Source organism: Capricornis sumatraensis, chromosome 9 (assembly GCF_032405125.1).
Source record: "Capricornis sumatraensis isolate serow.1 chromosome 9, serow.2, whole genome shotgun sequence".
NCBI lineage: Eukaryota > Metazoa > Chordata > Mammalia > Artiodactyla > Bovidae > Capricornis > Capricornis sumatraensis.
The window spans coordinates 54364754-54508932 of record NC_091077.1 but is presented as its reverse complement, the minus strand read 5'-3'; positions in this window follow the sequence as shown (position 1 = coordinate 54508932).

Genomic DNA, 144179 nt, shown 5'->3' with positions numbered 1-144179 from the left:
ATATTGTTGCCTGTCTCTGCCCTGCTCACTTATTCAAATTTCCCTGCCGACTTGTCTAATACCAACTGTGACTTCACCTTCTGCACAAACTCTAACCTGATTTGTGTGCTGACTAAGGTACAAATTTTGGGGTTCAGAAGACCTGAGTTCAAATCTTTAGAGTCTCTGCTTACTGTTAGTCACTGAGTAAATTAACTACCCTAATATTTTGACTGATCTGACCTACCTTAGAAGTTGTAAGCATAAAATTAAATCATACATATAGAACACTTACTTCAGGCTCTGGCATGTAGCAAGTGATTATTAAATATTATTGCCCATTTATTGTTTCCACTAAGAGGCCTTTATTCTAGACTATACTCTCAAAGGAAAGGGAAAGAGTCATAATATTTATTTGAGTGAGAGCTGATAACTTGGGGATGCTCTTAGAAGAGAGTCTATAATAACTTGCCTCCAAGAGGGACACCATCAATATTTTTATTTTTTCATATAAAAATAAAAGAATTTTCTATATTCTTCTATTCCATGCCATTCTATGGTCTAAAGGTGAAAATATTCTTCCCTCAACCCTTTGAATTTATTTGATCAGCAAAATGCAACAGAAGTGACATTCTGGAACTAACAAGGTGAGATTCAGTGAATCCTTGCAACTTCTTTGGGGTATCTTGGAACATTTGCTCTTGGAACAGTCTCTCTAGGAGAAGTTGATACAAGGTGATAAATCCATCAGTTCTAAAATTACTGTGTTGTGAGAGGCCTAAGTATCATGGAGAGTTCCAGGACAATCAGAAAGCAAAATGAAACACATGCAGGGAAGCAGAGACACCAAGGAGCATAGCAACTCCACTCATGTGAGTAAAGACCCATCTTGGAAGTGGCTCCTCCACACCTAGCTACACTCAGTGATACTCTGTAAGACCTGAAACCTTGAAATTCCCGGAAGAAAACAAGGAAAAGCCTTCTTGACAATAGATTTGGCAATAATTTTTTTGGATATGACACCAAAAGTACAGACAACAAAAGCAAAAGGAAACAAATGTGACTACATCAAACTAAAAATTTTCTGTGCAGCAAAAGAAAGTCAACAGAATGAAACGGAAACCTATGAAGAAAATAATTGTAGATCATGTATCTGATAAGGGAATTCATACAACTCAATGGCAAAAAGTAACCCAATTTTTAAAATGGCAAAGGATCTGAAAAGATCTTTTTTTTTCCCCCCCAAAGAGGGCATACAACTGGCCAATGGGTATATGGAAAAGTGTTCAATATCATAATCAAGGAAATGCAAATCAAAGCCACAATGAGGTATTACCTCACACTGTTAGGGTGGCTGTCATCAAAAAGACAAGAGATGACAAGTGTTGATGAGGATGTAGAGAGAACAGAACACTTGTAGAATGTTGGCGGGAATATAAATTGGTGCAGTCACTATGGAAAACAATATGAAGGTTCTTTAAAAATATAACTAGTATATGATCCAGCAATACCACTTCTGAGTTATATCCAAAGCAAAAGAAATCAGTGTTTTGAAGAGATATCTGCACTGCCATATTCATTGCAGTATTATTCACAATAGCCAAGATATGGAAACAACTGTGTCTGCCAATGAATAAACAAATTAAAAAAATAGGTGTGTGTATATGTATATATATGTGTGTGTGTGTGTATACATGCATATACATACACTCACAAACTCGTACATACACAGTGGAATCTTATGCAACCATAGAAAAAATGTGCTAATGTGTGTGACAACATGGAACAACTTGCAAGCATAATGCTTCCAAGTGAAATAAGAAAGACAAATACTATATAATATCATTATATGCAGTATTTTAAAAAGTTGAACTTACAGAGTAAATTGGTGGTTGCCAGGGGCTGGAGGAAATGCGGAGATGTTGGTCAAAGAGTACAAAGTTTCAGTTATAATATGAATAAGTCCCATGTATAGTACATTGATTATAGTTAATAATACCATATTGTATGTTTGAAACTTGCTAAGAGAATAAGTTTTAAGTGGTCTCATTACACAAGAAAAATACTAATAATGTGAGATAATGGATGTGTTAGTTAGCTTGACTGTGGTAATCATTTCACAGTGTATACATCTATGAAATTATCATGTTTTACTCTTTAAATATATATAATTTTTTCCAATTATACCTCAATAAAGCTGGGAAAAATTTGAAAACATATTTAGAAAATAAAAAAAAATTTTTTTAACTTTATAAAAGAAGCCTCCCAACAAACTTTCCCCAAATTCCTGAGTCACAAAGGTATTAGCAAAATCAAATGGTTGTTTTAAGCATCTGTATCTGGGGAGTAGTTTATTATGCCATTAAGATGACAGGGGGCTTCCCAGGTGGTGCTAGTGGTAAAGAACCTGTTTACCAATGCAGGAGACGTAAGGAATGTGAGTTTGATCCCTGGGTCAGGAAAATCCCCTGAAGGAAGAAATGGCAACGCACTCTAGTATTCTTGCCTGGGAAATCCCAAGGACTGAGGAGCCTGGCTGGCTACAGTCCATGGGGTCACAATGAAGTGACCTAGCATGCACAGATATGATAGGGACTTCATCGGTGACTCTGTGGTAAAGAATCCCCCTGCCAATGCAGGAGATATAGTTTGATCCCTGGGTCAGAAAGATCCCCTGGAGGAGGAAAGGGCAACCCCTCAAGTATTCTTGCCTGGGAAATCCCATGGACAAAGGAGTCTGGCAGTCTATAGTCCATTGGGTCTCAAAAGAGTCGAACACAACTTAGCCACTAAACAGCAACAATAACAGCAGATGACAGAGCACGGTTTTAGATTCTTGAAGTTAATAAAGTGGAAATGGATAGGGCAGTGTTGCAATGACATCTCCCTTGATGTCTGGTGTTGGAAACAAAACAAGATTAGGTACCCCCTTGAGACTGTCCCTTTTCTCCTGTTCTTAAGAGTGGCCTGGGAGTTATCTCTTTGTTATATAAAGAGATTTCAATATACTGCATGTTAGAATGTAAAATGATTAAGAACAATAGGTCTACATAGGTTTACAATGGTTTATGTAAACATAGGTTTATAATGTGGTTTGCCACTGTGTGAGCTTGGACAAAGTGCCTAAGATTTCAAAGCTCTGTTCCCTCATTTGTAAAGTGGGATAATTCTTACCTCTCAGGGTTTTGTACAACTTTAAGTGAGACAACAGAGGATAAGATGGTTGGATGGCATAACTGGCTCAATGGATATGGGTTTGGGTGGACTCTGGGAATTGGTGATGGACAGGGAGGTCTGGCTTGCTGCAGTTCATGGGGTCGCAGAGAGTCAGACACAACTGAGCGACTGAACTGAATTGAACTGAAGTGAGACAATGAACATAAAGCACTTAGCAGAGATCCAGGCACAGAGTAAATGTTCTATAGTAACCATGACTATTTCATATACATGTACTGTATCACTTTGGTTATTCACCTTCTTTCCATTATTCCATAGCAGAAAATCTTGAACTTCATGCTTTATCTTTAGAAAATCTAACTTATATCACAGCATTCAGGCAATATTTACATATATTGACAATATCTGTTCTCATGGACAATGATTTTTCCAGTGAAAGCAAGGGGAGCCAAGTCATTGGGAAATAATCCAGTTGCTAATATGTTGAAATCAGAGTATTCGCTTTATCGAGGTCAGGCTGTCATTTTCAGGGGAATATTGAGGTAAGAAATTTCTGCTCTTGTTCACACTTCATGCCAGATTTGGACTGCCTTTATTTGCACTCACGTAGTAGATTCCTGTGATTATGACATCATGCTATTAGCCAGTGATGACAAGAGTCGAAGAAGACATGAGGCTGTATGAGAGTTCTTTGACTCTTATTGGCTCCTGGCACCCTGCAAGCACTAGTCTGCAGCACTTTCCAGATGTTTCCTGAATCCCTCAACCACAGCCACAGCCCAAGAGCCCCACAGACCTACTGGCCTCCCAGTTCACTCACATTATAGGGCCATTACAAGTTCATTTTGGCTCACAGGCCCTACAAGGTTAAGGAGAAAGAAGCCTGCTTTTCAAAGACTGGAATGGTTATTTCTTAGCATATGGAGAATATAGGTCCCAGAGCTGATATTTATTCATTCTAGAAACATTTGCTGAGGCTCAGCCAGGCATGATGCTGGGGGCTGAGGATACAACAGTGAACAAACTCAAGTTTGCACAAACAACCACAAATAATTTTTAAGTGAGACAGAACCTTCAAAAAGCCACTCAAATAACCTTTAAATAAGTGCTATGAAAGAGAAGTACAGGGTGCTCACCATTAACCAGGGAATTAAGGGTGCAGTTCCAAAATGCCTCTCTGGGAAAAGAACATCTAAGCAGTGACTTAAAGACTGAGTAGGGATTAGCCAAGAGTGAGGAGTAACAGGCCTGTGAGAAGGCCAATGCAAGTGGAGGATTTGGGTCCAAAGTCTACTCTCTCCATTTCTGCCTCCATCCTTTACTGTAAGGGGATTTAGGCTCCTGTGTGTGAACACCCACCCGAAACAGTCAACAAAGGAAACAGCCACCCAGAGGTATACACTCTGTGACGTGGTGTACCTTAAATGTGGCAAACTCTGAAAAGAGGCTCCTAACAGGCTCTAAAAGTTGGGTCCCCAGAGAGAGGCCTGGAAATGGATATACAACCTGGGCTTCAGGCAAACATCTTCCTGCTCTGTGAACTCCTTATTTCAGTGTGGACATAAAGAACAAAAGGCAAAAGTGGGTTTTTATAAAATGCAGACCTGGCAGGGCTCTCATTGCCAGACCTTTGGACAATACTAGCCCAAGCCCTGGGCAAAAGCTCTTTAGGTGCAGACTCTGTAACTTAGAAGTTGGGACATGTATCAGTGAATTCTCCTGGAAGCTGATTCAAAACTGTCTGAGCCTACACTTATGTGCATGTTCCTCACAGCTTCCTTCAGCCTCATGAAGAAATTCCTAACACTCCAAGTGTTAACAATCACTGGAGTAGTTAGACATTGTCCAGCTGACTTTGAGATCTCTTGCAGCTCAGAGCTTCTGTGATTCTCAGACAACCTCTACTCACCTGAGCTCAGCTGTAGAGAACCTTGGAGAAAGAGATTGGATAAGGAAATATTTGAACATTAATTAACATTCCAACTGTATCTCCTTTATATTCATATATGACTTCTAAGAAAGGCATATATGCCTTCCCAAAGAAAGGCAATGCCAAAAAATGTTCAAACTACCACACAATTGCACTCATCTCACACGCTAGCAAAGTAATGCTCAAAATTCTCCAAGCCAGACTTCAACAGTATGTGAACTGTGAAATTCCAGATGTTCAAGCTGGATTTAGAAAAGGCAGAGGAACCAGAGATCAAATTGCCAACATCCGTTGGATCATCAAAAAAGCAAGAGAGTTCCAGAAAAACATCTATTTCTGCTTTATTGACTATGCTAAAGCCTTTGACTGTGTGGATCACAACAAACTTGTGGAAAATTCTGAAAGAGATGGGAATATCAGACCATCTTACTTGCCTCTTGATAAATTTTTATGCGGTCAGGAAGCAACAGTTAAAACTGGACATGGAACAAAGGACTGGTTCCAAATAGGAAAAGGAATACATCAAGGCTGTATATTGTCACCCTGCTTATTTAACATATATACAGGATACATCATGAAGAATGCTGGATTGGTTGAAACACAAGCTGGAATCAAGATTGCTGGGAGAAACATCAATAACCTCAGATGTGCAGATGACACCAACTTTATGGCAGAAAGTGAATAAGAACTAAAGATCATCTTGATGAAAGTGAAAAGGAGAGTGGAAAAGATGGCTTAAAACTCAACAGTCAGAAAACGAAGATCATGGCATCTGGTCCCATCACTTCACGGGAAATAGATGGGGAACCTGTGGAAATAGTGACAAACTTTATTTTCTTGGGCTCCAAAATCAGTGCAGATGGTGACTGCAGCCATGAAATTAAAAGACACTTGATCCTTGGAAGAAAAGTTATGACCAACCTAGGCAGCATATTCAAAAGCAGAGACATTACTTTGCCAACAAAGGTCCATCTAGTCAAAGCTATGGTTTTTCCATTGGTCATGTATGGATGTGAGAGTTGGACTACAAAGAAAGCTGAGCACCAAAGAATTGATGCTTTTGAAGTGTGGTGTTGGAGAAGACTCTTGAGAGTCCCTTGGACTGCAAGGAGATCCAAACCAGTCCATTCTAAAGGAGATCAGTCCTGGGATTTCTTTGGAAGGAATGATGCTAAAGCTGAAACTCCCATACTTTGGCCACCTCATGCGAAGAGTTGACTCATTGGAAAAGACCCTGATTCTGGGAGGGATTGGGGGCAGGAGGAGAAGGGGATGACAGAGAATGAGATGGTTGGATGGCATCACTGACTTGATGGACATGAGTTTGGGTAAACTCCGGGAGTTGATGATGGATAGGGAGGCCTGGCGTGCTGCGGTTCATGGGGTCGCAAAGAGTCAGACATGACTGAGCGACTGAACTGAACTGAATATTCCATTGTGTGTGTGTGTGTGTGTGTATGTGTATATATATATATATACCACAACTTCTTTATCCATTCATCTGTCACTGGCACCTTGGTTGCTTCCATGTTGTATATGGTGCTACAGTGAACATTAGGGTTCATGTGTCTTTTTCAATTATGGTTTTCTCAGAGTATATCTACTCTTAAGTTAGGTGATATTTGCATCCTTTTTGTCTAGAAGTTTTATATTATAGCTTCCATTTCTACTGTACATTGAGCTTTGGAGACCAATGAAAAATATTTAAAGGGCAAAATGAAAGGAAATATTGAAACTGCCTATTTGAAATAATCAAGGCTTATGGGTGAAACATTTGCTTGTAAGGCATGACATAATATGTGTACTCTTGCATCTATTATACTATTTTTGTAGTAACTTCCTAGAGAGTAGGTATTCAGTTTCACTGATCCCAGATAGAATTTGCTATGTAAGCTGTTGCACATTCATGGGCAATTAATCAGATTCTTACAGTGTCTGCCTATTCTCCAGGAAGAAGGAAAGAACCAAGCATAGTACTAGGCATGGAGTAAACATTCCACAAATAGTCTCAATCTAGTTGCTTAATTGGACTGGAACCTGTTTCCTTTCTTCCTGGAAATGAGAGTACCAGCTAGCACAATGGGCCAGTGAATTACTAAACATTACTAATGCTGAAATTCACTTTATACAAGCTTCCAGGAAGGTACACCTATGTGATAGAGATAAGCTTAGGCAAAGCACAATCTGCCTTAGTCAGAATTAAATTCTAAGTCTCAAGTCCTTCCAGTACAGATTTGGGTGTATTCCTGTTTCTCTGTGTGTGTGTGTGACCATCACAAAGGCCATAATTTTGTTATTTTAGATCAGGACATCCAGAATGATTGTGAGGAGCCAAGAATGAGGAAGGGGAAAGGACCTTAGCTGGTTGAATTTGAGACCATCTGGCTTATTTCCCACACTGTGCCTCTCTATGTATTGCCTATACGTCTTCACTGTCTTGCCCTTTCCTTGCCAATCTTTACACACTGAAATTGCTAAGCTCCATCTGAAAAGCTTTCACCTCAAGAAGATCTAACACCTACTAAGTGCTTCCTATGTACCAGGCTTTACATATTTTATTCTGTTTGATCTTCCAAATAGCCCTCAGTGTGTGTGTACCAGAATTGGTATCACTGATGGGGACATGTGACATAAGAGGTGAAGGTGACAGAGGTGAGTGATAGGGCACTATTTGAACCCAAATAATTCCTAGGCCTGTGCCCCTTGTTGTTGGTTGTAAAGCTATGGAGCATTTCAGAACCTGCCCTGTCCCACATGACCACACCATATACTGCATCCCTTTAGAACTAGTTTTAAACTACAAACCACAGTTCTGCACACATGACTCTGAAAATACTTTCTATTTGTCTTGTGCTAGTAAATGTTGGCTTCCCAAATCAATGTTAAGGTCTTTGAGATCAGGAACTTGGTGTTCTGCCATCCCTGGAAGATAGTTGGTTTGGTGGGCTGTAGAGTCATACAGCCCAAATTCAAACCTAGCTCCACTGCTCACTAGTATTGTGACCTTGGGCCACTTACTTGCTATATTTCCTCATGGCAAAATAAGTATCAAAAACATACCTGTCTTTATAGGTAGGTATTTTACATGGGGATTAAATATAGTAATACATGGGAAACCTATAGAATGGGATACAGTAAATACACACAATGAGTGTTAGCTACTATTTTCCTTTACCTATACAGAAATACAGTGCGGGGCACACAGAAGGTGGTCAATTCTCTGCCAAATAATGGACTTACCATAGAAGTAAATGAGAGATTTTATCACAGGTGTTTTTGGGTCAGCCTTTCACTGCTCATCACATGCTGACGTATCACTCAGTGCCTTGCATATTGTACTCAATAAATAATTGTTAAATCAGTCATTTGATAAATTAACCAACCAACCAGCCAATTGGCTAGTTTTCTTACATATCAACCAATTATAGTGTTCATCAGTTTTCTCTTCCTAAGGTAGCCTTCATCCTGTACAACATGGCTCTTTATGATCTGCTGCTGAACTTATCTTTCAGCATTGTGACTATGCCCTGACTAATGTAAATCTCCTCACACCAAAGCAGATATTATGCATCACCTGTGGCCAGCAGAGAGCTCACCTGCTATGCTACAAATGAAAAGACCAATGCAATTTACTTACCAAACAATAGCCATTTGGAAGTATGGCTCAGTGTGAGGGAGGTTCAATTTATAATTTCTGTGTAAGTACTATTCAGCATTTAAAGTTAGGCTTTTCTCTGGGGTGATGTAAAGGAGATAAATGTCTACAAAACTGGTGGTATTATTCTGTAGATGTTCCTTAAATATTAGCACTGTGTTGCCAAGCTTGCTGTGCTCTCAAAAAACTTCCCAAAACACATAATTTCTTGTCAGAATATCTAAATTATATAAACTGTAACATCCATGATAATGACTAATTTTATTGGGTATCCTGATCCTAAAGATGATGAGACAGGCCAAATGTTTTGATTTGGTTTGATGTAGATCAGTCAGCTTGCTATGTTTTTTGTAAGGTTACAGGATCAGAGGAATATTCCACTGAAAAGATTTATCACTGTGAAAAGAATTATATCTCAGAAGTGGATATTCAAGGGAAAAAAAAAACAGTTTATCTAAGTCTTTGCAGGAAATTGGTTTCAAAACCATAGTTGCCTATGTGTAATGAGTTGGCTTTTCTGGAAAACTGTTTATTTTCAACAGATAACACAGTTTCTTAATTGTTTTGCTGTTAATTAGCTAAGGATGTAGTTTAACTGGGATCAAAGTATTCAAGATGCAAGGCATATTCAAAAGAGGAAAATGTCTAATTAGCTTCCTATAGTACATAACTCCATTGCTTCCAAGCCAGTGGGGACAACAGAAGGCAGAAATCAGATGTGCTCACTTGTTGCCTAATTCAATCAGAAGAAGGGGACTGAAAAGCCTCTTTGGGTTATTAAATGACATTTACAAAAACTGAGGAATGTACATATGCAAGTAAGGATGCAGGTAGAGAAAAGTGTGTTTGATACAGAACGAGAAAGGATTTTTAAATAAGGGGACTTCCTTACATTACTCATCCTCAGATGGTAAGAGAGTCACTGAATATTCTCTTTTTCTTCTCATTTTTGGTTGAGAGTAAAAAACAATGATAATCCTAATCCTTAATTACATTAAGGAAGTAAGATTGGTAGGGATGTGCGTGTGAGAGAGAGAATTACTGAGTCACTTTGCATATTATACTGAAGTTGGGGAGAAAAACAGCAGTGACATACTGGAGCTGAGAAAGCCCTGAAGGTTATTGTTTCTCCTTGGTTCCATTAAGAGGTCTTCCAGAATTAGCTCTTTCTTATTTCCCACATACTTGGAAATCACAAGCTAATTATTACAGCTATGAAAATTAGCACAGATCTACTAAACAACAGCCAATAATTTTGTCAGAATACAGATAGGGTTTCTTTTTAAAAATGGATGAAGATGAGTTTTACTTTTAAAGCAAATGCATAACCCATGTGGAGTAAGGTGTTCACAGTGCATTAGGTTTGGACATGTGGAGTAAATTGATTTGATTGCTTATTCATATAATTTACTCTTGTGGGCATGCTCATGTCCTCTCTGTTCTCTGCTGTGTCTTTAGCTCCTAGCAAAATACAAAGGGTATACATTCTGTCAGATGGATAAGTATTTTATGAATGAATGAATAAAATAATTTGAGGTCAAATAAAATACTCAAATCTGTTTTTTAATGATTAAAAATAGTAGTTAAGGCTACCATTTGCTGAACATGGGCCATATTTTGTGTTCTGCGCTAAGAGCTTTAGTTGTGTCATCTCCTTGGTGGGCATGTTAGGTTCTCAGCTTTATTTAATTTAGAATTCCTTGGGAGTCAGATCATAAGCTCCATAAATGCATCCAACTGATTTTTTAAAATAAATTTTTTCTTTGGAATAATTTTAGATTTATAGAAAAATTTGAAGATACTACAGAATTCCCATATAGCCCTCCTCCAGTTTCTCTTAATGTTAACACCTTACATTTCTCTGGTATATTTTACAAGACTAAGAAATTAGCATTGGTACAATACTATTCACTATGGACTTTGATTTTACTAATTCTTTTCTATTAAGATCCTTTTGCTATCCCAGGATCTAACCCAGGATACAACATTGCAATTGACCAGTTTATTTTTGCCCAAAAGTGCAAAAGCAGTTAAATGGAAAGAGAACAGTCTTTTCAACAAATGGTGCTGGAAAATTTTTCATGTACATTTATAAAAGAATAAACCTTACACTCTTTATGAAATCTTAAAATGAATCATAGCTCCATTTACATAGATTTACATGTAAATTTTAGACCTACAACACTTTCAGGAGAAAACATTTGAGAACATCCTCATGATTTGTGATTAGGCCGAGAGATTTTAGAAATAACACCAAAAAGCAGTATCCATAAGAGAAAACATTTAGAGTTCATCAAAATTAGAAACTTTTATTTGCAAAAGACATTGTCAAGAATATGAAAAGATAAGACACAGACTGGGCAAAAATATTTGCAAATAGTATATTCAGAAAGAACTTTTCCCAGAATCATAAAGAAATTTCAAGATTTGACAGTAAGAAAACAACCTACCCAATTAAAGACAGAACAAAAAGATTTGATCAGACACTTCAGCAAAGAGAATATTGGGATGGACAATAAGCACAAGAAAAGATACTGAACATTATTAGCCATTAGGGAAAATCAAATTACTGCCTCTGTTAATGGAGAAGGCAATGGCAACCCACTCTAGGGTTCTTGCCTGGAGAATCCCATGGATGGCGGAGCCTGGTGGGCTGCCATCTATGGGTTTGCACAGAGTCAGACACGACTGAAGTGACTTAATGCTAATGCTAATAATGCCACTGTTAAATACCACTGAGTACCCATCAGAATGACTAAAGTTGAAAACACTGACAATCCCAAGTATTGAAAAGGATGTGAATAACTGGAACTCTTATACATACTGATGGTAATGTGAAATAGTACGGCCACTCAGAAAAACAGTGTGGCATCCAACCATGGTGTTAAAAAAACCCCTATAATATGACCTAGCATTTCCACTCTGGGATATTTATAACAGAGCATGGATGGCAAATTGTGACCAGCAGGCGAAGTCCAAAACACTGCTTATTTCTGTAAATAAAGTTTTTCTGGAACATAGCCATCCTTATTCCCATCCCTAAGGAATAAGGATGGCTATGTTCCAGAAAAACTTTATTTACAGATTCATGCAAAGATGGGCTTGATAAAGGACAGAAATGGAATGGACCTAACAGAAGCAGAAGATATTAAGAAGAGTTGGCAAGAATACACAGAAGAACTGTACAAAAAAGATCTTCATGACTCAGACAATCATGATGGTTTGATCACTCACCTAGAGCCAGACATCCTGGAATGTGAAGTCAAATGGGCCTTAGAAAGCATCACTACAAACAAAGTTAGTGGAGGTCATGGAATTCCAGTTGAGCTATTTCAAATCCTGGAAGATGATGCTGTGAGCGTGCTGCACTCAATATGCCAGCAAATTTGGAAAACTCAGCAGTGGCCACAGGACTGGAAAAGGTCAGTTTTCATTCCAATCCAAAAGAAAGGCAATGCCAAAGAATGCTCAAACTACTGCACAATTGCACTTATCTCACACGCTAGCAAAGTAATGCTCAAAATTCCCCAAGACAGGCTTCAGCAATACGTGAACCGTGAACTTCCAGATGTTCAAGCTGGTTTTAGAAAAGGCAGAGGAACCAGAGATCAAATTGCCAACATCCGCTGGATCATGGAAAAAAGCAAGAGAATTCCAGAAAAACATCTAGCTTTATTGACTATGCCAAAGCCTTTGACTGTGTGGATCACAATAAACTGTGGAAAATTCTGAAAGAGATGTGAATACCAGACCACCTGACCTGCCTCTTGAGAAACTTATATGCAGCTCAGGGAGCAACAGTTAGAACTGGACATGGAACAACAGACTGGTTCCAAATAGGAAAAGGAGTATGTCAAGGCTGTATATTGTCACCCTGCTTATTTAACTTCTATGCAGAGTACTTCATGAGAAATGCTGGGTTGGAAGAAGCATAAGCTAGAATCCAGACTGCTGGGAGAAATATCAATAACCTCAGACATGCAGATGACAGCAACTTTATGGCAGAAAGTGAAGAGGAACTCAAAAGCCTCTTGATGAAAGTGAAAGAGAAGAGTGAAAAAGTTGGCTTCAAGCCCAACATTCAGAAAACTAAGATCATGGCATCTAGTCCCATCACTTCATGGGAAACAGATGGGGAAACAGTGGAAACAATGTCAGACTTTATTTTTTTGGGCTCCAAAATCACTGCAGATGGTGATTGCAGCCATGAAATAAAAGATGCTTACTCCTTGGAAGGAAAGTTGTGACCAACCTAGATAGCATATTAAAAAGCAGAGACATTACTTTGCCAGCAAAGGTCCGTCTAGTCAAGGCTATGGTTTTTCCAGTGGTCATGTATGCATGCGAGAGTTGGACTTTGAAAAAAGCTGAGTGCCGAAGAATTGATCCTTTTGAACTGTGGTGTTGGAGAAGACTCTTGAGAGTCCCTTGGACTGCAAGGAGGTCCAACCAGTCCATCCTAAAGCAGATCAGTCCTGGGTGTACATTGGAAGGACTGATGCCAAAGGTAAAACTCTAGTACTTTGGCCACCTCATGTGAAGAGTTGACTCATTGGAAAAGACTCTGATGCTGGGAGGGATTGGGGGCAGGAAGAGAAGGGGATGGCAGAGGATGTGTTTGGCTGGATGGCATCACCGACTCAATGGACGTGAGTCTGAGTAGACTCCAGGAGTTGGTGATGGACAGGGAGGCCTGGCGTGCTGCACTCCATGGGTTTGCAGAGTTGGACACAACTGAGTGACTGAACTGAACTGATGGCTGCTTTACACTAATTTCAAAAGAGACCACAAAGCTAAAATATTTACTATCTGACTTTTACAGAAAGAAGTTTACATCCCCTCCTTTAGAGAAATGAAAATATATGTCCACCCCAAAAAGTGTACAAAATGTTTTTTAGCAGCTCTATTTATAATCACCAAAAAGTTGAACCAGCTCAATTGCTCTTCAGCAGATAAATGGCTGAACAAATTGTGTTATGGCCGTATGATAGGAGTATTTGGAAGGAACAGTATTTAACAGAAACAAGCTATTAACATAAGCAGTGACTTAGAGACTGTCAAAAGCATTATGCCGAGTGAAATTAACTAGTTTCAGAAGGCTACTTACTGTCTGATTCACTTATATAACATTTATGAAAGACAAAATTTCTAGTAATGGAGAGCAGCTCTGTGTTCACCATGCATTATGGATGATAGAAGGGTACAATTATAAAGGAAAAACGTGGAAATTTTATGGAGTGGTAGGATTGTTCTACATCTTAATTGTAGTGGAGCCATCATAAATCTATGCATGTGTCAAAATTTATAGACCTGTACCCCCTAAAATGTACATTACACTGTATTTTTTAAAAGTTTTAATCAAAAGTTAAAAATGAAGCTACCTTCCAAGGCCACACAACTAGCCTGAAGTAGACTTTTAACCCAGGACACTCAGAAGGGTTAAGTCTCTTGCTTGGTATCATATTCTGAACATTTTATTGTGACTGTGTTGAAACTTGGATGACACTGTTCCCTTGGGCTTGGGTACCTACCAAGCATTAAACCTGGGGACAGAATCCCTTGCCTTTCTCCACTGCTTTGGGGTTTATGGCTCCCTGAATACATTCCTTTGTGTGGTTTTGGGCAGAGACCTAATTATCCTGACCTCTAGATAGCCAACCAGCTGCCAGGCCATAATCAGCAGCATCATCACTGCACTCATCAGAGCCTACAATTTTCAGTTCTTTATAGTTTCAAATGGCTTTCTTTTTTACTTGAACTTCTCAATAACCAAGTAAAGAACTAGGTGATGCAAGAAAATTATTTATCCATATCTTACAATTAAAAAAAAAAACAAACTACAGTCTTAGCCAGGCTCAATTTCCTGTTACAAGGTAACATGAGATGGCAGAGTGTTTAGATTCTTAAGAAATCTGACCCCCAGCACATGCTGCTTTTCTACTACTTAGCCTTTTATATAGATCATTCTTGACCTTTGCTGAAACTTCTGGATCAGAATGTTGAACTGTGAACTTAAGGCATCCACAAAGATATGGTATGATTTGTAGCTTAGAATGAAACCAAGTTGACACATAGGTGTTTTTTGAGTCTATTAACCCATCTGCCTATCTTCTGAGATCTGCTGAGGCCAGAGTTCATGAGCTTTACCCATCACCAGAAGACATTCTAGAATTTTGTCATCTGAAACTGAATCTCCCCTTAGATCATAGATTCTTCCCTTCAGCAAACATAGAGCACAGCAAATAAACTTTCTGTGACCAGTCATGCTTGAGAAGAAAAGCTGGGTCATCTAGATAAACATCTATGGCCTACTTGATGTATCTTTTGATAAAAAACTTTCTTTCACATTCTCAATTAGACTTACTATGTTAGGTCATGAGATTATTAACCTTGACTTTTCATTGTCTTGAGTCCCTTCCTAAAGGTATCTTTGAAACAGGTTTTCCTAAAGCACTCAAATCTTGAATTAGAAAGCATTTATTTCTCTTTAGGAGTTTGGATTTAGCATATGCATGCATATGTAATTACATATACACTAATATTTATAAAATAGATAACCAACAAGGATCTACCATATAGCACAAGAAACACAGGGAAATATACTCAATATTTTGTAATAACCTATAAGGCAAAAGAACCTGAAAAAATATACATGTATAAATGTATTGATATAAACAAATCTCTGTACTGTACACCTGAAACTAACATGATATTGTAAATCAACTATACTTCTTTTTATTTATTTATTTTTTTAGAGGCTAATTACTTTGCAATATTGTATTGGTTTTGCCATACATTGACATGAATCTGTCACAGGTGTATATGTGTTCCCATCCAGAACCCCCCTCCCACCTCCCTCCCATCCCATCCCTCTGAGTCATCCCAGTGCACCAGCCCTGAGCACCCTGTATCATGCATCAAACCTGGACTGGCGATCCATTTCACATATGATAATATACATGTTTCAATGCCATTCTCCCAAACCATCCCACCCTCACCCTCTCCCACAGAGTCCAAAAGACTGTTCTATGCATCTGTGTCTCTTTTGCTGTCTGGCATACAGGGTTATCATTACCATCTTTCTAAATTCCATATATATGCATTGGGCACCCCACTCCAGTACTCTTGCCTGGAAAATTCCATGGATGGAGGAGCCTGGTAGGCTGCAGTCCATGGGGTCGCGAAGACTCAGACACAACTGAGCGACTTCACTTTCACTTTTCACTTTCATGCATTGGAGAAGGAAATGGCAACCCACTCCAGTGTTCTTGCCTGGAGAATCCCAGGGACAGGGGAATCTGGTAGGCTTCTGTCTATGGGTCACACAGAGTCGGACACAACTGAAGCGACTTAGCAGCAGCAGCAGCAGCAGCATACTGTATTGGTGTGTTTCTTTCTGGCTTACTTCACTCTGTATAATAGGCTCCAGTTTCATCCACCTCATTATAACTGATTCAAATGTATTCTTTTTAATGGCTGAGTAATATTCCTTTGTGTATATGTACCATCACTTTCTTATCCATTCATCTGCTGATGGACATCTAGGTTTCTTCCATTCCTGGCTATTGTAAATAGTGCTGCAATGAACATTGGGGTACATGTGTCTCTTTCAATTCTGGTTTCCTCAGTGTGCATGCCCAGCAGTGGGATTGCTGGGTCATATGGCAGTTCTATTTCCAGTTTTTTAAGGAATCTCCACACTGTTCTCCATAGTGGCTGGGCTAGTTTGCATTCCCACCAACAGTGTAAGAGGGTTCCCTTTTCTCCACACCCTCTCCAGCATTTATTGCTTGTGGACTTTTGGATAGCAGCCATTCTGACTGGCATGAAATGGTACCTCATTGTGGTTTTGATTTGCATTTCTCTGATAATGAGTGATGTTGAGCATCTTTTCATGTGTTTGTTAGCCATCTGTATGTCTTCTTTGGAGAAATGTCTGTTTAGTTCTTTGGCCCATTTTTTGATTGGGTCATTTATTTTTCTGGAATTGAGCTGCAGGAGTTGCTTGTATATTTTGAAATTAATTCTTTGTCAGTTGTTTCATTTTGCTATTATTTTCTCTCATTCCAAAGGCTATCTTTTCACCTTGCTTATAGTCTCCTTTGTTGTGCAAAAGCTTTTAATTTTAATTAAGTCCCATTTATTTATTTTTGCTTTTATTTCCAATATTCTGGGAGGTGGGTCATAGAGGATCCTGCTGTGATTTATGTTGGAGTGTTTTGCCTATGTTTTCCTCTAGGAGTTTTATAGTTTCTAGCCTTATGTTTAGATCTTTGATCCATTTTGATTTATTTTTGTGTATGGTGTTAGAAAGTGTTCTAGTTTCATTTTTTTACAAGTAGTTAACCAGTTTTCCCAGCACTACTTGTTAAAGAGATTGTCTTTTCTCCATTGTATATTCTTCCCTCCTTTGTCAAAGATAAGGTATCCATAGGTGCATGGATTTATCTCTGGGCTTTCTACTTTGTTCCATTGATCTATATTTCTGTCTTTGTGCCAGTACCATACTGTCTTGATGACTGTGGCTTTGTAGTAGAGCCTGAAGTCAGGCAGGTTGATTCCTCCAGTTCCAGTCTTCTTTCTCAAGATTGCTTTGGCTATTCGAGTGATTTTGTATTTCCATATAAATTGTGAAATTATTTGTTCTAGTTCTCTGAAAAATACCATTGGTAGCTTGATAGGGATTGCATTGAATCTATAGATTGCTTTAGGTAGTATATTCATTTTCACTATAATGATTCTTCTGATTCATGAGTCACTTTGGTTTCTTTTACCAGTGTTTTATATATAGGTCTTTTGTTTCTTTAGGTAGATATATTCTCAAGTATTTTATTCTTTTTGTTGCAATGGTGAATGGAATTGTTTCCTTAATTTCTCTTTCTGTTTTCTCATTGTTAGTATATAGGAATGCAAGGGATTTCTGTGTCAACACACAGAATTTTATATCCTGCAACTTTACTATATTCATTGATTAGCTCTAGTAATTTTCTGGTGGAGTCTTTAGGGTTTTCTACATAGAGGATCATGTCATCTGCAAACAGTGAGAGTTTTACTTCTTTTCCAATTTGGATTCCTATTATTTCTTTTTCTGCTCTCATTGCTGTGGCAAAAACTTCCAAAACTATGCTGAATAGTAGTGGTGAGAGTGGGCACCCTTGTCTTGTTCCTGACTTTAGGGGAAATGCTTTCAAATTTTCACCATTGAGGATAATGTTTGCTGTGGGTTTGTCATATATAGCTTTTGTTATGTTGAGGTATGTTCCTACTATTCCTGCTTTCTGGAGGGTTTTTATCATAAATGGATGTTGAATTTTGTCAAAGGCTTTCTCTGCATCTATTGAGATAATCATATGTTTTTTTATTTTTCAATTTGTTAATGTAGTGTATTACATTGATTGATTTGCAGATATTAAAGAATCCTTGCATCCCTGGGATAAAGCCCACTTGGTCATGATGTATGATCTTTTTAATATGTTGTTGGATTCTGTTTGCTGGAATTTTGTTAAGGATGTTTGCATCTATGTTCATCAGTGATATTGGCCTGTAGTTTTCTTTTTTTGTGGCATCTTTGTCAGGTTTTGGTATTAGGGTGATGGTGGCCTCATAGAATGAGTTTGGAAGTTTACCTTCCTCTGCAATTTTCTGGAAGAGTTTGAATAGGATAGGTATTAACTCTTCTTTAAATTTCTGGTAGAATTCAGCTGTGAAGCTGTCTGGTCCTGGGCTTTTGTTTGCTGGAAGATTTCTGATTACAGTTTCAATTTCTGTGCTTGTGATGGATCTGTTAAGATTTTCCATTTCTTCCTGGTTCAGTTTTGGAAAGTATGCCAATAAAATGGACAACTTGGAAGAAATAGACAAATTCTTAGAAAAGTGCAACTTTTCAACTATACTTCAATTTAAAAATAAATTTTAAAGAAAAACATGCATTTCTTATGTATTAAATATACATTTAAATGAAAAGGTAAAAATTATTTTGAGGCAAGAATATTATTTGAAGATTAACCTTTGTAAATTAGATGGAGGCAGAAATGACCAAGATAAATGCTTTTTACTCTAATTAGAAGATAAAACCCAGGACATAAAACTCTAGTGTTACTGGTAGGCTAATAAGGTGCATTAAACAAATCTAGGAGACTGTCATCAGTTCCATTTTTTTCCCTTCTCAACTTACACTCTTTTCATGTTGCATACACCATAGAGAAGGATGTAAAGATACCAGGCAAATGGTGCAGGGAGAGTAAATTGTGGTCGACATTTGAGAAAGCCTCTTCACTCTAAAGAGAGCTGGCACAGCCAAGTGATGTGTGCTTAGTGAGCCAGACTGTAATTCTGTTATCTCACTGCTGTCTGTGAAAGTGCTAAACGTCTGCAGCTTCCCCCCAGGCAGGTGATTCAGCACCTTCTACACAAGGGGCCAGATCTGACTAAAATATCACTCTTGCGTAACCAGATTATTGTTACTGACTCAAAACGAAACATGATGCTGTGTGTACATATCAATATGCTTCTGCATATTTCTTTACTGGAATGTCTATTTTTTCACATGGGCATACTTTCCTATCCAGCCTATTTTCATACTGGTTCATTATTTATGACTCTTATAACTTTAATTTGTATTACTCACCCTTAAGGACCGGTTTCCAGTCAGTTCTGTAGGTGAAACCAGAGAAGGATAGCACACACAAACTGATTTCTGGTATTACTTTTAAAGGCAACTACAGTCTATTTCCCGATTCAGTTATTTTATTTTCTTGGCTATAATACCTGAATGCCTAGTTTCAGAAAGAACTGTCACCAAACAAACATAATATCAAGTTTGTATTAATGTACTGGAATGGCATTTAGTGCTGCAAAATCTTGTTACTGTGACTTGCAGTGAAGAACAAGGAATACAAATCCACTAACTATTGTAAATTACATAGTGGCAGAAATGTGATTTGTGTAAGTAAGTAAAATTTAGTCTGTTCATGTATAAACATACACACAAGGCATGCTATGGGGAAATGAGATCTCTTATACATGCTCATTCACTTAGCCAGCCAACATCAGAGGACAGTCTGATTAATATGGCTCCAAATGGTTGGACAGGGCAGAGGAGCAGCTGCCAGTGATGGAAAGTTAGCCAGTTTCACAAGATCTGAAGTGCTGTTTCTCCTCACAAGAAGCACCTTTTGAGCATCTATTATGTACTAGACATTGAGAATATAGCAGTGGGAAAGCAAGAGCTCTACTCTTCTGGAAGTTATTTCTAATGGAGGATATTCACTAAACAAAGAAAGAAGATAATTACAAATAGTGGTTAGTGCCATGAAGGAAATTAATTGAAAAACATGATCAATAATAATGAAAGTGTAGAGGGGAGAGAGGCTACTTACAATAGAGTGGTTAATGCAGGCTTCCCTAAGAGATGAAGGAAGAGGCAGAATTAGCCATAAGAGAAGGAAGAATATTCCAAGAAGAGAGAACAGTAAATACCAAGGCAAAGACTAGCCTTTTGGGAGGCAAGGAAGAGGGGTCAGATTGGTTGGAATGTGGACAACTGAGAAGAAACAGGTGTGCTGTGAGATTGAAGTCACACAGGGATGTGTAAAGCATGGTAAGCAGTTGTTTTTTTCAAATGCAATGAGAAAGGTTTTAACAGGACTGATCTGTGATCTAACAGCAGCTCATTCCAGTTCCTGAGAGGACAGAGAGTTACAAAAGAGATAGGAGAAAAGGAAAGCGGAGGGAGTCATGAGGAGAACACTGTAGTCATCCAAGCAAAAGAAATAGTGCATGGTGCTACTTGAAGCAGATGAGGTGGAGAATAGTGAGCAGATATATGATATGGGAAGCAAAGGGTCTGCCTATTTATTGGATGTGAAGCTTGAGGGAAAGGGAAGAAATGAAGATGACTCCTGGGTATACAATGACCATTTAGATAAATTTCAGCTAGGACAATGCTGAAGCCTTCCTGTAGGAAATTTTATTTTATGCTGGGCACCTTGACTTTTCCTTACAAAAAGAAAATGTTCTGTCAGGTGGCTGTTATACAGGACTGAAGAAGCCAATGTCATCATTTAGCTGTGTGATCTAAAGCTAGACACTGCCCTTCTCACAGCCTCTGAACCACTTCCATGAGCTCTGAGATCTTACAACTCTTTAAGATACTAAGTTTTTCATTGGTGTAGACTACACATCCTGTTAGTAACCTGAGTAGTGTTGGTGTTAAGAGGAATTGGGGCAAATAGAACAGTTGGTGCAGTGCACAGACCCCCAACATTACCACCCTGTAGTCTTCAGGTAGTCTGCTTATTGGTATTGTTTCTGTAGTTTATCTTTGTACATTTGTGTCAGCACAGCACTGAGAAAGTCCAATGGAGACAGGAGATGGCAAGAGCGAACATTGACATTTTAGGAAGCAGCAAACTAAAATGGACTGGAATGGGTGAATTTAACTCAGATGGCCATTATATCTACTACTGTGGGCAAGAATCCCATAAAAGAAATGGAGTAGCCATCATAGTAAACAAAAGAGTCCAAAATGCAGTACTTGGATGCAATCTCAAAAACAACAATTATCTCTGTTCCTTTCCAAGGCGAACCATTCAGTATCACAGTAATCCAAGTCTATGCCCCAACGAGTAATGCTGAGGAAGCTGAGGTTGAACAGTTCTTTGAAGACCTACAAGACCTTCTAGAACTAACATCCAAAAAAGATGTCCTTTTCATTATAGGGGACTGGAATGCAAAAGTAGGAAGTCAAGAAATACTTGGATTAATGGGTAAATTTGGCCTTGGAGTACAGAATGAAGCAGGGCAAAGGCTAATATAATTCTGCCAAGAGAATACACTGGTCATAGCAAACACCCACTTCAAACAACACAAGGCATCACCAGATGGTCAATACCGAAATCAGATTGATTATATTCTTTTCAGCTGAAGATGGAAAAGGCTCTATACAGTCAGCAAAAACAAGACCAGGTGCTGACTGAGACTCAGATCTTGAACTCCTTATTGCCAAATTCAGACTTAAATGTTTAAAAGTAGGAAAAACCACTAGACCATTCAGGTATGACCTAAATCAAATCCCTTACGATTATACAGTGAAAGTGACAAATAGATTCAAGGGATTAGATCTGATAGACAGAGTGCCTGAAGAACTATGGACGAAGGTTCGTGATATTGTACAGGAGGCAGGGATCAAGACCATCCCCAAGGATAAATGCAAAACGGCCAAATGTTTGTCTGAGGAGGCATTACAAATAGCTGTGAATAGAAGAGAAGCGAAAGGCAAAGGAGAAAAGAAAAGATATACCTATTTGAATGCAGAGTTCCAAAGAATAGCAAGGAGAGAGATAACAAAGCCTTCCTCAGTGATCAATGAAAAGAAATAGAGGGAAAAATAGAATGGGAAAGACTAGAGATCTCTTCAAGAAAATTAGAGATATGAAGGGAACATTTCATGCAAAGATGGGCACAATAAAGGACTGAAATGGTATGGAACTAACAGAAGCAGAAGATATTAAGAAAAGGTGGCAAAAATACACGGAAGAACTATACAAAAAAGACCTTCATGACCCAAATAACCACGATGATGTGATCACTCACCTAGAGCCAGACATCCTGGAATGCGAAGTCAAGTGGGCCTTAGGAAGCATCACTATGAACAAAGCTAGTGGAGGTGATGGTATTCCAGTTGAGCTATTTCAAATCCTAAAAGATGATACTGTGAAAGTGCTGCACTCAATATGCCAGCAAATTTGGAAAACTCAGCAGTGGCCACAGGACTGGAAAAAGTCAGTTTTCATTCCAATCCCAAAGAATGACAATGCCAAAGAATGTTCAAACTACGGCACAATTGCACTCATTTCACACACTAACAAAGTAATGCTCAAAATTCTCCAAGCCAGATTTCCACTGGACGTGAACCATGAACTTCCAAATGTTCAAGCTGGATTTCGAAAAGCCAGAGAAACCAGAGATCAAATTGTTAACATCTGTTGGATCATCAACAAAGCAAGAGAGTTCCAGAAAAACATGTACTTTATTGACTATGCCAAAACCTTTGACTGTGTGGACCATAACAAACTGGAAAATTCTTGAAAAATGGGAATACCAGACCAGCTGACCTGCCTCTTAAGAAATGTGTATGCAGGTCAAGAAGCAACAGTTAGAACTGGACATGGAACAACAGACTGGTTCCAAATAGGAAAAGGAGTATGTCAAGGCTATATATTGTCACCATGTTTATTTAATTTATATGCCGAGTACACACTGAGAAATGCTGGGCTGGATGAATACAGGCTGGAATCAAGATTGCTGGGCGAAATATCAATAACCTCAGATGACACCACCCTTATGGCAAAAAGTGAAGAAGAATTAAAGACCCTCTTGATGAAAGTGAAAGAGGAGAGTGAAAAAGTTGGCTTAAAACTCAACATTCAGAAAACTAAGATCATGGCATCTGGTCCCACCACTTCATGGCAAATAGATGGGAAAACAGTGGAAACAGTGAGAGACTTTATTTGGGGGGGGGGGGGGCGCTCCAAAATCAGTTCAGATGGTGACTGCAGCCTAAAATTAGAAGACACTTGCTCCTTGGAAGAAAAGTTATGAGCAACCTAGACAGCATATTAAAAAGCAGAGACATTACTTTGCCAACAAAGGTTCATTTAGTCAAAGCTGTGGTTTTTCCAGTAGTCATGTATGGATGTGAGAGTTGGACCCTAAAGAAAGCTGAGTGCCAACAAATTGATGGTTTTGAACTTGGCGTTGGAGAAGACTCTTGAGAGTTCCCTGGACTGCAAGGAGATCCAACCAGTCCATCCTAGTTGATCAGTCCTGATTGTTCATTGGAAGGACTGATGTTGAAGCTCAAACTGCAATACTTTGGCCACCTGATGCAAAGAACTGACTCAATTGAAAAGACCCTGATGCTGGGAATGATTGAAGGCAGGAGGAGAAGGGGACGACAGAGGATGAAATGGTTGGATGGCATCACCGACTCAATGAACATATTTGAGTAAACTCCAGGAGTTGGTTATGGACAGGGAGGCCTGGCGAGCTGCAGTCCATGGGGTAGAAAAGAGTCAGATATGACAGAGCGACTGAACTGAACTGAGACTAGACATCCTCATAGCAACGTGAGTAGAGATGGTGTTAAGAGGAACTGAGGCAAATAGAACAGCTGGTACAGTGCACAGCCCCCCAGCCGCCCCCACCCCCACCCCCATTACCGCCCTGTAGTTTTCAGGGAGTCTCCTTATTGGCGCTCTTTCTGTAGTTAATCTTTGTACCTTTCTGTCAGCACAGCACTGAGAAAGTCCGATGCAGACAGGGGGTAGCCCGAAATACCACCACCAGAGGGCAGCATGGAGCTGTGCACACTCGGATCAGCCCCTGAGGTCATGGGCACCACCCCCAGCCTTTGCCAGAGCAGGCAGACCAAACTGGTCCTGGGGAAGAGTGGTGCTGGGCTGGAATCACTTCTGCTAAGGCAACGCAGGAAAGGAAATGTTCCTTTCAACCAATTTACCAAGAGGAGCATGAGTGTATCATTGACGCAAGCAATGACAAACCCTAAATGCATCCGCAACTCCTGCAGTCTAAACAACAGGTAAAAATTAATTTTATCTTTAGCTACCATGCATGGAATGCTATATACTTGGCACCAGTATGACTATATAGTTATCTCATTTAAGCATTACATCAACCCTGGGAGCCATAGCCTGGTTTTTATCCCTGTTTTGTTGACACAGAAACTGAGATGAAGACATAAAGATCACTGGTAGAAGCAGTTTTGTTTAAATACAAAAGTCTGTTTAACTGTAAAACCTCCCCTCAAGGCTGCTATGTATCTGCATACTATTTTCCTATCACTCTCTGAGTGCTCTGAGGATAGAAATGAAGCGCTATATAGAATTTGACTCTTGCCCTCAAGGACTGTGCATTTTCAGAGTAGAAAGAACGATTTAAACAAATAATAATACAAACAATTGTGTATAATCCAGAGTTTGATAACATGGTAAAATTGTGTCTATACAATTCTCAAATATTTTCCACTCATGCCGCACAACTTCTATAAATTTCAAATATAAAAGGATGAATGAGAGAGGGGTACAGTCAGCAACCCTAACCCTTCAATTATTCATTTACCCTCCAGATATTCAATAAGCATCTCTGATTATGCTAGACACTAGATATCACACTTAAACATGCCTGGTCCCTGCCTTTGAGGGGACTATAATCTAGCTGGGGTGGTAAAAAAGAAATAGACAACAGCAAATAAGTCAATAAATAAGTGTGGGATTGCAGTTATATGTACCAAAAATAGGTGAGCTCTTAGCCCTGGTGACAGCTCTCTGTCCAACAACTTCTTGACCTTGGTTCTTTACAACTTTTTTCTCTATTGCAGCCACCTGGAGCAGGACTTCTCTGCTGTGATCTTAACATTTCCTTCTCTGACTGCAGTCTTGTGAACATATGTCTCTCACACTCCCTTGGATCCTAGTCAGCCTGGGCTATGCTCTCAGGCTGTATCCACCTTTCTGACATCTCTTATCCAGAATGGACTCGTGGAAGGTCGGTTTAGCAATTGCCTTGTTCTTGCTCTAAACCCCTCCTGACCTTCCCCAGAATCTTTCTCCACCTGTGCCTATTCGTCTTTTGCTCTCTAGGCAGAACTGGGAGTTCTTGCCCAGTAGATGTAAGTGGTAAGTGTGAATGGTCCTTGAGATGAATTTTGTTGATGTCATTCATTCATTCACACATGCATGCATTCATACCTGCCTGCGTGTCCCACTTTATTCCATAGCTGTGTGTTAGCCACTTGGTATTTTTGCATCATCCCACTTGGCACAGAGACAATGCAGAGCAGTAAGGATCAGGAAGGAGCAGCTGAGGGGGCCTGAGGCATTATGAGAAAGATACGAACTGAGCATGCACACGCAAGGTCAGGTAGCTAGAACTTCTACCCTGCAGGACCTCGAGGTTATGTTAACATTTTGAACTTAGAAACAAAGGAGAAATCCGGGGCAGAAGCGTGACATGACTTGATTTGCAGTTTCAAGAAGACCACACTGATTGCTGTGTGGGGAATGGATTAGAGGGTGCCAGAGTGGGAATGGAAAGTACAGTTAAAAGCTAATACAGTAACCTGGGTGAGAGGTGATGGCTTCCTGTGGATAAAAGCTTTATTAGGTGAACACTAAGTTCCCATCAGCCTCTGCGGCCCCTGGAATGTGTGATTCCTCTCTAGTGCCTTGAGGCTCTGGCCCTGATCTCCCTTCCCTAATTTATCTCATGCAGAGAGCCTTGTCCCCCATCCTGCTCGCTGTGCTCTAGATGAATTGAACTACTCTGGTCCATGAACACTCTGGCACATTTTCCCCTCCAGGCCTTTGCTCAATCTGTTCCCTCAGCCTGAATACCACCCACCCTCCACCCTGGGTCTGTTCCCACCATCTACTCTGGTCTCCGCATAGAGAATGATTATCCTCGTCACAATTTGGATTTATAACTCTGTTGTACCGCTAGTACATTATGTCTTGCATTTCACTTACTTCATTTCCTGCTCTCTCCTCAGTTGTGAATCTGAGAGGATGCATGTTTTATAGTGTTCTTATTCTCCTCTTCAAACCTATGCTGCCTTGCTCAGTGCAACATCTTTATGGGTGTTAAATGTTTGTTGTATCAAATTTAAAAAATCCAATTCCACCCAATCCAACCGAATTCACTTCAATTCAGTTCGGTGCAATCCAATGCTTCTATACTTGATATTTCCTTTATATAGTATAAGCCTCTTAAGCTTAGACATTTGTGTTATGCTCCTTGGTATGTCCTATCTAACTCATACAGTAGGTAATGTTTACTGACTGGTTCACTTAATTTAAAGACACTCTTTGTCTTTAAGTATAGATTGGCCTTGGACCCTTGTTTCTTTCTATCTTATAGATACTATGTAAGCTTCAAAGGTATAATTTAATACAATTAAATGGTCAGGACATTTAATATGGATTCTTAAGGAATTCAAATACAGATCTAATAAGGTAAAATGAGGTTAGGCAACTGTGTACAAAGGTGTAACATATTACATTATTATTGGTAGGCTCATGTTTAAGAGAAAAAAGTCATTACTAAAGTGGGGAAGGGGGTGGGGGTTGTGGTTATGATGATACACATAAGAAATATCATGAAGAACCTGTCCCTAAATATCTACTTTACCAAAGGGAACCCTGCTGTGATGCTGACAGTGGAAGGTGACTTTTATATTATCCTGGTTGCTCAAGGACATCATGTGTAACTCCAGGGACACTATCTAATTCATTGGCATCACCACACTTTACAAGTAGGTCCGGGCTCACTTACCTGAACTTAGCTGAGAACAAGTGACTTATCTTTGAGGCCACCACTGCCCATTACTTATATAATGGAGGTGCCCTTATAAAGGACACCATCTTTTTCTTGTGGTAAAATATGCATAATATAAAATCTACTATTTCAACCATTTTTAAGTATCCATTTCAGTGGCATTCCCAGATTCACACTGTTGTACAACCATCAGTGCCTTTTATCTCCAGAACTCGTTCATCATCCTAAACTGAAATTGTATACCCTATCATATTTGTTTACTAATTATAAAATAATGTCTTCTAGTGGTAGGAAATTCAATAATATCAAAGTATACAGAGTTAAAAGTGTAAGTTCTTTTCCATTCATTATAGACCAAGTTTTTGCTGTTAGCAATTTGTTGTGTATCCTTTGGCTCTTTTGGTATGTAAAAACTGCATACATGAGTCCATAGTAATGTATTCTTTTATAAAAATTAAATCATAAATATATGTGCTGTTTTGATTTTTTCACTTAGCCAAATATTATGGACATTTTCTCATGTCCTTGTGTATGTGTGTACTAAATTCCTTTTGCTGGCCACTTAGTATTCCAGCCTATGGATGTACCATAATTTATCTAACTGTGGCCCCAGTTATGGACACTTCACTTTGTTCTTAAGTTTTCTTCCTTTTAAAAACTGTCACAATAAAAACTCCGATATAATCAAGCAAACATTTTTTAGGAGACATTTCTAAAGGTTTAATTCCTAAAAATAAAGGCTGACATAGTAGAGAGAAAAAGGTGATGTAAACTGACTGTCACATTATTCTACACAACATTTTAACTGCTCTTTTTCCCATTAGTTAGTTGGGAAGAGGGCTCTGTGCTTACCTGATGTTAGTATTATAACTCCAGCTTAGTGTGGTTGTGCTTGAAGTCACTGCCCTCTTTGATAGGGCTCTAGATCGTCTCAGAACAAGGAGTTAATAGAAAGGACCGTAGAGCATGGTGGGTTGATCCTATTTGGAAAAAAAAGAGATACACAGGCTCATACATGGACTTTTCACTCCACTCTACAGAGAAAAGGCAAGGGCATGTTTCCTGTTTCCTTGAATTAACTCCACTTCACAATCAGCTCATCATCCTCATGCATCCACATGAAAATTCTGGGCTTCCAGCTAGACTACACTAACGTCATCATTCATAAGTGGGGGAATACCTGTGCCATGCATGCATTCTAAGTCGCATCTGACTCTGCGAACCTATGGACCATAGCCTGCCAGGCTCCTCTGTCCATGGGCTTCTCCAGGCAAGAGTACTGGAGTGGGTTGCCATGCCCTTCTCCAGGGGATCTTCCCAACCCAGGGACTGAACCCACATCTCTTATGTCTCCTGCATTAGCAGGCATGTTCTTTACCACTAGCGCCACCTGGGAAACCCTCATAATTTTCAATTTAATCAGTTTAGAACTAAACATGCAGAGACTATGGAAAGAATGGGCTGCTTCAGAATTGAGCATGAAACTTCTGAGCAGTATTTTCTGCTTATTATTAGCAAAACTTCAAATCAGAGCTGATGTTATCTGGGGTAAAGGAGACTTGTGTTAAGGGTTATTTTTTGTTTGTTTTTTACTGGTGATAAACTGGGGCCATACTTGAAGCAATGCATGACTCTTGATATTTGCATAGGATAAGCTTACATCCATTAGAAAAGCATGTTGTTCATTTAATTTTCCACTAAAATCAATGGTTTTAATAAGAAAATTATGAAGTCTAAAACTTGAAGAGGCAATTGGTCTCGGCAATAACAGACCATGCCAGAGCCTACCAAAAACATTTTTTTCTATGGCTAGCTCACCTGTAATTCATTCATTAGAAAGGCAGTTATGTCTACAAGCAGAAAACCAGACTGCTGAGCTGGAGAGTTTTAATAACTGGACTCTGGGAATAACTGATGAATAATGTTGAAAAACATTAAGCCAGTATTTTTCCTGATACTGTATATTTCTTGGCAGCTTTCCAAAGCAACTGCATGAAAGGGGCCTTTTATTTTAGAGCCAAGCCTATCTAAAATAAGATGATTCTTTTAAGAACAGTTTTTCCATAAGCCCGGGTTTTAAGAGTAAGAATATCCAATCTCACCCTCTTCATGACTGAGTTAAGGAAAGAGATTTGAGAAAATTTGCTCTGTGACCATGACTCTGGGTATTTAAAAAAATCAACAGGAAGCTTTGAAAATAGATAAAAATCTAAACTGTCAACATACCCACACTGATAGACAAGGTATTACCATTATGGCAATACCTCTCTAAGCTATTTGTTAAGCTGGAAACTTTCAAACATGATGGGGATTCATCTCAGATTATCTACTAGCAAGTTGACAGCATATTGTAGTAGATTTTTAAGTTGTCTCTACCCAATTTGCAAGGACCCCCCTATAACTGTTCATTTAAGCTTGAATGGTGGGTCCCTGGCAGGCAGTTTATATTTTATGATTCTCCTAGCCCTCTCTGCCACCAGCCAGCCAGATTCTCTTTCCCAAAAGTTTAGGATTTAGACTAAAAAATATGGTTGAGTCTGGGCCAGTAAATGGAAGAAATCTGTCATTAATCCTGGAATCCCCACCTTCTATTATCATGTGTATCAAGAAGAAGAAAGAGCCTGACAGAAAAGCTAATGCAGAGAGATAAGCAGAAAAGGGAGATGAAAGAGGGGTCTTTATGGTTTCTGGTTCTGGTGATTTCCTGAAGCCTGGCTGAGTTCTTGACTTTGGGATCTTTATGATAATCTTCTCTATCCTTATAGCAGATACCCCATTTTTACTTACCTTAATCTGAATAGAATTCTATTACTTGCAACAAAAGTTCTAACTAATGCCCATGTTAAGAGTATACATTTAAGGAGAGGTCAGCTTTGGGCTTCCTTGGTAGCTCAGCTGGTAAAGAATGTGCCTGCTTTGCAAGAGACCCCAGTTCAATTCCTGGGTCAGGAAGTTCTCCTGGAGAAGAGATTGGCTACTCATACCCACTCTAGTATTCATGGGATTCCCTGGTGACTCAGACGGTAAAGAATTCTTAACCATTGCAGGTAAGGAAACCTGCAATGTGGGAGACACGGATTCAATCCCTGGGTTGGGAAGATCCCCTGGAGGAAGGTATGGCAACCCACTCCAGTGTTCTTGCCTGGAGTATCCTCATGGACAGAGGAGCCTCGTGGACTACAATCCATGGGGTCACAAAGATTCAGACACAACTGAGAGACTAAGGGCAACACAGCACACAACTAGGTACAGAGGAGAGGGAGGAAAGAGGAAAGAAAACAGTCATTGAGAATTCTTTGTGTCAAGCAATTTGGTAAACACTTTAAAAATTATTATTACCCCTCAAAGTATCTCTAAAAAATGGATGTTATTTTCCCTCACTTTTGCAGGTAAGAGATCTGAATTTCAGACATTCATTCTTGAGTCACATGGCTAGCTGGTAGCAGATCTGGGGATTTTACTCAGATTTTGGTAGCTGGGGTTGGACTTTGGCCTGACTTTGATAAATAACAGTTACCTTGATATTGGTCAATCTTGAGCAAGCCACTTTACCCTATTTGAGCCTTTCTTTCCCTTTCTGAACATGAGCAACTTGGGTAGATATAATATTACCTAAGTTCCCTTCCAAGTCTAATAGCACAGTGTCATTTGATGGACTTATTTGGAACAGTGCTTCTCAATATCATGGTGCATGGGGGGAGTGAGGAGAAGGCAGGGGTGAGTTATATCCAGCCCTCCTTGGGTGTCTTCTTAAATTGTAAGCATCCGTCATCTCCTTTCCCTCCCCAGAAGCTATAGTGAGGGTGAGATAGTTGTAAGTAACAGAGCAGGGATTTGAACTCAGAGATATCTCATCATTTCATCATACCACTGCCCTCTCTTTACTATACTTATTGAAATGTAGAAGAAGCTCATTTTTTTCAACTGAATTTTGTTAATTTTGACTATAAATAACTAATGTGTCCTATTTTGAGTGCTTTCCACATTTTAGAATTAGTTTGCCCATTGCTATTAAAAGTCTCTCTGGTATTTTTATTGGAATTGTACTGAATCTATAGATCATTATAAGGGTATTGCTATCTTAATAATATTCATTCTTCAAATCTATAAACATATTGTACTTCTCAATTTTTTCAAAAATCTTCTTGAATTTCTCTTAGCACTGTTTTTTAGTCTTCAGTGTAAAATTTTTGTATGTCATTTATTAATTTCAATTCAGTCACTCAGTCGCCTCTGACTCTTTGCAATCCCATAGACTGCAGCACAGCAGGCTTCCTTGTCCATTGTCAGTTCCCAGAGCTTGTTCAAACTCATGTCCATTGAGTTGGTGATGCCATCCAAATAACTCATCCTGTGTCATCTCCTTCTCTTCCTGCCTTCAATCTTTCCCAGCATCAGGATCTTTCCTAATGGGTCGGCTGTTTGCATCAGGTGGCAAAAGTATTGGAGCTTCAGCCTCAGTCCTTCCAATGAAAATCCTCTGCCTTTTCTAAATCCAGCTTGTATATCTGGAAGCTCTTGATTCACATACTGTTGAAGCCTGGCTTGGAGAATTTTGAGCATTACGTTGCTAGCGTGTGAGATGAGTACAGTTGTGCAGTAGTTTGAACATTCTTTGGCATTGACTTTCTTTGGAATTGGAATGAAAACTGACCTTTTCCAGTCCTGTGGCCACTGCTGAGTTTTCCAAATTTGCAGGCATATTGAGTGTAGCACTTTCACAGCATCATCTTTTTGGATTTGAAATAGGTCAACTAGAATTCCATCATCTCCACTAGCTTTGTCCGTAGTGATGCTTCCTAAGGCCCACTTGACTTCACATTCCAGGATGTCTGGCTCTAGGTGAGTAATCACACCATCATGGTTATCTGGGTCATGAAGATCTTTTTTGTATAGTTCTTTTGTGTATCCTTGCCACCTCTTCTTAATATCTTCTGCTTCTGTTAGGTCCGTACCATTTCTGTCCTTTATCGTGCCCATCTTTGCATGAAATATTCCCTCAGTATCTCCAATTTTCTTGAAGAGATCTCTGGTCTTTCCCATTCTATTTTTTTCCTCTATTTCTTTGCATTGCTCACTGAGGAAGGCTTTCTTATCTCTCCTTGCTATTCTTTGGAACTCTGCATTCAAATCGGTATGTATTTCCTTTTCTCCTTTGCCTCTAGTATCTCTTCTATTCACAGCTATTTGTAATGCCTCCTCAGACAACCATTTGGTCTTTTTGCCTTTCTTTTTCTTGGGGATGATCTTAATCACCACCTCCCGTACAATATCATGAACCTCCATCGATAGTTCTTCAGGCACTCTGTCTGTTACATCTAATCTCTTGAATCTATTTGTCATTTCCACTGTATAATTGTAAGGGATTTGATTTAGGTCATACCTGCATGGTCTAGTGGTTTTCCCTACTTTCTTCAATTTAAGTCTGAATATGGCAATAAGGAGTTCATGATCTAAGCCACAGTCAGCTCCAGGTCTTATTTTTGCTGACTGCGTAGAGCTTCTCCATCTTCAGCTGCAAAATATAATCACTCTGATTTTGGTATTGATCATCTGGTAATGTCCATGTGTAGAGCTGTCTCCTGTGTTGTTGGCAGAGAGTGTTTGTTATGACCAGTGTGTTCTCTTGGCAAAACTCTGTTATCCTTTTTTTTTTTTTTTTCCTTCTGTTATCCTTTGCCCTGCTTCATTCTGTACTCCAAGGCCTGAGTATTTTATGTTCCTAAGGACTATTGCAAATAATATTATTCTGAGTTCATATTCTCCAATTGTGTGTCACTAATATATAGAGATATGATTGACTTTTATGTATTAAAATTTTTTTCCTTTGACCTTATTATACTAGAATTTTGTTAATTAATGACACAAGAAAATTTGGATATGAAAAAGAATCTCACTTTGGAGTCAAACTGACAAAGTATACTTGGTAGGCAAAATAATGCCTCCTCCCTCAAAGATATCCATATCATAATCCTTAGAACCTATGTGACTATGTTAGGTTACATCTCAGTAGAGAATTGAGGTTGTAGACATGGTTAAGATGGTAAATCCAGTGCTTTTGAGAGGGGGATTATTTTGGACTGTTTGGGTGGACCTAATGTAATCAAGAGTTGCTAAAAGTGAATGACGAGAGCTAGAAGGAAATGTAAGTACAGAAGAAAGAATAGAGAGATGAAATGTTGGCTTTGAAGGTGGAGGATGGGGCTATGAACCAAGAAATGCACAAAACATCTAGATGCAGAAAAAGGCAAGAAAATGGAGTATTCTATAGACCTTCTAGGGAAAAAAAAATATAATCCTGCCAACACTTTGGTTTTGGCCCAGTAAGGCTCCTGTTGAACTTCTAACCTCAAGAAATGTAAGATGATAAATCATGTTGGCTTAAACCATTAAGTTTGTGATAATTTGTTCTGTTAGCCATGGAAAACTAATACAGTGTTGTTCCAAGTCACTCTCTGGTCATGGAACCTGCCCCATGCTGGCATGCTGCAAATAACCAGCTTTGGAATCAGGAGCACTACACGACTGAGCGACTGAACTGAACTGAACTGATGTTGCAAAACTGAAGAGTCTTCAGAAAAGTTTAAAAGCAGATCATAAGCACTGACAAAATGGATGCTAGATAAAGAGAATACTTGGTGGATGCCATGTGGTAATGGCTAACCAGAGGGATTTGTAGGAATAGAGGAAGCACCACTTGAGAGGATGTCTTCTAGTGAGGACAGGCAAGTCAGAGTCTGAAAGACATTGTAAGTTTTATATATATGATCCCATATGTAGCCCTATGTAGGTGAGACCAAATGACTTGGGTTATACTAATAATAATAGTTAAGTAAACTAATATTTGCTAATATTTTAAGTGTTTTTAAGTATAATTTGGAAACATTAAAAGTTGGTCGTATAAGGAGATCATCCTTGAATATTTGTATTCCAATATCTTGAGAAGGGAAATGAGGTAGACTCAGCCCCAAGCCTGTCCTCTCTCTGCTGTGTACATCATGGTGAGCTCCCACCATGGAGGATTCATTGACAAGTATAGTGATTATAGATTATTGTCATGTGTTTAAGTTGTGATTTCAATATGCATCCTGCTATTTCCTTTTTGGCCCATGTCTATATTTTTAGTAAAAAATAAAGAAAGGATAGATGAATAAAATATAGTATATTTTTGTCTTCAGTATATGTCAGTAAGAATGATGCTATGAAGTTTCAATTAACAATAAAACAGGAGCTACAAAGGCCAAATCATAAATAAAGTGAATTTGAAATAACATTACTCATCAGTTCAGTTCAGTTCAGTTGCTCAGTCATATCCAACTCTTTGCGACCCCATGAATCACAGCACGCCAGGCCTCCCTGTCCATCACCATCTCCCAGAGTTCACTCAAACTCACGTCCATCGAGTCGGTGATGCCATCCAGCCATCTCATCCTTGGTCGTCCCCTTTTCCTCCTGCCCGCAATCCCTCCCAGCATCAGAGTCTTTTCCAATGAGTCAACTCTTCGCATGAGGTGGCCAAAGTACTGGAGTTTCAGCTTTAGCATCATTCCTTCCAAAGAAATGCCAGGGCTGATCTCCTTCAGAATGGACTGGTTGGATCTCCTTGCAGTCCAAGGGACTCTCAAGAGTCTTCTCCAACACCACACTTCAAAAGCATCAATTCTTCGGCACTCAGCTTTCTTCACAGTCCAACTCTCACATCCATACATGACCCCTGGAAAAACCATAACCTTGACTAGACAGACCTTTGTTGGCAAAGTAATGTCTCTGCTTTTCAATATACTATCTAGGTTGGTCATAATTTTTCTTCCAAGAAGTAAGCGTCTTTTAATTTCATGGCTGCAGTCACCATCTGCAGTGATTTTGGAGCCCCAGAAAATGAAGTCTGACACTGTTTCCACTGTTTCCCCATTTATTTCCCATTAAGTGATGGGACCAGATGCCATGATCTTCGTTTTCTGAATGTTGAGCTTGAAGCCAACCTTTTCACTCTCCTCTTTCATTTTCATCAAGAGGCTTTTTAGTTTCTCTTCACTTTCTGCCATAAGGGTGGTGTCATCTGCATATCCGAGGTGATTGATATTTCTCCCAGCAATCTTGATTCCAGCTTGTATTTCTTCCAGTCCAGCATTTCTCATGATGTACTCTGCATAGAAGTTAAATAAGCAGGGTGGCAATATACAGCTTTGACATACTCCTTTTCCTATTTGGAACCAGTCTGTTGTTCCATGTCCAGTTCTAACTCTTGCTTCCAGACCCACATATATGTTTCTCAAGAGGCAGCTCAGGTGGTCTGGTATTCCCATCTCTTTCAGAATTTTCCACAGTTTATTGTGATTCATAGTAACAAGTAAAAATGTGTCAGTATCATGTGATATTTGCCTCCAGAATGAGTTTTATCTATTGCTTATTCTTCAGTATTATGGTTGGTCATCTTATTCCTATTGCTTGTGGAACAGAAGTCTGAAATAAAAGCTTAAAAGTTATGTGTGTGTGTGTGTATATATATATATGTATATATATATATATATATATATATATATATATATATATATATATTCACATTTCCTCATGGTTCAGATGGTGAAAGAATCTGCATGCAATGTGGGAGACCAGGTTTCAATCCTTGGGTCAGGAAGATCCCCTGGAGAAGGGAATGGCAACCCACTCCAGTACTCTTGCCTGGGAAATCCTGTGGACAGAGGAGCCTGGCACACTACAATACATGGTGTCACAAAGAGTTGGACCCAACAGAGCTAATAACACTGTACACATAGACACACACACAAACACACACTCATATATACTTGTTTTTTGCTTACAAATGACAATTTGGAAATAACAAATGGTCAGTTTTATAACTCACATCTTTATAACATATTTGTGTTAGTTATTCACCTCAAAAGAAATCCATATGCTATTTAACATTTTACCAATAGAGAATATATGGATGACAATGTCTTCTTTCATATGAGTTTCTGAGTTAAGGAAGCAAAATTGGAAATGGCTGATTTATAATGGCACCAACAAATTCCATTTCCATTTTTTGCTTTCAGTCTACTCAAAATTTATTGACCGTTTCCACTATGCCAGGCACTATGTGAGCAAGGTGCCAAGGATATAGAAATGATTAAAACACAGTTCCTTTCCTCAAGAAGTCCATGCTGTTTTGAAGGAGAGAAACAAGTGCCTCAAACCAAAATGCAAGAGTATGAGGGCACCAAGGAGGGAGTGATTTATTTTACCTGGAGAGAAATGAAACCTTCACAGAAAGGCTGACATTTGAAAAAACCTTAAAGGAAAAGGAAAAGGTTAGTAACTGTACATTTTAAACAATGATACAGCATAAAAACTCCAAAAGAAGGTTCAGTTTGTATCCTGTAAGTTGCCTATGTAACTGGAACTGAATATTCATCCAGGGCAGGGGGTATCTGGGGGGACCAGATGGGAGGTTGGAAGAGTAAAGGTTCATCTGGTCCCATCAGTCGTGTCTTCCCAGGCCAAGGGTCCTCCATCTGTGGAAAGGGAAAAAGCACTGACACCTCTTGCAAAGTCTGTCCAACACTTCATGTTAGATAGCAGGACCTTTCTGCCACTGCCTGGTTGTGAGATGGTGTCATGCAAGTTACTTAAACCTAGTTTCTGTTATCTGCAAACCCAGAGAATTAATACCTGCCTCCAGAGTTTTTGTGAGGATGAAAGAGACAACTGTATATAAAGACTATACATATTGTCTGGCCCAGAGGAATGGTAGTACCATTACAGTGTTGAGTGATGGTAATGGTGAAGAATAAATAGCCTGGTCTCTGGACTGCCTTGGGAAGACTCTGCATGTCCCACGAGGAGGATGAGAGCAGTGTGATCCTGGCGAGCTTGGCTCTGACCCAGGGCAACTTCCTGCCCATCTGTACTTCCTTTGCCATTGTTCCTGTGGCACAGGCGGCTCAGGCAACTGCTCCAGCTGCTGCCACTGGTGCCCTGACACCTGTGGTGAGCCAGGCGATGGTCTATTAAGCCAGACCCCAGCTGGAAACCATCACCCCTAGTAATCCTAGCAACAAGGTCCCCTCCTCCTCCTCACTCCGTTCCCCTGCCTGTCCCTACCCTTTAATTCAGTCATCCCAATCTTTTTGGCACCAGGGACTGGTTTCATGGAAGACAGTTTTTCCACAGACTGGGGTCAGAGAATCGTTCTGGGATGATTCAAGTACATTACATTTATTGTGCACTTTATTTCTGTTATTGTTGCATCTGTTCCACCTCAGATCATCAGGCATTAGATTCTGGAGGCTGGGGACCCCTGCTTTAATTCACCCACTGTCATTTTCTTCTCTCCATCTTGATCACCTTCCATCTTGACCTTTTGCTGCCCCTTCCCCTCTCTTTTCTCCCTCATCATCACTCTCACTTTTCTTGCCCTATCCTTCCCAACATGCTTGCTCCTCCATCCTCCTTCCATGCTAGTTTGGCCAGCATGGTGTGTAGAAGGAGTGCTGGGTTGGGGCCAGGAGGCTCAGAGACTAGTCATGCTTCTGAGATGATGGTGTGATCACTTCACCCTCTTGGGATGTGATTTCCTTATCTGTAGAAAATAAAGGGTTGGACCAGAATGATCTCCAAGTGTTCATTCTACTGTAAACTCCCATTCTGTTACCTTTTGTTATGTTCACCTTTATGCCTGATTTTCCTGTTTCAGCCAACTCATCTCTCCACCTGCCTCTTTCATCCGCATCCCCGCCACTTTGGTCCAAGCCACCATCACCTCCTCCCAAAGTCGACTGAGGTAGCCTCCTGATAGTAGAGTCTCCCTGCTTCTGTTCTTATCCCTGCCCAATACATTACCCAGACAAAAGCCAAAGCAACCTTTAAAAATGTGGATGCATTTTTTCACTCCTCAACTTAAATTCCTCTGAAGTCCTTTACCACCATTGTCTATTTCATTACCCTCTGTATTCTCTTCAGAGCAATTAATACTACTGAAATGATCTTTACTCATCAGTTCTTCCCTGCTGGAATGCAGGCTCCAAAAGAGAGGGAACTTGTCAGTGTGTTCACTCTGTATCCTCATTGCAAGTAGTATTCTTTCTATAAATGCTGAATAAAGAACCTCCTTCTGCCATCAGACCCATCTTCCCTCTTCCTGAGATTATCTTCTAACTATACTTTTTTGGTGTAGAAATATCTCTGCCAGCCAGAAATTCTACCTAACCAGCTCCACATTTTTCATCCCTTAGCGAAAAAACCAAAGGGGGGAGAGGAGGGCAGCAAAAATGCATCATTTAATATGTGCATTTTGTCATAGACACCTCCACATGTGGGACTTAGAAACACAGAACCCAACTATAAGTAGGCTGTAAAAGATTTACATTGCATAGAGGCAAGTATGCTGAGAATCACAATGTTATGGACAATTCACCAATGGGATTGAAAGGAAAAATAGGACTCCATCAACTCTTTTCTAGCAGTCTAGGAAAAGTTCAGTGTTATTCAGGACAAAAGGAGTGGTCACTGCAGACAGAAAGAATGTCCTGGGTTTGAGAGCCTGATGTGGAAAACGGGTGAAAGTAGCACCCAAGCAAATTTGTTTTGTTTTTGTTTACTGTGGCTTTCAGAAACAGAGACTTGCTTGCATTAATAATAATCCTTGGTTTGTGGCATGGCATCATCAGAGATCCATAGGACCAGGCTCCTGCCTTGTTATATTGATTCATTCTCATTCATCTCCATTTTCCACTTCCATACTGCTCTCCCCAGTCAGTGTACTTGAATGCATTTGAAGTGGGTTGTTTCCTTTGGATGCAAAATGAATATAATTATATTTGTGTGTGTGTGCTTTAGATTTATGTAAATGATACTGCATTTAACTCATTCTATTTCTTCTTTCACAATCATTGTGATTTTTGGTCCTCCAAGTCACTGTATCTACATCTAATTCTTTGCCTTTAACAGTCACATGGTCTCATCCATCACATGGTATCTGCCTGCTTTCTCAACTGTGGCTGGCCAGATTACTTCCAGCTTCTTGCCACCACAAATAAAATTATAGTTCACATCCTGCTATGTAGCCCTCTAAGGATCTATATGATAATTTATTGTATATACACTTGGAACAGCATTGTTGGTCATAAAATTATACATAATTAGTTTGACAAAGTAGTGCCAAATTGCATCCTCAAAATGGTTCCCCGGTCAGCAACACCAGAACACCTAAGGATTTCTCAGTTCCACATCCTTGTTGCTGTTCAGTCACTCAGTTATGTCTGACTCTCTGGGACCCTATGGCTTCCCTGTCCTTCACTACCTCCCAGAGCTTGCTCAAATTCATGTTCATTGAGTCGATGATGCCCTCCAACCATCTCATCCTCTGTCACCCCCCTTCTCCCTTTGCCCTCAATTTTTCCCAGGGTCTTTTCCATTTTGTCATCTTTTTGCGTCAGGTGGCCAAAGTATTGGAGCTTCAGCTTCAGTATGGAGAAGGTGATGGCACTCCACTCCAGTAAATCCCATGGATGGAGAAGCCTGTAGGCTGCAGTCCGTGGGGTTGCTGAGTTGGACACGACTGAGCGATTTCACTTTCACTTTTCACTTTCATCCATTGGAGAAGGAAGTGGCAACCCACTCCAGTGTTCTTGCCTGGAGAATCCCAGGGACGGGAGAGCCTGGTGGGCTGCTATCTATGGGGTTGCACAGAGTTGGACATGACTGAAGCGACTTAGCAGCAGCAGCAGCTTCAGAATCTGTCCTTTCAACAAATATTCAGAGTTGATTTCCTTTAGGATTGACTGGTTTGAACTCCTTGCAGCCCAGAGGACTCTCAGGAGTCTTCTCCAGCACCAGAATTCAAAAGCATCAATTCTTTGGGGCTCAGCCTTCTTTATGGCCCAGTTCTCACATCCATACATGACTACTGGATAAACCATAGCTTTGACTGTATGGACCTTTGTCAGACAGTGATATCTCTGCTTTTTAATACACTGTCTAGGTTTGTCATAGGTTTTCTTCCAAGGAGCAAGCATCTTTTAATTTCTTCCTTGCCAGATCCTAATATTGTCCCACTGTCTAATCTTTCCCAGTTAAATGATATATTGTTATTATGTCAGCTTGCACTTACATATTTACAGATGATTTTGAGCACTTCCTGAATGTTTATGAGTCCCTGGTGAACTCTTCTAAAGATTGTCTGTTATATTCACTGTTCACTCTTCTACTGGGTTTCTTTTGCTTTTTGGTGAATAAGAGTTTCTTACATAATGTAAATAAAAATCACTTGTCAGTTTTAGATGTGACCAGTATCTTTCCCAATTTTGTCATCTGCCTATCAACTTTGCCTTTCATTGAACAGAAATTCTTACTTTTGAAGTAATCATAATATTTTTACTTTATTCTTTTAATGTTTTGTTCAATCAATTCTTTTCCCACCCTAGGAAACCAGGATATTCTTCTATATTTTCTTCTGTTACATTTATCATTTTGCCTTTTACATTTAAATACATCTGGAGTCCACATCTAAATATGGTGTTAGAAAGGGGTCCAGCTTTATTTTTCTCCAGAGATAATGAGAGCTTTGGAAAATGTGCCTGAAAGAAGTAGAAAATGCAGGGTAGGAGAGATGGAAGAGAGGAAGGAAATAAGGGACCCATAGAGAAAGGACAGAGAAGCAGAATCCAAAGATTCTTTCTAAGCTGCCCTGGGAGGCATCCCTTTATCTGTTGTGTGTAATGGAATACTGAAAACACCAGCATTAAATGCTCTTGTCATACAAATAAAGCCACTTTTAGGAGGAATTCCCCAGCAACACTGACATTCCAGTACATAGCTTTAAAAATATACCCTCTACACAACAGAAGGACTTTCCCAACTGGGAGGGAGGGTTGGGTGGGTGGGAGGAGAGAAAGCTACAAGAGGGAGAAAAGCCAGTATATTCAGAAGTAGATCTGAAAACTGATCGTGCCGAAGATGGATGTTAGAAGAGTCAAACAATCGTTTATTGCTCTCAGAAATGAAATTCATCTATTTAGGGAAGATAACTGGTTTCTGTCCTGTGTCTTGAATCTCGAACATACTTTCATTTCCATTTTATATACTGTCTGTGGTTAATTCAAGTATCTATCAAACAAAGAAACTGGTTAGTTTGTGGAAAACCATCTAACCAAATTACAGGCAAATGGTTGATATTTTGAGTTGTTAAGAAACTTAATGCATACTTTTAAGTTTTCTTTTAGGTAGGTGAACCCAGGGGTCAGGCTTTTATTCCTCTACAGCTTTACCACTACTGCGACTTTTCAACATAACCTGCTGGAAGGCTGTGAAATTGTTCTAAGACCATAGTTTAAGGAGAAGAAAAACTTTTAAAATGGGAGAAGGAAAACTGGGCAGAAAAAAATGTCCATTTTCAAATCTATAAAAATGGCTCTAAGAGCTGGCATTTTGTTGTCCAGAAAAAAAGAAAAAAAAAAAAAGATTACTCTGTGGGAGGAAAGAGCAGAAAGGAAGTAAAGGTCACAGGGAGCTTTTTAAATTTTTTTTTTCCTTGTTTGTTATTCTTTTTGTTTTTGGCCTGAGTATTTTTTTATTACTCAAGAGAAAATTCAAATCCCTGTCTTTAATATGTCTGCTGGGCTGTCTCTTACCACCTTCCCAAAAGAAAAACTATTTTTATAGAAGGTATCCTCAAGCTTCTTCTCAAAACTCACAATTATCTGAAATATTCCCAACTTTGAAAAACATCAACAAGTCGTAATAAAGGATCATAACTTGTGAATAAAAGCCACACATGTAGACACACGTCTGATCAAATACATTGCTTGTGACCCCAGTATGAAATGCCTTTAGAACTGTGGCATTATATAGTCTGGGTTCAAATCTTATCTCTGATCCTCATAAAATATGAGGCTTCCTATGATTTACCCAGTCTCTCTGAGCCTTGGTTTTTTTCACCCATAAAACTGAGGTAGTAACAGTACTGGTGGTGGTGGTGTAGTTGCTAAATCGTGTCCAACTCTTGTGACCTCCCCCCACCCCCAAACTGTAGCCCACCAGGCTCCTCTGTCCATGGGATTTCCCAGGCAAGAATACTGGAGTGGGTTGCCTTTTCTTTCTCCAGGGCATCTTCCCAAACCTGGGATTGAACTCACGTCTCCTGCATTGCAGGCAGATTCTTTATATTTGAGTCATCAGGGAAGCCCAATAGTACCTACTGTATGCCTATTAAATATCTAAAATTAAAAATACTGACAATGTCAAGGGCTGATGAGGATGTGAAGCAACTAAAACTCTCATATGTGGCTAATGGGTGTGCAAAATGGTGCATACACTCTGGGAAATACTTAAGTTGTGAAATATCCACGTAATAGAATACTACTTAGCAATAAGAAGGGATAAACTATTGATACATGCAACTATTCGGATGAATCTCAAAACATAAGCTTCAATATGAAAACAATAAATGCTAATATTTTATTGTACTATGATCATGTGCAAGGCACACTCATAAGCATTTGACAGGTGTTATCTTTTAAGTCCTCACATTAACTTTGTACAAAAGCTACTATTGCTGCACCCATCCTATAGTGGAGGACTCAGACCCAAAGGTTAAGTAACTTGCCAGTGGTCTGAGAAGTGGTAAAGTGTGATCAAGGGCCCCTAAAAGGAGAGCCTGACAACTAAGTATCTGTTTTCCAAACTCTGTGCTAAGCTATCTCCCTGGGAATGCATGGAAGAGGATCAGGATATCACAGTAATCCAAGTCCATGCCCCGACCAGTAATGCTGAAGAAGATGAAGTTGAATGGTTCTATGAAGACCTACAAGACCTTCTAGAAATAACACCCCAAAAAGATGTCCTTTTCATTATAGGGTATTGGAATGCAAAAGTAGGAAGTCAAGAAATGCCTAGAGTAACAGGCAAATTTGGCCTTGGAGTACAGAATGAAGCAGGGCAAAGGCTAATAGAATTTTGCCAAGAGAATGCAATGGTCATAGCAAACACCCTCTTCCAACAACACAAGACTCTACACATGGACATCACCAGGTGGTCAATACCAAAATCAGATTGATTATATTCTTTGCAGCCAAACATGGAGAAGTTCTATACAGTCAGCAAAAACAAGACCAGGAGCTGACTGTGGCTCAGACCATGAAGTCCTTATTGCCAAATTCAGACTTAAATTGAATAAAGTAGGGAAAACCACTAGACTATTCAGGTATGACCTAAATCAAATCCCTTAAGATTATACAGTGGAAGTGACAAATAGATTCAAGGGATTAGATCTGATAGACAATGCCTGAAGAACTATGGATGGAGGTTCATGATATTGTACAGAAGGCAGGGATCAAGACCATCCCCAAAGAAAAGAAATGCAAAAAGCCCAAATGGTTGTCTGTGTAGGCCTTACAAATAGCTGTGAATATAAGAGAAGTGAAAGGCAAAGGAGAAAAGAAAAGATACACCCATTTGAATGCAGAATTCCAAAGAATAGCAAGGAGAGATAAGAAAGGCTTCCTCAGTGATCAGTGCAAAGAAATAGAGGAAAACAACAGAATGGGAAAGACTAGAGATCTCGTCAAGAAAATTAGAGATACCAATGGAAAATTTCATGCAAAGATGGGCACAATAAAGGACAGAAATGGTATGGACCTAACAGAAGCAGAAGATATTAAGAAGAGGTGGCAAGGATACACAGAACAACTATACAAAAAAGATCTTCACAACACAGATAATCACGATGGTGTGATCACTCATCTAGAGCCAGACATCCTGGAATGCGAAGTCAAGTGGGCCTTAGGAAGCACCACTACAAAGCTAGTAGAGTTGATGGAATTCCAGTTGAGCTATTTCAAATCCTAAAAGATGATGCTGTAAAGGTGCTGCACTCAATATGCCAGCAAAGTTGGAAAACTCTGCAGTGGCCACAGGACTGGAAAAGGTCAGTTTTCATTCCAATCCCAAAGAAAGGCAATGCCAAAGAATGCTCAAACTACCACACAATTGCACTCATCTCACACACTAACAAAGTAATGCTCAAAATTCTCCAAGCCAGGCTTCGATAGGACGTGAACTTCCAGATGTCCAAGCTGGATTTACAAAAGCCAGAGGAACCAGACATCAAGTTGGCAACATCTGCTGGATCATCAAAAAAGCAAGAAAATTCCAGAAAAAAATTTACTTTATTGACTATGCCAAAGCCTTTAACTGTGTGGACCACAACAAACTGTGGAAAATTCTTCAAAAGATGGGAATACCAGACCAACTGATCTGCCTCTTGAGACATCTGTATGCAGGTTTGCAAGCAACAGTTATATCAACATGGAACAATAGACTGGTTCCAAATAGGGAAGAGAATAAGTCAAGGCTGTATATTGTCACCTTGCCTATTTAACTTATATGCCGAGTACATCATGAGAAATTCTGGGCTGGATAAAGCACAAGCTGGAATCAAGATTCCCAGGAGAAATATCAATAACCTCAGATACACAGATGACACCGCCATTATGGCAGAAAGCGAAGAAGAACTAAAGACCCTCTTGATGAAAGTGCAAGAGGAGAATGGAAAAGTTGGTTTAAAACTCAACATTCAGAAAGCTAAGATCATGGCATCTGGTCCCATCACTTCATGGCAAATAGATGGGGAAACAGTGGAAACAGTGACAGACTTGTTTGTTTTGGCCTCCAAAATCACTGCAGATGGTGACTGCAGCCATGAAAATGTCTTTTATTTTCCTTGGAAGAAAAGTTATGACCAACCTAGACAGCATATTAAAAAGCAGAGACATTACTTTGCCAACAAAGATCTGTCTAGTCAAAGCTGTGGTTTTTCCAGTAGTCATGTATGGATGGATGTGAGAGTTGGACTCTAAAGAAAGCTGAGCACCAAAGAATGGATGTTTTTGAACTGTGGTGTTGAAGAAGATTCTTGAAAATGCCTTGGACTGCAAGGAGATCCAACCAGTCCATCCTAAAGGAGATCAGTCCTGGGTGTTCATTGGAAGGACTAATGTTGAGACTGAGACTCCAATACTTTGTCCACCTGATACAAAGAACTGACTCAATTGAAAAGACTCTGATGCTAGGAAAGATTGAAGGCCAGAGTAGAAGGGACAGAGGATGAGATGGTTGGATGGCATCACAGACTCAATGGACATGAATTTGAGTAAACTCTAGGAGTTGGTGATGGACAGGGAAGCCTCGCATGCTGCGGTTCATGAGGTCACATAGAGTCAGACACGCCTGAGTGGCTGAACTGAACTGACTGAAAAGCATAACAATCCAAGACAGGGAACGAGAACCAAGAGAGAAAAAAGGATATGATAGAGGCTTCACAATCATGAGGTAAGGAGAAAGGGGCAAAGTAGCTAACAAACCCTTATTTTGACTCTCTTCACCACTGGAATGTTATCTAGAGTCATGCATCATTTATAACTTTTCATATGAATCCACTCAGCCAGTATCATTGATCCCTGATATTTCCTAAGCTCTGAATGAGCTGGGCATATGAAGCTGAATTTAAAAGTTTCCTGATTTTAAGGGGCTTTTACTCTGTTATGTAATTTATAATTTTCTTTAGAAACACTTCATTGACAATACATTGTAGATAATACACATTCATCCACATCTTAATCAGAAATGCACACTGCAGGATTGTCAGCCAGCATTTAACAATTAGGACCACCTGGAAGTGCTGCTGCAAGAGTTTCAGTTCACTTTAGCTTAGTGACAGTAGCTTTTGCTTGTTAGCATAATGGATGCTAACTTCACAGATGGCTATGTGGTAAAGAACCTGCCTGTCAATGCAGGAGAGGAGGGTTCAATCCCTGGGTTGAGAAGATCCCCTGGAGGAGAAAATGGCAACCCCCTCCAGTATTCTTGCCTGGAAAATCCCATGGACAGAGGAGCCTGGCAGGCTACAGTCCATGGGGTCGCAAAAGAGTCAGACACAACTTAGCGACTGAGTAATAGCAATGATGGATGCTAGAAAGGCATTCGTTTGTGAAATTAAGGTGTTCAAGATGTTGACTGGCTAGGCTATTTCTAGAGAGAGTTTGAGCATCTTCTGACCTCAGTGGTCTTTGCATTTTGATTGAGTGACAGAAATCAGTTTTTAAAATGTATGGCAGTTCTAGATAATGTTACCTCCCACCAGAAAACCAAACCTTTCTTCTGCTGAGTGGGTAGGTTTGGGTGAAGGAAAAACCTTCCCCAGGCCTGTGACTGAGCTGGCTCTCTCTCAGGTCTGCTGTCTTTTCCCAGGATGTGACCTTTCTTTCAAATGAGAGCCTGCCGTGTTAACCAGGACTCCATTCCTGGCAAATCCTCAGTTCTCAGTACTAAAAAAATGTAGAAAGTTCTACTCTGTTTTCAGAGATTTTTGATTCCTAGTCTCCTGCTCCATGAAGCTTTAGAAGAAGCTTTAGAATTCTACACATTTCTTGAGGGGAGACCAGCTGTGTGGTTGAGGCCCCTCAACTTTCCTTCCAGACTGCCATGGAGGCCAACATTTGAGGTTTCTTGTCCCTTGCAGTCGTCCTCTGCTAGACCAAGCTGGGTTCTCAGCTCTGGCCACACCTGGAATTGGCCAGTGCTCCCAGACAGGCCAGCTCACCACTGCCTCCATGGCTTTGTTAACCAGAGTTCCTCCCCTGGCAAGCCATAGGCTCCTCAGAACCATGAACTTCAGGAAAATTCTTCTCTCCTTTTCAGAGATTTTTCAATCTATTTTCTAAGCCTCATGCTGCTCAGCTTCAGAATTCAGCAAATGTCAGTGAATTCCCTGGTAGTCTGGTGGTTAGGACTCGGCACTTTCACTGCCAAGGGCCTGTGTTCAGTCCCTGGTCAGGGAGCTGCTGAGTGGTGTGACCAAAAAAAAATATATATATATATGTATATATATATATATATACATATATAAGAATTAAGCAGATGTCTTGCATTGGACAACAGCTGTGTGTGTGGCCATTCACATCACCAGTTTTGGTCACCTCAGGGCTGCATAACCGCCACAGTCTGCTGTTTTCTCCCTCCCAGCAGGGGCCTTTGCTGGAGCCCAGTTAGGCTGTTTAGCCTCTTGGTCACACCCAGACCTGGCTAAACCTGCAATTTTAGTTTCATCTCATTCTCATTGTTTTTGCAGGTCTCTGATGCCTTGAAACAAGGTTTATTAAAAATAAATTTTATCTAACTTTTTAAGATTTCACTCTGGTGGGAGTGTTAAGTTGTCATAAACCACTCTATTCTGGGTGGAAATCCTTATCTATACCTTTTGAAATGGCAGCCAGGGTCTCTTTAGGTGACTAAATTGGAGGACTCTGTGCAATGCCAGCCAAGCATGAACTGTATCTTACTCAGACATGAACTATATCATCAGTTTACATCCTGTGAGGCTTTAGCGTAAATTATGAAGCTAAAAGGATAGAACAGGGATTCAAGTGATGAATTCAAAACTATTCAGTGCCTGCTTTCTAATACACTCTCTATGTGTGAAAGATTTTAGTTTAAGACTTTTAAAAATTTAAGCCTCACAGCAAGGTTGTAGATGAGAAGATCTTTAACTATAAACTACCCCTGCAGTTTTTTAAGGCTGCTAGTTCTAAAAAGAACCTAATATTGTGAGTGACCAAGTTGATTTGACTCCATTGTTCACATGGCTCATATACAGACTAATTTATATTTTACAACTTATATCACCTCTTGAGGAGTAAACGCTCTAAATCAACAAAGCAGATTTAAAGCATTTAATGCAGAATATAAAGCATTATTTCCCGTTTCTTTTTGTTCTGAAGATAACTTCCTGTCCAGTGAGCAGTTTAATTAACCGGGTGCTAAAGGTCCACACTGACTCCAGAACATGACTCGATGGACACGAGTCTGAACAAGCTCCGGGAAATGGGGTGGGACATGGAGACCTGGCAGGCTGCAGGCCATGGGGTCGCAGAGTCAGACACGGCTGAGCGAGTGAACAACAACAAAGAAGTCCACACATTTGTAAATATATTTGTTTTTCAACTCTGGGCCCCTCAGTTGTTTTGAAAACATCAGTTCTAAGTCTTCTCAGTCTTGTTCTTTCTTTACTGAGTGCTTATTTCTCACCTGTATATTTACCAAAATCCCTAATTCTAGATCATATTAACTGAACTTTTCCAGTGACTTTTCTTCTCTAATTCTGTATTCCTTTATTTATTCATTCAGAGATTTACTAAATATTACTTCATTACACAGCTACAAACTTTGTATAATAGTGAAGCTGAATCTGGCCTCTGGACACCAAATTAAATCTTGGGGACAAAATTTTAGGTGAAGTAGAAAAGAATATCTTTATTGCTTTGCCAGGCAAAGGGGGTCACAGTGGGCTAATGCCCTCAACACTGTGTGTCTCCATCTGGGGATTCCTGTGAGGAGTCTTATAGTCTAGTGGTAGAAGTTGCTGATGAGGATCAGGGTGCCTAGGACTCACATTCCTTCCATCCAGAGATGATCTGGCATCAGGTGATGATAGGCAAACTGTGACCTCTGGAATAAAGAGTGCTTTATTTTTTTTTTAATTTTAAAATCTTTAATTCTTACATGTGTTCCCAAAGATGAACCCCCCTCCCACCTCCCTCCCCATAACATCTCTGTGGGTCATCCCCATGCACCAGCCCCAAGCATGCTGTATCCTGCGTCAGACTAAAGAGTGCTTTAAATCATCCATTGGGTGGAGGTTTTAGTTCTCCAGAGAGCTCAAAGATAATGTTTTGTGTATCTCTTGAAGGGGGAACCAGGACCCTTAGACTGTACTGTTAGGTCCTCTTGTTTCTTGACTGCCCCTCTCTTCCCTCTGCATCCCCTCCTTTCCCTGAATTAGCCACTGTTTGAACCTGTTCTTTGGAACTCAGAGAAGGGGACACAGGAGCTTTGGTGCCCAGGAGCCCCACAGGTTTCTATTTGGTATCAATAGCCACATTGTGGTTTTGTGGCAGAGGAAAACATAGATATTTGATTCCGTGTACCTGAAGATAATTGGTATTTGATTGTACAGTCACCCTCTTCTGTTAAACAGTCTGATACAGTGTATACCTTTGTTCATCATTGTCTCCAGACCTTAGCATATTGTCTCAAACAGAGTACGCATTTAGTAAACATGTTACTTAAATAGATTAGTTGGTGAATAATGCATTAAATTCATCCAGGGAATAAGTAAAAGGGCATGTACAATCTGTAATATGTTCCCCTGAATGGCCAGCACAGTGTCTAAATGTTGCCTTAAAAAAACCTGTGTTACAGAATTAGAGATCTGTTTGGTATTTCAGGACAAAGAAAGCAAGGAGTTATCAGGGGGAAAAAAAAACATTTTATTAAAAAAAATCAGCCTTTGATTTGAAAGAACAGAATAATGAGAATCCAGGGCTCATCAAAACAAGAGGCTTGCAAGCCACTCTTGACAAACAAGTATAGGTGAAGGTTTACATTCAAACCAAGAATGATAAAGAACTGAAAAGGCAAGACTATGGAGGTATTGAAAAGCTCATTTAGAGTAAACAAGATAGGAAGTTGAATTGACTTTCTAGATAGAAACTATAAGAAAAAATCATATTGAGGAGCCCTGAAGCAAAATAGAAGGAAGCTCATTTTGTTGCAGAAAGGAAGATCCCTTCCAGGCCCTGAGAGTAGGGTCTTGTCTAACACTTGGGAATGAGTTGTCCAAGGAGACACACATGCTGACAAAGCAAGAAACTTTACTGGGGAAGGGCACCAGGGTGGAGAGCAGCAGAGTAAGGGAACCCAGGAGAACTGCTCTGCCACGTGGCTCGCAGGCTCTGGTTTTATGGGAACTTGGTTAGTTTCTGGCTTGTCTCTGGTCAGTAATTCTGACTCAGGTTCCTTCCTGGTGGTGCGTGCATCACTCAGCAAAGGTCGATTCTGGTGAGAAAGATTCTGGGAGGTGGGCAAGACGTATGGACTGGCATCTCCTCTCTTCTTTTTGACCTTTCCTGAGTTCTTCTGTTTGATGGTAGTTTGTTAGTTCTGTGTTCTTACCAGAACCTCCTGTTCTAAGATAATTTGTAAAAGTGGCTACTATCTTCCCTGGCCTGGCCAACCACCAGGGTGGGTTATTTCTGTCAGTGTTTCCCCTAAAAATTTTACTAATTTCTTCAGATTCTGGTGCTTCACCTATAGCACACCATCTGTGTATTCTGAGTGTTCTAAACTGTGCTGGAAGGGGTAGTTGAGAAAGAGAGTGTGTGTATGCATGTCGACATTTATGAAGATCTTTTGGAGGCCATCAGTATGCTGAAGAAATTATTTCTTTTGCCTGTGTATTTCTCTCTCACTTTGTTCCTTTTAAATGGGAATAAAAGGAAGAAAGAAATGGTTTCTAGAACTCATTTCTCTTATCAAACCATTTGTTTCTTAACTCATCTTCATTCAACTGCCCTGGGGAGAACTTCTGCCACATTGATATAATAAATGATCAGATATGTTGGGAACACATTTAACATATGGTAGAGTATGAAAGACACCTGATGCAGGAAAAATAGTAACACTGGTGAGTTGAGGATAACTCCAAATTCATTTGTAAATAGATGCAGAGGAGAAAGGCCAATGCCAAACACAAAGCATACATTTCATAAATGTAGTCAAATGAATGGATCAGTCAGTAAAAAAAAAAATATTAAGTGGAATTGTGTGTATGTGGAAACACCAAAAGGGTCCAAGCTCTCTGCTAGATCATCATCAACAGTTTATTGCATCAAGAAACAGAAAAATAAACCTAGACTTGCACTGAATTTCTAAACAATTACTTGCAGATAAATGTGTTTCCAATTCCAAGAAAAGGAGCCAAAACCATTGAGACTTCTGTATATCAGTTCAGTTTAGTCACTCAATCATGTCAGACTCTTTGCAACCCCATGCAGTGCAGCACGCCAGGCTTCCCTGCCCATCACCAACCCCTGGAGACTACTCAAACTCATGTCTATCACGTCGGTAATGCCATCCAACCATCTCATCCTCTGTCGCCCCCTTCTCCTCTCGCCTTCAATCTTTCCCAACATCAGGGTCTTTTCCATTGAGTCAGTTCTTTGCATCAGGTGGCCAAGTATTAGAGTTTCAGCTTCAGCATCAGTCCTTCCAATGAATATTCAGGACTGATTTCCTTTAGAATTGACTAGTTTGGTCTCCTTGCAGTCCAAGGGACTCTCAAGAGTCTCCTCCAATGCTGCAGTTCAAAAGCATCAATTCTTTGGCACTCAGCTTTCTTTATGGTCCAACTTGCACGTCCATACACGACTACTAGAAAAACCATAGCTTTGACTAGAAGGACATTTGTCAGCAAAGTAATGTCTCTGCTTTTTATATTCTGTCTAGGTTGGTCATGGCTTTTCTTCCAAGGAGCAAGTGTCTTTTAATTTCATGGCTGCAGTCACCATCTGCAGTGATTTTGGAGCCCAAGAAAATAAAGTTTATCACTGTTGCCATTGTTTCCCCCTCCTATTTGCCATGAAGTGATGGGACCAGATGCTATAATCTTAGTTTTTTGAATGTTGAGGTTTAAGTCAGCTTTTTCACTCTCCTCTCAATTTCATCAAGAGGCTTTTCAATTCTTATTCACTTTCTGCTGTAACAGTGGTGCCATTAACATATCTGAGGTTATTGATATTTCTCCCAGCAATCTTGATTCCAGCTTGTGCTTCATCCAGCCCTACATTTTGCATGATGTACTCTGCATTTAAGTTAAATAAACAGGGTGACAATAAATAGCATTGATGTGCTCCTTTCCCAATTTGGAACCAGTCCATTGTTCCATGTCTGGTTCTAACTGTTGCTTCTTGACCTGCATACAGATTTCTCAGGAGGCAGGTAAGGTGGTCTGGTATTCCCATCTCTTTAAGAATTTTCCACAGTTTGTTGTGATCCACACAGTCAAAGGCTTTGGCTTAGTCAATAAAGCAGAAGTAGATGTTTTTCTGGAACTCTCTTGCTTTTTCTTTGATCCAAAGATGTTGGTAATTTGATCTCTGGGTCTTCTGCCTTTTCTAAATCCAACTTGAACATCTATAAGTTCTCAGTTCATGTACTGTTGAAGCCTCACTTGGAGAATTTTGAGCATTATTTTGCTAGCGTGTGATATGAGTGCCATTTTGTGGTAGTTTGAACATTCTTTGGCATTGCCTTTCTTTGGGATTGGAATGAAAACTGGCCTTTTCCAGTCCTGTGGCCACTGCTGTGTCTTCCAAATTTGCTGGCGTATTGAGTCCAGCACTTTCATAGCATCATCTTTTAAGATTTGAAATAGCTCAACTGGCATTCCATCACTTCCACTAGCTTTGCTCATAGCGTTACTTCCTAAGGTCCACTTGACTTCGTACTCCAGGATGTATATAGACCTTGAATAAAATACAAAAACACTGTTCCATCCAGTTGGAACATTGTGAGAAATGAATGATGTGTGATCTAAGTTTGGGCTATGGCTTCATCTCTACTAACTCTTTAACTGACTAGGGTGTTATTTCACTCTTTTGAACCTGTTTCTCTATCTGTGGAATGAGATTATTACACTTACTCTTGCTTAAAGGGAACCCTGGCTGTTCTATTTGGGCTTATCATCTTCTAGCCTTATTTTGAGTCTTATAAGTCTTTCTACCCCAAGAAAATAAAGAGGTAATAGACATGACTGTATGGATCCATCAATAACATGGCAATTGCTGTATTTTAAATAGAACATAAAGGCTTCCTTGGTGACTCAGATGGTAAAGAATCCGCCTGCAATGCATGAGATCGAGGTTCAATCCATAGGTCACAAAGATTCCCTGAAGAAGAAATGGCAACCCACTCTAGTATTCTTGCCTGGAGAATTCCATGGACAGAGGAGTTTGGGGGCTATATGTCCATGGGGTCACAAAGAGTCAGACACCACTGAGCAACTAACACTTTCACTTTCACACATGTATGTATAAATATATAAATTTTATAAATATATTTTACAAATATATATATATTTATATATTTATAAATATATATTTTAGTTGAGGTATAGTTGCTTTACAATGTTGTGTTATTTTTCTGCTGTATATCCTCATATATTTTTATTGAAGTTGGTTAATTCTCACTATTCTTTTAAATCACCTCCCTGTTTTAGTCAATATTTAAAGGAAAAGTTTCATATCATTATTTTAATTGTATAAAATTCCTGTAAAAGGAAGTGTTAAAAATTTAACTAGACAATGTCTGACTAAGGTTTTGAGCTTGTGACCTGCTCTTTTTAGTTAAGGATGGAAATTATGAAGTGTAAAAGATGTGTTAAAGATTTAACAACTCCAAATTTAGGCTTTCTACTTGATGAGATCAGTGTTGGAAAAGAATTTAAAAAGGAATCACTTCCTCATTCTATGGGTCAGGGAGATTTAATGCTTTATCTAAGGACTGTCAATAACTAGGAAAAATATGTTACAAGTAGGGTTCTCAGTGCAACCCCATCTCTCTGGTTATAGGGACTGTAAACTCACTGGGGCCTAAGGAAAGTACATGTGTTATAGCCAATATACAGAGTGAGAAGACACACCTTCTTGGTGAATAAACTGACAAATAGTAGATGTTTAATAAATGCTGGTCCCTTGGAAGCCCTCCCACCTTCCCTTGCATCCTTCTGAGTTCTATTTCATGTCTCACCTTAATAAAAGCAGTAACAAGTTCTTCCTGAGAGCTCTGTATATGCCAAGAAGTTCCAGGTTTCATTTCAAAACACATTTATATATTCTTTTAACTTGAGGAAGCTTTTATAATATACATATAAATATATATACTTCTGAGAAGAATGTTATCATTGAGAATCAGAGAGGTAAAACAACTTGTCCTAAATCACCCAGGGCACAAATGTCTTATAGTTTGGGGTTCCATTCTTCCAGATATAATTAGAAATAAGGACATTAGTCAGCTAATTAAGTCAAATAGACAAAACAAACCACAATTAGTCCAGTTATCTGAAATTTTGGCTTGACATTATGAAGTCTGGCTCAGAAATTATACTCTTCTTTTTTCTAGGAACAGTTTTGTTTTGATTTTGGCTTGAGTTAGCTGGCTTATTGCCTTGGTTCTCTCCGCAGTGACTACTATAATATTGTTCACAGAAGCATTTCATAAATGTAGATTGAGGGAAGAAGGGAGAGAAAGGGAAGAGGAGAATATAAGCAAACCCACTTGAAATACACGTCTGAGAGTTAAGGTCCAAGCCAAATGACTACAGATAAGTCTCACCACTTTCCATCACTTTCACCACTTTCCAAAGCTCCTTGAATTTTTTTATCCTCTAGCCCCAAAATGGAGTTCATGGCACTGGCCTCTGGGAATGTGTCCCATTGGTCATTCCCAGATATAGTTATACACATAAACACATTGTTGAACATGGAGTTTTGCTCTTCCTGGAGACCTAAGAGAAACTCTGCCCTCCTGGCCAGCTGCAGCTCTGCAAGATTCTTCAGAACTGTGGTCACACCTGCCATGGCTTTAGGATCCAGGTAAATAAGGAACCTTCAGTCCTCTGTAAATTCCCTGTACCTTGTATCTGCACTTGTAGAAATCCAGCAACACTGTTTCCAGCTTCCATGTTGTATTAATAATATTCTTTCAGCCCCCAAACAATTCAGTCACTCTGAACAGATTTAAGATACCTTTGCTCAGTCAGTCAAATTCACACAGCCTCCATGAAACTAAACAAAACAAGACAGATTTCCAAAAATCAAAAGCAAAATTTGCCTCAAGTATCTAATTTGACAGTTTGGAGGGTATTAATTGGTAGAAGAATGTCTCGATTGTCTGCTTCATCTAGTATATGTGTTAGAGTACCCACACTGTAAGTATAAATCATGGAGATTTTTCTCCTTTATCTGATTTTTTAAAATCCTGTATTTCTGTAATACTTGCAAACAAGAATGTTTGGCCCTTAACACTTTTCCATTTAGTTTAAACATCTCAGGAGTAGCTTAATAAATATTAAGTCTGTGTGGTTTTCATAAGTTTATGGACAAGCGATCACAATAGAACTTTTACTTTCTATTTATGAAAAATCTCTTGAAATTGCCCTTTGAATCACCACTCAAAGTTTATGGGATTGATGACAGTTTGTTTTTAATCTACAAACTGAAGCACTGAACCAAAAAAAGTCATGGGTTTACTGAATTTAGGTTTTCTCAGGTTTGGTTGTCAATGTCAAATCACATCCACCAATTTTCCAAGGACCTTAGTACTGCTGCCTGCTGGTTAATTATATGTGGAACCCCTGAAGGGCTTCCCTAGAGGCTCAGTGGTAAAGAATCCACCTGCCAATGCAGGAGACATTGGTTCGATCCCTGAGTAGGGAAGCTCTCTTCGAGAAGGAAATGCCACCCACTCTAGTATTCTTGCCTGGAGAATCCTATGGATAGAGGAGTCTGGCAGGCTACAGTCTATAGGGTCACAAAAGACTTGGGCATGACTTAGCCACTCAACAAAAACAAGCCCTGAAACCCCTGGAGAATCTGATTATAAGAAATACCATCTCGCAAGCTATCCCCACTAGGAGGACCGAAAACTAAAAGTGAAATTCATAACACTTTGGATCTTAGAGACATAGACTAAAGCAACTTTGAGTGAATATGCATGTAAAGACTATATTTTATCATATGAATCTATTGGAATTTTGTACATATAGCTGGAATTGCATACAGAACTACTCATTTATACTTGAATCCATCCATTTGTCTCCATCTCCAGGGCTCCCACTCTGGTCCAAGCTCTGATCTGGAGGACAGCAGTGGTCTCCCAATGGGTTTCTTACACCACTTTGCCCCCCTGCATTCGACAGTCTACACAGCAGCCAAACTGATCTTTGAACACTCAAATCTAATATGTCACTTTTTTAGCTTAAAAAACAAATATTCTCGAAACTTGTAGAAGTAAGGCCAAAGACCTCAGCATTAGCCTTCACTGCCTCTGGGGTTTCATCACACAGCACTCTTTTCTGCTTTCTGTGCATCAGCCTCCAACTTCTGTGCAACTCTTACTTGTACTCTCTGGAATGTTTCCCCCTCTTCTCTGACACAGAAAGCAGCAGCATAGTGATTAAGGATACTGGTTCTAGGAAATAATAGCTAAGGTTATATTGAGAAGTCAATGAGCTATTATGTGAAAAGTCTTAGAACAAAGCTCGGCACATAGTAAACTCTCGGTAAGTGATAGCTCTTACTTTTTGGTTGTTTACTCATCCCTCAGCTCTCAGCTCACAGATCACTTCCCAAGAGGGGTCTTCTCAATTCCCTCAGACATGCCAGAACCACCCATTATTCACAACTTTCTGCCTTTCTTTATAGCACTCGTCTCAATTTGTAGTTATATGTGTATGTGATTATTTGATTAATTTGTGTCTGTTGTCTCCTGCTAGACTGCAAGCTTGACAAGGGCAGGAACCATGTCTATTTTGTTTATTACCTTTTCCAAATACCTAATTCAGGGCCTAGAGGCTATGGGTGGTCAATATATATTCATCAAGGGATGTTGAAGAAGTTAAAGGGTGCGTGGATGGTTAAATTTATATAGTAAAATATGAAACCAATTAAGATAAAACATCAGAAAGATTATTAGAGATCTAAACACAAGACAGGTCCTATGGAAATAGAGATGAATGTTGGGTGAATTATTTAAAAGAAGGAGAGTTGTCTGAGATTTGTTTGATAAATATTTCATTCCTGCAGAAGATAACACTCAGGCTGAACCTCATAGGGTGCGTAGGGTTGCAAGAAGGGGACAGTTCTAGGGAAGCCTCAGGCGATAACTCTAAAGAACACAGACCTGGGTTGAATTCCAGCCCCACCACTTCCTAGCTGTTGACAGAGAGCTACTTTAAGTCCGTCAATTCCATTTTTGTTCTGTAAAATGCAGTAATAATGTCTTGGATGTTTTGAGGCTTATGTGATTTTTAAATGTTAAATGTTAAATGTTCTGTTTGGTGCCTGTTTGTGGCCCTGCAGAAAATCTGCTTCGGCTCCTGCAAGATTGGACACAGAGTGGTCATATCTTATAGGTACATGTGGCTCCATCTACCTAGTATTTAACTTCCAGTTCCCTGCATTCATCCCCTGATATAAACCCCAGGTCCTTACAGTGTCAGCTGATATTTTCACTGTTGACAAAACTGACTTCCTAATTACTTGTCATTTGAATTACTGTAAGTTGATTTCTTTAAAATACGTATACTTCTATAGATACCACTAATTGTCTCTTTGTAAAACAAAATTCTAAAACAATGTCATTGTTCTCCTCCTAGGCCCTGCCAAAAAGAGTAGGGAACATGTCCTTTTGAAATCACCTCGTGTCTCCTTGATTTCCTCATTCACCAGACAGAATTTAATAATGAACCCAGCACCATTCCCTGGGAGGGGAGAAAATTTCCCATACCAGTCCTCAGGGGAAGATACAGGAGGCTGATTGCTGGGTGAAAATTTAATAGCTGCCTGACGCTCTAAGGAAAAGAGGGGCTGAACCATTTGAGCAGTTGTGAGCTTAGGAAATGGGTGATTGTGTTAGCTCTGCTGAAAAGGGACCTCAAGCCATCTTATTTTCAACATATTTGGGCTGCAAAGACCACACAGATGACAGATGACACAGAAGAGCCTGCTTCTCCATAAAGAAAATAAATAAGATTTTGCTTGGTGATAATATGTGTTGGGTGATAACAGCTGGTGGAAAGAATTAGGTTTAAGCTTGATAGCTGTGGGTAATGAGACTTCCATAATATCGAGAGACCTTAAATTACACTTGAAACTGTCTTAAATCCTATGAGAGTATAGATACTCTCATAGGATTCCATTTCTTCCATAAAATTCAGATGATTTCAGATCCTTACTGATTCTATGCATGAGAGACTAATGTTATCCGTGAAACTATTTTTCTCTGGCTAAGAACAGATAATCCCAATAACTGTGTAGCTTAACTCATTTATGTCAATTAATTTTGCAGTAATCCTTTTACTGATGAGTACCACCTCATTAGGAATTAGTGAAGACATGATTCAAACCCATGTCCTTTGGAGACCTGAACTTTTCCTGCCACAGTATTGTCTTCCCAATGTTCAGGGCATTTCAAAGAGTACAGTGGCCTTTGATATCTGAAAGTTTCTACCATTTTCCACAAGTCCATTTTAAAAATTAAAAGGAAACACCTATGAATGTAATTTATACCTGGTATTTCCACAGTAAATTTTAGTTTAAAGAGTTACTCGTTCATTATACTATTTAATCCTGAGAATAACCTGGGAGGTAAATATTATTTGTCTTATTTTACAGACAGAAAACTGAGGCTGGGCAAAGGGGCCAAAAATCTACCTTGGGTCCCATAACAAGTAAATGGTAATCAATCCCAGATTCAAACCCAGATTCTACATCTCCTCAGCCTTCCATACCGTGGTCTTACCATTAGTTCTCAAACCTCAAAAGAAAGCTTCTTTCTTTTCTTTGCCTTTCCTGGTTTGCTACCAGGCTGTTTCTCTGTTTCCTGATGAAAGATCCAAGTACAAGCAGGCAAATACTTGATGCTGCAAGCCTGAGATTCTGGACAATCTGATGCAATCTTCTTTCTGACTATATCCTAAAGGAATAAATCACAGGAGAGAGAGCTGCTGGGTTTTTTTTGTGTGTGTTTCAAGCAATAATAGATGTTCAGGCTGCTATCAGTGTTTGAGATTTCTAATCAGCCAAAACTGTCTACTCTATAATATATGCTGACCTTCTAGGCTGATAAACCTGCATAATTATTGACTTCAGCAGAAGTTGGTATTGGCATATTATTTTAGTGAGACAACATCAGGAACAGCAAGTATGATAAATCATTACAGGGCAGGCTGGCTGTGAGAATGGTATTTCAATTGTACCAGACAAATGGCAAACAGATGAGTTTATACCAAGGCTAGAAGTAAATTTAGGTCTTCTCCACATACTCAGCCTCCCAATCAAACGAGAATGGCAATTTTTGTTTCCATCAATTAGAGGAACCAGTCTCTAAAGGGTCACAGCTGATTTATTTTCCAGGTCTGTGACAGCATTTGTGCTAACAAAAGCTGATGTACATCACCCATTTAAATGAGTATATAGTTCTGGTTTTATTTGGTGAGACTTGTCATCATCCTACAAACTTAAAAGTCAATCAACTGTTTCTTTTTGTGTATCTTGTTAAACCAGATAGCTCCCCCCATTTTTTAGAATTATTTAACCTATAAATTGACCATTACTTAGCATGGTACTTGATATTGTTTCACTTATTCCAGAATAGTCATTGAGCACATATTATATGGTAGGTACTGTGCTAGCACCGGGGTTACAGGTAAGTATAGTAGAGGGGATGCCCCTGCCCTCGTTGGGCTTACATTCTAGAGAGAAAAAGAGATAAATTAGCAAAACAGAACAAGTCCTCAAATGCACAGGGAAGGCCTCTCTGAAGAGGCAGTATTTGATCCTGCACTGAAGGATGAAGAGAAGCTGGCTATATGATGACCTGGGGAAGACCCTGCCAGGCAGAGAGTAGAGCAAATAGCCCAAAGCAGGAGGCGCTGGCCTGTTTGAGGAGGAGAAAGGAAGCTAAAATGGTTAGTAAGTGTATAAGGATGGCATGCGATAGGGGCGAGAAAGGATGGGAGAGTTGAGTTCAGAAAGGTAGACACCAAACCATGTGGAGCCTTGCATGTTTCAACTCAGTCAGGTATGTGTACCTTTAGCCACTTCCTCTACTTCCCCCAATACTAAGGAGGCATTCCTAGCTCCTTCCTGTTTCCTCGGGTCTTCTCAGAAATAATGGTGTTCTGTCGAGTAAAGCACATGTAGTTCTGGTGTACAAGGACTTTAGAGCATCAGAAGTGAATTCCGCCTTAAATTTTGAAAGAAATTTCAACTCTCATGGGGAAAATTACTCCAGAAGTTTTCTTTTCCTATAAAATCTGACATAGAAAGGACCCTTCTTTTTAAGAAATATAACAGATAAGCATGTAAATAACTCAGTTATAGACACATATTGTTTGGCTAGGTACTACAGTAATGGTAGCCCTTCCAACATGAGAAAAATTTGCAAGTAGGATATATTGGATTTGGCAATATTGAGTTTTATGGAATCTCTATAGTTGCATAAGGGCTGCTTCCCTGGTGGCTCAGACGCTAAAGAATCTGCCTGTAATGCAGGAGACCTGGGTTTGATCCCTGGGTTGGGAAGATCCCCTGGAGAAGGGAATGACTACCCACTCCATTATTCTTGCCTGGAGAATTCCATGGACAGAAGGGCCTGAGGAGCTACAGTCCATGGGATCTCAAAGAGTCAGACATACCTAAGTAACTAACACACACACACACACACACACACACACACAGTTGCATAAAATGGTAAAAATCCAAAAAATCCTGTGGAAGAGGTGAGCATTCACTCTGAGCCCCTGTTGTTATTGTTTGGTCACCAAGTCATGTCCGACCCTTTGTGACCCCATGGGCTGCAGCACGCCCAACTTCCCTGTCCCTCACCATCTCCCAGAGTTTGCCCAAGGTCGTACCCGTTGAATCAGTGATGTCATCCAAACATCTCATCCTCTGTTGCCCTCTTCTCTTTCTGCCCTCAATCTTTCCCAGAATCAGGGTCTTTTCTAGTGAGTTGGCTCTTTGCATCAGGTAGCCAAAGTATTGGAGCTTCAGCTTCAGCATCAGCATCAGTCCTTCCAAAGAGTATTCAGTGTTCATTTCATTTTAGACTGACTGATTTAACTCCTTGCTGTCTAAGGGACTTTCCCGAGTCTTCTCCAGCACCACAGTTAGAAACCATCAATTCTTTGGCTCTCTGCCTTTTTTATTGTCAGGCTCTCACACCCGTAATGGAAAGACAATAGCCTTGACTATATGGACCTTTGTCAGCAAAGTGATGTCTTTGCTTTTTAACACTCTGTCTAGGTTTTTCATAGCTTTCCTACCAAGAAGCAGTTACCTTCTAATTTGATGGCTATAGTCACCATCCTCATGATTTTTGAGCACAAGAAGAGGAAATCTGTCACTGCTTCCACCTTTTCCCCTTCTGTTTGCCATAAAGTGATGGGACTGGATGCCATGATCTTAGTTTTTCAATACTGTGTTTTTAAGTCAGCTTTTTCATTCTCCTCCTTCACCCTCATCAAGAGGCTCTTTAGTTCCTCTTCACTTTCTGCCATTAGAATGGTATAATCCACGTATCAGAGGTTGTTGATATTTCTCCCGGCAATTGTGAATCTGGCTGGTAACTCATCCAGCCCGGCATTTCGCATGATGTGCCCTGCATATAAGTTAAATAAACAGGGTGACTATAAACAGCCTTGTCATACCCCTTTCTCAATCCTGAACCAGTCATTTACTTGTTCCATACAGGGTTCTAACTGTTGCTTCTTGGCTCTCACACACATTTCTCAGGAGACAGGTAAGATGGTCTGATATTCCCATCTCTTTAAGTTTTCCAGTTTTTTATGATCCACAAAGTCAAAGCCTTTAGCGTAGTCAGTGAAACAGAGGGAGATGTTTTTCTGGAATTCCCTTGCTTTCTCCAGTGAATATTGGCAATTTGATCTCTGGTTCCTCTGCCTTTTATAAACCCAGCTTGAACATCTGTAAGTTCTTGGTTCATGTAATGGTGAAGTCTAACTTGGAGGATTTTGAACATAACCTTACTGGCATGGAAGAACTCTTCTCCTAGACAACTCCTATTCATCCTTCAGATCTTAGCTCAGACAGCAGCCATTCCTCAGAGAGTGGAGAAGATGACCATGTTACCAGTGCAAAGATTAGCCATAGATAAAGATAGGCAGAGTAGCAATAACTTGATAGATTTTTATTAACCTTACTGAGACAAAGAGCCACAACAGAGACAGATTAGGCGATGTCTCCAACCTTCCTCCACTTTTTAACCAAAACGTAGAAAGGAAAAACAAAGAAACCTTCTTTCAGCCCAGTAGTATACAGCTCCTCCCAAATTCCACATTCTCTCTTAACACAATACCATAACCTGCCCCACTACATGAGAGGGCAATGAGTTAACATCGTTAAAAAAAAGACAATGTGTATCAGCTGGCCACTGAACATTTTCTCCTTTTATCCTGGAATGCCCCATGAAATCCGGTCATCTTGTGAAATGAGGACATTTATGGTCCTCAGTACCACCCATAATCTCTAATGGATTTGAGTTTGATACACATCTGGGTCAAGATTTCTCAGCCAGGTCGTAATTAAGGCTACAATGCTCAGCATTATTTATCTCTTACAGATATGCTCAGGCATTATTGTCCCAAATTTCCCTCATTTGTTTATCACCATCATATTTCTTGTCATATGTTTTTATCACTTTTGTTATTCACTAAATGTTTTTCTTCTTTTTAATAAATTCCTACAAACTTGCAAGAAAAAAAGAAACTGCCTATTTAGTCCCTAGGGCAGCTATAACATATTACCACAAACTGGAGGTGGGTGGTGGGAGGGCAGTGCTTGAAAGAGAAGTTCATTCTCTCACTCTTTAGAGGCCAGAGGTTTGAAATCAAGGTGCCAACAAGGTTGGCTCCTTCTGGAGGTTCTGAAGGAGACTCTGTTCCATTCCAGTCTCCTATTTCCTGGTGGTTGCCAGCAATCCTTGCTATTCCTTGGGTTAAAGCTTTATCACTCCAATTTCTACCTTCATTATCATGTGGGATTTTCCCCAGGGTGTATCCTCTGTGTCTTTCTAAATATTTTTCTTAAAATTGACTCACTTTTTCATACTATCATCAACTTATTTTAAAAGGAAAATTAACTATAACAAATAAAAAATCATTATCAGTGATCATAAGTACAAGATAACCATAGGAACCTAGACAGCATATTAAAAAGCAGAGACATTACTTTGCTAACAAAAGTCCATCTCATCAAAGCTATGGTTTTTCCAATAGTCATGTATGGATGTGAGAGTTGAACTGTAAAGAAAGCTGAGCACTAAAGAACTGATGCATTTGAACTGTGGCGTTGGAAAAGACTCTTCAGAGTCCTTTGGACAGCAAGGAGATCCAACCAGTACATCCTATAGGAAATCAGTCCTGAATATTCATTGGAAAGACTGATGCTAAAGCTGAAACTCCAATACACTGGCCTCCTGATGTGAAGAACTGACTCATTTGAAAAGACTCTGATGCTGGGAAAGATTGAAAGCACGAGGAGAAGAGGATGACAGAGGATGAGATGTTTGGATGGCATCACCGACTCAATGGACATGAATTTGAGCAAGATCCAGGAGTTGGTGATGAACAGCAAAGCCTGGCACATTGCAGCCCATGGGGTTGTAAAGAGTTGGACACGACTGAGTGACTGAACCATAGGAACAGATAGAATATAACAAAATAATGTCAGTAAACTTTTCACTGGAGATTTCTCTGGTGGTCCAGTGGTTAAGAATCCATCTTGCAAAGCAGGGGATGTGAGTTTGATCCCTGGTCTGGGAACTAAGATCCCACATGCTGCAGGGCACCTAAGCCCACATGCTGCAACTAAGACACAACTAAATTAAATTAAAAAGACATAACCCATTAAAAGAAAACTTTTAGCTATGTACTTCTACTTCTAGACAAAATGGAGCAATAGAGACTGTGTCTGTCCTCCTGTCTCAAACAACCAAAAAGTAGAGAGTGAACATCAGATAACAAAAGACAGTGATCTCTGAGAGAAGGAAGCACATGAAGTGAGTCCTACAATTCTGCCAGCTTACTGTCTATAGTTTCTAAGCAGTGGTACAGGAAGAAGAACCCAGATAAAACCCCTTAAAACACTCATCACAAGACTGGCCTGCACATGTATGAGGACACTACCTGAGGATGGAGAAAGAATCACTCAAAAGGATTAACGCACACAGGGCCAAGTGTAGTACGTGTTCCTATCAGCTGGATTGAAAACTGCCTGATTCATCAGTTATTAGGTAGAACACTAGGAAGATCTTTACTTAGAAATGGTGAATCTCTAGACTGATCTCATGTCATCTAACATATCCTGAAAGCAAAATCCCAAAAGGATCAAATTATTTCCACCTTTGTGATTTAGAAAAATTTTAGCCATATTTCAGTTCAGTTCAGTTCAGTTCAGTTCAGTTCAGTTCAGTTCAGTCACTCAGTCCTGTCCGACTCTTTGTAACCCCATGAACTGCAGCACGCCAGACCTCCCTGTCCATCACCAACTGCCAGAGTCTACCCAAACCCATGTCCATTGAGTCAGTGATGCCATCCAACCATCTCATCCTCATCATCCCCTTCTCCTCCTGCCCTCAATCTTCCCAGCATCAGGGTCTTTTCAAATCAGTCAGGTCTTCACATCAGGTGGCCAAAGTATTGGAGTTTCAGCTTCAGTATCAGTCCTTCCAATGAATATTCAGGACTGATCTCCTTTAGGATGTACTGGTTTAATCTCTGTCCCAAGGACTCTCAAGAGTCTTCTCCAACACCATGGTTTAAAAGCATCAATTCTTCAGGGCTCAGCTTTCTTTAGAGTCCAACTCACATATCTATATGCAATATGGAAAAACCATAGCTTTGACTAGATGGACCTTTGTTAGCAAAGTAATATCTCTGCTTTTTAATATGCTGTATAGGTTGGTCATAACTTTTCTTCCAAGAAGCAAGCATCTTTTAATTTCATGGTTGCAGTTGCCATCTGCAGTGATTTTGGAGCCCCCCCAAAATAAAGTCTATCACTGTTTCCACTGTTTCCCCATCTATTTGCCATGAAGTGATGGGACCAGATGTCATGATCTTAGTTTTCTGAATATTGAGTTTTAAGCCAACTTTTTCACTCTCCTCCTTCTCTTTCCTCAAGAAGCTTTTAGTTCTTCATTTTCTACCATAAGGGTGGCATCATCTGCATATCTGAGATTATTGATATTTCTCTCAGCAATCTTGATTCCAGCTTCTGCTTCATCCAGTCCAGCATTTCTCATGTTGTACTCTGCATATTAATTAAATAATCAGGGAGACAATATACAGCCTTGACGTACTCCTTTCCCAATTTGGAACCAGTCTGTTGTTCCATGTCCAGTTCTAACTGTTGCTTGTTGACCTCCATACACATTTCTCAGGAGGCAGGTAAGGTGGTATGGTATTCCCATGTCTTTAAGAATTTTCCACAGTTTGTTGTGATCCACACAGTCAAAGGCTTTGGTGTAGTCAATAAAGCAGAAGTAGATGGTTTTTTTGAACTCTCTTGCTTTCTCAGTGATCCTTTGGATATTGGCAATTTGATCTCTGGTTCCTCTGCCTTTTCTAAATCCAGCTTGGACATCTGGAAGTTCTCTGTTCACATACTGTTGAAGCCTGGCTTGGAGAATTTTGAGCATTACTTTGCTAGCATGTGAGATGAGTGCAATCGTGCAGTAGTTTGAACATTCTTTGGCATTGCCTTTCTTTGGGATTGGAATGAAAACTGACTTTTTCCAGTCCTGTGGCCACTGCTGAGTTTTCCAAATTTGCTGGCACATCGAGTCCAGCACTTTCACAGCATCATCTTTTAGGATTTGAAATAGCTCAACTGGAATTCCATAACCTCCACTAGTTTTGTTTGTAGTGATGCTTCCTGAGGCCCACTTGACTTTGCATTCCAGGATGTCTGATTTCTGTCCTTTACTGTGCCTGGAATTGATTCCACATAAAAGTGATATTTGTCTTTCTCTGGCTTATTTCACTAGGTTTGATTATCTCTAGGTCCAGCCATGTTGCTGCAAATGGCATTATTTCATTCCTTTTTATAGCAGAGCAATATTCCATAGTATGTGTGTATATATATCTCACATCTTCTCTATCTATTCCTCTGCGGATGGACATTTAGATTTCTTTTATGTTTTGGCTATTGCAAATAATGCTGCCATGAACATGGGGGTGCATGTATCTTTACAAATTAGTTTTCATCTTCTGGATATATGCCCACGAGGGGGATTGCAAGATCATATGGCAGCTCTAGTTTTAGTTTTTTTAAGGAACCTCCATACTCTTCTCCATAGCGGCTGCACCAGTTCATATTCCCAGCAACAAGTTAGGAGGGTTCACTTTTCTCCACTCCCTGTCCAGCATTTATTTTTTACAGACTTTTGATGATGGCCATTCTGACCTAGATCTGATAACTTAAGAGAACTGGAAATCTAATTGTTTCATGTAAAAATCTCTTTATTTTAAAACTAAAGTTTTGAACACTGTTGAGAAGCTAAATAAAATGTTTTTGAGCCAGCTACAGTCCATGGGCCTACCAGTGGGTAAACTCTTGCTTCCCTAGGCCTCTCTGGTAGGTACACTTCAGACCTATCAGTTCTACATGGAAATGGTAAAATTTAGGAATAGGGCCTTGAATTTTTGAGGAAAACAAGCTTCTGCCTGCCTAGTTCTAGACTGTTTTACCAATCTAGGAGTAGTGAGTAGAATCCATCCTTTGACTTAGTCTACCTGGGTTGATCAAGTTTAACATTAGGACTTGAGGCCAAAATCTCAGTATGGTGGAGAGTATTTGTTTTCCACACCAATTTTCTTGTTCTCTATTGGTGAATTTCCACCACAGTCCTCTGGAATAGTGGATCCAGAATCAGTAGTTCAAGATCCCATGCCCTGGCCATTTTTCTTTCCTTTAATTATCTGCAAGTAATCCTGTTAAACTTCCCCAAAGCCTCCTTTGTATGTGTGTGGATGAAGCAAGCAGAAGATGAGATACAACATATCCTGATAATCGCCATGAGTCAAATGAATAATACAGTCCAATTCACTGACTCTGTATAGACACATCAAAAATTTTGTAAGAACCCTCTGTTGCTTACTATTAATATTAAATGTGTAGTAATCTTATTTAACAACAAAAAAAATCTATTTATTTTACACCTCTGGTATTTCAGGGATCAAGCATTCTTGTAAATAATTAGAATCCAATAGGACCAATTGTTCACTATAGAGAGGTAAAAATATTTTATATAGCCTTTGACTCCAAAGACTTCTCATGTAATTAAAGAATGCCGTATTTTGGCATTTGGTCTATCTTACTATCTCAGTACTTGGTTAATAAGCTTTTAATTGAAAATCATCTCAATGAGTGAAACTACAGTACATTAGCTGAACCCACCAAATACTCTGATACCTATCATTAATAGTGGAAGAAGTCACAGACTCCATTGTGTTATTTATTGAGTACATATGTGCAGTTCTATATACTAATATGGGTAAAAGACTAATTTATCCACTTCTTTGGAAAGTACTCAACAAACAGACCATCAAGAAAAATCTTTGAGCAAGATCAGCTACATCAGTGAAGTAAATGCAGTCATTCTTCCCGTTGTCTGGACCTGTTTCCCTTGTAGTGGAAAGAGAGGGTTAGACAGGTTCTTCTCCTAAAAATAACTTTTCTCACTCTGTCAGACAGTCAAGTAGTCTGGACTCTGGACTCCAGTGTCTGGGTTGGAGTCCTAGCTCTACCATTCACTGGCTGAGTGCCACTGGATAAGCTCTTCTTTAGACATCAGTTTTCTTATCTGTTAAATGGAAATGATAATGTGACCAATCCCACTGTGAGTGTAAGAATTAAATAGGATAACATGTGCTTGGAACCGTATTTGTTATGTAATAAGCAACCCAAAAATGTTAACTAATAATATCCCAAAACTAAACACAGGTCCATACTAAGAGGCCACTGGCCCATTAATAAGGAGCCCTATGTTTTCTTCCTAACTCACAGCCAGCTAGCTCTGACCTTGAGTAAGTTGGTGAGGCCCCTGATTCTGCATCTGTAAGTAATGAGTGGGTTGGACTGGTATTGTTGATTCTCAGCAACTACTAACTCATAACTTGCCAGAGGTGAGATTTGAGTGCTTCTGGCAATGCTGAAGAGTGTGAGTGAGCGAGTGAAAGTCACTTAATTGTGTCCAACTCTGCGACCCCATGGACTGTAGCCTACCAGGCTCCTCTGTCCATGGAATTCTCCAGGCAAGAATACTGGAGTGGGTTGCCATGCCCTTCTCCAGGGGATCTTCCCAACCCAGGGATCGAACCCAGGTCTCCTACATTGCAGGCAGATTCTTTACCATCTGAGCCACCAAGGAAGCTGAAGAGTGAATCTCTATTTAAATTAAACAAACTGTACCCCTAGGATGTGGATTAAAATGAGTAGATCCATCACATTGTCTAGGATGGAGAATTTAAAAGTCAAAAATTATGGATAATATAATACCTTTTGTGTTTCAATAGAGGGAAATATTTTGCTAGGTAGGAAAAGTGTGGGAGAAACACTTGGGCCATTCTCTCCCTTTTTCCCTTCTTCCTCCTCCTCCTCTTTCTCCCCACCTTCTTTCCCCTCCTCCCCCTGCCAGCAGTTAAGTTAGTGGGGGCCTGAGGCTCAGCATTTTCTCTATAGGGAGCATGAGCTGAGGGGTCTGCCTGACAAGAGGCTGGCAACTGTCCCCCTCCACTCTCTCATTCAGAGAAAAAAGTGTTAGTGGTTGCAAGTCCATGCTCTGTCCCAGCTCAATTCCATCAGTAAAAACTGGCATTTTAACCTCGGACTATCTCATTTCCAGTGATATATTTCTCAGTGAGTTCCGAACTCCAAGAAGGAAGTGGGCTATTAGTTATGTGGCCCCCAAAGTCCTAATAAATATCTTGGGATCTATTTGAATTACTTAAAAGAAAAATGTTCAAGCTCAATGTGCCTTATTTATACGACGATGCAATTCCCTAGCCAGGCCAGACCACAAGGATCCAAAATTTTCAAGGACCTATAAACAGGCTTTCCTGGTTAAAGGTACAAGCCTTCAGACTTCAGCTGCCTGGCCACTATCTTCTGAGCCAAACCTCCCTGGTTGAGGACTTTTTCCTTGGAATGTAACTGCCTCCACAGTTCCACCCTGCCTCTAAAAGGTTCTCTGTTCCAGCTCCGAAATCCTGAGGAACTATCCATCTTGTTCTTGTTTAAACATTGTAGCCCAGAAATAATTTGCAGAATGAAAGGGAGTCTTATGTCAGCTCTGCTTAGGCAGTAGCACATGGCTACCAGCATACTCTCTGCTCTCTTTTTCATACTTCCTATATAGCACTAATCAGGAAAAAGTTCTCTCCTTGACTGCACATGCTAGAGTTTGTTTGAACATCCCAAAGTATTCCAGCAACTGAAGCAACTGCACATTTTATTGACAGAGTGACTGTATTTTGTATCCTTTCACTCTTTCTGTTTGTCTTTACAAGTGAGTCATAATAGATTTGAAGTTTTCTGATAAGGAATCTATTAAGCTGTACAGATAATAAAAGTAAAACCAGCTTTTTTTCCCTATGAGACAAATTAATGTCTAGCCTTCCATTGCATATACTAGCCATGCCTTATAAACCAGAGGGATGCATTTTACCAGGGATAATGCACTGGGCTGTGAGATTTAGGTTCCGTCTGGCTCAGGAATCTGGGAGCAATGAAGATATATATCTTTGAACCGCAGTTGATGGGCTCTGCCAGGCATCCATTGATTCCACAAATGGTTTCTTTTCTGGATTGTAAAAAGACCCAATAAGCCATTTCCTCTAATTATCACAGCTCTTCAGGCAAAGCTGGGATGGCTCCTGTATTGATCCATTCCACTCTCAGGCCTCACTCCAGCCCTAGGCAAGACAGTTTCCTTTAAAACATTTCAAAACACACCAAATCATTCTGGTGAAATCCAGAGAAGTGCAATTCTTTCCCCTGGATTTTTATTTTTCATAACCCTCAGTTTTTTGCTTTAGCTATGCAAAAGGAGGATTGTTAGATGTGGAAAGTCGGAGAAATAGGTGTCTATCTCCCATGTCATTGAGTTTTAAAACAGGGAGATCACAATCTACTTTGAGAATTATGGACTCCTGAGAACACCAGATAAAGTGGCAGGTGAGACAAATAGGAATAATGTCTGAGTACATAAATATGTCATTTGCGTTGCTTTATATTTAAAGGGTATTCTGACATTTACCCTAAAATATAAAAAATAATAAATTACTGAAGATGGATCCTAATTCTATAATAGTTTCTCCTGCTGAAGCTGGATTGATACTGTCTTTTAAGGTATGTGCTGCTGACCAGAATGTTACCAGAACAGCCATGTGTAGGCTGAACCAAGGTCTAACCAGACAGTTTCCAAGGTACAGAGAGGAGAGGGAAGCCCCAGCCCATCTTCCAGGCGCTCTGGCACCCAAAGCCCCTCAAGGGACTTAGTGACAGAAGGCCAGTGACCTGGAGGGTAAATTCCAGAATGTTTTCAATTTTTTTAAAAATTAACAGTTATAAAGATTAAATACAACAAATACTGACATATCCACCACTCAAAATGAGCAATGTTTTTGCCATAGTTACTTCAAGATCATTATTTTATTTAAGGAAATAAACACACACATGTTACAGAGAAAGTTGACACCTCCTCTGAAGATGCCAAACATATTTACCTTGTTCCAATCTCGGAAGCAACTCTCATCCTAAATATAGAGTCTGTCTAACCCGTGCTTTTCAACTTTTACTTTGCGTATGTCTCTGTATATCCAGAAATGATGTGTACCATTATCATGCTCACCATTTTTTTCTTTTAAATGAATGGCATCGAAATGTAACTTGCTTCTTCTCATTCAGCAGTGTTTTTAAGATCTGTCCATGTTGACATATGAAGATATTCCTCATTTATTTTAGTTGTTGCGCAACATTCCATCTTTATCGATATATCACAATTTATTAATCCCCATCCTCTTACAGATGAACGTTTGAGTCGATTCCAACTTTTTGTTATTAAAAACATTCCTGCAAAGAACATTCTTTGGCGTGTTTCCCTGTTGCACATGTGTAAAAATTTCACTAGGATATCAACCCAGAAGTGGAATGGAGGGTAATAGGCTACAGGCATGTTAACTAAATATCACCAAATCACTCTCCAAAGTATTTATACCAGTTGGCATCCCTACCACTGATTATGAGTTCCCTTTTCCCCCACTAACACTTGTTGTTAGCAAACTTCTTATATTCTGCCAATTTTATGATTATGAAATATCATCTGGTTATTTTCATTCCCTGAATACCAGTAAGTTTGGGCATCTCTTTATATGCCTATTGGCCATTTGGATTTCTTCTGTGAAATTTATGCTTATATCTTTTGCCTATTATTCTCTATGGTTGTTTGTCTTTATCTTAATGATTTATAGGAGTTTCTTAACTAGGTTGCTGACTGATCCTTTTTGCATCCAGAAGCTCTGCCACACTTTGACAGTTAATTCAGAGTTGGAGATTCACATACTCAGCCTTTTGTGGAACATAAAGATTAATGTAAAGAATTTGTGTGATACTTATCATAAGAAGTTTCTTGGTCTGGGCATGAGGTGCTCAGGTGAATCAATAAATGATGAGGCACAGAGTAGAACCTTTGTTGAAAAGGCTTTGGGAGATAATTCTGTTATCATCTGAGGAGTATACAGTTATGACCTAACTAGAAGAGATTTCTCAGAAAATGATCAGAATTTTAATGTTGCCTCTGCAATCATTTCTAATGCTCTGAGAATTGTTCAAGCCTTGTAACCTGCTCTATTTTTGACATTTATGTTGGTAGCTTTTCCTTTAAGGGCACGGAGGCTACCCGTTGACCTGGCACAGTGACCGCTGTACATGGTGTTCTACTGAAATTTGCTGCTGCAGAATGAGAATGCCAGATTTCCCTCAGCAATGTCTTCATTAAAGTTGTTTGATGCAGTATCAGAAGTATCATTTTACAAAAGCTGTATTTTTAGAAATTCTCTACGATCTTTTTTAATTGGTAGGAGAGGGTCTTTCTACTTAAAACTGTAGGAAAACAATTCAACAGCAATTACACTTAACAGATACTTATTAAATAAATGGATAGAACCCACCCATACCCCTGAATAGTGGAGGAAGGTTTTGAAGGTGAAAGTAGAAAGGATAATGGAGAACTTCCATTAGGAGCTGGTCCAACACTATGGACAGAAAGCTTTCCAAGCAGATTTTGGGGGAAGTTAAGGATAATTGCGACTCCACTGAAGGAAAAACCCAGATGACTGGCATCTACTGAATGTGGTAGAGCCCTTTACAGTCACTGAACAGCAGTAAAGAGACCGGAAACAGATACATAAAATATAGGGAGTGATAGTTGGGAAAAGTGGTAAAATAGAAAGATGAATGCTGGCTGCACTTTCTCACCCAAAACAGGGAAGAAATGATTCAAAATAAAGTGGATTCCTTCAGATCTGCCTACAGCCCTAAATCTTACCCCATTCCCAAGGATCTAGGGGAATCACTGAACTACTCATGGAAACTTATACCAGCTGGGCCTCCAACTTAAATATTGCAGAGAATATACTTACATGCAGAGAAGGCACTGGCACCCCACTCCAGTACTCTTGCCTGGAAAATCCCATGGACGGAGGAGCCTGGTAGGCTTCAGTCCATGGGGTCATTAAGAGTTGGACACGACTGAGCGACTTCACTTTCACTTTTGACTTTCATGCATTGGAGAAGGAAATCGCAAACCACTCCACTGTTCTTGCCTGGAGAATCCTAGAGACGGGGGAGCCTAGTGGGCTGCTATCTATGGGGTCGCGCAGAGTCGGACACGACTGAAGCGACTTAGCAGCAGCAGCAGCAGCAGCAGCATACTTACATGGTTTAGATAAATAACTAGGATCCACACAGAACCTACTCACCTGTTTTGGATTTAATACTAGGCCTAAATCAATGTCTTCATGTTCAGGAATGGATAAACAATATAGAATCTATTTTTAAAAAGCATTCTGCAAATTTAATATCAGTAAACACTGAAATCAAGAAATAGAGAAAGAACACCATCTGAAAAAAAAAATACTACATCAAAGCAAAAATAAAGTCTACATAACATCTGCTTTGTATTCCACAATAAAATACAATAAAACATAGTCTCTGAGACAAAGAAGGAAAATTAGATGAAAATCTCAAACTAAGGAAGAAAGGGAACTAGGTAGGTAGTGAAAAAATATGAAGAAACTATAACCATAACTAAAAGTTTTAATTAAATCATAATCAGTAAAGGATAGAATTACTTCTGTAGAAAACTGAATTAGTCATGTAAAAGAAAAGATTGAATCTCTCTCCCAGATTTAAAAGACAAATGAAAAGGGGAGAGAAGTATATGAAAATTGAAATAAAAGACACAATAGAAAACTACTGAAGATCTGAATTTGCAGGTCAAAAGTGTTTGTCTTGTAGCAAGCAAAATTGTTAAAGTGAATTCAGCACTTATATTTGTCCTGGTTAAATAACTGAATTCTAAAAGTAAAGATAATTTTTCCTACAAAGGATCAGAGAAGGTTGAGTTCTACGGAGGAAGAATGATTACTTGTAAAGGAAAAAAAAATCGGTTTGCACCTAGAGGCCTTCTATACAATATTAAAAATGAAATAATAAGAAAAACCAAAATGAAGTAATGTATGTAATAAAGTAAAATAATAAACAAGTCCACAAGCTGCTGAAGAAAAAATTCCTAAGAACCAGAAAACATGAATCAAACCAAAGAGCTTAATAATGAGTAAGTTATGTTAATGAAGATTATTAATGAAAATTAATGCTGTTTCAATACATAACTGTTTATGCGATTATCTTAAACACTATTACAAAATAGCATGAGAATTTAATATTTCTTAAAGAGGAAAAATATAATACTGCTGCTGCTGCTGTTGCTAAGTTGCTTTAGTCGTGTCCGACTCTGTGCGACCCCATAGATGGCAGCCCACCAGACTTCCCCGTCCCTGGGATTTTCCAGGCAGGAGTACTGGAGTGGGTTGCCATTGCCTTCTCCATATATGATACTAGGAAAATAATAATTAATAATAAATTTTGTGTCAAAAGCCCAGAATATAAAAGAATTTAAAGAAGGATGTTGAAGTGGTTAGAGAAATGACTAGATTTCTGAATTTTTTGAAGAAATACAACACAATAAGATTTCATTCATAATATTGATAACCACACTTTAAAAAAATTTTAAAGCATAACATACCATTTGCACATCATGAATGGACCTAGAGACGATCATACCAAGTGAAGTAAGTCAGAGAAAGACAAACACATATGATATCGCTTACACATGGAATCCAAAACATGACATAAATGAACCTGTCTACAAAACAGGAACAGACTCACAGACACAGAGAACAACAAGGGGGAGGGAAAGTGGGGCAGGGATGGATTAGGAGTTCGGGATTAACATATTCATAGTACTATACACAAAATAAATACTTAGTAAGGACCTACTGTATGGCACAGGGAACTGTACTTAATATTTTTTAATAACCTATAAAAGTAAAGAATCTTAATATATATATGTGTGTGTTATATGTGTGTGTATATACATACATAGACACGTAACTGAACCACTCTTCTATAGACCTGAAACTTAACACAACATTGTAAATCAACTATACTTCAATTTAAAAAAAAAAAAGTATAACAACCAGGAAAATTTAAATCAAGATGCATGCCATTCCAGTTATAGAAAGGAAAAATAAGATACATCATACTTCCTCTCTGTGAAGTGAAGTGAAGTCGCTCAGTCGTGTCTGACTCTTTGCGACCCCATGGACAGTAGCCTACCAGGCTCCGCCGTCCATGGGATTTGCCAGGCAAGAATACTGGAGTGGGCTGCCATTTCCTTCTCCAGGGGATCTTCCCAACTCAGGGATCGAACCCAGGTCTCTTACATTGCAGACAGACCCTTTACCCTCTGAGCCACCAAGGAAGCCCAGAGCTTAATGTAGCTGAGTGTTAAGCCACACTTAATAGCAGTAGTTTGGGTTAACAACATTTTCATAAGATTTACAACAAATTAATGTCACGCTAGATACATGCCATAGGAAGTCACTAGCAAGCTATAGTTTGGATTAAGAAAAACCTTATGGTCTTGACAAGTGAACAAGTAAACACACTATAAGTAGTAAACTATTCCTAGTGTTCTTTTCTGAATTGAGATGAATTTAAGGCCTACGAATTTCCTTGGCTTGCACTAATATTTCAATGAGCTGATATTCCGCCTCCTGTTAACTTGTCAAACTCCTGGCTTTGAATTTTATTTACCCAGAATTCTGTATTAATAAAACTACCTCATCAGTTTCATAGGCTTAAATTTCATTTAGGTATTAAGTCATAATAATTGCAGAATGGATAATATGTGAACACTCAGTTTGAATGAATTTTAACATCCTGGATTAATGAAGACTCATATAAGGGGCAAATAATTTCATAAACAGAGAACACATAAAACCCAAAGGCATGAGTAGATGGAAAGTTAATTTTGGTATCACTGCTAAACTTATAATCTATGTTGGCCTTTCCATATAAGATCCTCAAAGATGGAGTCTACAGAGGCGGAGCTAAAGGTGGGAAAGGTCTAAACAGTATATACTTCTTGTACTGGGGACTGTGAGGACCTCAAGTTTCACCTCTTCACCAAAAACCTACATTGTCAGGCCAGTGTAGAGCAACAGTCTCCTTGTGCCACATAACAACACCATCTTTCTTTCCCCATATAGAACACAAAACATTTTTTTTTACATTTAGAGAAATAAGAAACTTACAAGGTAAACTCACATTTTAAAGTCTATTTATTGTTAACTTGTTCCAGGCAAAAAGAAGACATGCTTGATAAATAGTGTACCTGAAAATGGTAATAAATTTATTGATAATTATATAGAAGGAATGGATTTTAATTTTTGAATTAATTTGAATGTAATGTTTTGTTCTTTCAACAATGATCGTATCTTTGATCTAAGACCTCATTGACTGTAATAGTGATTTTAGCCTGCTGAAATATGTCAGGCACTTGTGACCTTTTCTTTCTTACAGTTTACAATTTTCTATATAATTGCTACCATTAGTGAACATTACTCAAGTTAATGACTAACTGTCTTTTACATTAGAACTATAAATCTGCTAATCATTAATATATTGGCTAATCATTATTTCTTGGACATTAACCCAGTTAGTCAAGAATCTTGAGTGTCAAGTTCGGACCATGCTGCTTCTGTTCTTTACGTGGTAATGAATGTGAAGAGGAGGGCGTAATGAATTGAAGTCAGTCCCTGACACATAGTAGAAGATAAATGCTAGTTGACTGTCTGGGATTAGTGTTTACTGAGTACCTACCATATGCCAAGCTGTGCTAAGTACCTTACATCATTGTCACAGTCAATCTTTCCAGGCTTTGTGTGTGCATTCCTACCCCCAGTTTTCTAATAAAGAAGTGAAGTTTTGGAGAAATTAACACGCTTGCCAACATCTTGGCTGCATTGCTAAAGTCTGATTCTGATTTGTTCAACTCTAAATCACAGCTCTTTCTACCACGTTCCTCATACCTAAATATATGTATCACTGAAAATTACAAACTATGTGATATACAGGTATGAAAAAATTCTCACAATCTCAGTTCAGTCATGAGCAATAATGGAATGATCTACAGTTCACTCATTTCTTTAAAGTAAAATTATTTCTAGTGAAAAATAATGCAAGTTTATATTACAGTGGATGCAAGTCTATATTACATCAACAGAATCATAGAAGCTGAGGGTCTGAAGGGACTTAAGTTGTATCAGGTCTAATCATAGTTGGAGATTTATGTCCATTTCTCTGATTAGGATGTTGAACACTTTTAACACATCAAGTTGTAAATTCTCTAAGATTTCTCTTTGCTGAAGAAAGAGAAACCGTGGGTAGAGTAAGTTGCCAGGGAGTCAGAGGCAAGAAAGGAAGACAAATTGAGTGAGAAATGGAGAAGTAAATTTGAGTACTTCAATTTCCATCTCCAGATCTGAAGACCAGTAGTAATAACTATACAGGTGATGCTGCACTAGATGAAATTTGAGGTCCCTTTGGACCGTGAACTTCTGTGTTGATACTGAAGGCTTTTTCAGAATGTTGGTGATGATCTGTTGAAAGACAACATAAAACCTCATGAAGCTGAGAGGGTAGGGGAAGTTACATTTAAAGACTCACATTGATGGTGTATATTCAGCTGGGAGGGCAGTGGATTTGTACCCAGTTGGATTTGGGGGGCCAAGGTAGGCTGAGTAGTGGCCTCCCAAATATTTCTATGCCCTATTCACAGAACCTATGAATTTTACCTTATACAGCAAAAGGAACAATGCATGTTTGAGTAAGTTTAGGATTTTGAGGTAGGGAGTTATCCTGAATTAGCCTGGTGGGTCCAGCGTAAACACAATGTCTGTGTAAGAGGGACACTATAGGAGTTAGTGCCAGAGAAGAGATGATGTGAGGAGGGATGCAAAGATTGAAGTGATATGTTTTGAAGATGGAGGTGGTGGTGGTTTAATCCAACCACCTTGCGACCTAAATTGTGTCCAACTCTTGCGACCCCATGGATTGTAGCTTGCCAGGCTCCTTTATCCATGGGATTCTCCAGGCAAGAATACTGGAGTGGGTTTCCATTTCCTTCTCCAGGGGATCTTCCTGACCCAGGAATTGAACCCAGGTCTCCTGCATTGCAGCCAGATTCCTTACCGACTGAGCTACAAGGGAATACAAATGAAGGAATCTAGGTGGCTGCTAGAAGCTGAAGAAGGCAAGGAAACAGATTCTTTTCTTGAAGCCTCCAGAAGGAGCCAGCCCTGAAACCACTCTGACTTGAGCCCAGAGAAACAGATTTTGAACTTCTAACCTTCAGAACTATAAGAGAACAAAGTGACATTGTTTTTAGACTTTTTTAGAGCGGCAATAGAAATATGATAAGGTGACTCACTAGGCAGGACTGAAATCCCACCTGAGCACTTTTTCTTCAAAAGAACACTTCAAAGAAAAACGATTTTAAAAGACAAGTCATACCATTAACATGAAACACTTGTACCTGCAGGATTCTTATTGTGAGTAAGTCATGGAAATGTTTTTCCTGACACTTTTCAGGAACATGGTTGTCTCCAGCCTGTCTATGGCCTTTTGGTCCACTCATGTGGACCATGGGGCTGCTCTTTACGCTTGACCTCTCCCCTGACATCTCAACTCATATTTGATTACCTGCCCAGCATCCTCCCTTGTATGTCCTTCTATAATCCAGTGTCAACAAACCAATCATATCTCATCATCTTCCTGGGAAAGTTTACAGTTAGTGTCCTAAGATTATTTCTGATTCTATGGAGTTTGCTTATAAAATCCATACCTCTATCCTCTGGTGCTCTTTATTTCCCTTTTGATTAATAGCATACTGTCACTCAGACCCAAAACAGAGTTTCACCTTTGGCAACTCCTTCTGGGTTCCTCTCTCATTTACTTAATTACCAGGAACTGTGGTATCTGTCCCCAGCCTTCTACTCCCACTGTTCTGTTCATGTCAATGTCTCTGCAACCTGACTGCAAAGAGAATGGTTTCCTAATGATTTCAGATTTCAGTCTTCAATGCTTAACTCCATATTCCCAGATAAATATTTCTGAATTCTGCCATTCCAGATAAGTATTTCTAATCTTGTCATTCCACTGTTTTTCTTTGCCCACCATTGCAAGTGAAAAAGCTCTTCAAGGTCTCCTCCCTCTTTTCATTTTGTTTGTCTTCTCTTCTTCTATCCTTACTCTCCATTGTAATGTAGGATACCTGCTGTTCTCCAAAAAATTGTTTCCTTACCTGTGTGTCATACTCTGTTTTTTGCCTAAAAGGTTCTCCTTTCTGGACCCCCATTCCTGCATGCTGAAATATTTCCCATGTAAGATAAGGTTAAAAGGTATGGTAGTTGTAAAATATGCCCACAAATTCTTTAATAGTTCTCTGTACAAGAGTAGGAGTCTAATACCCTTCCTCTTGAATGTGGGTTAAACCAAGTGACTTGCTTCTCATGAATAGAGTATGGTGGAAGTGACACTGTGTGACTTTTTATATGTAATAAAAAGCATTGCAGGCTCTTCTCTCTCTCTCTTACCTTCCCCCCCAACACACACACACTTTCAGTGGGGAAGCTAGCTGCCATGTTGTGAGGACACGCTATGAAGTACTTCTATATAAAGGCCAGGGACTGAGGCTTGCTACCCTCTGAGTAAGCCATCATCCCAGAAATGGATCATCCAGCCCCAGCAGATACCTTGACTGCAAATTTATGAAAGACCCTGAGCCAGAAGCATCCAGCTAAGCCTTAATTCCCATTGTTGTTGTTCAGTCTCTCAGTCATGTCCGACTTTTTGCATCTCCATGAGCTGCAGCACTCCAGACTCCCCTGTCCTACACCATCTCCTGGATCTTACTCAAACTCATGTCCATTAAGTTAGTGACACCATCCAATCATCTTGTCCTCTGTTGTCCCCTTCTGCTCCTGCCTTAAATCTTTCACAGCATCAGGGTCTTTTCTAATGAGTTGGCTCTTCTCATCAGGTGGCCAAAGTATTGGCGCTTTAGCATCAGACCTTCTAATGAATATTTAGGATTTATTTCCTTTATGATTGACTGGTTTGATTTCCTTGCAGTCCAAGGGACTCTCAAGAGTCTTCTCCAACATCACAGCTCAAAAACATCAGTTCTTCAGCGTTCAGCCTTCTTAATGGTCCAACTCTCACATCCATACATGACTACTGGAAAAACCATAGCTTTGACTAGACAGACCTTTATCAGCAAAGTAAAGTTTCTGCTTTTCAATACATTGTCTAGGTTTGTCATAGCTTTTCTTCCAAGAACCAAGCATCTTTTAATTTTGTGGCTGAAGTCACCATCTACAATGGTTTTGGAGTCCAAGAAAATAAAGTTTGTCACTGTTTCCATTGTTTTCCCATCTGTTTGCCATGAAGTGATGGGATTGGATGCCATGGTCTTCATATTTTGAATGTTGAGTTTTGAGCCAGCTTTTTCATTCTTCTCTTTCACCTTCATCAAGAGGCTATTTATTTCCTCTCCACTTTCTGCCATAAGGGTGATGTCATCTGCATATCTGAGGTTATTGATATTTCTGCCAGCAATCTGGTTTCCAGCTTGTGCTTCATTCAGCTTTGCATTTTGCATGATGTACTCTGCATATGAATTAAATAAGCAGGGTGACAATATATAGCTTTGACATACTTCTTTCCCAATTTTGAATCAGTCTGTTGTTCCATTAATTCCTATAGTCCTAACCCATACAAACTGTGAAAGAAAAAGTGTTGTTTAAAGTCACTAAGGTTTAGGATAACTTGTTATGCAGCAAGATAATTAATAAAATAGTCAATCATTCTTTATTTTTATTTCAACAAAAATTTCTTGAATCCCTTCAATGGTTGAATTTGGACCTAGAGACTGGAGATGCAGGGGTAAGCCTATAAATCTGGTCTCTGCTCTTATGCTCATTATACTCTGTCAGGGGAAACACATTAAACAAGTAAGTACCCTAGTATTTGTCTAATTACCATTATGATAAGGTATACAGGTTTGAAGACAACTGGACTATGATACCATTAACAGATCTGATCTAGCAGAATGAAGATGATTTCTAAGCACTAAGGAATTAAGAGTCTGCATTGATAGTCCCTCCTTCATGGATCACAGCCTTATCGTGGGGAAGGGGCTTGCTTAACTCAATGAAACTATGAGCCATGCCATGTAGTGCCACCCAAGACAGACTTGTCATAGCGAAGAATTCTGACAAAACATGGTCCACTGGAAAAGGAAATGGCAACCCACTCCAGTATTTTGCCTGGAGAACCCCATGATCTACATGAAAGGGCAAACTAATATAACACTGGAAGATAAGCCTGCTAGGTCAGAAGGTATCCAGCTAACTGGGAGGAGCAGAGGGCAATTACTAACAACTCTAATAAGAATGAAGCAGCTGGATCAAAACAGGAATGATGCTCAGCTCTGGATGGGTCTGGTGGTGAAAGTAAAGCCCAATGCTGTAAAGAACAGTACTGCCTAGGAACCTGGAATGTTAGGTCCAGATTGGATGTAGTCAAACAGGAGATGGCAAGAGTGAACATCAATATTTTAGGAATCAGTGAACCAAAATGGACTGGAATGGGTGAATTTAATTCAGGTGACCATTATATCTACTATGGGGCAGAATCCCTTAGAAGAAGTAGAGTACCCTCACAGTCAACAAATGAGTCTGAAATGCAGTACTTGGGTGTCACCTTGAAAAAGACAGAATGAACTTGGTTCATTTCCAAGGCAAACCATTCAGCATCACAGTAATCCAAGTCTATGCCCTGACCTCTGAATCCACAGAAGTTGTCCTGTTCTATGAAAACCTACAGTACCTTCTAGAACTAACATCAAAAAAGATGTCCTTTAAATTATAAGAGATTGGAATTCAAAAATAGGAAATAAAGAGATACCCTGAATAACAGGCAAGTGTGGCCTTGAAGTACAAAATGAAGCAAGGCAAAGGTTAACAGAGTTTTGTCAAGAGAACATGCTGATCATAGCAAATACTCTTTTCCAACAACCCAAGAGATGATTCTACACATGGCCATCATCAGATGGTCAACGCTGAAATCGGATTGATTATGTTCTTTGTGGCCAAAGATGGAGAAGCTCTATATAGTCAGTAAAAGCAAGACCTGGAGCTGACTGTGGCTCAGGTTGTGAGCTCATTATTGCAAAAGTCAGGCTTAAATTGAAGAAAGTAGGGAAGACCACTAGGCCATTCAGGTATGAGCTAAATCAAATCATTTATGATTATATACTGGAGGTAACAAATAGATACAAGGGATTAATCTTATAGACAGAGTGCCTAAAGAACTGGATGGAGGTTCATAACATTGTACAGGAGGTGGTGACCAAAATCATCCCAAAGAGAAAAAAATATAAGAAGGCAAAGTGGTTGCCTGAGGAAGCTTATCAAATACCTGAGGAAAGAGAAGTGAAAGGCAAGGGAGAAAGAGAAGTGAAAGGCAAAGGCATACCCAACTGAATGCAGAGTTCCAGAGAATAGCAAGGAGAGATAAGAAGGCCTTCTTAAATAAAAAATGCAAAGAAATAGAAGAAAACAATAGAATGGGAAAGACTAGAGATCTCTTCAAGAAAATTGGAGATATCAAGGGACTATTTCACGCAAGGATGGGTACGATAGAGGACAGAAATGATAAGGACCTAACAGAAGCAGAAGAAATGAAGAAGAGGTGGCAAGAATACACAGAAGAACTATACAAAAAAGGTCTTAATGACCCAGATAACCATGATGATGTGGTCACTCATCTAGAGCGGGACATCTTGGAGTGTGAAGTCAAGTGAGTCTTAAGAAGCATTACTATGAACAAAGCTAGTAGAAGTGATGTAATTCCAGCTGAGCTATTTAGAATCCTAAAAGGTAATGTTTTTAAGTTCTGTACTCAGTGTGTCAGCAAATTTGGAAAGCGCAGCAGTGGCCACAGGACTGGAAAAGGTGAGTTTTCATTCCAATCCCAAAGAAGGGCAATGCCAACGAATGTTCAAACTATGGTACAATTGTGTTCATTTCACATGTTAACAAGGTTATGCTCAAAATCCTTCAAGCTAGGCTTCAGCAGTACATGAACTGAGAACTTCTAGATGTACAAGCTGGATTTAGAAAAGGCAGAGGAACCAAAGATCAAATTGCCAACATTTGTTGGATCATGGAGAAAACAAGAGAGTTCGAGAAAAACATCTGCTTCTGCTTCATTGACTATGCTAAAGCCTTTAACTGTATGGGTCACAACAGACTGTGGGAAAATTCTTAAAGAAATGGGAGTACCAGACTACCTTACCTGCCTCCTGAGAAACCCGTATGTGGGTCAAAAAGCAACAGTTAGAACTGGACATGGAAGAATAGACTGCTTCAAAATTGGGGAAGGAATATGACAAGGCTGAATATTGTCACCCTGTTTAACATACATGCGTGAAGAACTATGGACAGAGGTTCCTAACATTGTATAGGAGGTGGTGATCAAACCATTCCCAAGAAAAAGAAATGCAAAAAGGCAAAATGGTTGTCTGAGGAGGCCTTACAAGTAGCTGAGAAAAGAAGAGAAGTGAAAGGCAAAGAAGGAAAGGAAAGATATACCCATCTGAATCCAGAGTTCCAAATAATAGCAAGAAGAGATAAAAAAGCCTCCCTAAGTCAAAAATATGCAGAGGTTGATCATGGAAAATGACAGGCTGCGTGAAACACAAGCTGGAATCAAGATTGCAGGCAGAAATATCAATAATCTCAGATATGCAGATGATGCTACTCTCATGGCCAAAAGTGAAGAGGAACTGAAGAGCCTCTTGATGAGGGTCAAAGAGGAGAGTGAAAAAAGCTGACTTAAAACTCAACATTCAACAAACTAAAATCACAGCATCTGATCCCATCACTTCATGGCAAATAGAAGGGTAAAAAGTGGAAGCAGTGACAGATTTTCTTTTCTTGGGCTCCAAAATCACTGCTGATAGTGACTGCAGTCATTAAATTAAAAGATGCTTGCCCCTTGGAAGGAAAGCTATGACAAACCTGCTGCTGCTGCCAGCATATTAAAAAGCAAAGACACTGCAAACACACACACACACACACGCACACACAAAACAAAACAGAAACAGCACTTTGCCAACAAAGGGCCATATAATCAAAGCTATGGTTTTTCTAATAGTCATGTGTGGGTGTGAGAGTTGGACCATAAGTCTGAGCACTAAAGAATTGAGGCTTTTGAACTAAGGTGCCAGAGAAGACTCTTGAGAGTCCCTTAGACTGAAAGGAGATCAAACCAGTCAGTCCTATAGGAAATCAACCCTAGATATTCATTGGAAGGACTGATGCTGAAACTGAAGCTCCAGTGCTTTGGCCACCTAATGTGAAAGCTGACTCATTGGAATAGATCCTAGTGCTGGGAAAGATTGAAGGCAAAAGAAGGGGCACCAGAAGATGAGATGATTCGATAATGTCACAAACTCAATGGACATGAATTTGAGAAAACTCCAGAGATAGTGAAGGCCAGAGGAGCCTAGGGTGCCACAGTCCATGGGTTTGCAAAGAGTCCGGACACTACTTAGTGACTGAACAGCAACAACAACAACAAATTGATAGTCCAGAGCTTTGAAGAGGCCTTTGGGCAGCTGTCCCCTGGTGGCTCAGCTGGTAAAGAATCCGCCTGCAATGCAGGAGACCTGGGTTCGATCCCTGGGTTGGGAAGATCCCCTGGAGAAGGGAAAGGCTACCCACTCCAGTATTCTGGCCTGGAGAAGTCCACGTCATGTCAGAGTTGGACACGACTGAGCGACTTTCACTTTCACTTCACTTGGGCAGCAGTAGAATCCAAGGTTAGGACTTGATCTGAATACAGTCTCTGGTTCTTACTAATTACATAACTTTCTTACCTCTCTGACTTTCTTACTTTTCAGTGTCCTCATCTAAAGGAGTCTAGTAATAGTACCCCTCATACTCTTTGAATGGAATAAATGAGCTAAGGCATATGAAGTAGCTATGGTAGTGCCTGGCATATTGTATATGATCAACAGAAATTAGCTACTGAGTTCTATTTTGAGTGTCTCTGTCTGGTCCATTATTTTTTTCTAAATCAGTGGAATCAGCCCATAACTCTTAAGTCTTAGCTTTATCTCTCTATGAAGTAGAATTAAGAATCCTGCTTTATTAACCTTGAGCTCTAAGCAACCACCCTCTCAGGACTTAGATGTAAACTTACAAACCAAATTGACACCTGAGTTTAAGGCTTTTAGAGTGGTAGAAACAGAAGGGGACCTATGAAGTCCTCAGGGAAACCCTGGTGTCACACAGGCTCAGGTTCAAACATACATAATCAAACAACACAAATTATTTACATCTGGACTTTTACTATTTGCTCAATTTTCAGTCTTACACAACTTAAACTTCTAACATGGCAGAATCTTTCCATTAATATCCAACTAAAGTGGAAACAGTGTCAGACTTTATTTTTTTGGGCTCCAAAATCACTGCAGACGGTGACTGTAGCCATGAAATTAAAAGACGCTTACTCCTTGGAAGAAAAGTTATGACCAACCTACACAGCATATTCCAAAGCAGAGACATTACTTTGTCTAAGTAAGGTCCATCTAGTCAAGGCTATGGTTTTTCCTGTGGTCATGTATGGATGTGAGAGTTGGACTGTGAATAAGGGTGAGTGCCAAAGAATTGATGCTTTTGAACTGTGGTGTTGGAGAAGACTCTTGAGAGTCCCTTGGACTGCAAGGAGATCCAACCAGTCCATTCTGAAGGAGATCAGCCCTGGCATTTTTTTGGAAGGAATGATGCTAAAGCTGAAATTCCAGTACTTTGGCCACCTCATGTGAAGAGTTGACTCATTGGAAAAGACTCTGATGCTGGGAGGGATTGGGGGCAGGAGGAGAAGGGGATGACAGAGGATGAGATGGGTGGATGGCATCACTGACTCAATGGACCCGAGTCTGAGTGAACTCCAGGAGTTGGTGATGGACAGGGAGGCCTGGCGTGCTGCAATTCATGGGGTCGCAAAGAGTCGGACACGACTGAGTGACTGAACTGAACTGAAAGGCTCTTTTAACTGTCATCATTACATTTTCCTCTAAGTACTTTTTAAAATGCTTGTCATACAGCCAAATGTAAAAAGGCACAGAAAGATAAGGAATTGGTTGCAAACACTTTGGCTTATACAAACAAAGTAATACTCTACAGGGATATATCTTCAGGTAAGATTAAATCTCAGAACTGCCCAGATTTAAGGTTTGAGTCAGGACCATACACAGACAGTGGTGAACTAACTGTCTGTCTCCTAACATATGATCAAAAAGTGCCTATAAAATATTCTGAACTGATGGCGGCTATATGTGACTGAGGCACAAAAGTGAAACATTCGCACACAGAGCAATAAATGATGGTGAAAATATTGGTCATCATATCCTTGTGCAGATCAAGGGTTTGATTTCAGTTTAGCTTAAACCTCCTTTCCCACATCTTCCCTCATCTCTCAACAATGCCTATGTTACAATTTAGACAAGTATATGGCATTACCAACTCAAAGGACATGAGTCTGAGTAAACTCCAGGAGTTGGTGATGGACAGGGAGGCCTGGCTTGCTGCAGTGTGTGGGGTCACAAAGAGTTGGACATGACTGAACTACTGAACTTAACAGAAAAGTATTAAGTGAAAGAAAATAAAATTCTAGTTAATACTCTGTCCTGCTAATGTGCTGATTTTTTTTTAACTCACTAATATTGTTTGCTGATTTCTCTTCCCATTACTTCTTTTATTGCCAAATTTTGTGTTGAATAGTAAATCCTGCCTAATATGTGATCTGAAATAATTATTCTAGATGAAATAGGGAAACACCAATATTTTTCTGTCAAAACAACTCCCAGATGAACATTCATGACTTATACTGCTACAGCATATACAACAGGCTTTTCTAGGCATTTTTGGCACCACAGAGAGTTGATGATAATGATGCTGAAACTGTTAGATGCACCAAAGTGTTAGCTGAAATGAACCACACCACGAAACTTGGCATGCAAAATGAACATATTTTGTTAGCTTACTCACTTTAAAGAGAGCTGACATTCTCTTTAAGAAATTAGATATTTCCTTTATCAGAAGGAATTAGAGGTTGTGTGAGGCAGAACCTGTGTGAGGCAGAATTAGAGGCTGTCAACTAAAGGAGCCAGTTTCCTGCAATCATACTGCATAGCTTTACGTGCATGGCTACACTCTAAGAAGCAGTGAGAATGGTTCCAGAATTATGGATTCTTGTACAGTCATTAAGTCATGTCCAACTCTTTGTGACCCCATGGACGGCAGCACTTCAGGCTCTTCTATCCTCACAGTCTCTCCCAGTCTGCTCAAATTCATATCCATTGAGTCAGTGACACTATCTAACCATCTCAACCTTATCCAACCTTCTTATCCAACCATCTCATCCTCTGTCATGGCTCAATCTTCTTCTCCTGCCTTCAGTCTTTCCCAGAATCAGGGTCTTTTCCAGTGAATCAGCTCTTTGCATCAGGTGGCCAAATTATTGGAACTTCAGTTTCAGCATCAGTCCTTCCAGTGGATATATTGAGTTGATTTCCTATAGGATTGACTAGTTTGATTGCCTTTCATTCCAAGGGACTCTCAAGAGTCTTCTCCAATACCACAATAAAGCATCAATTCTTTGGCACTCAGCTTTCTTTATGGTCCAACTCTCACATCCATACATGACTATTGGAAAAAAGCATGGATTTAACTATGTGGCCCTTTGTCAGCAAAGTGCTGTCTCTGCTTTTTAATATGCTGTCTAGATTTATCATAGCTTTACTTCTGAGGAGCAAGCAGTTTTTAATTTAATGGCTGCAGTCATTATCAGCAGTGATTTTGGAGCCCAAGAAAAGAAAATCTGTCACTGCTTCCACTTTTTACCCTTCTATTTGCCATGAAGTGATGGGACCAGATGCCATTATGTTGGTTTTCTGAATGTTGAGTATTAAGCCAGCTGTTTTACTCTCCTCTTTGACCCTCATCAAGAGGCTCTTTAGTTCCTCTTCGCTTTCGGCCATTAGAACAGCAGCATCTGCATATCTGAAGTTGTTAATATTTCTTCTAGCAATCTTGATTCCAGCTTGTGATTCCTCTAGCCTGGCATTTTGCATGATGTACTCTGCTTATAAGTTAAATAAACAGAGTGACAATATACAGCTTTGTTGTACTCCTTTCCCAATTGGCTTTACAAATAGCTGAAGAAAGAAGAGAAAGGAAAAGCAATGGAGAAAGGGAAAGAATGCAGAGTTCCAGAGAATAGCAAGAAGAGATAAGAAGGCCTTCTTAAATAAACAATGCAAAGAAATAGAGGAAAACAGTAGAATGTGAAAGACTAGAGAATTATGGATATGTATCAATAAATCCCAGTGAAATGTACAGACAGTATCTAGGGTCATGTCAGAATTCATACAAGCAAAGCTTTTTCTGTAACCTTGTTCCCTGAGCTTAGTGCAACATTTAGTGTAGATTTTTAAGATGCATGGTCATGTGGAGTTTGGTGGTGCGACAAAAAGTACACTATATTCAAACAAAATGTTACTTTTTTCTCTGATTCACTATGTTTTAGTTAAGACTTCTCCACCCCTCAAGTAATACAGATTCTATTAAAGTCTAAAATAAGAATGGAGGATTTATGTTAAAGATATGGATAGGGTTGACTTGAAACTCAGGTCAAGATGCAGCCAGTTCTTGAAAGAACCAGAATGAGGAATCTAGCCAGCATTCTCTTTCCTCCCTCGGAAGTTGTGGTGCCTTCCAGTAGCAGCAGCTGAATCCAACATGCGGCTCTTTGAACTTACGTAGAATCAACTCCCTAGCACTCCATCAGTACATCAACCCCAGGCCCAGCCAGCCAATGCCTCTTCCTCAGAATCTAACAGGAGCCCCATGGGTTTCTCTTCTGAGCTCAGAGAAGACTGAGAGCTGCTGTCTCCTCAGAGATGTGAGTTTCAGCTCTAGGGCCCCACCGTCTAGCTTTTTGGTTTTGCTATTCACATCCTCTTCCTTGTGTTCCTCTAGCCTTGGTAAGATAGATGCTTCCTGCAATGGCCACCTTGAAGTTTATCTTATTGGTTACAGATTAACAATTCTTTGTGCTAAATTATCTTTGTTTAAATAACTGGTGGGATTTTTGTCTCTTCATTGGACCCTGACTCATATAGGTGTCTGTTTTTGAACTACGTGATTTCTGCAGTTCTACGAGCTTTAAAATTTCCTAATACACAAATGCACCTTGGTAAGTCACAAGTGTGACACAAACCTAAGTAGTTGACCATTAATGACAAATGCCAACACACTAAGCACCATGATAAGAGATCTCCTTTGGTTATCTCACTTTGTCCTCATAGTAATCCTATAAGACATATGATGGAGTTATACTGATTTCACAAAGGAGATAACTGAGTTCAGGAAAATTTCATAAACTATGTGTGGCAGAAAGCTTGTAAGAGAGAGCCCAAGATGCGAGTCTAGTTCTTCACTTCGCTTCTTTCACAGAACGAGTGCATGGTGTCAGGCAGATATTCACATTTACGACAGTTCCCCTTGGACTGTAAGTACAGAGTACAGGATTCTCTTTAGCTTTATATGTCTAATGCAGTCACTGTTGTAGAAGATACATGATAAATGACAACTAAAGTTTGAAAGAAAATGATTCAGATCACTTGAAAAGACAGGAAATTTACAAAGAGAAGCTAAGTCTTAGAGTTTATTTGGGGCAGCCAGTTGAAATGGCTTTCATAGCAGATGTGGGACTTGGCATCTAAACAGTATGCCTGTATGCCTAGAACAGGAGAATTCAGTGCAGAATATTCTGTATACAGAATCCAAGTGAGTGCTCAGAAATTGGTGTCACCTCAAGAAGCATAGACCTAAATTCAGGGAGAAAAGTCATTCCTCTGTGGCCATAAAGCTACAAGGGATCTCTGATTTGAACTAAAACATAGAGTATTTAATTGGTATTTAACTAATATTAAATTGAGGATACATAATATGCCTAATTCAAATATAAATTTTGTCCTAAGATGTTCTCATGCTTTAAAACAGTTGGTCCACTTTTACATGGCCATAAAAGGAATCCCAGTGGCTCTGACTTTATGGGGAAATAAACCCTAGTTTCTGGAATATAATAGCAGACAGTTATCTCATCTGTAATGACATTGGCAGAAACCCTTCTATTTAAAAGTACCCAGAGACTTAACCCATTTATGATGCACCATTTCCTCCTGAGAAAAAAATAACAATCTTTCTATAATTTGGAAGTCTTCACTTTTACCACGGTGGTGTGTTGGTATAGTAGTCAGAAATTTAAATATTTCAAATTCAAAACACCAAAATGACCTATAGAATCAATTAATTAGTCTTGCTTTTTGGTAAAAATGTCCTATAATTTTAGGCACACCAAAAATGCTTATTATTGACAAACAGAAAGAAAAGGAACCACTTCAGAAAATTTTAGAGCCTTCCATATCGAAGCACTTGGGAAATTATTTTCCTTTTGCTAATGTACCCATTTGTTTGTTATTAACAAATGCTCAGGCGCTCAGCTGCTCACATATTTTTTGCAGCTGTTTCATAAGAGCTCTTGAGAATATTTCAAAGTTCAACTTAGTGTCAAGCTGTTGGAAGTCTCCAAATCCAATTTCTAGGCATAAGAGGTCACAGTCTCTCAAGCCTGGTGTTGTGGATATTTTGGTGATGTTTGAATGTAAGAAATTCACTTTTTATTTTGTTTCATGCTACAAGTATATTTTCTTATCCATTAAACTGAATCTCTAAGACGGATTGAATGGCTGTGAAAATACGAATTCTTCAATTTGCATTACAATGAAAACTTTCCCCTATGGAAATACAAGATTCAATAGCTTATAGTTTTGACTGCAAGTTAAATAATAGTTTATTCAATAACAAACTTATAAAAATTTAGACTACAGTAAGATATTAATATCCAGATTTGCTCCAAATCCAGGTAAATTAAAACTCTTAATTAGTCTTTCTCAACAATCTGGGCCTTAGTTTACCCATGGATAGAGCACAAAACATGAAATAATAAAGCAAATTACTGTTTTGAAGGCTGTCTCTCCAAATCCCAAGTGGTACAGTAAAGGTCTTCTGAAGACTGAAAATCTTCACATGAGAATTTGTAAACATCTGAGGTCCCACCAGCTGGCATAATTGATTTTAGCCTACATGACACTTTTTTTCTTAATAATTTAAGACTTTAGTTAAATATTGTGATATTATAGTAAAAAATTTCATGTACTTTATCTAATATTTAGAGCCTGCTAGCTATTTAAAAACACTCTGAGTTTCAGTTGGTTCCAAACAACATCTGTGATCCATATTCCTAAAGTACACAAACATTAAATATACACATTATTTGGTTTCATAACTGAATATTTTGATACTGGGCTATATTAATGAGCCCAGTTATGAAAATCATCTTAAATTATTTTCCCAGGGAAGAAAATGCAATGTGTTAGCCAGATCTTCCTTTTTCTGCCAACTGTCTTGAACACTGCTGCTGCTGCTAAGTCGCTTCAGTCGTGTCCGACTCTGTGCTACCCCAGAGACGGCAGCCCTTGGTATACTTTGATTGTAGCATTGAGTTATCTGTAAACTTCCTTAATACAGCTACTTTATAATAGCTGTCAATACACTCATTGACAAAAAGCACACACTCTGAGAGAGTTCTGTTGCCAATTTCAGTTAATTAAAGGTAAAAGCTATGAAATTGCTGAAGGCAAATAAGATACTTTAAAATGCCTTTTCTCTCTTTGTTCTTGCTCATGCAATTAATAACAAGGGGATATTTTAACATATCAAATACTGGGATGACCCAGAGAGATAATATGGGGAGGGTGGTGGGATGGGGGTTCAGGACTGGGAACTCATGTACACCTGTGGTGGATTCATGTCAATGTATGGCAAAACCAATACAGTATAAAAAATTAATAAAAGTTAAAAGAAACAAAAAAAGAAAGGCTTAAAGGATGGGGATGGAGGAAATGGTGAAGGTGATCAAAAGGTGCAAACTTCAAGCTATATGGTAAATAAGCTTAGGAGATGTAATTTACATCATGGTACAGTTAATACTGCATTTTGTAGTTGAAAGTTGCTAAAAGAGTAGATCTTAAAAGTTTTCATTACAAAAAAAATGTGTAACTAAAGTGAATATATGTTTACTAAACTTAAAATTAAAATATTCAATCACTAGAGTCATCCAAATTATTAAAATAACTTTGATGTAAAGTATAATAAGGCACATTAGAATATTATGTGTGAGTATATGTATTTACCAAATAAGAAAACCAGTATTAAGAACTGGGAAAGAATGTTAGGACTCTTCCAATTCTATTATTATATAATTATTCAATATCTTGCTATTATTGACCAAATTTCCAATATGTTCTGAAATTGTCAGCTAGAACCATCACAGGTAAGTAAGGAAATTATTCTCCAACAAGATGCTGGCTTACTAAACCACTTATTATAAAAAAAATTCCCAAATTGCAGTTTCATAATTTGATGATCACTGAGTTTCCCTTTCCCAAAGAAACAATTTGACTCTTCCATTAGATCAAACTGCCACATGAATGTTTCTCTTCTCCACCCCCAAGCACTCACTACACAGATCTACACACACACACACACACACACACACACACACACACACACACACACACACATTGTGAAGACTTCCTCCTCACTAGGAGATAGCCTCTTATTGGGTGATGATAAGACACATTTTAACCTGCTGCTGCTTAACAGAAATGATTTTGGTTTGGTTCTTATTAGTGACTGGCTTAAAATAGAATTATTTTTTGTTGTTGTTGTTCACTTGCTAAGTTGTGTCTAAGTCTTTGAGACCCCTGGAAAAGGAAATGGCAACTCACTCCAGTGCTCTTGCCTGGGAAATCCCATGGACAGAGGATCCTGGCAGGCTACAGTCCATGGGGTCACAAAATAGTCGGACACAATTTAGCTACTAAAACAACAAAATATAATTAATACAGAAAAATATAAAAGAGAGGGCGTTTTCAGAAACAGTGGGAAAAAAAAAGTTAGTGCGCCTAATTCTCTCAGTTAAACACACAGACTTCATTTATGTAGATTATGCTTATTAACCTTTTCTCTGTCTTTAAGTTTAATGTTCACAATAATCCACTCAAAAGTTTAATGTGCACCTGAAATGGTAGAAGAAAGAGAACTTAACATTTACTAGGTACCCACTATGAGCAAGGCATTGAGGATGCTTTCATATACATTTTCAAGTAATAAGCCCTCCAATAGTCCTTTGAGATTGGAATTTTTATAACATCTCCATCTTGCTGATAACCAGACTGACATTCAGAGAAAGTAAATGCCTGCTAGATATTGATCACAGTGGCCTGGATCCAAGTTTTTTTTTTTTTTAAAGAAAAACTAAATAAGATTCCTGGTTCAGTAGTCTGTTGGGAAAATACAAAATGGTACTAAATGGGTAAAGTAGGCAGTGGGCACTTCATAGTAGCTAGTGGTTGATACACAACTGGTAATTATTTGGGTAATTATTTCTTTAATATTTGTTTTTCTGTTTGCTTATAAGTTCTGTGAGAAAGATGTTGTTTGTTTTGTCCATCCAGTGTTTAGCACTTGGTAGATGTTCAGGAAATACTGCTGACTGTCTAATATGCTCTGTCTCTCCTGCTAGTTTTCTCAGAGATATCTTCTAAGGACATTTATACAAGGACAGAATAATCATTGATATGACCACCAATACACTTCTCCATCAGTTTAATCCAACTAACCAATGGTCATTATCCTTTAAAAGCAGACTATACCAGCTTTTAGCTAATTGATTTTGAATCAATTAGAAGGGTTTTCCAAGTAGGATAATAATATATTTAATGATTACTGAGCCTTTACTATATGCCAAGTTCTATAAGTGCTTTCTGTGCATCATCTTACTTAATTCCCACAGTAGATATTTTTATTCTCCCTGTTTTAAAGATACAGAAAATGTGATTTAGAGAGGTTAGGTTACCTTTTCTAGAGGGAAAAATTATGAAAAGTGGGGATGGTAAAAAGCAACAGAAAGGCAAACAGCTGCTCTGGGGATGAATAGCCCAGGAACAAGGAGACTCTCTTCTCTGAGACTCACAATCACAGCATCCTGACCTTCCCCACCTCCTACCACTGCCTCAGGGGGTCCACACTAAGGGAAACCCACTCATGATCCTTCACTCTGGCCTGCTTGCCATTTCAACTTCATTGAGCATGATGCCTCAACTCTTCCTCTCTGAATTGGTTCCTCCTCCCACTTCAGAGGAACATTCTGAAGCACAGAAAGTCATACAACCTTCAAGACACGTCAAGCATGGCCATATTTGCTCTGGTCCCCATTGCTCCATAGGCCTGCACTAGGTCCCACCCAGATGTGAGGATTCAGACCTCTGCTGTATGGCCTTAGAAAAAAGCACCGGGTTTCCTTCCCTTGATCCCTAAACTTGCCAATATCCAAGCACATACACTTAATACTTGTTCTCTCTAGCTTTCTTTCTACCCATGAAACATATGTCTGGAAGGCACATACATTGATACACTGAGACTCCTGGTTAGGTTTCAACATCCAGCTCCATGATCAACAAAGATCAAGATCACTCTTACTTGTGGAATGGAAGCCATTGTGCTTTGTTTATTTATTGCTGCATAATAAATGCCCCCAGATTTAGTGGGCTTACAACAATGAACACCTCAGTGCTCATGATTCTGCAGGCTGGCTTGGCTTTACCATTTTCCTATCATTCTTGTTTTGCTTCTCTTATGCAGCTGTAGTCAGCTGAGAGCTGGGCTAGAGCATCCAGGATGGTGTCACTCACTCCCTTCCTTCTTCCTTTCTCCTTTCATTCCAACTTCCTATGTAACCTCCAAGTCTCAGCAGAGATGCTGCTTTCTTCATGCAGGTATCCTTTACTCTAGGAATAGGTCTCTTCCATTATAGCTGAACTTCTCCTTCACAACCCTCATCACACTTGTACTGTCCTGTTTGCTATCTGTCCCTTCCATAGGTTGTGAGCCTCATAGGGGCAGAATTGTATCCATTTTATTTATCACTGTTTCTTCAATGTCACATATAGTATCTGCCTATAGTAAGTGTCCAGTAAATATTTTACTGAATGACTAAATGAATGACCACTTGGAAGCCATTTTTTAATTTTCAGAAGTTATCATTTCTCCTGGATCCTGAGTATATTCTATTGTTTTCTAGGTTCTATAAATGAAAAAGAAAGATGTACTACCCAAATTATGCCAACAATATAAAGCACTGCATCCTCAATTATTTATAAATTGAAATTTATTTGTGAATATTATAAGATTATCTGAATAATTCCTTCAGTTTCTGTTCATTTGATTATATATAAATAGGAAAACAAAAATTCTTACAAAGTGTTTTTTTTTTAACATTTATTTATCCTTTTGAGTGGACAGAGTTTTAGGGGAGTAAGAAAAGTCATGGTCAAATCTATGTTTTTATAAGCTGGAGGAGACATTTCTCAATTCTTAAAAAATAGGGTTTCCTAGTACATTGGCTTTGGCAATTTCAGGCTGTGCCTCCAGAAATACACAGGAACTGTTTAATTTTATGTTTATTGATATAAATGCTATAATCAACCTTGGGAAAACCAGCTGATAGAGAAACTTGACTTGTAAAACAGTTTTGCTTTGATGATCTCAGCCAATCTATTGATATTTTTTCCAAGAGTTTTATTCAGAAAAAAAACTCAAATATAAAAGATAAAGTCAAATTGACCAAGAGTTACTCAAGACACATTAGAACCCAGGTTTGTCAAGTTTCTTTGCTTGAGCTATTCTGATAAGCAGGCACCATCTTTAATCTTTGTTTATGTCAGTAATAGCTTGTTTTCTGTCCTATTGCCTCTTAAAATTAAACTGTGATTATTACTTGGACATTTTTACTGATTTATTTATTCCAACAGAGATTTTCTTTAAACTCTGCCTAGGAAATACAGTTACTAATGCAGCTACAGTGAACTACAGGCTCAACTTCACAAAAGTAGCCCTTTCTTTTTACCAGTTTCTAATTCATGAAATACGGAACTGAGAACCAGAGATACATAAACGAAGTCCCAAGAATCTCTTTACTACCTGGTCCTGAGAGTTGCCTGTGCTCACCTGCTTTTATATGTATCTTCCAATTTCATTATCTTCACTATTATCCTTTTTTCATTGTTCTTTCTTTCCTTCTCTGTGTTCATTTCCTCCTGTTCCCAGGATGGCTACAACTGTTTCATCTATCCTTTGAGAAGAGGGTAGTCTGTGACTTTAGGTTTGGTTTTGGGTAAAACATATTTTATATTTCTGCTTGGAATATAGGTATTATACGTGGCATCAACTTATTACTGCATATTTGATTTGTACTTACAGGAATGTAGGGGCCTTGTATGTTTCAATCTCTGCTGTATCCCCAGTATGTAAAATAGCCCCTACTATATTATAGGCATTCAGGTATATTTTTGCAAAAAGTGAACACAAGCAAGTGTTCAAATGTGAAAACTGTCTTTTTTAACAACTTTGCAAACATGTTGCCAAACAGTTTTGCTCTCAAGAAAATGAGTGAAACCATTCCATCATCAAGTGTTTGTCATTTGGTAACTGAACAGATTGATTTCACAGGTTCTGTTGGCCCAATGAAGCATGCAGTGTTGAACATTCAGCACCTTATATACACTCTGGGAAGTGTAGACAAAGGCAATGGGAAAAGGATGATTTTTAGTTGAGGATTCACTTTGAAAGGAGGAGTTTTATAGGCCCCTAAAATTGGCCCTTGAGCATTTGTTTCAATTTGTTCCAATCCAGTTTAATTTCTAACACAACTAGCCAAAAACATTAATAAAAGCAGGAAGAGATTTCTGGTTTCCAGAAGTGGATTATTGGGCTGCAGCCAAAGCTATCACCTCCAATGAAAATAAAATGATTTACCACAAGAGAAGAGTTTCTATCTCCTTTCATCCATGGTTAGGAATAGGGGACCATGTGTGACAAGTTTGTTCAGGATGCTAATGACTGCCATCAGATGCTAAGTCACAGAATGCAAAGTGATGGTCCAAGGACCAAATCTGGCCCACATATGTATTTTATTTCATCTGTGCTTTTTTTTTTTTTATTGAATTATCTGCCAATATGGAAAGGCAGGAGAATTCACTTAAAACTCTGGTTTCTTCTTTTTACCCTAGGGAAAAAAATAAAAACAAAAGCTGTAGCAGCTCTGGGCCTACAATCTCAAACATGGGAACATTTAACTGGTGTTGTACAGATTCCCATGACTGCCTGTTTCCCCTCTATTGTCCCAGCCCTGCCTGTTTCCACTCAGACTGAACCAGTTTCAGTTTGCCATTCCCCATCTCCCTGCATTGTTTGCTTTCTTACAGCTTGCCTGTCTCACATGTTTATTTTATCTCATGGGAACCTATACACAACTACTGTTCTAAACTGTCCCACAAATGTTATTGTTAGAGTCCCATCCTCTGGCTGAGAGTGAATGCACAAGTGTTCCAATTTGTGGCCCTACTTTTGTTGTTCCAAATCAACTGACTGATTGTAATCATTTCTCCAAAAACCTCTGTGTACATGGAGAGTTGGGAATGGGATCTGCAAAGAACTAGTCGAGTGAAACAGTCAGTCATTTCTGTGACTGTAGATACAGATAGGGTTTCTTAGCTGAGCACCTCATAGTAAGCCACTAGTATCTATTTAACTTAGGTGGACTCAATATGCCTTTGGCAAAAGAGGAAAATAAGTACAGTTGTCAAGAGAAGAGGAAGACCAATCTGAATATGTACAATGACCATCTTTATTACAGGATACACTGTTTATTTACATATACATATATATGAATATAATCATACACACAAACATTTATACTGTCCCTCAGGACTGTGTAAGGGCTATATAGTATATACATACTCTACTGCTATGTATAACTTAGCTATACAACTTTCCATTGATTTTATTAATTTTTTATTGGCTCGGACTACTATTTTTATAAAAAATAATCTCAAATATATACCTAGACATTATAAACATAAATTAGACATTAATAGGAATTTAAACCCAAAGTATGTTGACAAATTGAACAAAAAAAAACAAGTCAAGTGACTAACACCAATTTAACATGATTGATGTTGCTTTGCTGAAATAAGCACTAACAATATAAAGACACTACATGATACAGGTTCTTTGGATGAAATCATACTGTACAGGCTCATGGTATCTTATCTGAAATCCCTGAGGCAAGAGGTATTATACAATTTTGGAATTTCGTGTGAAGTGGTACACAATGATCAAATGCACAAATATTTTTATTATGTAATATATAATATAGTAAATGGGATGATTAAAACCTATAATTTGATGCTTTTGAACTATGATGTTGGAGAAGACTCTTGAGAGTACCTTGGACTGCAAGGAGATCCAACCAGTCCATCCCAAAGGAGATCAGTCCTGGGTGTTCATTAGAAGGACTGATGTTGAAGCTGAAACTCCAGTACTTTGGCCACCTGATGCCAAGAGCTGAGTCATTTGAAAAGACCCTGATGCTGGGAAAGATTGGGGGCAGGAGGAGAAGGGGATGATAGAGGATGAGATGGTTGGATAGCATCACCAACTCAATAGACATGGGTTTGGGTGAACTCCGGGAGTTTGTGATGGACAGGGAGGCCTGGTGTGCTGCGGTTCATGGGGTTGCAAAGAGTTGGATACAACTGAGTGACTGATCTGAACTGAACTGAACTGAACTGAATGTCAGCACAGGTCAGGTGTTATCACTAAATGAGTTTGTCATGAACTTACTAATAAAATGGTTGGGCCATTTAACAAGTCCTACTACCTTGGGAGAATTATTTAAATGATCTTATTCATGACATAATTTAATTACATCAGACTAACTAAGCCATAACCTACATCCAGAAATGAAACTGGAATATTTATTCATGGCCAGCAAAAGTTGCAGAATAAATACTGTACTTATGATGTGTATTCCTTTATTAATTAGATGCATACCAAACCATTACAGTGAGCCAAACTCTAGGTTAAAACAAGGACCCAGAGTTAAATGAAGCCACCATCTGGACTCACATATCTCCTGTCCAGTAAAAGAGACAGACCTGCAAATGAACACAGGACAATTCAACATGATACAAGTAAAATACCTGCAAGCAGAAAATGTAGACCAATTTTGTAAGCTGGGGGAGATTAGGGAATGCTTTCTTGGTTAGCAATATACGTATCTAAGTGGGTTTTGCAGGATGAGTAGGAATTCATAAGATAGCAGAACTACTGTTAAAACAGCTCTAATCTTTTGGAGATGAATTAATACTGTAGTTGGTGATGGACAGGGAGGCCTGGCGTGCTGCAGTTCATGGAGTCCCAAAGAGTCAGACATGACTGAGCGACTGAACAGAACTGAACTGAATACTGTAGAGGGCACTTGAGGGGAAATCAATTCTCCTTTGATGTTTACCAGCTTAATCATTTATTTTCTCTTCTGAGATAACTGACCAAGCCTGTCTCAGTGCTTTCCTGCACCAGTCATGAAGTCTGAGAATGCATCACTTCGTAGAATCTTTCTTCTCCTATTAGGGAACAACATACGGTTCTCAGATCCTGCTTTGGTCCTGTTTGCATTCTAATATTGAAAATGCTAAATGAACAAGATTCTTATCTATTTATTAAGACATTCACAGTGTTCTCTATGAATGTGGCTTCTCCTCTCTCTTCCCTCCTTCCCCCTCAAACCCTCAACCAGTTCCTGTTGGCAGGAACTTGAAAATTATAAACCTAATTCTTTGAGACTGTTCTAACTCAAACTTTTCATTGATTAGCCTCCCTCCAGAAGGATGAATTAATGGTAGTAATCCTTTGTGGCATGGGAACCATGGCTTATAGCTGGCTAGCACACTGCAGGGCACCCCATATCATGAGCCAGATCCATAATGGCATCCAGACACATAGGCTCCGCAGAATTGTTCACAGCATACACAATAAAGAGTCTCCAAGAGCAAGATGGCAGATGAGTAGATGGGCATGGAGTACATCTCTCTCCACAGATACATCAGGAATACACCTTCAGACACAGAAGTGCATGCAGAAAACCAGCTGAGAGTGGACAGGAGTACCTGACCAGAGGAAAAGAATATATAGACCATGCAAAACTCAGTAGGATGAAGGAACTAGGGGAAAAAACAGGAGTGAGAGTAGGACTGGACGTCCAGTGTGTGGGGGAACCGAAGCAGGGGTCCAATCCCCACATCAGGGCAATTGTCTGAGTCAGAGGAGAAACATTTGAGGCTGAGAGTGAAACACCTGGTCTGTAGCAGGCCTACATGAAATGAGAATCAGACAGTCCTTGCCCCAGCCATACATACCCCAAACAGGGATGCGGGTCCCCTGGAAGGTGCAGCAGCTGGGAGCTGGAGTTTGGGGACTGTGGACTGAACCCAGGGCAAGGACTGCTGTTGACTGTGGAGAGATGGATCGAGAGGAGGTGAGAGAGGAGATTGTGGTGGGAAATGCCTGTGGAGGAAAGCCAGGCAGCCATGGAAGAAAGGCGATACTGCTGAGTCATGCGTAGGCGGTGGAGCCATCACCATAGCCTCTCTCTCCCCACACACCAGCATTGGCAGCTGAACAATAGATAAGCTGGCCCAATAAAGCATGATATACTGAACTACAGAGTAGAACCCCACCCAGGGTGCTCCTTTAAGTGACTGATGTGCTGATCTACAGAGTAGGACCCCAGACAGGGGGCCCCTCTATGTGCCTGAACAGGCAGAGCTATGAAGAAAGACTGGCCAAAGAAGCCTTCTGACCACCAGCTACAAGAGGTTCAAAAACAGGCTCTAAGATGGCCATAACTCCTGTGGCAGAGCCAGTCTGCGTCCCTAACACTCAGTGCTGCCAGAGTCCCTGCAAGAGAAACAGCTGTGCCACCTTCTCTTTATTTAATTTTGTTTTAATTTTTTAAACCTACTATTATTTTTGTAGAAAGAAAAATCCATGCCACATTGAGAGATGCAAAACTCTGATGTACTTATACTGTCATCATTAGAACGCCTCACTATAAGTAAATGATATTGTGTCAATGTTCATTTCTGAATGCAAAAAAGAAAAAAATCCTTTCTGTCACACAAATAACTGCTGAGCTACATATTCATAGTATGACACAAAACACTAGTTCATAACTCCCACAGTTACTTAATTCTTTGAACTAACCCTAAAGAAACAAGGAGAAACTTTAGGAACTACCTGAAATAAGACATGAAATTTCTCGTTTGCTTTTCTTACTGTTCTTTCCCCCTTGCAGTTAATACTTGCTGTGTATAAATCTTCTTTATCTACCTCTATTTAACTTTGCATATCTATTCTTTCTTTCCTTTCCTCTCAATGTTTTGTTAGTTTTATTTTCATTGCTTTATTCCCAATTGGCACCTTGCTTGAATTTTGTTTTTCAATTTGTGCTTTAGTTAGTTTTGTCCTGGTAGGTATAATTTTTGATTTCCTTTGTTGGCTGGGTCAATCTATTGTACTGTATTTTTGTTGGACTGTTTTAATTTTGCTTATGGGTATATATGGGTGTATATGTATATGTGTATATTCAGTCAAACTTTTTATAATTGTTATAAACCTCTGCCTCTATGTTGGGTTTTTGCAATTCTGTGGAGTTTTCCTTTTTTTCCTCTTTTTTATTTCTTCTTCCATTTTTTCTCTTTTCTCCTTTTTATAATTTTTATTTTTTAATACATATTATATTTTTCTACATTTATTCCTTTGTTTCCCTTTCCTATTGTTCTTTTCCCCTTGCAGTTAATCTTTAATGTATATAAATCTTCTTCATCTACCTCTATTTAACTTTCCATATCAATTCTTTCTTTCTTTTCCTTTCAACATATTTGTTACTTTTGTTTTTTCATTGCTTTATTCCCCACTTGGCACCTTGCTTTAGTTTTGTTTTCCAGTTTATGCTTTAGTTAGTGCTTTAGTTAGTTTTGTTCTTAACTGGTAAATATAATTTTCTATTTACTTTTTCACCAGGTCAATCTACTGTACTTTATTTTGGTTGGACTGTTTTCACTTTGCTCATGGGTATATATGTATATGTGTATATTCCATTATTTGAATGATTATTTGTCTGATTTTGTAACTGCCATTTGTCTGGGTTTCATCTTTGGTTTCTCAGTTTTGGATATTTGTTTTAATCTCACTTAATGCCATAACAAATCATTTGTGGAATCTTTGTTCCTGACGAGAGATCAAGCTATGAGCCTTTGGAGTGGGAGCACTGACTCCAAGACCCTAGACTAACAGAGAACTGACCCTAGGGAGTATCAGATAGTGAACTTACACAAAGGATACCACTTAAATACAAGACCCAGCATCACCCAACCATCAGTAGCACCCTGTGCAGGACGCCTCATTTAAACAACAAACAAAACAAAAATACAAACCCAATCATCAGCAGACAGGATTACCATCTCACTCAGCCTTGCCCATCAGAGGAAAAACAAACAAACAAAAAAAAACTCAGCACAAATCTTACCCTATATGAAGCTTACATAAACCACTGGACCAACCTTCAGTTCAGTTCAGTTCAATCGCTCAGTCGTGTCCAACTCTTTGCGACCCCATGAATTGCAGCACGCCAGGCCTCCCTGTCCATCACCAACTACTGGAGTTCACTCAGACTCACGTCCATCGAGTCAGTGATGCCATCCAGCCATCTCCTCTGTTGTCCCCTTCTCCTCCTGCCCCCAATCCCTCCCAGCATCAGAGTCTTTTCCAATGAGTCAGCTCTTCGCATTAGGTGACCAAAGTACTGGAGTTTCAGCTTTAGCATCATTCCTTCCAAAGAATACCCAGGCCTGCTCTCCTTCAGAATGGACTGGTTGGATCTCCTTGCAGTCCAAGGGACTCTCAAGAGTCTTCTCCAACACCACAGTTCAAAAGCATCAATTCCTCAGCACTCAGCTTTCTTCACAGTCCGACTCTCACATCCATACATGTCCACAGGAAAACCATAGCCTTGACTAGATGGACCTTAGTTGGCAAAGTAATGTCTCTGCTTATGAATATACTATCTAGGTTGGTCATAACTTTTCTTCCAAGGAGTAAGTGTCTTTTAATTTCATGGCTGCAATCACCATCTGCAGTGATTTTGGAGCTCAAAAAAATAAAATCTGACACTGTTTCCACTGTTCCCCCATCTATTTCCCATGAAGTGACGGGAACAGATGCCATGATCTTCGTTTTCTGAATGTTGAGCTTTAGGCCAACTTTTTCACTCTCCACTTTCACTTTCATCAAGAGGCTTTTGAGTTCCTCTTCACTTTCTGCCATAAGAGTGGTGTCATCTGCATATCTGAGGTTATTGATATTTCTCCCAGCAATCTTGATTCCAGCTTGTGTTTCTTCGATTCCAGCTTGTGTTTCTTCCAGTCCAGTGTTTCTCATGATGTACTCTGCATAGAAGTTAAATAAGCAGGGTGACAATATACAGCCTTGACGTACTCATTTTCCTATTTGGAACCAGTCTGTTGTTCCATCTCCAGTTCTAACTGTTGCTTCCTGACCTGCATACAGATTTCTCAAGAGGCAGGTCAGGTGGTCTGGTATTCCCATCTCTTTCAGAATTTTCCACAGTTTATTGTGATCCACACAGTCAAAGGCTTTGGCATAGTCAATAAAGCAGAAATAGATGTTTTTCTGGAACTCTCTTGCTTTTTCCATGATCTAGCAGATGTTGGCATTTTGATCTCTTGTTCCTTTCATTTTCTAAAACCAGCTTGAACATCAGGAAGTTCATGGTTCACGTATTGCTGAAGCCTGGCTTGGAGAATTTTGAGCATTACTTTGCTAGCATGTGAGATAAGTGCATTTGTGCGGTAGTTTGAGCATTCTTTGGCATTGCCTTTCTTTGGGATTGGAATGAAAACTGACCTTTTCCAGTCCTGTGGCCACTGCAGAGTTTTCCAAATTTTCTGGCATATTGAGTGCAGCACTTTCACAGCATCTTCTTCCAGGGTTTGAAATAGCTCAACTGGAATTCCATCACCTCCACTAGCTTTGTTCATAGCAATGCTTTCCAAGGTCCACTTGGCTTCACATTCCAGGATGTCTGGCTCTAGATGAGTGATCACTCCATCATGATTATCTGGGTCGTGAAGATCTTTTTTGTACAGTTCTTCCATGTATTCTTGCCACCTCTTCTTAATATCTTCTGCTTCTGTTAGGTCCATACCATTTCTGTCCTTTATCGAGCCCATCTTTGCATGAAATATTCCCTTGGTATCTCGAATTTTCTTGAAGAGATCTCTAGTCTTTCCTATTCTGTTCTTTTCCTCTATTTCTTTGCATTGATCACTGAAGAAGGCTTTCTTATCTCTTCTTGCTATTCTCTGGAACTCTGCATTCTGATGCTTATATCTTTCCTTCTCTCCTTTGCTTTTTGCCTCTCTTCTTTTCACAGCTATTTGTAAGGCCTCCCGAGACAGCCATTTTGCTTTTTTGCATTTCTTTTCCATGGGGATGATCTTGATCCCTGTCTCCTGTACGATGTCACAAACCTCATTCCATAGTTCTTCAGGCACTCTATCTATCAGATATAGGCCCTTAAATCTATTTCTCACTTCCACTGTATAATCATAAGGGATTTGATTTAGGTCATACCTGAATGGTCTAGCGGTAACCTTAGGAGGGCAGAATCCAAAAGGAAGAAAGAATTCAACCTTAAAGCCTGGGAAAAGGAGACCTCAGACACAATAAGTTAAAAAAAAATAATGAAAAGGCATAGAAATACTACTCAAATGGAGGAACAAACTAGAAACACAGAAGTCCACGTAAATGAAGAGGAAATAGGCAAACTACCTGAAAAAGAATTCAGAATAATGATAATAAAGATGATCAAAAACCTTGAAAACAAAATGGAGAAAATGCAAGATTCAATTAACAAAGACCTGGAAGTATTAAGAATAAGCATACAGAGACAAACAACACAATTACTGAAATTAAAAATACTCTGGGAGGAATCAATAGCAGAATATCTGAAGTAGGAGAATGAATCAGTGAACTGGAAGATAAAATGGTGGCAATGAATTCTGAAGATCAGAGTAAAGTAAAAGGAATGAATAGAACTGAGGATAGTCTCAGAGATATCTGTAACAATATCAAATGCACCAACATTCAAATTATAGGGGTCCCAGAAGAAAAAGAGAAAAAGAAAGAGCATGAGAAAAATTTTGAAGAGATTATAAATGAAAATTTCCTCAACATGGAAAAGGAAATAATCAAGTCCAAAAGGCACAAAGAGTTCCATACAGGATAAACCCAAGGAGAAACATGCCAAGACACATACTAATCTAACTAACAAAGACTAAACACAAAGAAAGACTATTAAAAACAGCAAGGGAGAAGCAACAACTAACATACAAGGGAAACCCCATATGCTTAACAGCTGATCTTTCAGCAGAAACTTTGCAAGCCAGAAGGGAATGGAAGGATATATTTAAAGTATTGAAAGGGAAAAGTCTGCAATGAAGATTACAGTACCCGGCCAGGATCTCATGTTGATGTATGGCAGAACCAATACAATACTGTAAAGTAAAAATAAAATGAAAGATAAAAATATGTATATATATATATATATTGATGGAGAAGTCAAAAGCTTTTCAGACAAGCAAAAGTTAAGAGAATTCAGTACCACCAAACCAGCTTTACAAAAAATGTTAAAGTGACTTACATAGTCAAGAAATACAGAAGAAGAAAAAAGATATACAAAATCAACCCCAAACAACTAAGAAAATGGCAATAGGAACATATATATCAATAATTACTTTAAATGCAAATGGATTAAATGCTCCAATCAAGACACAGACTGGCTGAATGGATTCAAAAAAAAGACCTATATATATGCTGTCTACAAGAAACCCACTTCAGACCTAAAGACACATAGACTGAAAGTGAGAGGATGGAAAAATATATTCCATGCAAATGGAAAGCAAAAGAAAGCTGGAGTAGCAATCCTCATGTCAGACAAAATAGACCTTAAAATAAAGATTACAAGAGATAAGGAAGGACACTACATAATGATCAAGGGATCAATCCAAGAGGAAGACATAATAATTGTAAACATCTATGCACCAAACATAGGAGCACCTCAATACCTAAGACAAATACTAACAGATATAAAAGGAGAAATTGACAGGAACACAATATTAGTAGGAGATTTTAACATTCCACTTACACCAATGGACATATCGTCAAAACAGAAAACTAATAAGGAAACACAAGTCTTAAATGATACATTAGAAGAGATGAACCTCATTGATATCATCAGGATATTTCATCCACATGCAGAATACACCTTCCCAAGTGCACACCAAACATTCTCCAGGATAGACCACATCTTGGGCCACAAATCAAACCTCAGTAAATTTGAGAAAATTGAAATTGTATCAAGCATCTTCTCTGACCATAATGCTGTAAGACTAGATACCAATTACAGAAAAAAAAAAAACTGTAAGAAACACAAACATATGGAGATTAAACAACACATTTCTAAGTAACCAACAGGTTACTGAAGAAATCAAAAAGGAAATAAAAAAATTTCTAGAAACAAACGGCAAGAAAACATGACAACTCAAAACCTATGGGATGCAGTGAAAACAGTTCTAAGAGGGAAGTTTATAACAATACAATCCTACCTCAAGAAACAAGAAAAACATCAAAGACAACCTAACTTTGCACCTGAAACAACTGGAAAAAGAAGAAGAACAACAACAACAAAATTAGTGGAAGGAAAGAAATCATAAAGATCTAAGCAGAAATAAATGAAAAAGAAATGAAAGAAATAAGAGTAAAGATTAATAAAACTAAAAGCTGGTTCTTTGAGAAGATAAACAAAATTGACAAGACTTTTACCAGACTCATCAAGAGAAGAAGAGAGAAGAATCAAATCAACAAAATTAGAAATGAAAGAGGAAAGGTTATAGCAGACAATGCAGAAATACAAAGGATTCTGAGACTATTATGAACAACTGTCTGAAATGGTTAACCTGGAAGAAGTGGATAGATCCTTATAAAAGTTCAATCTTCCAAGACTGAACCAGGAAGAAATAGAAATTATGAACAACCTAATTACAAGCACTGAAATTGAAGCTGTGATCAAAATTCTCCCAAAAAAACAAAAGCCCAGGACCAGAGGGCTTCACAGGAGAATTCTATCAAACACTGAGAGAAGAGCTAATGCCTATGCTTCTAAAACTCTTTCAAAAAATTGCAGAGGAAAAAACACTTCCAAACTCATTCTATGAGGCCACCATCACCCTGATACCAAAACCAAAGACAACCAAAAAAAGAAAACTACAGGCCAATATCACTGATGAACATAGATGCAAAAATCCTCAACAAAATTTTAGCAAACAGAATTCAGCAATACATCAAAAAGCTCATACACCACAATCAAGTTGGGTTTATTCCAGAAATGCAAGGATTCTTCAATATACACAAATCAATCAATGTGATATACCCTATATTAACAAATTGAAAGACAAAACCCATATGATGACAATTTGACATGACAAATTTGACAATTCATATCAAAATGCAAAAGACCCTGAATAGCCAAAATAGTCCTGAGAAAGAAGAATGGAGCTGGAGGAATCAACCTTCCTGACTTCAGATTATACAACAAAGCTGTAGTCATTTGCACAAAAGCAGAGATATAGACCAATGGAACAAGATAGAAAGCCCAGAAATAAACCCATGCACTTATGGGTACCTTATTTCTGAGAAAGGAGGCAAGAATATACAATGGGGCAAAGACAGCCTCTTCAATAAATGGTGCTGGGAAAACTGGACAGCTACATGTGAAAGAATGAAATTAGAACACTTCCTAACACCATACACAAAGATAACTCAAAATGGATTGAGACTTAAATGTAAGATCAGAAAGTACAAAACTCTTAGAGGAAAACATAGAACACTGGATGACATAAATCAAAGCAAGATCCTCTATGACCCACCTCCTAGAGTAACAGAAATATAAACAAAAGTAAACAAGTGAGACCTGATTAAACTTCAAAGCTTTTGCACAGCAAAGGAAACTATTAGCAAGGTGAAAAGACAACCCTCAGAATGGGAGAAAATAATAGCAAATGAAACAACTGACAAAGGATTAATTTCCAAAATATACAAGCAGCTCATACAACTCAATATCAGAAAAACAAGCAACCCAATAAAAAGTGGGGAAAAAAACTTGGACATTTCTCCAAAGAAGACATACAGATGGCTAACAAACACATGAAAAGATGCTCAAGACTGCCATTATTAGAGAAATGCAAATCAAAACTACAATGAGATATCAGCTCACACTGGTCAGAATGGCCATCATCAAAAAGTCTACAAACAGTAAATGCTGGAGAGGGTGTGGAGAAAAGGGAGCACTCTTACACTGTTCGTGGGAATGTATAATGATACAGCCACTGTGGAAGACAGTATGCAGATTCCTTAAAAAACTGGGAATAAAACTGCCATATGACCCAGCAATCCCACTCCTAGGCATATACCCTGAGGAAACCAAAATTGAAAAAGACACATGTACCCCATTGTTCATTGCAGCACTATTTACAATAGCTAGAACATGCAGCAACCTAGATGTCCATCAACAGATGAATGGATATAAAGAAGTTGTGGTACATATACACAATGGAATATTACTCAGCCATATAAAGGAACACATCTGAGTCAGTTCTGATGAGTCAGTGGATGAACCCAGAACCTATTATACAGAGTGAAGTGAGTCAGAAAGAGAAAGATAAATATCATATTCTAATGCATATATAAGGAATCTAGAAAAATGGAACTGAAGAATTTATTTACAGGGCAGCAAAGGAGAAGCAGACATAGAGAATAGACTTTTGAACATGGGGAGAGGGGAGAGGAGGGTGAGATGTATAGAAAGAGTAACATGGACACTTATATTCAGTTCAGTTAAGTCACTGTCATGTCCTACTCTTTGCAACCCCATGAATCACAGCATGCCAGGCCTCCCTGTACATCACCAACTCCCAGAGTTCACGCAGACTCACGTCCATCAAGTCAGTGATGCCATCCAGCCATCTCATCCTCTGTCGTCCCCTTCTCCTCCTGCCCCCAATCCCTCCCAGCATCAGAGTCTTTTCCAATGAGTCAACACTTCACATGATGTGGCCAAAGTACTGGAGTTTCAGCTTCAGCATCATTCCTTCCAAAGAAATCCCAGGACTGATCTCCTTCAGAATGGACTGGTTGGATCTCCTTGCAGTCCAAGGGACTCTCAAGAGTCTTCTCCAACACCACAGTTCAAAAGCATCAATTCTTCGGCGCTCAGCTTTCTTCACAGTCCAACTGTCACATCCATACATGACCACTGGAGAAACCATAGCCTTGACTAGACGGACCTTTGTTAGCAAAGTAATGTCTCTGCTTTTCAATACGCTGTTTAGGTTGGTGATAACTTTTCTTCTAAGGAGTAAGCATCTTTTAATTGCATGACTGCAGTCACCATCTGCAGTGATTTTGGAGCCCCCCAAAATAAAGTCTGACACTGTTTCCACTGTTTCCCCATCTATTTCCCATGAAGTGATGGGACCAGATGCCATGATCTTCATTTTCTGAATGTTGAGCTTTAAGCTCACTTTTTCACTCTCCACTTTCACTTTCATCAAGGGGCTTTTGAGTTCCTCTTCACTTTCTGCCATAAGGGTGGTGTCATCTGCATATCTGAGGTTATTGATATTTATCCAGCAATCTTGATTTCACCTTGTGCTTCTTCCAGCCCAGCGTTTCTCATGATGTACTCTGCATAGAAGTTAAATAAGCAGGGTGACAATATACAGCCTCGACATACTCCTTTTCCTATTTGGAACCAGTCTGTTGTTCCATGTCCAGTTCTAATTGTTGCTTCCTGACCTGCATACAGAATTCTCAAGAGGCAGGTCAGGTGGTCTGGTATTCCCATCTCTTTCAGAATTTTCCACAGTTTATTGTGTTCCACACAGTCAAAGGCTTTGGCATAGTCAATAAAGCAGAAATAGATGTTTTTCTGGAACTCTCTTGCTTTTTCTATGATCCAGCGGATGTTGGCAATTTGATCTCTTGTTCCTCTGCCTTTTCTAAAACCAGCTTGAACATCAGGAATTCACGGTTCACGTATTGCTGAAGCCTGGCTTGGAGAATTTTGAGCATTACTTTACTAGTGTGTGAGATGAGTGCAATTGTGCGGTAGTTTGAGCATTCTTTTGCATTGCCTTTCTTTGGAATTGGAATGAAAACTGACCTTTTCCAGTCCTGTGGCCACTGCTAAGTTTTCCAAATTTCCTGGCATATTGAGTCCAGCACTTTCACAGCATCATCTTTCAGGATTCGAAACAGCTCAACTGGAATTCCATGACCTCCACTAGCTTTGTTTGTAGTGATGCTTTCTAAGGCCCACTTGACTTCACATTCCAGGATGTCTGGCTCTAGGTGAGTGATCACACCTTCATGATTAAACTTATATTACCATATGTAAAATAGATAGCCAATGGGAATTTGCTGTATGGCTCAGGAAACTCAAACAGGGACTCTATATCAACCTAGATGGGTGGGATGGGGCAGGAGACAGGAGAGAGTTTCAAAAGGGAGGGGATATATATATACCTATGGCTGATTCATGTTGAGGTTTGACAGAAAATAGCAAAATTCTATATAGAAATTATCTTTCAATAAAAGAAATTAAATTATAAAAAAGAGTCTCCAAATAGTTGTTCCAGGCTTCCCTGGTGGCTAAGATGATAAAGAATCCATCTGCAGTGAAGGAGGTCTAGGTTTGATCCTTTGGTCTGGAAGATCCATAGAGAAGGAAATGGCAACCCACTCCAGTATTCTTGCCTGGGAAGTCCCATGAACTGTGGAGGCTGGCAATCTACATTCCATGGGGTTGCAAGAAGTTGGACAAGTCTAAGAGACTAACACTTTAACTTTTTTTTTTTTTCAAATAGCTCTTCCACATTTTTTCATCAGAGAGGCATGGATACTAGGCAGGGAAAAACAGCTTGGTGGCTGTACTCAACCTCTCCACTAACATTATGAGCTGTTTAACTCTGGCCCCTTCACTTGCCCTCTTCCAGCTGAAAAAGTGAGGTCATGCAGACAAACAGGACCAACTTTTTGGAAGGGTATTTGGTGATTATTTCATGTGACTGCCCATGTCCCTTGAAAGTCCTACCCACTTCTTCAAGGGGCTCATTAGAATATCCATTCGAATATATGCAGTGGACTCATGACTCTCAGTGAAGAATCCAGGAAAGTTTAATTGTCTTCCAATTGTTACACTGCATTGCCATTTAGGTAATCCCATTAGCTGGCATCACACTGACATTCAGTGTGTAAAGATCAACCCTAATCTCTCCTAGAATCCTATGAAGAGGGCTTCAGAATAAGTAAAGAACTCCACATTAACATTTCTGTTCTGAATCAAAGTAGGCTCCTTTCCACTGCCCAGCAAATTCCTTCTGAAAAGGAATTGAGTTGGTGATCTGCTGATTGATTAACCTCTTTTAGGTTGAATACTTTGCTCAGTGCTAGTGACAGAAAGATGAAAACATCAGCATCTTAGACTCATATTCTAGATTTATCACTGTGTTACAGTTTGACTGAATTCTCGATGTTAAAAATGACAGTAGTATAACTGTTTTTTTCCCCAAGATCACTTTAAGAAGTTCAGCAGTGTGATATGTCAAGTGTCAACCCTCCTCATGCAGCATGGTTTAGAGGCTCAAGCATTTATAAAAGGCAAGGGAAGGCTGTTTGGTGATGTTTTCATGTTATAGATCACTGGCGGTCTGGAGAGCTGGTGTGGCATCTGGGGCTTAAAGGGAGTCTGTATTTTAGCGTCTCCGTTAGTAATCTCCTCACTGCTCTCTTTACTGTTTGTGGTATGGCTCCCTTCACCACATTCATACTTGTTTGTGCAAAAGGCTTTCACAAGGCAGAGCGTGGATTAAAATGTGTGCAGACTTCCTAATCTTCTGAGCTTGTCCATTTGTCTTTTATCTCGAAGTCAGTCAAGGAGAAAACCCATGTCTATTTCTAATTCTAGCTGGATATAAACTGTAGGCAGATCTATCATTATAGAACAAGGCTCAAGAAAAGAAGATATATCTTCTTCCAAGGACTTAGTCTCAAACTTTTTCAATTTAAGGATGTTTTAGATCAAGAGTGGTGTAAAGAAAGGCAAACCCAGGGTAAAATAATAAAAAAGCCTGAAGACTTTATTATTTATACCATTTGAGAAAATGCATATAATTTGACTCTTCTATGCCATGCTATTCCACATTTACCCTGAATAATGTTAATGGGGAGGCAGACTTCTTTCTCAGAGCTATGGAATTTCACAGTGTGCCTGATGTGGGAAGGGACGGTGGAAGGAAAATGGAAGGAGATGATATTGGAGATGTAGGTGGCAATGACAGGTAACAGCGAGCTTTGTGAGCTTCAACTTGAAGGAGTTCAGTTTCATTCAGAAGATAGTGGGAAAATATTAAAGGGTTTTCATTAGAAAAGTGATATGTTAAATATACAGCTGTTTTCATATATGCATACAATGATTATCTTTCCTTTCAAGTTTTCAAGTTTACATTTACAAATGTAATTTTCATGTGGTGAAGTGAAGTGAAGTAAAAGTCGCTCAGTTATGTCTGACTCTTTGCAACCCCATGGACTATACAGGCCATGGAATTCTCTAGGCCAGAATACTGGAATGGGTAGCAGGTCCCTTCTCCAGAGGATCTTCGCAACCCAGGGATCGAACCCACGTCTCCCTTATTGCAGGCAGATTCTTCACCAGGAATCCAGATTTACCTTCAGTTCAGTTCAGTCGCTCAGTCGTGTCCGACTCTTTGCGACCCCATGAATCGCAGCACGCCAGGCCTCCCTGTCCATCACCAACTCCCAGAGTTCACTCAGACTCACGTCCATCGAGTCCGTGATGCCATCCATCCATCTCATCCTGTCATCCCCTTCTCCTCCTGCCCCAATCCCTCCCAGCATCAGAGTCCTTTCCAATGAGTCAACTCTTCGCATGAGGTGGACAAAGTACTGGAGCTTCAGCTTCAGCATCATTCCTTCCAAAGAAATCCCAGGGCTGATCTCCTTCAGAATGGACTGGTTGGATCTCCTTGCAGTCCAAGGGACTCTCAAGAGTCTTCTCCAACACCACACTTCAAAAGCATCAATTCCTAGGCACTCAGCTTTCTTCACTGTCCAACTGTCACATCCATACATGACCACTGGAAAAACCATAGCCTTGACTAGATGGACCTTTGTTGGCAAAGTAATGTCTCTGCTTTTCAATATGCTGTCTAGGTTGGTCATAACTTTTCTTCCAAGGAGTAAGCGTCTTTTAATTTCATGGCTGCAGTCACCATCTGCAGTGAATTTGGAGCCCAAAAAAATAAAGTCTGACACTGTTTCCACTGTTTCCTTATCTATGTGCCATAAAGTGATGGACCAGATGCCATGATCTTCATTTTCTGAATGTTTAGCTTGAAGCCAACTTTTTCACTCTCCTCTTTCACTTTCATCAAGAGGCTTTTTAGCTCCTCTTCACTTTCTGCCATAAGGGTGGTGTCATCTGCATATCTGAGGTTATTGAGATTTATCCAGCAATCTTGATTCCAGCTTGTGTTTCTTCCAGTCCAGCGTTTCTCATGATGTACTGCATATAAGTTAAATAAGCAGGGTGATAATATACAGCCTTGACATACTCATTTTCCTATTTGGAACCAGTCTGTTGTTCCATGTCCAGTTCTAACTGTTGCTTCCTGACCTGCATATAAGTTTCTCAAGAGGCAGGTCAGGTGGTCTGGTATTCCCATCTCTTTCAGAATTTTCCACAGTTTATTGTGATCCGTACAGTCAAAGGCTTTGGCATAGTCAATAAAGCAGAAATAGATGTTTTTCTGGAACTCTCTTGCTTTTTCCATGATCCAGCGGATGTTGGCAATTTGATCTCTTGTTCCTTTGCCTTTTCTAAAACCAGCTTGAACATCAGGGAGCTCACGGTTCACGTATTGCTGAAGCCTGGCTTGGAGAATTTTGAGCATTACTTTACTAGCATGTGGGATGAGTGCAATTGTGCGGTAGTTTGAGCATTCTTTTGCATTGCCTTTCTTTGGAATTGGAATGAAAACTGACCTTTTCCAGTCCTGTGGCCACTGCTGAGTTTTCCAAATTAAGGAAAATCCAAGAATACTGGAATGGGTCGCCTATCCCTTCTCCAGTGGATTTTCCTGACCCAGGAATTGAACCAGGTTCTCCCACATTGCAGGCAGATTCTTTACCAACTGACTATCATGCTAGTCCACTAAGAAAACTTTCCTTCACTGGTCAACTGCTAGAAATTCATATTACATCATGTTTTTTATGTTGCTTGTTTGTTTGTTTTTTGCAACACTGAGTCTTAGTTGTAGCATGTGGGATCTAGTTCCCTGACTAGGGATTGAACCCAAGCTCCCTGCATTGGGAGCGCAGAGTCTTAACCATTGCACCACCAGGGAGGTCCCTTATCATGTATTTTTAATTATCCATATACCTCTCTGAATATCCCTCCAGACTATGGAGTCAAGGACTGAATCTTCTTTCCACTTAACTCTTGTCACCTGGTATAGAGCTTGATGTAAACAGAAACTAAACCAGGAATCTTCCCACCAATATCTTCCAAAGGTTTTGAGGATTCTCTTTCGTATTTCAACCTTAAAAGGCAGAATTTCCTCTTTATTTCTCTAAAGTAATGAGCTGCTGTGATATCCTCAGCCCTATATATATTCAAGCAACTGTTAACCAGTTCAAATCAGCTCCAGGAATGGTTCTGACTTCCAATCAGAAGGTATGCATTGGTCCAAGTACTCAATACACAGAAATGAAAAGTTAGTCTCTTCTGCTCACACAGCACACAAACTGAGTGCAGATATAGATCTTATATATGTGTTGAAATTACAGGCTCACCATCTGGTCACTCAATTCAGTTTTACCTGTCTGAATATATCAATCCAGCTTCACAAGGGAAAGACCTGACTTTCATTTTCCTCTGCCACCTGGGGCTGATGTAGGGAGTGTAATTGTGTGAGGTTGAGATTAGGCTCTGTCCTCCTAAAAAACAGGAAGTTGCCCTGGCTGCTCTAGCCTCACCTTCCTTTTCCTCTGTTTAATTCACATCCCTTCCTCAATCTAGGCCATCCCCAATATGTCACGGGGTAACCCTGTCTGTAAGGATCAACCCTAATCTCTCCCAGAATCCTACCAGGAGGCTTTCCAAAGAAATAATGAACACCACATTTCTGTTTCTTTTCTTAATTTTTTTTATTGATGGATAGTTGATTTACAATGTTGTGTTAATTTCTTTTGTACAGCAAAGTGATTACATACATTCTTTTTTTAATATCATTTTCCATTATAGTTTATCACAGGATAATGAATATGGTTCCCTGTGCTATATGATAGGACCTTGTTGTTTATTCATTCTCTATATAATAGTTTGTATCTGCTAACCCCAACCTCCTACTCCATCCTTCCTCCAACCCTGCTCTTGGCAACCATAAGTCTAGAGAACAACACTTCTTAAATGTACCTAAATTATATGCAAATAACTTCAAAAATATTAATAAAATCTGTAGTACTTGTCTGTATTAGCTATTATATATTAACTATCAAATATTGATTATTGCTGAATTGAAGTAGACTCACTCACAGGTACATTCATTCTGAAAAGAGAAAAGCTACACCAGGAGTATTACAATTTGCAGGAATTGAGGGGATAACTATTCAAATAAATAAATAAAACCTGTTGGAAGGATAAATGATGCCCATAAGTTAACTTTACCTTGGCCAAGGAAAGGTGAAGTTAACAGAGGGAAGAAAATCTCAGAAAGGGAAATTAAAGTCAACATGCTTCTGGCTTCTTGAAGATGCCCCCTGAGTCGACTAATTACCTGCAGGGAGATTAGGAAGTGATTGTGAACTTCTCTTGCTTTGTGGGGGTAAAATGGAAGAACCACCTTGTTACTCTATTGGGAGGTTTAGAAATTGGCTTAGGAAAAAAATTGCCGAGGTATTGGGAATGAAAAACAGAGGGCAAAAACCTCCTGAGCAGTAATAAGCAGGGGGACAACTACCTTAGATCATAGCTTCTCAGCTCGCTAAAAAAATCATGATCTGAATCCAGAACAAGTCTGGGGATTTCTTTCCTCTTCCACTTTTTCCTTTCTTCCTCCCTACCTCCCCTTGTTCTTCCTTCTCTTACCCCTTTGGTCATCCAATGGGTAAACATCTGTTATGTGATGGTTACTTCCCAGGCACTGGAAACATAGAATAAGACATCCCAGTAACAAATGACATTAACTCATACAGAGTAAGAGGGACAAAACTTTTTCACCAAATTTCTCTTAGGAAAAAATTGTGCTACATTGTAAAAGCCATTCTTAATAAATGAATGGTATAGAAAGTGATAACCTGGCAGGTCTCCATATGACTGAGGACTACATATGAATGAAGCAAAGGGAAAGTGAAAGTGGAGAGTGAAAAAGTTGGCTTAAAGCTCAACATTCAGAAAATGAAGATCATGGCATCTGGTCCATCACTTCATGGCAAATAGATGGGGAAACAGTGGAAACAGTGTCAGACTTTATTTTTTTTGGCTCCAAAATCACTGCAGATGGTGACTGCAGCCATGAAATTAAAAGATGTTTACTCCTTGGAAGAAAAGTTATGACCAACCTAGACAGCATATTGAAGAGCAGAGATATTACTTTGCCAAAAAGTTCTGTCTAGTCAAGGCTATGGTTTTTCCAGTGGTCATGTATGGATGTGAGAGTTGGACTGTGAAGAAAGCTGAGCACCGAAGAATTGATGCTTTTGAACTGTGGTGTTGGAGAAGACTCTTGAGAGTCCCTTGGACTGCAAGGAGATCCAACCAGTCCATTCTGAAGGAGATCAGTCCTGGGATTTCTTTGGAAGGAATGATGCTGAAGCTGAAACTCTAGTACTTTGTCCACCTCATGCAAAGAGTTGACTCATTGGAAAAGACTCTGATGCTGGGAAGGATTAGGGGCAGGAGGAGAAGGGGATGACAGAGGATGAGATGGCTGGATGGCATCACTGACTCGATGGACGTGTGTCTGAGTGAACTCCGAGAGTTGGTGATGGACAGGGAGGACTGGCATGCTGTGATTCATGGGGTCGCAAAGAGTCAGACATGATTGAGAGACTAAACTGAACTGAAGAAGAGGGGGTGGTGGTGGAGGGAGCGATCAAGATGGTGAGAAGTTGTGTTCAGCAATGTGAGCCTTCACCAGAGACTCAAAGTGTTCAGTGTAGATTTCTTGTGAAAACCAGTAGAGGGGTTCAGTTCTATGTATGGGATGTCACAGAGCACAAGAGAAACAGTATGCAAAGGGGTCAGCAGTGACCAGAGAGAAATCAGAGAGAAAGATGAGAATGACACCATAGGGATTCATGGGGAAAGTTCTACCCCATCACAGGTCACACAACTGAAGTCCAGATTGCTTTTGCCAGATTGGCAAAATTCAGGGGGCTTCTGGTCTACACTGGGGTTTCATATTCAGTTGGTCATAGAAGTACATTTGAAATCATCTGAGAATAGAGGGAAAATACATACTGCAAAGTCCAACCCATCGGATGCTGAATCAATAACACCGTATACTTTATATCATATATAATTGTATAGCCCCAAGTATTCATATATTCATAAATAGGTTTCAAAAAAATCCATTAACTCCCTGAAATTACATGCAAATTATAATTATATATAAATGAAATAGATATATGAAACATAAATATATGTGAAAATGTGTGTGTGTGTGTATGTGTTAGTCACTCAGTGGTGTCTGACTCTTTGTCACCCCAGGGATTGTAGCCCACCAGGCTCCTCTGTCCATGGAATTCTCCAGGCAAGAATACTAGAATGGGTAGCCATTCTCTTCTCAAGGGGATCTTCCCAACCCAAGGATTGAACCCTGGTCTCTTGCATTGGAAGCAGATTCTTTATGATCTGAGCCACCAGGGAAAATTGTTAACAGTAAAAAATAACTAGCATCTATTCAATGTTTACTATGTATTATTTTACACAATTGTTTCATATTTATATTTCTGTAGTAAAAAAAAAAAAAAAACTAGAAAATTGAAGACTGTGAGTCACCCTACCCAGGTCACACTATTAATGAGTAGCAGGCATGGACTTGGACTCATGCTGCAGTTATTAGCCTACATCCTTAATGGCCTCCAACCATTTGCCCTCTGAACTTCAGTGAATCTCAAGTCAGACTTTGTGACCATTTCAAAATTTTTCCCCCAGAGAGAAAGATTAGAGAAATGGACTTAGGTGCCTAGTGGGGCTCAGATTCTGCTTATATTTTCTGAGGGTCTGACCTTCCAAGGACTTGGGAAAAAAAATTCCATTCCATCCTCTTATCCTATTTCACTGAGGGCAATAGGTATAAATATCTCTGACATTTGTGATGCTGACTCAGAATGGTCATATCACGCTGCTTTAGGTAAGTGACACAGGGGGTCTGTCACCTAGGTCTTCTGCTCCACCAGCTGTTGCCCAAGCTGAAGTCAGGCTGGTAGATTCTTGACTTGGAGAGGAGTCATCCAGTAGGCCTGCTGAACTGCTGTCATGAGATCCATCAAATCAAACTGCAGTTTGAATCCTGCAAAAGAAGGGACCTCAGAGACATGGCTTTATTGCTGTACAATGTGCGCAAAGCACCAGGAGAGAACAGAGTCACTGCAGGCAATTGACTCTGAGCTTGCCGACTTAGGTGTCCTGAGAGAATCAGCATCACACCCTTTACAAACTTCACAGAGTCATCTTACTTCCTCGACCCTGGCTGATATTCCCTCAGCTTGCTGTAGGGATAGTTTAGCAAGCCATACATGCAATTCCTGGGGAAGAACAAAAGGTAATGCAGGTGAAATCTACCCTCCTTATGAAGGAGTCTGTGCTCATGGTTAGAGTGAAGGCCCTGAGGGTGAGTAAACCCCAGAAATTCCAAGGGAGAAGAGAACCACAGGGCCATCATAAGAAAGGGAAGATCAAAGAGGAGAGTGAAAAAGTTCGCTTAAAACTCAACATTCAGAAAACTAAGATCATGCCATCTGGTCCCATCACTTCACGGCAAATAGATGGGGAAGCAGTGGAAACAGTGAGAGATTTTATTTTTCTGGGCTCCAAAATCACTGCAGATGGTGACTGCAGCCATGAAATTAAAAGACACTTACTCTTTGGAAGGAAAGTTATGACCAACCTAGACAACATAGTAAAAAGTGGAGACATTACTTTGCCAGCAAAGGTCCGTCTAGTCAAGGCTATGGTTTTTCCAGTGGTCATGCATGGATGTGAGAGTTGGACTATAAAGAAAGCTGAGTGCTGAACAATTGATGCTTCTGAACTGTCGTGTTGGAGAAGACTCTTGAGAGTACCTTGGACTGCAAGGAGATCCAATCAGTCCATCCTAAAGGAGATCAGTCCAGAATATTCACTGGAACGACTGATACTGAAGCTGAAACTCCAATACTTTGGCCAACCGATGCGAAGAACTGACTCATTTGAAAAGACCCTGATGCTGGGGAAGATTGAAGGCAGGGGGCAACAGAGGATGAGATGGTTGGATGGCATCACTGACTCAATGGACATGAGTCTGAGCAAGCTCCAGGAGTTGGTGATGGACAGGGAAGCCTGGCATGCTGCAGTCCATGGCTGTGACCATGGCGTCACAAAGAGTCAGACAAAACTGAGCAACTGAACTAAACTGATCCAGATCCCAGTTGGAATTCCATCACCAAACTGAGGGAAGAAGAAGACATAGGAGCTGGATAATTTCTTTAGCACCTGGTTGAACAGAAGTGATTAGGATGGCATTTCACTGACCATTCCCTAATGGCTCAGTGGGTAAAGAATCTGCCTGCAATGCAGGAGACAAGAGACATGAGTTTCATCCCTGGGTCAGGAAGATTCCCTTGAGGAGGAAATGGCAATCCATTCTAGTATTCTTGCCTGGAAAATTCCATAGACAAAGGAGCCTAGCAGGCTACAGTCCATGGGGTCATAAAGAGTTGGCCACAACTGAGCGACTAAGCATGCATGCATCACTCACCATTGCTTAGTTGGAATAGAAATACAGTTCAGCATTCTTTAAGCAAGAAATAAAAGAGCAGAAGAATTCTTAGGAAAGAGCCACCACAAAAGTACCATTGTTCTCTCTGCTTTAGGGGAAAGGGTGACATATTACAACAGAAGTAACACCTGAAGGCACTTAAGAACTGGCTTAACAGTGACTTTATTGGCTGTTTGTCATGTACTTATTGACTAAGCAACAGTGGAAGGAAAAAGAAAGCTTTACGAATTGTCCTGGGTGAGTAGATAGGACTGCTAAAGAGACACAGCATCAGACTTATAGAAAAAGACCCCACAGCAAACTCTAGTGCTGTGGCTCTCAAAGTCCAACAACAGCAGCTGGGAGCTTGTTAGAAATTCAGATTCTCAGCTCCCACACCAGACATACCGAATCATAAATTCTGAGGGCCCAGCAATCTGTTTTAATGTACCCTCCAGTGGATTCTAATGTAGCTAAAGTGTGAGAAGCTCAGCATAATATATATATTTTTTGGTAGTCCTCACTCAGTCATGTCCAATTCTTTGTGACCCTTTGGACTATAGCCTGCCAGGCTCCTCTGCCATGGCATTTTTTAGGCAATGATGCTAGAATGGTCGGCCATTTCCTCCTCCAGGGGATGTTCCCAGACCCAGGGGTTGATCCGGCATCTCCTGTGTCTCCCCCTGCATTGCAAGTGGGTTCTTCACCTGCTGAGCCAACAGGAAGTCTTTTTATAGTATTTACGTTTGGTCATGCTGGGTCTTCATTGCTGCTGGGGCTCTTCTCTAGTTGCAGCAAAGTGGGGGCTACTCTCTAGTTACAGTGCATGGACCTCTCATTGCAGTGGCTTCTCTTATTGTGGAGCACAGCTCTAGGGTGCTCAGGCTTCAGTAGTTGTGGTTCCCAGGCTCCAGAGCACAAGCTTAATAGTTGTGGTGCACGGGCTTAGTTGCTCTGCAGCATGTGGGATCTTCCTGGATCAGGGATCAAGCCCATGTCTCCTGTATTGGCAGGAGGATGCTTTACCACTGAAGCTTAGTATAATAAAAAAGACTCTTAACTCAGGGTCTGACAGACAAGAGTTGGGGGTCCACCTTGAACCTTAATTCATGGTAAAATTTTGGGTGAGGTTCTTAAATGCTGAGCTGTGACTTTATTCTACTCTGTGAAACTAAGGGTGGTAGTAACAGGGTGGTATAAAGGAGAATAGATAGGAATAGTCACTTGATCCCTGATCAGTCAGCAAATGGTAGCTTCTGTTCATGAAAGTGAAAGTCACTCAGTTGTGTCCGTCTCTTTGTGACCCCATAGACTGTCCATGGAATTCTCTAGGCCAGAATACTGGAGTGGGCAGCATTTCCCTTCTCCAGGGGATCTTCCCAACCCAGGGATCAAACCCAGGTCTCCCGCATTGCAGGCAGATTCTTTACCAGCTGAGCCACAAGGGAAGCCCAAAAATATTGGAGTGGGTAGCCTATCCCTTCTCCAGGGGATCTTCCTGACCCAAAAATCGAACTGGGGTCCCCCGTATTGCAGGCAGACTCTTTACCAACTGAGCTATCAGGGAAGCCATATGGGGTCATTCAAAAGACCACAGTCAGATCACTTCATACTAAACAAGGTTTTAGGCAAGCTTTTCCTGTTAAACCAGCACATATCTAAGCCTCATTACTCTTAATAAAGCTTTGTTTATCAGAGAATGAACCACCTGCTTCAGAATTACCTGGTGTGTCAGTTTAAAAACACAGCTATCCAGTATTCATTTCAGTCCTACTTAATCTGCATCTTGTGAAGTGTGGTCTGGGTATCTAAAAGCTTCAGAATTGTTCCCTGAAGATACTTCAGCAGACTGAGATGTAATAATCATCAATTAAAATGAAGAGATAAGATAAGGCTCAGCTTAGCTGTTGTTTAACTATTGTAGTCACTCTTCTACAGAAAGAGGCTGAAGGAGGCAGACATGTGGTCTCAACGTTACACTGGGAAGCAGAACCAAGAAGTGAACTTGACTCCCCTGTTCACCACCCTTACTTGTGGTGGGTGATAGGTGGCTTCCTGGATTTCTCTCAGCTGGCCAGCCTGAAATTGAAGCAGTTTTACTGATTTCTGAGGGAAAGTGCTCCTGGTGTAGCAGAAGAGGGGTTCATGGGAACCTGTGATTGCCAAAGATGCATTAAGTGGAAAAGTCTTAAGTTTGGTTTTCCAGAAAGATGTACCTTTTTTATGGAGTCTGTAATCTCTTAGCCTGGGCATAGCTCAAAAACTTTATCCTGTTTCTTTATCTCCTACTCCAACCAAGACTGCCAATTAATAAGCTATTCTTCATGGACCTCTGGTTTCAGAGAAGGAATGACTATTTGGGCATGTTCAGGATGTGCTCAATGTAGAGAAGGGAAGAAGAGGAGACTGGGGGAAAGAGGCTTGAAACTCAAGTGACCCAGACAAGCCCAAACCACCAAGACACCAGTATGCAATTCTGTAAGACACCAGTATGCAATTCTATAAGTCTTACTTCTGTAATTCGGTATATATATTGATACATATATCAAACAAAACTCAAAGCAGAATATCCCAAAATGTCAATACTAGCTAACATTTGTTAGGCCTCCTTATACGCTAGGAGCTTTATATTTACTATCTCACTGAAACATTACTACAGTCATAGGACTAAGTACTAACAGTGTGTTCTGAGTTTTAAACTCAGGCAATACAACTGACATGTCCAAGCCCTAAACTCTTGCTACTCAAAGAGTAGTTCTTAGACCAGCATCCCCCAAGAGATTGTGAGAACACTCTCAGACACACCCCAGACCTACTTAAGCAGATTATGCATTTTAACAGAAATTTGTGGGTAAAGTTTGAGAAGGACTGCTTTAAAGCAGAAGGGTTTTCTGCAAGTGTGCTCTAGTACACTCAACATTAAACCCCCGTGGATGCTGGAGAGCTATGCAGATTCCAGACTAACCAGCAATCTTGGCAGCTAGGGTCAAAGATGCTGCAGCCTCAACAAGCTCCCCAGGTGATTGCTATATATGCTTAATTTTGAGAATCACTGCCTTTGGTTCTCCTGCTTCTGTCCCTCCCTTGCCAGTTAAAAGAATAAGAAGGTCAAATTGGAACAGGTGAATTCTCTCTCTGCGACGATGAGAAAAAGAATCCAGAGAATAGCTCAGACAGCCAAAGTAGGAAGGGCCAAGGAGAAACCTTCTCTCTCTTGACTTTAATGTTTTCCAGTTCAGACTGTGCCATGGACATTTGAAGCTCAGTTCCTTTTTTGTTTTGTTTTTAAAGAATGCCTTTATGAAAACCTGTACTTTTTCTAGTCACTGACTCCAAGGCCAGTGCTCAAGTTATTTCTTTACCCTGCACTGGTTTACATAATATTTTCCTCCTCCACAAACCTAAAAATGGAAAGTGGAGTCTCAACCTGTTTCAAAACACTCCAGAGGAAGGTACCAAGTTAAGGAAGGTACCATGTTGATCAGGCTGACATGGCATACCTGAGAGATGGATATGATGACCATGATATTTTTGTCCTTAAGCACAACTCATCAGGATCGGTAAACAACGCTGATTAAGTTCTTTTCTAAATTCTATATTATCACTACGGAAACCCCAGAAGTGGTGGATGCAGCAAAGCGCAAGAAAGGAACCTTAAGCCGTGAGTGTCATTCTGAGCACATGGCACAAGTTACTATGCTGCCTCTAGGAAAGTTGCTTAATTTATTCAAGCCATGGTTTTCCCATTTGTTCAGGTGTGGCAATTTCAGCCATCTCGCGAGACCAGGCAGGTCATGTAAATAAGCGGTCAGAAGCAATCAGCCAGAAGTGCACTGTACAGGGCAGGCTTCTCCTTAGGGTTCACCAATGCGGGTCTCCCCAAGCACCACACCAGCCAAATGGAATGCAACTATGACTGAATTTGATCCCAGATACACTGTCTTTCAGAGGCTTTACAGCATATAGTAACGTTTAGTGTTTGTTGGCCATTGGGGGTCAACATGTTCACTGCCTGCAGGGAACTGGCCAGAAACAGGAGATGAAGGAGACCCAATAGCAGTTGATGACCTCAGTCCTGTTACTTCAACTGAGAATGAGTGCTAAGCTGCTGAGCTTCCCAAGAACAAGCTGAAGACATCAGGCCAAAGAGGAACCAGTATTTTTCCTGAAGGTAATAAAGCTGAAAAAGATTTTAAGGAAGATGCAGTATTATTTTGGTAAAACGTGGAAGAAATTTTTGATGCTAGTAAATGGGGATGGGTGGTCACTTTTTGTTTATTTCTTTGGTGGGAGAAAAGGTAAGGATTTTAAGTAATGTATCCCTAGATTTATTTTATTTTCCCCCCAAAAAGGGGGAAAAGTTTCATATTTATATCATTTAATGTTCATATTTATATAATTTACTTGATTTTTACTGTCAGAAATATGTGTATTTAAAAGTATTAAATAATCAGTTTCCCTTGATTTTAAATGTTATGTTGTGAACTCTTTCAATTTACTGTTAATACCAGCATTTTATTCAGATGTTTGTTTAACACAATATATATATATTTTTAAAGATTTTATTTGTAGATATGACAGACACTAATATGAAACTGCAGTGGTTTGGGTGACAGCTCTGGCTCTTTAAGGGCAAAAATCTATTCTCCATTTCCAGGCATATGAGGGTTTTCAAATAGATGTTTATTGACTTAATATTGGTTCTCAAGGTGTGGCCCCCGGCCGATAGCATCAGCACCACCTGGGAACTTGTTAGAAATGCAAATTCCCAGACTCTACCCTAGATCTAATAAATCAGGGTTTTAATAAACCATCCAGATGATTCTGATGACCCCTATGGCTTGAGAGTCTCTGATTTAAAATTTACTCTTAATTGGTGCCACTGACTAGGGTCTGAGCAGTAATTCAGTCCTGATGTTCTTATGTTATATTCCTCATATTTATAGGTATTGAATTAGTGCACTTCCAAGCACAGCAAGCTCCACAACCAACAATGAGGAATATGGTGATACAGATGCTACAATCAAGGTGAAGATACAGTTGACTAAAGCTGTCACTGAATAAAATCCAGGCGCACTCTGCAGGTAAGTGGAGGACCATTCTGGTCTTTGTATTTATTATTCTGTGTTTTGGTACCTGTTGATGTATGTTTCATTCTGTACTAATAGTTTAAATGGTTCAGAAAAATCCTGTTTGAACAATGATTTGATGCAGTATGACTTATCTATATAACCTTCATATAATATCTTCAGTTAATATTATAATATCAAGGGAGAAAGCAGTACACTGATAAATAAAAGGAATCTGCCACCTAGTTGTTCTTAGAGTGTGAATGTGTGATATCTTTATCTTGGAGCATAGAAAGGGGAATGGTTTTAGGAGTTCCTTCGGTGTGCAGGAGCAATCCATCTCCGCAGAATCTTGGTTTGGTACTGCCTATTATTTTAGCATAATTAGTATTATTTGCTTGTTAACCTACAGTTCTCTTATGATCTTAAAAATGTAGCTTATTAGTCATCATCATGATCATATCGTGCATGAAAGAATTAACTACAGCTCCAGAACTTCTGCATCAGTGTTCCTTTCTCATAAGGTAGCGATGCTTAGAAAAAATGTGGGCCACTGCTTAGTGGTTGATTTGTGAGAGCTTATAAATTGTTGCTAGATTTTCTGGGTGACATGCAATTATTAAGTCCTTCATGGAAAACTCAGAATATTTTTCCCATTTATTTCAAAGTTCTGTGTACTAAGATACTGAATTAGGCTCTATTTACTCATAGTAAGTGTATACATGTTCTCTCTTTGGTCTCGGAAAAGCCAAATGAAACCAAAATTTTCTGTACATTTACACATGCAAGTAGCTTATATAACCATAAGTGTGTATGTGTATCTGTCTGTGCATAAGCTTATTATTTAGAAGGTTAACAAAAACTAAACAATTTTTACGTGAATTGCTATAAATTGCCCTTGATTTTTAAAATTCAAACCAAATGTTTGAAATTCATTTCTAACCATATGTTAGAAATTCATCAGCATTCATGGGATTTACTGAGTCTCCTCTTCTATTATAGCAGATTAAGTCTTACCTCTGAGGTTAAAATCTTTGAATTTTCTGTAGGCCCAATTCTTTCTTTATTGTTCATAAGATGCTTGCTTCCCATCTTGTGGGCTAGAGTTGATAAAACTCAACCATGTATAAGGTACTATATTAAGCACAGTTTTTGCATGACAGGATTTAGCATGCCCTGCCTTCCTGGCTCTAACCATCTGATGGGATACTACAAACACTAACTGGTCAGCAACCTCCATTTCCTCTTCTTCCTGGCCAGGCATTTAGCAGCTTCCATTTGCTGCTACGTGTGACTCATGGCTGAGTTCTACCAATGGGTGGTACAGGGAATGAGCAAAAATGAAGTGTGCCATTTCAGGCCTAGCTGAAAAACCCTCCCATGTACCTACCTCTGCACATAATTTCATGTTCTTTACACTTCATAATTGATATACTATGAACAAAAGTTATTGAAAGTGTTTTCAGTGAGAAGAATTTAAGCTATTGGACATGACCTTGTGTGTGGGGAGCCTCAAGTCTCAGGAAAGTCCCCAGAGAAAGATGAGAAAAATATATATTTGTACTTGGTTTGGTCATTTCTTAAGAGTTAGTCGTTTTACCTAAATGAGGGAAAACTCCAGAAGAACTTCATCTGGGTATAGTGGAGATAAAACTATCAAAAATTAAAGGAAAGTGTGAGGTTTTAAAGACTCTAAGTGGTGTATTTTATTTGTATTAACACAGAAGGAATAAACTAGGACATTAAAGTCCACACAGTGTCTTTTGCAATTTTAGATCTACATAAGAATAACATAATTGTTTGTTGTACACAGTGCTTGGCTTCTTTTGGTATAGTCTTTGAAATCCTTGGCTTTTGGTTAAAAGCCAAAGGGTGATCTTAAAGAGTTGCTTTGTTTTTGAATAGAAGTTGGTCATTTTGGACTTTCTTTGAACAGTCATGCACATGGATGGGGTGGGAGCACTCTGACAAAAGTGACACAGGATAAGGAAGTTCCTTGTCTAAATCTAGAGAATTTTAAAATAATAATAAAACCAATTAAAAATTGATCTGCTTTTCACTATGGCCATATGCCGTTAATTCTAAACAATGACAATATAAAAATACTTTCTCTACCAGAGCAGACTGCTCACATAACTGACTCTCTTTATCCCTCAATCCAGTTTGTTAAACTACTAGGCACCTGAAGTATTTTTAAGGACAGTTTTCAAGAGCTTTCAGTATAATAGGAGATGTGTCCTACTAGGAAATATAATCACGGAATTTTTGAGTGAAACATACGCTGTTATTTCTGTCCTGAAAAGTGGAACCAGTATTCCAGGAAAGCTTTATGCAAGAGCTTGTTCTTAATATTTGTAAAAGGTCCTGAGCAATACAGTAATTAATTAAGAAAACTATTTTATGCATTGTATAAAGAAGATGGCAAACCTCAAAACTAAACAGTGAACCAAGAATGGGAGATGACATTAGGTAGAATCTAGTAAATAGCATGTCAGTCATATTGAGGTAGCTGGCATGAAACTCATTCGACAAGTGTCAGTTTTCTCTTGCGTTTGGAAGGAAGTTATCAGGTCTCTATGAGGAGTATTCATACCACATGGTCAAAGCAGCACTTCTAGAAATACCACCACTCAGCTATGAGTAAGGAAGTGCTATGGTTTGGGATAGGGGAAAAATTGAAGGTACCTCATCATAATTCTTATGGAACAAGTGATTGGTGTTAAGGTTATGGGTTTTGTAGAGCCCTGCTACTTGGCACTGTAGTTGTTGCATACAACTGAAAGGTGGAGAACCAGTCTTACAGTCTTGACTGTGTTGGCCTGCCAATAGCAAGTCTGAGCACGGGAATGCTTTCAAGGCTCACTGTAGGTCTCCAAATGCCAGACACTAAGTCTCAGTCAGTTTGACCTCTATCTTTTACCAGAGATCCACAAACTCTAGACTTTTATTATCTCTCTTCTCATTACTGAACCTCATTCAAATAAGGTATCACTTAAGACTCACACTTCTCTTCTGTGCCAACCCAGGTCAAAGCATTAACCAAGAAGCACATGGGCATTTGAGAAGGGAGTATGATTGTTTGGTTAAGACACACATAGAAAAGTTTAGGAGATAACGTTTGGGATTGAGAAAAATGAGCATTAAGTACCTCTTTAAATAATGGGAACTACTTTGATATCTAATGAACCCTCATTTGCCACGGCATAAACCATGGTCATCAGATCTCAACAAGAACAGAAGCCTACTTCTCATCCCTGAACATTTCTTCATGAGTCCTCAGTGAGCTGTTACTTTGTGCATGATAGCATCATGAATAAGCCACTTCATCATTATACTGACCAGTTTCAAAATGGGATATGTCAATAATGAAAGTGGCCTTGCCTCTGATGTGGTCCTTGCCCTGCTGCAAATACATGGTGCAGTTCGTTAGAGACAATTTAGGATGGAAGGAATAGTCATCTAATCCATTGTTACCATCCCTGATTTGAGACGCAGAATTAGAACTTCCTTGGCAGGGAGCTAAGGAAATCTTGTCCAACAAAGGCTTTGTGCAAATTCCCATCCCTCTGTGCCAACCAAACAGACCAATGTTTGTTGAAACCTTTTCTTTTTTTCCCTAAATGTGGCTTCCAAAATCAAAGAGAGAGAAGAGAAACCACCCAGGAGGGACCCATGGGGGAGAAATGAGGGACCCTATTTGTTAATAAGGGAAAGCTGGGTGGCAGATAGGCCCTACATTTGAGCCAGAATTGCAGTTCTGTCAAGATCCCCACTGGTAGGTCCAGGGCTCCCAGAATTCAAGTTCAAAGCTTTTTACACTGAGAAATGACAAAACCCTCCCCATTCAAGCTCTCTAGACAGAAAAACTTGTAAGTGGAATTTTAAACAAGTTCTGACAAGTTTCTAAAACTTAATTTTTAAAAAAATCCATTAAATAAAATCCTTTCAGAAGATCAGCGTTTCTTTTAGCATGGCTGAATTTTTTAAATGTGCCTCTCGGAGGCATAAACAATCGATGCAACCATTAATTTGGAGGCCTTCCTCTCTGGCAGTGGTGCAAATTGAAAACTAATCGTTCAAAAGACGTTCTGCCTAATCGGGTCGGGGAAAATGAATAGTGTTCCTCAGAGTCCAGTCAGCGGCTTTATTTTGCTGTGATTTTTAATTTAAGGGGAAAAAACAGAAGGAGAAAGAACAGAAAATGTCAGTACTGCTTTTTCCGATGACACTTTGGTAAACTTTGCCAATAATGATATTTTTATTGGATTTAAATATCAGGGGCCCCTTTCCATTTATTGTAGCCCTATTTCCTTTTGTTTTCTTTTGTATTACTCTCAATATATTCAACATATATTACATTTGGGGGGATAGAAAGTTGTATAAATCTCCAATGCTTGAAATGTATTTATATAAGCACTTTTCTCAATTTCTGAAGCTGTGTCATTGAGTTGTAGAGCTGGTGACTTTTCAGTTGCTGATTATCATTCAGGTTTTCTGCCTCTCAGTGAATCAAGTTATGGTCAAGGAATCCCTTTGTCCAGGGATTGACAAAGTTTTTATATTTTCAGCCAATCACCTATCTTCCATCCCAGGTCAGAGAAAGGGAGTCTCAGTAACGTCTTATAGGAGGCTAATAGATGAAACAAACTCCATAAGCATATATAGCATTTGAAACCTTAAGCTGCTTTCTTAAACATCAATTGGGCTACAATATCACCTAGTCTTTGATTTTAAGGAAAGGTCTGGTGGAGTCATAACTAGTATTTTTTTCCCAAAAAAAAAGTAAGGGTAGAGGGAAGGTCAAGGAACTGCTGCAATTTATAGATCAATGGCTCACTGAAAGCTCAGATCAACAATTAAGAAGCATGGAAATTTATGTTGAGATTTCAAGACATTATTGAGATGTGAGGCCTTAAATTATCACTGATAAATTCGCTCTCTTTTTTTGTCTTTTTAAAATTAATTTATTTTAATTGGAGGATAATTATACAATATTGTGATCATTTTTGCCATACTTATTTTCTAAGTTTGAAATCTCTTCAAAGTCTGGGATCTGTGGATGTGTTAAAGAGATTTTGGTGATGGATCTCCATTCTTGCTCACCGTCATTGAAATAATTTATTTATCATTTCACAGTGGCTAACGCTGAACTCTTTAATATAGCATGAGGTCAAGTCTTTGGTCTTGCTGGCTTCTGTGATGCATCGTTACAGGTTGAGATGCCTTCATGGATCTCCTAGTACAGGTTCCTAGCCATGAAACGCAAGTCCTTACAAAATGTAGGGCGACCCATTTCATGTTCCTGCTGCCTTAGAGCGGTAATTTTGTCACTTAACTCCTTAATGGCACGAAAGAGATTAAGTCAAATGATCCTCAATGATGGAAGTAGCCTGCAAAAGTGCCAGGGACCAGGGAGGGGGAACTTCTCAGACCTACTGTCACTTGCAGTGACATCCAGCTCTGTAATATGTCACTGACTGCCTCAACAGAGGCACTACCTTGTGTGACCCGCTCTTTCTTTATTCAAATAGTGCTTGTGTTCTTAAAAGATAGAGTCTACTGGTATAGGTGCCATTCAGCACTGGGCACTCATATTGGGCAGAGTTAATACCAGACAATTCTGGGGGCACCTACCTTCCCTAAGCACCTAGTGTGTTATCATTCAAACAAGGACACTTTTGAGAGGGAAAGGAGGTAGTACTAATAATATTCAAGGGCAACAGTCCAGGACTTCCCTGGGAAAACTAAAATGTCTTGCCCTCCTACTATGACCTACGTGTGGATACCATGTATATCCATATGTCACTACCTGTACCAACCAGCTGCAGTCAGGAGCAGGCTGATATCATGGAAATCTCAAGTTATTCCTAATACAAACTTGGAACTTGCTTGGGAAATTCACCATAAAGGGAGAAACCAGGATTCTGGCCTTAAGATCTCCCTCATCCAACCAGTTATAAAGTCTTGCTGGTTCTATCTCCTGAAGATCCATCTCATCCATCCCCATTTCTCCATTCCCAATAGCCTCGCTTTGGTTCACTAGATTATGGCAGTCTTCCCACCCTAGCCTTGCCCTCTTCCAATCAATTCTCTCTATATATCAGACAGCAATTATCCTGAAACCAAAATCAGGTATCATTCTAGGCACAGGGGATCTAGAAGTAAATGAGCAAATCAAGGCCATGCTTCCAATGTCTAACATTCGAGACAGATGATGAACAAGTAAACTGCTGTGTGCTAAGTCACTTCATTCATGTCCAATTCTTTGTGACTCTATGGATTGTAGCCTGCCAGGATCCTCTGTCCATGGTATTCTCGAGGCAAGAATGCCTGAGTGAGTTACCATGTCTCCCTCCAGGGAATCTTCCCAACCCAGGGTTCGAACCCACATCTCTTACATCTCCTGAATTGGCAGACGAGTTCTTTATCACTAGCACCACTTAAGTAAACTAAGAAATAATAATTTCATGCTTTGATAAGAGCCACAGAGGTGTGCAACAGAATGAGGTGATTGGGAGTAAGGGTAGCTGGGAGGAGGCTACTTAAATTAAGCTCATCAGGGAAGCCTCTCTGGCAAGGTGATGCTGGGCTAGATTTGAAGGATGAGATGAGACAACCATGTTGAGTGCCAGAGAAAGGGCATTCCAGGCAACAGAAAGAGGGACATTAGAAACCTGAAAGTGAGATACACTCAGTTGTTCTCAAGAAGCAGAACAGGAGTCCCGTGTAACTGGCACACAGTGACCAAGGGGCAGAGTAATTTGCAAACAAGTCCAGAGGGTAGATGAGGGCCGATCACTTAATGCTTTGTCAGCCAAGAAAAAATAAGTTTACATTGCTCTTAGAATAAAAATCCAAACCATTAAGCAGAAATGGTAATAAAACTAATTACCTTTTTAAAATTTAAATGGACTCATTTTAATTTATTTTTAATTGAAGCCTAATTTCTTTACAATATTTTATTGGTTTCTTCCACACATCACATGAATTAGCCATTGGTATACATATGTCCCCTCCCTCTTGAACCTCTGTCCCACCTGCCAGCCCATCCTATCCCTCTAGGTTGTCACAGAGCAACCATTTGAGTTCCCTGAGTCAAACAGCAGATTTCCACTGGCTATCTGTTTTACATATGGTAGTGTATCTGTTTCCATGCTCCTCTCTCCATTTGTCCCATCCTCTCCTTCTCCCTCCTGTGTTCACAAGTCTGTTCTCTATGTCTGCATCTCCATTGCTGCCCTGCAAATAGGTTCATCAGTACCATCTTTCTAGATTACATATATATATATATATATGTTTGTCTATGTTATTTGTCTTTCTCTTTCTGGATTACTTCACTTTGGATAATAGGCTCTATGTTCATCCACCTCATTGAAAGTGACTCAAATGTGTTCCTTTTTATGGCTGAGTAATATTCCATTGTATATATGTACCACAGTTTCTTATCCATTCATCTGTCAATGGACATCTAGGTTTCTTCCAGGTCCTAAGTTCAGTTCAGTTGATCAGTCGTGCCTGACTCTTTGCGACCCCATGAATCGCAGCATGCCAGGCCTCCCTGTCCATCACCATCTCCCGGAGTTCACTCAAACTCATGTCCATCGAGTTAGTGATGCCATCCAGCCATCTTATCCTCTGTCGTCCCCTTCTCCTCCTGCCCCCAATCCCTCCCAGCATCAGGGTCTTTTCCAATGAGTCAACTCTTCACATGAGGTGGCCAAAGTACTGGAGTTTCAGCTTCAGCATCAGTCCTTCCAAAGAACACCCAGGAATGATCTCCTTCAGAATGGACTGGTTGGATCTCCTTGCAGTCCAAAAGATTCTCAAGAGTCTTCTCCAGCACCACAGTTCAAAAGCATCAATTCTTCAGTGCTCAGCCTTCTTCACAGTCCAACTGTCACATCCATACATGACTGCAGGAAAAACCATAGCCTTGACTAGACGGACCTTTGCTGGCAAAGTAATGTCTCTGCTTTTGAATATACCATCTAGGTTAGTCATAACTTTCCTTCCAAGGAGTAAGCATCTTTTAATTTCATGGCTGCAGTCACCATCTGCAGTGATTTTGGAGCACCCCAAAATAAAGTCTGACACTGTTTCCACTGTTTCCCCATCTATTTCCCATGAAGTGGTGAGACCAGATCCCATGATCTTCATTTTCTGAATGTTGAGCTTTAAGCTAACTTTTTCACTCTCCTCTTTCACTTTCATCAAGAGGTTTTTGAGTTCCTCTTCACTTTCTGCCATAAGGGTGGTGTCATCTGCATATCTGAGGTTATTGATATTTCTCCTGGCAGTCTTGATTCCAGCTTGTGCTTCTTCCAGCCCAGTGTTTCTCATGATGTACTCTGCATAGAAGTTAAATAAGCAGGGTGACAATATACAGCCTTGACATACTCCTTTTCTATTTGGAACCAGTCTGTTGTTCCACGTCCAGTTCTAACTGTTGCTTCCTGACCTGCATATAGGTTTCTCAAGAGGCAGGTTAGGTGGTCTGGTATTCCCATCTCTTTCAGAATTTTCCACAGTTTATTGTGATCCACACAGTCAAAGGCTTTGGCATAGTCGATAAAGCCGAAGTAGATGTTTTTCTGGAACTCTCTTCCTTTTTCCATGATCCAGCAGATGTTGGCAATTTGATCTCTGGTTCCTCTGCCTTTTCTAAAACCAGCTTGAACATCTGGAAGTTCACGGTTCACGTATTGCTGAAGCCTGGCTTGGAGAATTTTGAGCATTACTTTACTAGCATGTGAGATGAGTGCAATTGTGCAATAGTTTGAGCATTCTTTGGCATTGCCTTTCTTTGGGATTGGAATGAAAACTGACCTTTTCCAGTCCTGTGGTCACTGCTGAGTTTTCCAAATTTGCTGGCATATTGAGTGCAGCACTTTCACAGCATCATCTTTCAGGATTTGAAATAGCTCAACTGGAATTCCATCACCTCCACTAGCTTTGTTTGTAGTGATGCTTTCTAAGGCCCACTTGACTTCACATTCTAGGATGTCTGGCTCTAGGTGAGTGATTATCATGGCCGTGAAGATCTTTTTTGTACAGTTCTTCTGTGTATTCTTGCCACCTCTTCTTAATATCTTCTGCTTCTGTTAGGTCCATACCACTTCTGTCCTTTATCGACCCCATCTTTGCATGAAATGTTCCCTTGGTATCTCTAATTTTCTTGAGGAGATCTCTATTCTTTCCCATTCTGTTTTTTTCCTCTATTTCTTTGCATTGGTTGCTGAGGAAGGCTTTCTTATCTCTTCTTGCTATTCTTTGGAACTCTGCATTCAGATGCTTATATCTTTCCTTTTCTCCTTTGCTTTTTGCTTTTCTTCTTTTCACAGCTATTTGTAAGGCCTCACCAGACAGCCATTTGCTTTTTTGCATTTCTTTTCCATGGGGATGGTCTTGATTCCTGTCTCCTGTACAATGTCACGAACCTCCATCCATAGTTCATCAGGCACTCTATCTATCAGATCTAGGGCCTTAAATCTATTTCTCACTTCCACTGTATAATCATAAGGGATTTGTGTAGGTCATACCTTAATGGTCTAGTGGTTTTCCCTACTTTCTTCAATTTAAGTCTGAATTTGGTAATAAGGAGTTCATGATCTGAGCCACAGTCAGCTACTGTATATTGTGCTGTAATGAACCGTGGGGTAGAAGTATCTGTTTGAATTATGGTTTCCTCAGGGTATGTGCCTAGTAGTGAGATTGCTTAGTCATAGTGTTATTCCTAGTTTTTAAGGAATCTCCATACTGTCTTCCATATTGGGTGTATGAATTTACTTTGCAATCAACAGTGCTAAAGGGTTTCCTTTTTTCCACACCCTCTCCATCATTTATTGTCTGTAGACCTTTTGATGATGGCCATTCTGATTGGTGTCAGGTGGTATCTCATTGTCATTTTGATTTGCTTTTCTTTGATAATGAGTGATGTTGCACATCTTTTCACATGTTTGTTAGCCATCTGTATGTATTCTTTGGAGAAATAGTTGTTTGGATCTTCTGTCCACTTTTTGATTGGATTGTTTGTTTTTCTGATATTGAGCTGCATGAGCTGCTTATATATTTTGGAAATTAATCCTTTGTCAGTTGTTTCATTTGCCCTTTTCTCCTATTCTGAGGGTTTATCAACCTTGTTTATAGTTTTCTTTGCTGTGTAAAAAAAGTTTAATTAGATCCCACTTGCTTATTTTTGCTTTTATTTCCATTTTTCTAGGAGGTGGGTCATAGAGGACTTTCCTGCGATAAATGTCATAGAGTGTTCTGCCTGTGTTTTCCTCCAAGAGTTTTATAGTTTCTGGTCTTAACATTTGGGTCTTTAATCCATTTTGAGTTTTGTGTATGGTGTTAGGAAGTATTCTAATTTCATTCTTTTCTGTGTTGCTGTCCAGTTTTCCCAGCACCACTTATTGAAGAGACTTCTCTCCATTGTATACTCTTGCCTCCTTTATCAAAGATAAGATGCCCAAAGGTACGCGGGTTTATCTCTGGGCTTTCCTTCTTTCTTGTTCCACTGGTCTATATTTCTGGTTTTGTGCCAGTACCATACTGTTTTGATGACTGTATAAGCTGACTCATTTCTATGTGAAGAATACATTGTTGGTGAAAGGGACACAGATTAAAAGCCTATATCCCCATTCAGATGAAAGAGGATAGTGAATGTTGGAAAGGAATGAAGCTTTTTGGCATGTTACCAAATTGGTGGCATTTGTGGCTACTTGGATAAACATTTACAATGAAACATGTATCTTTCAAATATTTTCCAGTCTGCTTTTATTATTCCCTTAAAAGCATAATTCTCACCTTACTTTTATTTCATTTAGTGTTTGTTAAAGCTTTATTCTTTAAAAACCGAACTATTGATTTCTGGTTTTGTTCATGAAGCTTTGTATATTTTTTTCATTTTTTTGCCACCATATTTTTTTAATTGAAGGATATTTGCGTTTTGTGGTTTTCTGTCATACATCAACAAGAATCAGCCATAGGTACACCAATGTCCCCTCCCTCCCAAATCTCCCTTCCATCTTCCTCCCCATCTGACCCTTCTAGATTGACACAGAGCCCCTGTTCGAGTTCCCGGAGTCATACAGCAAATTCCCATTGGCTCTCTATTTTACATATGATAATGTAAGTTTCCATGTTACTCTCTTCATACATCTCATCCTCTCCCTCCTCCCCTCCCCTGTGTCCATAGGTCTGTTCTCTATTTCTCCATTGCTCCCCTGGAATTAAATTCATCAGTACCATGTTTCTAGATTCTATATATGTGCATCAGTATACAATACTTATATTTCTCTTTCTGACTTACTTCACTCTGTAAAATAGGCACTAGGTTCATCCACCTCTTTAGAACTGACTCAAATGCTTTCCTTTGTATGGCTGAGTAGTATTCCATTGCATATATGTACAGCTGCTTCTTGATCCATTCATCTGTTGATGAACATCTAGGTTGCTTCCATGTCCTAGCTATTATAAATAGTGCTGCAATGAACATTGGGGTACGTGTGTCTTTTTCAGTTTTGATTTCCTCAGGGTAATGCCTAGTAGTGGGATTTCTGGGTCATATGGTGGTTTTACTCCTAGTTATTTAAGGAATCTCCATATCATCTTCCATAGTGGCTGTGTCAATTTACATTCCCAGCAGCAATGCAGGAGGGTTCCTTCTCTTTTCTCCACACCCTCAACAGCATTTATTGTTTGTAGACTTTTTGATGATGGCCATTCTGACTGGTGTGAGGTGGTATCTCATTTCTCTAATAATGAGTTTTGATTTGCATTTCTCTAATAATGAGTGATGTTGAGCATCTGTATGTCTTCTTTAGAGAAATGTCTGTTTAGGTCTTTTCCCCACTCTTTGATTGTTTTTCTAATATTGAGTTGTATGAGCAACTTGTGTATTTTGGAAATTAATTCTTTGCCAGTTGTTTCTTTTGCTGTTATTTTCTCCCATTCTGAGCCCTGTCTTTGCACCTTGTTTGTAGTTTCCTTTTCTGTGCTAAAGCTTTTAAGTTTAATCAGGTCCCACTTGTTTACTTTGATTGATATTTCCATTACTCTAGGAGGTGGGTCATAGAAGATCTTGCTTTGATTTATGTTGTCAAGTGTTCTGCCTATATTTTCCTCTAAGAGTTTTATAGTTTCTGGCCTTATGTGTAGGTCTTTAATCCATTTTGAGTTTATCTTTCCCTGGTGGCTCAGACGGTAAAGTGTCTGCCAACATTGCCAGAGACCCAGGTTCAATTCCTGGGTTGGGAAGATCTCCTGGAGAAGGAAATGGCAACCTGCTCCAGTATTCTTGCCTGAAAAATCCCATGGGCCTAGGAGCCTGGTAGGCTACAGTCCATGGGATCGCAAAGAGTCAGACAGGACTAGACGACTTCACTTTCACTTTCATGGTGTTGGGAAGTATTCTAATTCCATTCTTTTGCAGGGAGCTGTCCAGTTTTCCCAGCACCATTTATTGAAGAGGCTATTTTTGCCCCATTGTACATTCTTGCCTCCTTTATCAATGTGTATATTTTTATACTAGCAAACCATGAGGTGGTTAATTTTAGAGAATAAAAATTGAAATTCTAGAAATACTCACAGGATCTTAGGAAATGGCTAGAAAATCTATCCCAGTGAATCTAAAACTTGGCTCCTGATACTGATTTTTTTAATTTGGAAAATCCTAAATATTTAAACCCACTGCTTTCTAATGTTTACCTCCAGTTGCAGTTGTGGCTTTCTGATCATCAGCATGATAAAATTTGTTAATTTGGGGGTAAATTATCTAGTGTTGCAAAGTGAAGGTACTGTACTGTTCAGCATCTGGTGAAGTGAGTTTTATCATGTCTGGTGGATGGATGTAGATGGGGTTAAAGATGCAAATATCCATATATCCGTCAAATCATGTGTGTCCTCAAAGATAACAAATCCACGCCATGGAGAACAGTCTCGTGCTTTTATAGGCTGCCAGTGTGTCATGTTACCTGCCATTCTTTAAAAAGTTAAGATCTATATTCTTTGTATATTGTTGTTCTCTCTAAGGAGCAAAGGCAGTTAATAATTGGCTGATTGAATCCTAGTTTGATCTTGTTCAAGAATCGGGCATTACCTTGTTTGCAGAGCAATAGCAATGCTTTTCTTAGTATCTTAATATGTCCTGTGCACAGAAGACACATGCAGTACAGATGTGTCTGGGCCATTTTCAGCATGCTGGCTGTCGGAAGTCTACAGGAGGAAATACCTTCTTGATTAAATTCTTGGAGGCTGACATTTTTTGTTATTCAGCCTGCTGAATGATTTCACATGTGCTTTTTGCAGAGTCAGAATACTTTAGTGATGTACAGGATAGTTATTTCCTTAGCAACATGAAATTCTTTTGGCCAGTAGGGTGGGGAAATCATCTTAATTGTATGAATAACAGGCAATTTCTGTTGGGAAGAAAGATATGTTACCTCTTGGCTATTTAATATATATTTTAGGTCAAATAATTATGACATGAGGAAAAGATTGCACCATCATTTAATGAATTTCAGATTTTTACAAGATTTCTCCCCCCCCCCCACACACCCATCTCCACTTTTCTCCCTGAAGAACAGTTCCAAGCAACCATCTTACCTAGTAACCCCCACCCCGAGATGCACATTGCATTGACCTTACCTGTAGATCATCTCCTTGGATTATGTTTTCTCTAGACATGCCCCTGGGGAAAACTACTGTCCAAAAAAGGTCCTGTCCTAGACCCACCCAGAATGACATAATATTAAGTGTTTTCCGTATTCAACAATGGTACTGTTTTGAAAACTCACAGCCTGTTTGAATTTGGTTAAGTCCAGTGTTCTCTTTCGCTTTTTGGTTCTTTATTTCCCAGGGGCCTGCTACCTTTGTGCTTAGCTTGAAATGTAGTATTCTCCAGCAGAGAATGCTTTCTGGTATATTTAAAGTAACTAGGGCCCTGAATGAGAAGTTCAGTTATAGATAAAGATAAAAGATTAAATTTTAATTAGCTTCAGAAATCTTTATTTTGTTAAAAGTAATTATATAGTAGTTATTATAGGGTTATTTTATAAATTGAAAAGAAGAAAAATAAAAACCTTTCATTGTATGGACTCCATCTATATATTGCCTTTACATCACCATTACCCTTAATTCTCTCAAACACTGAGTTGTACACTTTTATTCCTGTTAAGGTGTTTGCCTGAGTTCTACAAAAGAGCTGAGGGGTTTCTTGGGATGTGGGACTGGGAGCTAAAAATGGGAAAGTCCCAGCCAAATTGGAACAAATTGGTCTCCCTGGAAACTATCCATCTGTTTAGTGGCCTAAAACAGAATGATCATTTCTCACAGTTCTGTGGGCTGAATGGATGGTGGTTCTGCTCTGTTTGCTGGAGCTCTCGATACTGCTGCTTGGTTGAGGCTGAATGGGGGTAAGATGCCTGGGTCCTCAGCAGAGATGGCTGGACCTCTTCCTCCATGGGATCTTACATGTCAGCGTGGGGGCCTCAGAGTTCCACAGGGAGAGCATAGAAGCTGCAGGGTCTCTTGAAATCACACTCAGAAGTTAAATATTGCCATTTCCACCACATACAGTAATGAAGAAAGACACAGGGCCAGCCCAATTCAAGGCATGGGAAAATAGACTTCTCTTAAAATTTTTTCTTATTGAAAGACAGTTGACATACAATGTTATGTTAGAATCAGGTGTGCTACATAGAGATTTGATACATACATTATGAAATGACCACCATGATAAATCTAGTAACCATCTGTCCACATACAAAGTTATTACAATATTATTGACCACGTTGTGCTATATATTCCATCCCTGGGCTTATTTATTTTATAACTGGAGGTTTCTACCCCTTAATCCCCTTCAACTATTTCAGTCACCCTCCCCGCTGACAACCATCTGTTTAGTCTTTGTATCTATGAGTCTGTTTTCATTTTGTTTTTTAGATTCTGCATATAAGTGAGATCATATATGGTATTTGTCTTTGTCTGACTTATTTAGTATAATGCCCTCTAGAGTCATCCATGTTGTTGCAAATGGCAAGATTTCTTTTTTTGTGGCTAATACTCTATTGTATTCTGCACTTTTGATGGGAGGAGTTCCTGTGAATATGTTCATTTTTAATCCATCACTGTCCCCGTAATTAACATGAGATTCAGTAAATTTAAGAAATTTCCAAGACCATGTAACTTCTAAGTGGCAAGTCCAGCATTTACACCCAGGTCTCTGTGTTTGAAAAACCCAGTTTTTAATGGATTTCAGTTGCCATGCCCCAATGGGATATAACTTCTTCATTTGATAATCTGGGGAGCAACTGGGAGTTTTCCTGCTGTTCTGGGTGTAGTAGAGGAGATATCGGAGAAGGCAATGGCACCCCACTCCAGTATTCTTGCCTGGAAAATCCCATGGATGGAGGAGCATGGTAGGCTGCAGTCCATGGGGTCGCTGAGGGCCAGACATGACTGAGCGACTTCACTTTCACTTTTCACTTTCATGCATTGAAGAAGGCAACGGCACCCCACTCCAGTGTTCTTGCCTGGAGAATCCCAGGAATGGGGGAGCCTGGTGGGCTGCCGTCTATGGGGTCCCACAGAGTCAGACACGACTAAAGTGACTTAGCAGTAGCAGCAGTAGCAGAGGAGATACCGGTGGAGAGGGAAGAAAGACACAGAAGCAGTGATCTATGATGGCTGGGTAATCAGCATCACAGAAATCCGTTCACTCTGCTTGGAGAATATAATGCATACTTTCCTGATTCTGTAAATATGTTCAGGCTCCTACTGTTCTCCTGCCTCGTACTTAAGTACAACCTTATTTCTGAAAGTAGATTCTTCAGTGGGCCTCAGATGTACTATATTCTTTGTCTAGGTGTTGTTTTTCTTTCTCTTAGGCAGTGGTCTCATTCTTTTGCTATATAAAACTTTGTATCATCTTCAGCAGTTGAGAAAGTTTTGAAAGACAGTTGCCTTAAATTCATTGTTTTCAAAGTGTGGGGATCCCTGAGACACTTTCATGAAGTCCATGAGGTCAAAACTATTTTTCTAATACCAAGGTATTATGTGTTTTTTTCCTACTTTCATTCCCTCTTGAGTGTAAAGTGAAGTTTTCCAGAAGTTGTGTGATGTGTGATACTGCAACAGATTTTAGTTGAAGCAGATATAATCCCATTCCTTCCTATTAAGACATTAAAGAGACTTGAAAAGTATATGCAATAATGAAGTCTTATGTTTTTTCCCCATAGTTAAGAGAACGTATCATTAAAATTGGTTTTTGGCATATAAAGAGTTTGCTGTGATATTTAAATTAATAAATATTTTTAAGGTTTTTCATTTCATTTCTTTTATTAATAAGATTTTAATTTATTTTTAATTAAAGATTAATAATTTCAAACAACAGCTATTTGGGATCCTCAATTTAAGATAGAGTTCTGAGAGCAAAAAGTTCAAGATGATAAACATCTTATTAGTTGCCATTTGCAAAGCCTCCACCATTTTCTACACATTTTCTTTTAATCCTCCCGATAAACCTATCAGGAAGGTACACCATTAATCTCCAGCCCCTAAAGGCATAAACTAGGGCCCCTAATGACTAGTCATACAGCTTGTATGCTGTGCAGCTAGAATTTGAAGCTAGTTCTGACTCCAAAATCAAACTTGAAAGGAATAAATAACCTTGCATGCAATATACCTGTTGCTTTTCTGGACAGAGATTGAAGCAGAGGTCAAGAAGACTGAATAAATTACTTGATGTCTCAGACAGCCAAAAGCCAAGATTTTCTGCTGTCTGTTCTACTCCTCATAGGGACTTGTCCTTTCATATGGCAATTCCTACTCAACAAGAAGAAACATTTGTCCCATTGATTATTCTGTTCTAAACTGCAGAAAATACATGTGCATTGTGTTGCATTTTCCAATTATGTTACAGGTCAGCTTGTGCATTTTATTTATTTCAATCTCTTTTGTAATAGTAAAACAGTTAACAATGGTAAATTTACTGAGTACTTACTATGTATCCATTACTGAGAGGAGGACTTGATACCAAGATCTCTCTGAATCCTCAAAAGAATGCTCCCAGGTGGGCAATGGGGTCTCCCACCAGCTTTACAGGTGAGAAGATGGACTTGCTGAAGGGAAGCTACTTGCCTGAGGTCACTTAGCTAGAAAGTAGGTGGTGAGTCAGGTCTGGATGGTTCCCAGGCTAAGATTATTAACCAGTGTGCATTAAAAAATCCTAAAATTCAGTTGCTCAGTCATGTCTGACTCTTTGTGACCCCATGAATCACAGCATGCCAGGCCTCCCTGTTCATCACCATCTCCCGGAGTTCACCCAAACTTAAGTGAATCCAGTCGGTGATGCCATCCAGACATCTCAGCCTTTGTTGTCCCCTTCTCCTCCTGCCCCCAATCCCTCCCAGCATCAGGGTCTTTTCCAATGAGTCAACTCTTCACATGAGGTGGCCAAAAAGTACTGGAGTTTCAGCCTCAGCATTAATCCTTCCAAAGAACACCCAGGACTGATCTCCTTTAGAATGGACTGGTTGGATCTCCTTGCAGTCCAAGGGACTCTCAAGAGTCTTCTCCAACACCACAGTTCAAAAGCATCAATTCTTCAGTGCTCAGCTTTCTTCACAGTCTAACTCTCACATCCATACATGACTACTGGAAAAACCATGGCCTTGACTAGACAGACCTTTTTTGGCAAAGTAATGTCTCTGCTTTTGAATATGCCGTCTAGGTTGGTCATAACTTTCCTTCCAAGGAGTAAGCATCTTTTAATTTCATGGCTGCAGTCACCATCTGCAGTGATTTTGGAGCCCCCCAAAATAAAGTCTGACATTGTTTCCACTGTTTCCCCATCTATTTCCCATGAAGTGATGAGACCAGATCCCATGATCTTCATTTTCTGAATGCTGAGCTTTAAGCTAACTTTTTCACTCTCCTCTTTCACTTTCATCAAGAGGCTTTTGAGTTCCTCTTCACTTTCTGCCATAAGGGTGGTGTCATCTGCATATCTGAGGTTATTGATATTTCTCCTGGCAGTCTTGATTCCAGCTTGTGCTTCTTCCAGCCCAGTGTTTCTCATGATGTACTCTGCATAGAAGTTAAATAAGCAGGGTGACAATATACAGCCTTGATGTACTCCTTTTCCTATTTGGAACCAGTCTGTTGTTCCATGTCCAGTTCTAACTGTTGCTTCCTGACCTGCATATAGGTTTCTCAAGAGGCAGGTCAGGTGGTCTGGTATTCCCATCTCTTTCAGAATTTAAGTGGTGAGTCAGGTCTGGATGGTTCCCATGCTAACATTAACCAGTGTGCATCAAAAAATTTTAAAAGGCCGTGTCGATCTGTGTATGGAAAGGAGTTCCCTGAGGTACGCTTGAAATTAGTGAAAGGTAGCAATTTCACCTTCAGAGATTTTAAGAAAAAAACCAAGTGATGCAACCTCTTCATGTATAAGAAAACAGATACAATTCTTTTAATTTTGTCCTTAGTTTAACCCTTCACTAATACCCAGCAGCTCAGAGTATAGAGACAAAGGCAGAAAATTCCTCATCTGTGTCTGGTCCCACCCAGCATGCCAACTGTGTTTTGGTTTTAATCCTGTTTGGTGTGTCTTCCTTCTGCCTGGAGGTCCTGCCTTCAGTTTTAAAATCTCATGGTCACACCAGGAGTGTGAGAAGTGATAAGAAAGCTGAGGTTTCTCATGTGTCAACAACAGATGTGCTCATCCCCTGGAGCCCTGGAGAAAACAGTGATAGGATTTCCCTTAGGGTTGTGCTCCAGGTGCCCTGGGAGGGGATGAGGGTGAGACTCATCATTTACATTGATGCTTTCAGCAAGCATCAGTTCCAGTTGCAAATTTGGATTTTAACAACCTTGCCAACAATCTCTGATTCCTGCCAAAGGTTCAGGTTGCTGCTGCTGCTAAGTCACTTCAGTTGTGTCCGACTCTGTGTGACCCCATAGACGGCAGCCCACTAGGGTCCCTTGTCCCTGGGATTCTCCAGGCAAGAACACTGGAGTGGGTTGTCATTTCCTTCTCCAATGCATGAAAGTGAAAAGTGAAAGTGAAGTCGCTCAGTCGTGTCCAACTCTTGGCGACCCCATGGACTGCAGCCTATCAAGCTCCTCCAGCCATGGGATTTTCCAGGCAAGAGCACTGGAGTGGGGTGCCATTGCTGCTACTGTCATAAAAAGCTGAGAATACTGGCCTAGAAAAAAATCATCTCTAGGCCAGCCTCTTACATAATTTGAATAGCATTTGTGAATTGTCTTTGAGCAATAATGCAGAGGAATTCAATATATTGTGAAGACCTATCTGACTAGACAGCTTGTTGTTGCTTAGAAACCTAATATT